General features: G+C 41.5%; 10 protein-coding genes across 30 annotated transcripts in view; 3 read left to right on the forward strand and 7 right to left on the reverse strand.

Moving 5' to 3' along the window:
• rhbdf1a (rhomboid 5 homolog 1a (Drosophila)) overlaps positions 1-2,685 on the reverse strand; it is an 11,808-nt gene extending 9,123 nt beyond the window's left edge. The window contains exons 1-3 of the mRNA XM_078797014.1: positions 2,544-2,685; positions 1,261-1,400; positions 1-127 (exon numbers count right to left, since the gene is read on the reverse strand). The exon at positions 1-127 is cut by the window's left edge and continues 87 nt beyond it. Coding sequence (XP_078653140.1) covers positions 1-127; positions 1,261-1,400; positions 2,544-2,663 — 387 coding nt within the window. The 5' untranslated portion in view covers positions 2,664-2,685. The remainder of the gene's footprint in view (positions 128-1,260; positions 1,401-2,543) is intronic.
• Positions 2,686-24,843: 22,158 nt separating this feature from the next.
• mpg (N-methylpurine DNA glycosylase) lies at positions 24,844-26,885 on the forward strand. Its single transcript, XM_058049186.2, has 3 exons — positions 24,844-25,169; positions 25,430-25,634; positions 25,790-26,885. The coding sequence occupies exons 1-3, from the start codon at positions 24,945-24,947 to the stop codon at positions 26,179-26,181; spliced, it is 822 nt and encodes a 273-aa protein (XP_057905169.2). The 5' UTR covers positions 24,844-24,944; the 3' UTR covers positions 26,182-26,885.
• On the reverse strand, positions 26,054-35,489 carry nprl3 (NPR3-like, GATOR1 complex subunit). 4 transcript variants are annotated; one of them, XM_078797017.1, is made up of 15 exons: positions 35,091-35,336; positions 34,895-34,961; positions 34,319-34,357; positions 33,041-33,173; positions 32,536-32,610; positions 30,747-30,900; positions 30,582-30,663; positions 30,382-30,519; positions 29,973-30,129; positions 28,708-28,814; positions 28,493-28,622; positions 28,234-28,423; positions 27,970-28,168; positions 26,648-26,861; positions 26,054-26,160 (listed from the first exon to the last, which is right to left on the reverse strand). In XM_078797017.1, exons 1-14 carry the CDS (start codon positions 35,290-35,292, stop codon positions 26,696-26,698), a joined length of 1,839 nt encoding a protein of 612 aa, XP_078653143.1. In that variant the 5' UTR covers positions 35,293-35,336; the 3' UTR covers positions 26,054-26,160; positions 26,648-26,695. The 4 variants fall into 4 exon arrangements, with proteins under 4 accessions (XP_078653143.1, XP_078653142.1, XP_057905165.2 ...); XM_078797016.1 differs by lacking the exon at positions 26,054-26,160 and adding an exon at positions 26,352-26,475; XM_058049182.2 differs by lacking the exon at positions 26,054-26,160 and adding an exon at positions 35,397-35,489 and having other exon boundaries at positions 26,696-26,861; positions 35,091-35,297.
• A 110-nt stretch (positions 35,490-35,599) lies between these two features.
• On the reverse strand, positions 35,600-36,615 carry LOC131103043 (hemoglobin embryonic subunit alpha-like). The gene is made up of 3 exons (XM_058048898.2): positions 36,451-36,615; positions 36,162-36,369; positions 35,600-35,811 (listed from the first exon to the last, which is right to left on the reverse strand). Exons 1-3 carry the CDS (start codon positions 36,609-36,611, stop codon positions 35,683-35,685), a joined length of 498 nt encoding a protein of 165 aa, XP_057904881.2. The 5' UTR covers positions 36,612-36,615; the 3' UTR covers positions 35,600-35,682.
• Positions 36,616-37,093: 478 nt separating this feature from the next.
• Positions 37,094-40,005, reverse strand: LOC131103311 (uncharacterized). Its single transcript, XM_058049462.2, has 3 exons — positions 39,890-40,005; positions 38,271-38,761; positions 37,094-38,064 (listed from the first exon to the last, which is right to left on the reverse strand). The coding sequence occupies exons 2-3, from the start codon at positions 38,459-38,461 to the stop codon at positions 37,539-37,541; spliced, it is 717 nt and encodes a 238-aa protein (XP_057905445.2). The 5' UTR covers positions 38,462-38,761; positions 39,890-40,005; the 3' UTR covers positions 37,094-37,538.
• Positions 40,006-40,229: 224 nt separating this feature from the next.
• Positions 40,230-41,370, reverse strand: LOC131103151 (hemoglobin embryonic subunit alpha-like). Its single transcript, XM_058049169.2, has 3 exons — positions 41,204-41,370; positions 40,908-41,115; positions 40,230-40,438 (listed from the first exon to the last, which is right to left on the reverse strand). Exons 1-3 carry the CDS (start codon positions 41,299-41,301, stop codon positions 40,310-40,312), a joined length of 435 nt encoding a protein of 144 aa, XP_057905152.2. The 5' UTR covers positions 41,302-41,370; the 3' UTR covers positions 40,230-40,309.
• A 2,803-nt stretch (positions 41,371-44,173) lies between these two features.
• On the reverse strand, positions 44,174-69,646 carry kank2 (KN motif and ankyrin repeat domains 2). Its single transcript, XM_078797456.1, has 13 exons — positions 69,525-69,646; positions 57,040-57,094; positions 51,240-51,318; positions 49,671-51,020; positions 49,368-49,580; positions 49,189-49,297; positions 47,866-48,366; positions 47,706-47,793; positions 47,409-47,628; positions 46,314-46,456; positions 46,034-46,234; positions 45,382-45,480; positions 44,174-45,290 (listed from the first exon to the last, which is right to left on the reverse strand). The coding sequence occupies exons 3-13, from the start codon at positions 51,274-51,276 to the stop codon at positions 45,231-45,233; spliced, it is 3,021 nt and encodes a 1,006-aa protein (XP_078653582.1). The 5' UTR covers positions 51,277-51,318; positions 57,040-57,094; positions 69,525-69,646; the 3' UTR covers positions 44,174-45,230.
• Positions 69,647-70,810: 1,164 nt separating this feature from the next.
• On the reverse strand, positions 70,811-108,324 carry dock6 (dedicator of cytokinesis 6). 3 transcript variants are annotated; one of them, XM_078797454.1, is made up of 50 exons: positions 107,967-108,324; positions 105,203-105,287; positions 102,961-103,139; positions 102,707-102,775; positions 102,444-102,570; positions 100,125-100,337; positions 99,111-99,196; positions 98,959-99,025; positions 98,593-98,742; positions 98,369-98,449; positions 98,060-98,216; positions 97,831-97,961; positions 97,406-97,499; positions 97,139-97,301; positions 93,769-93,886; positions 91,855-91,925; positions 91,583-91,721; positions 90,307-90,408; positions 90,123-90,209; positions 88,034-88,265; positions 87,790-87,954; positions 87,499-87,671; positions 86,968-87,069; positions 86,377-86,463; positions 86,068-86,163; positions 85,842-85,982; positions 84,415-84,528; positions 84,162-84,332; positions 83,408-83,547; positions 83,121-83,290; positions 82,834-82,985; positions 82,547-82,729; positions 82,316-82,442; positions 82,143-82,227; positions 81,945-82,041; positions 81,729-81,863; positions 81,460-81,612; positions 80,436-80,594; positions 80,265-80,365; positions 79,430-79,622; positions 79,193-79,336; positions 78,930-79,061; positions 78,825-78,839; positions 77,450-77,575; positions 77,276-77,365; positions 75,388-75,624; positions 75,171-75,314; positions 73,802-73,908; positions 73,552-73,725; positions 70,811-71,943 (listed from the first exon to the last, which is right to left on the reverse strand). In XM_078797454.1, exons 1-50 carry the CDS (start codon positions 108,014-108,016, stop codon positions 71,901-71,903), a joined length of 6,357 nt encoding a protein of 2,118 aa, XP_078653580.1. In that variant the 5' UTR covers positions 108,017-108,324; the 3' UTR covers positions 70,811-71,900. The 3 variants fall into 3 exon arrangements, with proteins under 3 accessions (XP_078653580.1, XP_078653579.1, XP_078653581.1); XM_078797453.1 differs by having other exon boundaries at positions 87,499-87,674; XM_078797455.1 differs by lacking the exon at positions 86,377-86,463 and having other exon boundaries at positions 87,499-87,674.
• angptl8 (angiopoietin like 8) lies at positions 94,236-97,061 on the forward strand. Its single transcript, XM_058049138.2, has 4 exons — positions 94,236-94,616; positions 95,560-95,709; positions 95,781-95,891; positions 95,960-97,061. Exons 1-4 carry the CDS (start codon positions 94,332-94,334, stop codon positions 95,972-95,974), a joined length of 561 nt encoding a protein of 186 aa, XP_057905121.2. The 5' UTR covers positions 94,236-94,331; the 3' UTR covers positions 95,975-97,061.
• A 16,779-nt stretch (positions 108,325-125,103) lies between the features above and the next one.
• elavl3 (ELAV like neuron-specific RNA binding protein 3) lies at positions 125,104-141,725 on the forward strand. Of its 16 annotated transcripts, none has more exons than XM_058049118.2 (8): positions 125,104-125,820; positions 130,091-130,310; positions 130,378-130,481; positions 135,041-135,194; positions 135,322-135,550; positions 135,909-135,962; positions 138,497-138,535; positions 139,223-141,725. In XM_058049118.2, the coding sequence occupies exons 1-8, from the start codon at positions 125,812-125,814 to the stop codon at positions 139,569-139,571; spliced, it is 1,158 nt and encodes a 385-aa protein (XP_057905101.1). In that variant the 5' UTR covers positions 125,104-125,811; the 3' UTR covers positions 139,572-141,725. The 16 variants fall into 16 exon arrangements, with proteins under 16 accessions (XP_057905101.1, XP_078653585.1, XP_057905102.1 ...); XM_078797459.1 differs by having other exon boundaries at positions 139,244-141,725; XM_058049119.2 differs by having other exon boundaries at positions 135,325-135,550.
• The last annotated feature ends 1,294 nt before the right edge of the window (positions 141,726-143,019 follow it).

Below are 143,019 nucleotides of genomic sequence, written 5' to 3' on the forward strand. Positions count from 1 at the left end.
GTCCATCTCGCGGATCACCTGCGGCTTCAACTTGCCGTAGCGTAGGCTGCAGTGGCGGAGGCTCTTCCTCTGCCATTTTTGCGTGGCGTCGCCGTCCTTGCTGACCCCGAACCAGTCGGCGGTGCCCCTGAGCGATCACAGTTCACGTTTACTTATGAAAAACAGGAGCCTGATAAGAGGATACTTTGCCTGGATGCTATGAGGAGGGAGGGAACAAGTCTGGGCATGTTTGGGACTAGGATATGTGTATAGTGTGTGTGTGTGATTTCAGCATCGTTTTTATTACAGTATATCTTCTCAAGGGACAGTACAATAGATAGTTTGATGTCCTTTAGAGTAGTCACTGTACAGCTTGTATTGCGGTATAGATTTATTATTTATTATCCACTCAAAGCGCATCAACACATTATTGTCCCATTGTGAAAATACACACCAATATTAGCTGTAACGTAATGAGTGGACGCTACCCCCCCCCCCCCCCAAAAAAAGTTTGTTATATTTATCCACCTGCCGCAGCGGTGACGCAAAAGGATAACAACGACCAACACACGCAATCATATTGTTTGCACTCCCAGTCTCAGCAAACAACGCCCCGGGACAGGAAGTGGAAACATTCTTCACAAAGGAATGCTGAGTGAAGTGGGCTAATTAAAAGCCGCAGAGTAGCCCACGCAGCCACAATATTAGGTACACCAACGAAATGAGGCCATTATTTTTTTTCCCATATTTTTTCCAAATAAGCCTTATTCTTTATGTTTACTACTAACAGCCAAGTGTGTGAAACAATTGAATCGTAGTACGCATACAGTACAGTGTCGGTGTGTACTCTCGCAGTAACGCACAGGCCGGGTACTCCCTGCGTACCTGAGCAGGGTTCTGGAGAGCGAGTGGTGCTTCCTGGTGCTGCGCCGAGCAGCTCGCTGGCCCTTAATGGGCACCGTGTTAATCCGCTCAAAGTGAACCCTCCTGCTGCTGTCGCCGGGCGGGTCGGGCAGGTGAAGGAAGGAAGGTGCATAGGGAAGAAGAAGAAGAAGAAGAAGAAAAAGAAGAAGAAGAGAAAAGACAAGAACGGGCAGTGAAAAGGAAGCAATGGCGTCCTCATGCAAGGCGGAAAGTACTTGCTGATCACATGTTAGCATCACGCAAGGCGAGCAAGGTCAAGCTGTTAATCAGAAACAACCGTGCATCAAAGTAGGAAGCCCAAAAGGGAAAAGACTCCTTTTACACGCCAGGAGGTACAAGTGTGTAAATCAAACTCACCTTTTTATGGTTTGAGTGATGGACGACTGGCGCTGTAAGACAGGCCTCCGGGTGTCGAAGAAGTCGCGGGGCGGGGACTGGAGGTGAGAGGTCTCTACCGGCATGCTGATGCTGCGGAGGAAGCCCTGCCGCTTCATCGGCTATGGAGGGGGCATAACAGTTAAACCAAGCAGGTACAAGGAAGGTACTTTTACTATTTTAGCCCTTATTTTAATGATTGTATTTTTTATATTTTATTTTTTCTATTTAATTAATATATATTATATTATATAATATTATATATATTAATATATAATATATTTATATTTATTTTATTTTATATATAATAATATATATTTATTATTTTTATTTTATTTTAATAACACATATTCATAAGAGTCAAGTGGTAAAAGTCATCAAAAAAGTCATTAATATTAATTTAATAATGCAATGATTTAGTTTAATGTGTTTTAAAAGAGAAATTAAACAACATTGAGTTTGCAATTTGGATTAAATGTCTTATAATATACTACAGATTTAATAACCAGTCTCATAAATAAACAAAATTTATTTTGACCTGACACAAATAAACAGTTGTCAGTGTGAAAGGTCTCACTCGCTCACATTTTGTATTTGTAAACATTTGTGGGCAAGTTTAAGAGCTAATATGCTAACAATAAGACAAATAGTAATACAAAAATATGCTTGCTGATTGTATTGTTTATAATAATGGCCCATAGTTCTGAAATTGATATCGTGTGACATAACATTTGATGAATTATCGTTGTAGTTGCACATCCAGTCATTTACCATAGATAAAAACGTATTTATATCAGCGATTAATTATGAGTTAACTATAGACCAAATCACAATCCAATATTTTAATCGGTTGGCAGCCACATTCAAAATGTGAAACATGTCAGTAAAGTATGCACATTGTTATATATATATGTATATATATATATTTTTTTATATATATATAAAATATATAATACTGTATATATTTCACAGGGTAAGACCACAAACTTACTACCGATAATAGAATAAGTACAACATTTACAAGACAATTATAACAAATCATGACTGACTATAACTCTTTCATCATTATTTATTGTGGTTTTCATGTTCCTTTAAGTTAATTTTTTTAAATAAACTTACAAAAAGAGAAAAAATATCAGCAAGGTATGCCAATTTCTTGAATATTTTAATATGCTATTTCACAAGTTAACATACATATATTTATTTGTTTGCAACAAATATAAATATCACATTGTTTCATCAATATCTGTAAGTAGTTTGAGCACCTGAACAAAAGTGGGAGGCTCATCCAGAGACATCTGAGTGGCAGGAATGTCCAGTCGAAGCCAGGGGGGCTTCTTCCTCTGCAGGCTGCTGGTGCTCTCTCGCCGTGGTGGTTCTGCCATGTTGTGTGTCCCCACCCCACGCCTGCCAGCTGCAGAAAGAGATGAAAGTGTTGTTTATTTTCTTTGAATAATAACACCCAAAGCATCGAAACTGAATGCAATGCTGTTGTAGTTGCTTGTAGTACCGACTGACGCCACAGGAGTGTGCTAAAGGCTCTTATTTACATCCACTTGGTATACAGGACATTGACGGATGTCTTGTACTGTACACCTATATGTTGGGAAAATAAAACAACAAAATAGGCAGTTTTGCAGCTGAAGTAGCGTCCTTTTCTAAACTTAGATGAAGTAAACATTAAAGATGCTTTCCCACAAGCTGTCGACCTTTATGATAGGTTCCAGTTCCTGTGTTCATCATCAATCCCAACTGTTTTGTGGCGAACACAAAAGGTCACGTCCTCAATTTCCTCCTCGTTTAAAGACAAAAAAAAAAGTGACCTCATTTGGCTTCTGTTGCTATTCTAACTCACCACAAGCTTCTGATTTCAACCAGGGGAACGGCTGTGGGTGACAGGCAGCGGCGGAAGTGAAACAGACAGAAAAAGTCACCCCTAAAATGTGTCGTTATTCACTACGCTATCTCATACAATGGAGTCATCTTTGCGGGTTGATACAATACAGCTCCTAATCCGCCCGCTCTTACATTCTAGTTCATTGTCACGTCCAAAACAGCAGAAGTCACTGATTGCAGAGGAGGGCTTAAAGACAACACGCTGACATTTCCTCCTTTCAATGATAAACACGCTTGATTGCTCAAGATGTTTGGCTTTGCAAACCAGCAGCTTTCTTTGATTAGTCGTTGTGCACGCGTTACTCGACTATCTTTATGTGCACCTCATGCTGGCCCATAAAAACTAAAGCAACAACAAGAAGTCGTAACGTTGGCGTCTCCCTTGAGAAGCAGAGACGTCCTTGCTGTGGAGGAGAGCTGCAGATGAGATGTGCGCTTGGCTCCAGCTCAAGCTGGAGGATTAGCCTCTTTCATCATCTCCTCACGGCCACGTTCACCAGTGGAACTCCTTTAAAGCCGCATGCCGTTCAAACAACTGCCAGGGCCCCCTAATCTCACTTTCAAGGTGATGGCGTTCTATCGTCATATCGTTATAGTTTACCTTCCACGCTGCATGAAGGCTTGTTTGGACTTCCAGAAACCAGAGCAAACACGCAGGGCAGATGGGGATGGAACGCTTTGCTCACAAGACACGCCATTCCCGCCATCATCTGGTCCTCATGAGCCCTAAATAACAACTTCCTCCTCATCCATTAAGGCAGGAGACGGCGGACAAAACACAGAGTTGACATCCCTGCCAGGTGCACACACGTCCAGCCAGCCGAAATGACAAAGGCTGACGGGTGGAACAAATTTCCTTGAAGTGACCTATTGTATGAAGACAGTCCTTTTCACACAAACACTATTGTCTGCACAGAAAAACACAGACGGCCTCTTAAAAGTTCCATTTTATGCTATTTTGCCAATTTCAAATATGCTGGAATTTGTAATTTAATGCTGCAAACCTGCCATTTGACGCTTAGCTTTAATGCTAATCAGTTGTTTACAGTAATCCCTCATTTATCCTGCTTAATTGGTTCCAGACCTGACAACGATAGGTACATTTCCACTAAATAGGATTCCTTATTTATGAATCAAATACAGGTATTTTTGGAGCTAGAACATAAAAAACCTGTTTACATCCTCGCTAATATGTTTTCGTACATTATTAGAGCCCTCTAGACATGAAATAGCACCCCTATAGTCACTTTTACACTCGTATTATTCAATATAGTAGAAATAATGGGTGAAACCTACACCTAGGGTCGCAGGGTCATGCTGGAGCCTATCCCAGCTGACTACGGGCGAGAGGCGGGGTACACCCTGGACTGGTGGCCAGCCAATCACAGGGCACATATAGACAAACAACCATTCACACTCACATTCATACCTATGGACAATTTGGAGTCGCCAATTAACCTAACATGTTTTTGGAATGTGGGAGGAAACCGGAGAAAACCCATGCATGCACAGGGAGAACATGCAAACTTCGCACAGAGATGGCCGAGGGTGGAATTGAACTTGGGTCTCCTAGCTGTGAGGCCTGTGTGCTAACCACTCATGCAGCCCTATTTCCACTAAATAGGATAAATAGGATCAAATACAGGTATTTTTGGAGCTGGAACATAGAAAACCTGTTTACATTCTTGTTAATATGTTTTCTTACATTATTAGAGCCCTCTAGATATGAAATAGCACCCCTATAGTCACTTTTACACTCATATTATCCAATATAGTAGCAGTAATGGGTGAAAACAAGACATATTAGATGTAAATAAGACTCACATGTTAGCATTAGGCAAGTTCCTTGTTTTCCACACCAAGTGGTGTGTGTGTGTGTACACAAGGGGCGGGCTCATCAATATTTTCAACTCTCCAGCTCAATTTACATACAGAGCAGGTATGACAACTATCAGATTCTGCATACAAAACAGTGAAGTGGGAAATTTCTACACTTGGAAATGCGTCCACAAAATACTACAGTATAGTAATAAGTACATATTATGACAAATTATTGGAATGTCCTTTGAAAACCTCGTTCCAAATGACCATGATGCATGCCATAGCGACATTCCACAAGTTCTCTGGCTGAGACTACAAAGAGCTTTAAAAAACACACACACACATAGAAAATGGCCAAGCTTCACGGACAGTAGCTGCCTGGTTTCCGGGCAATGGGGTTTTTGCAGAGGTGGCGTTGTGTGGACTAGCAGGAAGTGTTGATGTGAAACCTCATTAATGTGGCGAGTGAGACGTCCGGGTAGCTGACCACTATTACTACTACGCTTCTTGGCTGTCACATCATGTGTAGCACTTTAGCTTATCATACTGTACTAGCATCATGGGTAAAAAAAAAAATAATACGTCTCGGACTGACCTTAAACAGGCCCTCAGAAAAAGGTCAGCGCTTTAAAAAGGTCGTCATTTACTGTAAACGGCTATGTGCAATTGTTATGTCTTGCTTCATGATGGAGTCAGGAACAATGCAAGGAAATGACACCAAGCCTCTGGTTTTTCCCTTCTGCTGAGGCAAAACCAAAACAAGTGTAAAGTATTTCACTGCAAGCCTCCAGTCCTGTAGGTGGCAGCATTGTGCATAGCAAAGCAACTACACACGGAGAAGAAGCCATTTTCCCATAACAATTACATAAAATCCTGCATCCAGCACATAGAACTTGAATAAAAAGAAACCATTTTGTCATAATCTTCATAAAAACACATCAAAAAAGGGAGATAAAAGTATCCATCAAAGAACAACCTAGCTAGCCTCCTGGCTAACTACTACTAACAACCACAAACAAGCTAATGAGTAATATTGATAGCCATTTCCTTAGTTTGTGTCTGTCCCACTTCCTGTTTCACTTCCTGCCATTCAAAGAGTTTAGTGGGTGGGCGGGACAACTTCTCATTGGCTTAATGTCCACTTATAATTGAGCCCCATGAATTCTACCTAGCAACAAGCTGCCAGGACAAGAACCCGTTCATATGTGACGATATATAGATATATAGCACGTTGATTGGTGAAGGTTTGATTTAAATTGTGGCATTTTTTGAATGATTTGTGTTGCCTGTGTGATTTATAAATATCTACTTTTCTGGAACTCTAAGATAAACTTTTACATTTTCTGGTGAGATATAGTAATAATCTAAAACCTTCTCAGCTATCTTCCAAGCTAACTACACATTAATAAGTTGCTAAATTGTTAGCTTTGGAGCTATCTAGCCTGATATGTACAGTTAGCTTAGCTAACTTCCTTGCTTCCTCACTGTGGCTAGCTATCTTGCAGAGTTAATTAGTATCTAGCTAAGACTTTATTTGTTTCTAGCTAAGTACAAACGGCAACCACTAATAACTTCTTAAATGGCTGGCTTCCTAGCTATCGTACGAGAAATAGATAGCTGGTTAACTTGCTGGATCGATAGTACACAACAAGATGGACGCTAAGAGGGTCATATTTGGGCACCTCGGGCCACAGGAAGCGAGTCCCAGTCGAGCGGCTGTCATCAGGTCGTACCGCGGCGATATGCGACAGGCTGTCATGGCGATCCAGCCTTTTACGACATTAAAACACACACGCAGCAGAAATATCCGTCGCAGCTGACCCTGAGATCAAGTGTCACGGCGCGCTGGAGGGGCAAAGCCCCGCGCCGAGACGTCTGCTAAAAAAAAAAAAAAAAAAAAAAAGTTTAATGTTTTTCCGTATATTAGCTGTCGTTACGCGGGTGCACTTTTAATGGTTATGTCTCTGAAGGGCTGCAGAATGGAGCTACACAATGGTTTTAAGGCCTCCTCCCAGACAGACGCTCATAACTGTGTTTACTAAATGACAGCATCCAGCGCCAGAGATATGAATAGCTCCTGAAAGTATAAATGGCATCCTCAAAGCGGGCCCTCGGCATGCCGTGTATTTATAGAAGTCAATTTCAAATGCGACGTAAAAAAAAAAGCTCGGAGAAAAGGCAGGAGAATTGCGCCTGATCGTATCAGAGCACGAACGACACAAGCTGGAATATCTGCTCTGCTGCTGGGCCTTGGTGAAACATTATTACATGCAAAGCTGACTCAACGCTTTGAATCATTTAAGTCTGCTCGAGTTAATTATTTACCATGCTCTCCCTCTCCCCCTTGCTGTTTCTGCCATTACACATACAGGTAGCACCCCCCCCACCATCAGCATTATAATCTCTATTGTTTTAAGTGCAGATATCGATATGACTGTGCTGAAGGCCAACACATAGCAGAGCTTTCTTGTTTTATTAACCTTCATCACAGTCAGATAGCAATGAAAATGACATTTTGCCAATTTTGTTTTAGTAAAAAAGCATGAATTTGTGGAACTGAATATGATTATGAAAATGGATCTTCAAAGTATGGCTGAATTTACATGTTTATTACACTGACTATAAATGCAATAAACAATACAAATACATATTTCAGGAAAAAGCTACAAATATATCAGGTCCAAAAAAATTCTGCAAGCAAGCAAGTAGTCATCCTTTCACATTTTTATTTTAATTTATTATTATTATTTTTAATTTAAATAAAATTAAAATGAAAAAATAACTAATTTAAATTTATTTTTACATTTTTAATTAAAAAAAATTAAATGCAAAAAATAATAAATTTAAATGTATTTAAAAATAAATTATTATAATACATTAAATTATCATATATTATAATTTTGAAAATAATAAATTTAAATGTATTATTTTTTACATTTTAATTTTAATTTTCTAAATTAAATTTAAAATGTAAAACAATTTAAATTTAAATTTAAACAAGTTGGACATTGGATATTGTGTTAGGTAAATTTACATTTAAATGTATTATTTTTTATATTTTAATTTTTTAAATGCATTATTTTAATCATTTTTTTAAATAATTTTAATTATACAGTATGCTTATTTAAAATTTTAAATTAAAATGTACAAAATAATAAAAATGGATATTGTGTTCGGTAATTGGTGGGAGCTTCCTTTCCAAATTTAATCTCTTTTTCTTTGAGAAATGACTAAACTGTATATTGTAGTAAATATGTCATTGCTTACAGAACAAATCTGGTAATGGAGGAAGAAATACACAACAGTGAATGTGTATCACGTCTGGTTTGCTTCAGTTATCTGAAGGATGCAGATGACTCGGTGGTTTGCTGGCTGTGACGCGGGCCTTTTTAGATGTGGGAACACCCTGCTAAATGAACCCACGCCATGATACCCGGCACTTTGTGAAGTCGAGCCGGCGATAAGCAGCTCATTTTACCTCACCTGAAAGCTCTTTGTTTGTGGTGAGGGTTTATCTTACAGCGCCTCTATCATCTCCACCTGCACTCACTGACTATTACTGTGTATGTTTGTGTGTGCACGCATGTGTGTGTGTGTGTGTGTGTGTGTGGGGCGAGGGTCAGGCGGAGTTTAGCACGACAAGCACACTTTGCAGAAAAGGCGAAAGCCCGCCGTGGGCTAACTGTTGAGGGCAGTTCATGAAATTCAACAAGACTGTGACACTCACCAAAAACTGACCTCAGGCTAGAGGCGAACAGACAACCACAGCGGAGTTCATCAGCAGTTCTACTGTATACAGTATATGCTTGTCTATCTTTCTTTTCCTGATGGTTATTTGTTTAATTGTGCCTGAAAACACCGTAAAAAAGTCACAAAAGTGCATCATATTCTGTATTCAGTGAAAGAAGGTGAACTAGTCACGACAATGCATGTTATGCTGCTCCATGCAAGGCTTTAGAAACTTGAAATTGCTCGCACTGATTGAAACACATGAAGTGTGAAAGCCAATGGCAAATGCAAGGTTAGTGGAAGATAAAAGGCCGTTTTTGGAATAGTAATGTACTAGAATCATTCCAACAGTGCATAAGTATGTTGATCGCTGATAGTTTGAACCCAACATGTGACAAAGACCATAGTTGGCAAAGTTTGGAAGAGGCGAGTATTACCGTATTTTCTGGACTATAAGTCGCTCCAGAGTATAAGTCGTACAAGGCCAAAAATGCATAATTAGGTAGAAAAAAAACATAAATAAGTCGCACAGGAGTATAAGTTGCATTTTTTGCAGGTAATTTATTTTCCAAACTACTTGACCAAAACAGACATTAGGTCCTCTTGGAAGGCAAGTTCTAACAGTAAAAAAATAGCAAACAGGCTGATTAGGTGTAAGATATGCTAACACAATGGTTATTCAGCTACACAAAAAATAAACAGAAACAGAAAAGGTGTCCATTGTTTATGTAACAAAAACAGGTTTTTTCCATTTATAAGTCGCAGGAACAGCCAACCTATGAAAAAAAGTGCGACTTATAGTCCAGAAAATACGGTAAATTACCTGCAAAAAATGCGACTTATACTCCAGTGCGACTTATGTATGTTTTTTTCTACCTGATGATGCATTTTTGGCCTTGTGCGACTTATATTCCGGAGCGACTTATAGTCCAAAAAATACAGTATTTCACAAACTACTTGACCTAACCTAGACATTAAGTCCTCTTGGAAGGCAATAAAAGAATAGAAAACAGGCTGAATAGGTGTAAGATGTGCTAACACAATTGTTATTATAATAAACATGAACAGAAAAGGTGTCCATTGTTTATGTAACATAAACAGGTACAATCTACAGGACAAAAAGGTGGAAATATACTATGCTCAAGTAAGACGAGAAAAGCGGACAAAGATAAAAGGCCTCCGGATGGGACGGTCATGACAGTGCATGGAATTGCACTGCGTGGAATTACAAAATAAGGCAGGGTTACAAAAAATGTGCGGGTCAGGGGGCCAATCATTATTGGCACAATGTAAAGAAAAACCCATTGTAAAAAAAAAAATAATGGAAGCCCCCCCCCCCGCCCCACCTTTTTTTTTTCTGCATGCCGCCCACCCACACCCCTGGTGTACATACAGTATTATAGTGCCCTACTTTACATACACTTAGTTATCGCATGACTTAACTTTCCAACCGACTCTTAGCTAAAGAATCAAAGATGATTGGCACAACAAGCACTGAAAGGTCAACATCTCCCTTAAAAGCAATGTAAAAGAAAATAGTATTGTCCTAAAATAGAAAATATCAATGCTACACAAGCCCAAAAAACAATGACTAAACCTCCTTGGCGTAGAAAAGACAGGAGGCGTCCTGTATGCAGCTCCCACAACAGCGTTAAATTGCCCCAAAACAGGATCTTTATTGTACACGAGAGGTTTGACATTCTCTTGTTATGAGAGTAAGAGGAGAATGTTAGAAACAACATGTGATAGCCATCTAAATAGTTTCCAGCGTGATATCAGCCTCCATCAAGGCCGTACAAAAGACTGCTTTGTGCCGCCTGACGTTGAACAACGTTCATTGTGCAGCGTGATCGGAATACGAGAGCTGAACATTTCATTACTCCAATTAATGGAAGTGGCGCTTCCAGCAAATTCCCACTGGAGGTAATTGCTCATTACCAGTTTAGCATCAGTGTGGGGAAAAAAAAAACACACAAAAGCATCATCATTCCCAGCTTCTTTGTGTTCAAATCACTCAGCAGGCGTTAGCTATGTCATCCCACTTCCTGCCTGGGAGACCACCAGCAAAAAGAGGTCATGTTACTGGGAGTACTGGCGAGGGAAGGAAGTGAAGGAATAAACCAGCGCAGGAAACGCAAGCAGAGCACATGCAGAGCGCGATGGAGTCAACGCGTCCGGCCCACACGGCCACGGAAGTGTGACATCCCAAGTGACACGTTCATTGTGGACAGTAGATGAAGTGTGGCTGCTCTCGTAAAAGGGAATTAGCCCCGCAATCAGGACTAGCACGTTTCTAGGAGAGTTTGAGTCCTGATTCCTGACACTGAGCAGCATGTCATGCACAGTCATGCAGTAATTACCAGCAGCATACCATGCACTATCTTGATGCCAGCATAGTACTTCCATTTACAGTTTGGCACATTTTTGGTTTGAATTCCTAGTAGCAAGCAGCATACCATGCACTCTCGTTAGAGTCCTAGCATACTAATACGACAAAATGCTTTGAACATGTGCCACAAGCTTAGCACCACTATTTGGCCTGAGATTTTTCCAATGTATGTCTTAATGCATAGCAGCTATGCTAATTAACACTAATGCTATAGCAGCATATCATGCACTGTCATGATGATACAAGCGCATCCCGCACCACCTCCTTCCACACTTTGAACATTTGACGCTAGCATACATGTAACTTTTGTTCTTAGACTTAGCAACATTTTGTGTCCTAATACCCAGCAGTGAGCGAGCAGCATGTCATGCACTATCATGATGATATTAGCGCATCCCGCACCACCTCCTTCCACGCTTTGAACATATGATGCCAGCATACATGTAACTTTTGTTCTTAGACTTAGCAACATTTTGTGTCCTAATACCCAGCAGCGAGCGAGCAGCATATCATGCACTATCATGATGATATTAGAGAACTATTTCAAAAAAGTGATCATCTTCTTTAACTTTTCTAGTCTTTGTTGCCGCCTTCCACACTTTGAGCATGTCTCTACAGATTTCAGCACATTTTGTGTCCTAATACCCAGCAGCGAGCGAGCAGCATGTCATGCACTATCATGACGATTAATGTAATACTGCAAAAAAGCTATCATTTTCTTTCAATTTTCTCGTCTTTGTTGCCGCCTTCCGCACTTTGAGCAGGTTGCTCCAGATTTTGGCACATTTTGTATCCTAATACCCAGCAGCGAGCGAGCAGCATGTCATGCACTATCATGACGATTAGTGTAATACTGCAAAAAAGCTATCATCTTCTTTCACTTTTCTCATCTTTGTTGCCGCCTTCCGCACTTTGAGCATGTCTCTACAGATTTTGGCACATTTTGTGTCCTAATACCCAGCAGCGAGCGAGCAGCATGTCATGCACTATCATGACGATTAGTGTAATACTGTGTCTATAGATTTTGGCACATTTTGTGTACGAATTCCTAGCACCAAGCAGCTGATCATGCACCATCTGAACAAATCCAGCATAGAGTCAAATTGCAAACGGCCTTTCATCATATTACACTGAACATATGATGCTAGCATAGCACCACTATTCGCCCTTACATTTTGGGTCTTAATTCTGAGTAGCAAGCTGCATATCATGCACAGTCAATTCCATCATAACACTACACAAGGCTGTGTAGCCTCGCTTCTATGCTATGAGCATGTGATTTTAAAATAGCACCATGTTTAGTCCTTATACTTTGACACATTCTGGGGAGCAGCATATCATGCATTGCTGTGACAATTGCAACAACAAAAGTTCTAAAAGCAGGTGTACCTAATGAAGTGTCGTGAGCATATTTCCGACAAAGAGTGGATGTCCCTGACGTAGTTTGGTGTCACTCGGGGTCCTTAAGATGAAATCCAGGGAGAGGAAAGAGGAAGGATGAGGGGGGAGAAAGGGGGGTTGAAAGCACACAGCTGGACTGAGCGATAGACTGTGGAAAACTCCAGAAGGAGGCACAGGAAAACTGGGAAGACCAGAGCAGGTCCTCTGGGACTGCGACAGGCCTTAATATGAGAAGATGGAGGAGGAGGGCGACGTAAATTGTCCTGCCAAGCAATGATTGTCATCCAAGGCTGTCAGGAAAGGTGACGTCAGCAAGGAGACAGACTGTCTAATTCAAAGCAGGAAAACAAAAAGCCTTTTCTACTCCCTCAAAGTGGGAGGACAACTCCTGACAAGGCTCCAGGGCGAAAAAGAAAAAAAATCTAATTCATATTGTAACTTTTGTTTATTTTCACGCTGTATGTGTCGCCACGTATTCAGAGTGGCGCCGTGGCGAAGAAGGGCGTGCCAGAAAGAGGGCATCGTAATAAAACCAAAAGACTTGACATCATTTTCCATCGGTGCTGTCAGCGTGCGAAGAGGAGTGGAAGAAGAAAGAATAAAAAATAAAAAAAACTGGCACCGGGATTAGGAGAAAGAGAAAGTTGGATTCCGGGCTCAGGTACTTGTTAAAATACGCCGCTAGCGTCTGGCCGGAAGCCACCGCACCGCCCTCTTGTTTGACTGACAAACATTCATCACACTCCAATGGCTTCAAAGCATAATATTAAAAAGGTTGGATTTTTAAGAAAAAAAAAAACACACAGATGAGTCCAAAACACACCCTGCTTTCTGGGAAAGCCGCTGGAGTGAGTTGGGTGCATGGTATGCGATGCCGGTGGGGCTGAAGCTGTCCAGATAGAACACACATGGACGTTATTACCAGGAGACACCAGTAGCTTCCCATGCATTGTCATGATGATACTATGCTTTGAACCTTTGCTGAAAAACACACAGATTCATTGGTGTGCCCGACATGTTATGAACTCTAAAGATCAACAGAAGAAGATGCAGGCCTCGAACCATGTGACAACTCCTAAGGCACTACATTATTTTCCTCACCCCACAAGACCCACGTCATTAGAGATTATATCAATAAACGAGTTTATTGATGCCATGGTCAGGGGGGGGACCTATTATGCTTTTTATAACTCCCAAAAAATATTTTCATCTCTCAATGGCATTTCACACTATATTAGAAAGTGGGGTTCGTTCCGAGTAAAGGAGCACTTTGGGCGTGTGGAATTAATTAACACAAATCCATGGAAATATAGCTGGAATAGGTGCAGATTCTGAAAGATCTAGAACGGTTATTGTGTGGAGCTGCTCTAGAGGAGCCCACAACTCAATATAAAAGGGTCGGAAAATCAGCATAATTGGTTCCTTTCATTCATTTTCTACCTCTTATCCTCACAAGGGTCGCAAGGGGTGCTGGAGCCTATCCCAGCTGTCTTCAGGCGAGAGGGCGGGGTACACCCTGGACTGGTTGCCAGCCAATCACAGGGCACATATAGACAAACAACCATTCACACTCACATTCATACCTATGGACAATTTACATGTACCAGATAACCTCCATCCATCCATCCACTTTCTATGCTGCTTATCCTCACTAGGGTCGTGGGGGTGCTGGAGCCTATCCCAGCTGTCTTCAGGCGAGAGGGCGGGGTACACCCTGGACTGGTTGCCAGCCAATCACAGAGCACATATAGACACATTCATACCTATGGACAATTTGGAGTCGCCAATTAGCAACTAGCATGTTTTTGAAATGTGTGAGGAAACCGGAGTACCCGGAAAAAACCCATGCAATAGGTTCTCTTTAATAAAATTCCAAAATTCAAGGTAAAATTTTGAAAATATGGAATGAAAATAAATTTCCCAACTGTTCCCAGTTTTGTGAATGACTTTGTAGTTTTGTAAATTTGCAATTTTGAATAAAAAGTTCACATTTTGTTTGTATTTTTTTGTAATTTTCTATAGCCTTCATGGTCATGTTATCGTTTTATAGTATTATTTTTGACCGGATTGAAGAATGTCTGAATGTTCTGATCTCCTATTTCCATGCCACGTTCAAATTGGGAACAATCAGGAGTTCTACATTTTGTGTTTTCAGCTTAAGTTGATCAGTCAAATGCACATCCCAAATAGAGCAACGTTTATGTATTTTTTGTTTAATAAGTCAATTTCCCCACCGCTGGTTTAGCTAAAGGGCACACGGTAGCTTTCAGGAAAGTGGTAACCAAATAGTAAAGCGTCTTCACCACATTGATACTGTATGTCCCTGATTTGTTTACAAGCGACGCCGGTGTAACGGAAGCCTGTGTGAACCTCGTAACGCGATCCTCCATCAAGGGATTTCACCTACGTACGGCATGCGTGATTGCGAAGTGGCCTACATGTTTATTTCTGTCCCAAGGTGTCAGGTAAAGATATTTATTGGCTAATCTCCAGACGACACGCCCCTTAAAAGCGCCGCTCGCTCTGGGAGTCAAAGTTCAAGGAGCCGTTACAGATTCTGGGAAAAAACACAAAGCGTTCCCACAACCTCCGAATCTTTGCCCCGAGGTTAACCGGCTCCAGACGCCATTGCCCGAAACACACCGCCGCCACCGCCACCAACCCTAATGAGATGTTTGCTTCCCTGCGTTGTCTTAAGCCAACGGACTATATTTCCTATTCTTTTTCAGCTAATAAGGCTTGCTAGGAATTCCCTGCTTGTGTGACAGTGGAGGCGCTGAGCGACCGGAGGTGGTCGGGAGGCTCAGCTCGGAGGTGAGAGGCCTGAAAATAACCACGCTGCCACATTACATCACAAGCCGGGCCGACTGTCATGGCCGCCTGTGAGTCACCCAGCTAGGGAGGGACAGGAGAGCATTTCCAGAAAGCCGTAGAATGCGTACTGGCTTCAAAACTGAAAATAAAACAACTCACTTCCTGTATAATTAAAACTAAAAGCATCTGTTTACATTCCTTTTGGAACAGCGCGCACACACACACACACACACACACACACACACACACACACAGAAGTCAGATGCCATTGTTGTCTTTCTGCTAAAAATAAGCCATTATTTCACAAATAAAAGCGGCGCTACAACTTTTGCCACACTAAGCGAGGAGGGGTGGGGGAGCATTACGAGATTGAGTCAAATCAGACACCACGTGGGAACCGTTGCAACCGGGAGAGTATTGTTTCCCAGGCGGCAGAACAAGTCGGACCTCTCCACAAACCTGCCCCACATTTCCAAATCGGGCCGAGTGACATTTCACACAGGACAGCTCCAATAATGATGCATTTTTTTTTTCGATCGTTGTCTGTATTTTACAATAAGACACAACCATGACTGTTCATTAAAGCATCTATAAGTAACAGTGTGATGATGAAATCTGACTACATATAGTGGACCAGCCTTGACACTTCAACATTACTCACTAAAATGAATCTGACTTGTCATTTTAATTCCACACATGCCTCCAGGGGGAGCCGTGGAGCTCCTTACTACTTACGACTACTACTACTACTTTACAGCGGATTTGCTAAGGATTAATAAATGTCAGTTTAGGAGTGGGGGGGGGCAGGTTATTTTAAGGAGCATGTGTAGCACACATGGGATATGGGTTATGTCCAGCCTGAACTCTGGAAGACTTAAAAAGCTCCTTCTTGGAAGTCTGTGTCGTATCATAACGAAACTCCCCAAAGACGGACTATTCCTGTCATCTTGAAGCTATTAGCCACACCCCCACCCCCCCAAAAAAAACAAAACACCATGGCGGTTATCACACTGCATTGAGGTGGATGGAGTACAATCAAATCACTACCAAATGTGCTCAAGCCATGTTTCCACTGAGCGGTACAGTTCAAGTCAACTTGCATCGGTACCTAGCAAGTGAATTGCCTGTGTTTGACTAACAGTAAGGCTTCGCTACACATTGTAAAATAAAGCCAGTTATCCATCAGTTAGCTGTATGTTTGATTGTTTTGTTTGTTAGCGACTAGGCTAAGCTAGTGTTGCTGTTAAAATGGGTATTTGACTCCGTAATGATACAGTACGGAGTAGCGTATGCAACATGTGGTATTTGTTACATTGTATATGTAAAAAGTGGCTAAAGTACACAAAACCGAGACAAATACGGTTTATTAGCAAACATATAAGACTACAGATTGAGTACTTTAGGTACCAAAATATAAGTACGGTACCTTTCATTATCGTATGTACTGTACACACTCGGTGTAAACAAGTCTTGGTTGAACTTGGCCAGACAGCCGGGCAGACAGACTGACAGCATGCCACGCAGGCATGGCTGCAGGGCAGACCCTCCACAAAAAGACCACCCCCCCTCCCACATACCAGCCAGTCAACAGTGGGCGCTCAAACATGCCCGATCGGAGCTACTCACTACACCGATCCAACTCGGTATCACCCCCCGCCTTACTCGCTGTAGCCCAAACTGCCAGGACTTTATTGGTGGCGTTACATCACCCACCGCTATGCCCCCCCCTCCCATGCCGCCCTCCCCCTCCTTCCATGTGATAATGTTTCAGCAGCACCGCGGCCATGTGCTCCTGTGTCATGTCTGCCAATGAACTTGTGGAAGTTTCAAGACAGTTTCAAAACCCCCTTCCCGGGATCACGGGAAGGAAAGTTTTCAAGTTCCAAACATTATTTTTTTTAAAGAAAAGGACGTGACGCCCGGCCTGGTGGTTTTACTTCCTTAAGCGGCGTCACCGTCTTAAAGGATGATGAAGATGATGAGGGAGGAGGTGATGGAGTGGGAGGGGGGATGGCGTGACTTCACCCGTGTGATGATTATTCAGCTTTACGCAACATTCCACCACTCAATACATTGGCTTTTTGCTCTTTTTTTTTTAAAGAGAAGACTGTCACATATTCTCCCTTTAAAATAATAATAATAGTATAGTCCACACACACACGACCATCAAGCTTCATAATTAATAAATAAATGATCACAAGACTAGAAACATGCAAATATTCTATTTTTCTAGACATTTTGGATAATTTTCTGTACAGCCACCAACTAAAGCACTATTCAGTAACAGTATGACATTGAAAGGACAGCTTCAAAATCACAAACCCTACACTATTTCCACATAGGGACGTTGTATTTAATGTTGCTGTGCCTTCTTCAATGTTTTACTATATTGGCGGACCAGCCAGGGCCAGCTAGTTTTGCTCTAATGCTAATGATGGCGCGACTACACCCCTTGTGATGATTATTCAGCTTTTGACAACACTAAATACTTTGGCTTTTTTCAGATTTAAAGTAATTTTTGATAAGATAAAGCAAATCAATAGAGGACCGAGTGTCACATATTGTTGCTTTAAAATATGAATAGCTTTAAAAGTCCACACACACACACACTAGTAGTAGTAGTAGTAGTAGTTGTGCTCACTGCAATCTAGCTTCATAAAGAATAAATAAATGATCACAAGACTAGAAACATGCAAATATTCTATTTTTTAGACATTTTGGATAATTTTCTGTACAGCCACCAACTAAAGCACTATTCAGTAACAGTATGACATTGAAAGGACAGCTTCAAAATCACAAACCCTACACTATTTCCAAATAGGGACGATGTATTTAATGTTGCTGTGCCTTCTTCAATGTTTTACTATATTGGCGGACCAGCCAGGGCCAGCTAGTTTTGCTCTAATGCTAATGATGGCGCGACTACACCCCTTGTGATGATTATTCAGCTTTTGACAACACTAAATACTTTGGCTTTTTTCAGATTTAAAGTAATTTTTGATAAGATAAAGCAAATCAATAGAGGACCGAGTGTCACATATTGTTGCTTTAAAATATGAATAGCTTTAAAAGTCCACACACACACACACTAGTAGTAGTAGTAGTTGTGCTCACTGCAATCTAGCTTCATAATGAATAAATAAATGATCACAAGACTGGAAACATGCAAATATTCTATTTTTTAGACATTTTGGATAATTATCTGTACAGCCACCAACTAAAGCACTATTCAGTAACAGTATGACATTGAAAGGACAGCTTCAAAATCACAAACCCTACACTCTTTCCAAATAGGGACGATGTATTTAATGTTGCTGTGCCTTCTTCAATGTTTTACTATATTGGCGGACCAGCCAGGGCCAGCTAGTTTTGCTCTAATGCTAATGATGGCGCGACTACACCCCTTGTGATGATTATTCAGCTTTTGACAACACTAAATACTTTGGCTTTTTTCAGATTTAAAGTCATTTTTGATAAGATAAAGCAAATCAATAGAGGACCGAGTGTCACATATTGTTGCTTTAAAATATGAATAGCTTTAAAAGTACACACACACACACACTAGTAGTAGTAGTAGTAGTTGTGCTCACTGCAATCTAGCTTCATAAAGAATAAATAAATGATCACAAGACTAGAAACATGCAAATATTCTATTTTTTAGACATTTTAGATAATTTTCTGTACAGCCACCAACTAAAGCACTATTCAGTAACAGTATGACATTGAAAGGACAGCTTCAAAATCACAAACCCTACACTATTTCCAAATAGGGACGATGTATTTAATGTTGCTGTGCCTTCTTCAATGTTCTACTATATTGGTGGACCAGCCAGGGCCAGCTAGTTTTGCTCTAATGCTAATGATGGCGTGACTACACCCCTGGTGATGATTATTCAGCTTTAGACAACACTAAATACTTTGGCTTTTTTCAGATTTAAAGTCATTTTTGATAAGATAAAGCAAATCAATAGAGGACCGAGTGTCACATATTGTTTCTTTAAATATGAATAGCTTTAAAAGTACACACACACACACACTAGTAGTAGTAGTAGTAGTAGTAGTAGTTGTACTCACTGCAATCTAGCTTTATAATGAATAAATAAATGATCATAAGCCTGCAAGAAGGCGGCTGGGTTCTCTTCCTCAACCACGACCTTCCACCACCAGTACCATCCCCGCAACTCACCCTTCAAAGCCGGCGGCTCAGATGATCTCCAGCGGTGGGTAAATAATAAATCCGATTTCCGCCTTCTCCCTCCCGGGTGGTCACATCATCCTGGCAAACACACGCAGGAACGAACGCTTCTTCTCGGTTGTGTTTCCTCCTCCCTCGCCGCAAATCTTCCCAGCCGGTGCCGCCGCGCTCAAACCCGGCCACACTACTCAGCCACACCGGCGGCCCTGGAGGATGGATGGTGCCGATCCCAGCCCAGCCCAACCCAGCCCGGCGAGCTGTCCGCGTCTGTGCTTGCTTCCAGCCGACGGACACAGTGTTCCCACACTGCTCCATGCATCGACCCGCCGGCCCAAGTTTTCTTGCGCCGGGGTTGAGCGTGAGCCCCGCCCTGGGCTCCGAGACAGTCTGTGGGAAGGAGGCGAGCCCGTCAGGGGGCACCAGCCAATCGGCGTGTGAGCGGGGAGGCGCTCCCTCTTAGCACCGGTGACTAAGCGGTGTTCTCATCCGGAGTGGACCGGTACCGGAAGTGTGGGTTCAGTCCCACACCGACATGTGACTGTGGAAGGTTGCGGCTCACTGCATGCTCTTGGTGTCGGGCGTCAATTATGGTTATTGTGTGGCTGAACAACATTGTAAAAGTATAATAATACACTTTTACTAACAATAAAACTTGAAATATTCATGTAAACAGCAGAAGCATGTATGCCAATTATAACAACATCAAGCAATGTACGCCATTCATTGACCATTATGATAAATAAGTTATTCAATAAAGTACAATGGTAATGAAAGTGCAATATAATATCTGTATAATTATTGATCTATGTCGTGTCCCACGGCACATTCAAAAAATATAATTTTACAAGAAAACTAAAAAAAAACAGCTTCAAAATTTAAAAAAAGCCAAAATATTCAGAGAAAAAAGTTGTAATTTTTCAAGAAAGTGAGAATATTATGAGAATAATATTGTAATAAGGAAAAATAATGTCATATTATAAAAGTCTAATATTAAGAGAAACAAACAAATACAGTTGTAATTGATGTTCCATGTTATTTTTGTTAGAGGTTAAAGTAATTTTTTTTATTTTTATTTGTATTATTTATTTTAATAATAAATCATAATTACACTAATATAATACATAACTGAAAATATTAAGAAAAAAGTCATTTTAACAAAATAATTCACAATTTTATAACAAAAAATGTGTAATATTATGAAGAAATATAATGTGCTGTTATCATGAAGTTGAAATATTGCGGGGTAAAATCTGTTTGGAGAATTTGTTTGGGAAAAGTTACAATATTATGAGGATATAGTCATAATATGAAAGGAAAATCATGTATTTAAAAATTTTTATGTTTATATAAATTATAAAATATTTAACAAACATTATTTATTGAAAAAGTTGAAATATTTAGAAAAAGAAATAAATCTAACAATCTGGCCTGTGTCTGTTCTGCAGGGTCACGAGTACGCGGATGCTGCAACATGGCGGTAAAATGTAATGTATGAAATATAAATCATAAGCAGTGATAAAGAGACAGTGCGGACAGATGGAGGGGGATGAAGATAACTACAGATATAGCTGACAGACAGGAGGAGAAGGGACACACACACACACACACACGTCAAAATGAGGATCCCATGTGCGGCCGGATATTATTTTCCACATTATAACGGCTCATACTTCCATCCATATGTCAAATTTCTTTGGAGATACACCCTAATTCACCCTTTGCAGTCACAATTATGATCTGTGAGTCTTAAAGGTCCCATATTAGATTCCTTTTCAACTGTCTCCGGGGTCGTACAACAGTGTTTTGGCCTTGATGCTGACATTCTGACAGGAAACACTCTGTAGCTTTTATGCTAATGATCTTTTTTTACATATACACTGTATTTGCTGAGGAAAAAATTACCCTAATATACATGGGTGGGATCATCTAAGTGACAAATATGACAAGTATGAACTTAAACCTACAACATCTATTTAGCATAATAAGACCGCTATTGCTCAATTCAACCGACTTAATGAGAAGACCATTCCATCATGCTTTGAGTGATGGCTCGCTCGCCTCCGACCTGGGAATATTCCCAAGGAGGGAGAGAGATGGATGTTGGGAAGCGGAGGGATTCTGACGTGCTGACAAGAGGAAGCGAGGCAGCAATCCTCTGCTGACTTGAGGGTTTCAGTGCATAGAAAAAAGGATGCACCGCTTCATGGAAATGTCTGCTTATCGACAGAACGTCTCCATTAAGACGGGGGTGATCATAGCCGTGATGAAATAATGTATAGACTCGCATGGTGGGAGTTTATATCAGGGCTGTGTCTCCTCTAGTATTCCCATGCAGTCTTCCTGCCTGTTAAGACTACGCACTCCAAACCAGCAGGGGGCAGCATACTGAGACACATTTTGGACATCCACTGCTTTCAGAGGGAATAAATACAGAAAATGCTGTGTTAGCAGACATTGTTCTGCAAGCTGATTAATTATGTGAAGTCAGAATAATACAAGGTGTGGGCAAAAGTATTGGGACACCTGCAGGTCTCGAGTTCATGTTGTAAAAGTGTGTTTTTGTCAAAGTTTTTTTTCCCGTTCCACATTTATTCTTGGAAATACTTCATTTTGACTACAAATATGTTAAATATGCATTAGTCTGTAGTTAATAAAAAACTGCATGATTGATTACTGAATATATGGGCTGGGTGCTTCCGGCACTGGGGAGTTGCGGTTCAATGAATGGAAATATGAATGTGACATTCTGAAGCCATGCCTTCGTCACATGACATGGCACTGCAGTAAAGTATGATACTCTAAGTGCATACATCGGGAACACAATTACTGGACTTGGTCGGACAATTCACTTGAAGGAAGTAAAACCTGCACTTTACTGGCTTGCTGGGAGTCCCTGATTGATAAACCATGAAGTCGCGGTAATTAATGGCCACATTTCCTCCTGGGACGCATGAGGGGTTGAAACCAGGGTAAAAGCTGCAATTAGGAAGCGGCACGGGACCTTTAGTAGCACTCAAGGACCCCTGAAGACCCATCAGTCAGACGCAGATAAAAGGGTTGAGCAAGAAGGTCATGTTTAACTAAAAGAATTAGGAGATGTTTCCTCTTTCTTTTAACCCGAGTGGAGTAAAAAGTCATGTCTGGACCGCAGAGAGGTTGCCTTTTTTTCTAAATGCTTTACTGATGGCACAACCAGAGCTGGAAGTCTTTAAAAAAAAATAAAAAAAAAAAAACATGTTTTTTTTCTTAGTCGTGGGGAGACCCGCTGTGCCGCAGCAGTAGTAGAAGACTCTTAAAAAGAAATGAAAGAGGGTACAAAACTGCTTGTGCTCACGTGACGAGCAGACCCTCTCACTTTTTATGGGCAGACTGCAAACATTTGAAAGCTTTATGACAAAGTAAAACAAGAAGGGTCCAAAGGAGCACTCGCACAAACAGCAGGAAGGCTTCATTTTGAATTATTTTATCATCTAACAGACATTTTATTCAGCCATCCATTTTTCTATGTCCTCATTAGGGTGTCAGGTGAGCTGGAGCCTATCCCAGCTGTCTCTTGGCAAGAGGCAGGGTACAACCTGGTCTGGTCGCCAGCCAATCACAGGCCACATATGAACTATATCAATCACACGCATCCTACAGTTTTTTGTGTATTCCGAGAGGTAATAACCATGCAGTCTACAGTTTTTGTGTATTCCTAAAAGTAATAACCATGCATCCTACAGTTTTTGTGTATTCCTAAAGGTAATAACTATGTATCCTACAGTTATGTGTATTCCTAGAAGTAATAACCATGCATCCTACATTTTTTGTGTATTCATAGAGTAATATCCATGCATCCTGCAGTTTTTTGTGTATTCCTAAAGGTAATAACGATGTATCCTACAGTTTTTAGTGTATTTCTAGAGGTAATAACCATGCATCCTACAGTTTTTGTGTATTCCTAGAGGTAATAACCATCCATCCTACAGTTATGTGTATTTCTAGAGGTAATAACCATTCATCCTACAGTTTTTCGTGTATTCCTAGAGGTAGTATCCATGCATCCTACAGTTTTTCGTGTATGTATTCCTAAAAGGTAATAACAATGCATCCTACAGTTTTTTGTGTATTCCTAAAGGTAATAACTATGCATCCTGCAGTTATGTGTATTTCTAGAGGTAATAACCATGCATCCTGCAGTTTTTTTGTGTATTCCTAGAGGTAATAACTATGCATCCTACAGTTTTTGTGTATTTCTAGAGGTAATAACCATGCATCCTACAGTTTTTTGTGTATTCCTAAAAGGTAATAACTATGCATTCTACAGTTATGTGTATATCTAGAGGTAATAACCATGCATCCTACAGTTTTTTGTGTAGTCCTAAAGGTAATAACCATGTATTCTACAGTTTCTTGTTGTGTATTTTTAAACGTAATAAACCCAGTTTTTAGTGCATTCCCTAGCGTTCCTCTAGTGCGCAAACCATCCACACCCACGACCCCCCACCACCTGTGCATCACATGCCACACCTTGACAGCCAAGCAAAAGAACTGCATCATTCATTAATCACCATCCATGAATCATTAAAGGCACCAAACAATGAGAATGCAGATGTCTTCCCACTTGTGAATGAATGTGAGAAGATGAAACCCTCATTAGCTCTCAGTGTGACACTTCAAGTACACACACACACACACACACACACTCACAATAATAAACATATTACATGAATACTTGAGTGCCTTGGTACATTATATGATCATAATGGGCCAGCTGGCCCAGCCCAGACTTCAGTATGACTGATAGACTGCAGAGACGCTCAAAGCAAACAACAGTGCTTCAACAGACATGAGAAGGACAAAGTCAACAATCCATGCAGTCAGTCGAATTCCATCTGGCTCTAAACCATCATGACACATTTCTTGTCATCTATACTGACTACAAGAATTTCTGGTTAATCAGTGTACAGATCATGCTAAAAAAAGTGTATCCTGAGCCAAATTGGCATCATCCGCATCCTAGACAGGGACACAAGTATGCTCTTGAGAGAAGGCTTTTTAAATGATGGTAGGAAAAGACAAGACTGATGCACAACACACATATTAATAAGGTTGGCTATATGGCTAAAAATGGGAAATGTGCGATTATTTAGCTGAACACGTTTTCTGGCAAAGAAAATGCCAATATTTTTTTTTGTATTTATTTTTAAATACATTTTTCCGGTTCTCAGGATATTTTCTGTTCATACTGTACGGGAAATGACGCCACGACAGCGTCAGCATAAATAGTGCGCGGTCACTTTAAGAGCAACGCCATTGATGTTGTTTCATTTCCTGGTTCGCTTACATGGCTTTAATCACGAGCTCCACGACCAGGAAACACAACATTCTGCTTTCGTTATCCAAAACAACGCTAATGTTTGTCCCCTGGCACATACACTAATGGCAGAGCGCAAGAGAAAGCATCCGTCACACAATGGCGACCATAATACAAAAAACAAACGCGGAAGTGAGAGCGAATTAGACGAGAAAACCAAACAACACGTGATTAATGTGACGGAAGACAGTCGTTATTTTAAAGGGACTCAAACTAACCTGCATCGTCGACTTGGAGAGGATTTCTTCAGGCAGCCTTGCATCAGTTTGGCTAAAGCTTTGCTCGGCAAGGTATCTGCAATTAATGTCACCTGTTGGTTGCAACCATGGAGATAGCAGCAAAGTTACCTCAAAATGTATTACCATCAGCTGTTTTTAATTAGAATGTAATTAATTAATTAATCCTACACATTTTGTCTTGATGCACCCCACAGAAGGCACTATAACAAGATCTAAAAAAAAAAAAAAAGGCATGGTCACAGATGTCAACAATGTATTCCACCAGGCATTTTTTTCTCCATTACACTTACTTGTATTATGTGTCTGTGGAGGTGCTGGTCCGCAGATGTGAGGATGGCACGGAGCTGAGAGGCCGAGTGGTGGAGACGGAGGCATACCTGGGAGGCGAGGACAAAGCGTCACACTCTGCAGGGGGCAAACGCACAGAGAGAAACACAGCCATGTTTATGAAGCCCGGTACCATCTATGTGTATTCCATTTATGGCGTCTACCTCTGTATGAACATCTCGAGCGAAGGTGAGCGTAGATTCCTCTTGGAGGTCCTGCAGACATTGACGTATTAAGCCATTTTACACAGAATAACAACACAACAGCTTTAAAAAGCCAGTATTTTTGGGAGTAGTAGTCAGGTAGTAAAAAGTAACCCTAAAAGATACTGTTGCGTTCCGCAGGTGATGGTGCTGCAGTGCTGCTACGCTCCCTGGAGCCACTGCAGGGCCACGCCGTCATGAGGCAACTTCGGGCATCCAAACGGAAAAACGAAGCCCGGCCGCTCAAGGACAAAGAGCTGTGCAACGGTCCCTCGAAACTATGCCAGGCTCTCGATGTCCAACGCCGCTTTGACCGTCAGGACTTGGCATCCGACTCGGAAGTATGGCTGGAAGACACACATTCCACCGCTACAGAAGATCACAATATCGTGTCGGCCCCGCGCATTGGCATCGAGTCACACGGGGAGTGGGCCAAGAAACCGCTGAGGTTTTATCTCCGTGGAAACGCTTGTGTTAGCGTTGTGAATAAAGAGGCGGAAAGACTTGGAGACCTGAAGGAGACAATGCAGTAAATTCTGAGTGATGACCGTACATATGACAACACTACAAACACACAATATTATACTCAAACTCCTACAATTAATGTCATAACAAGATAAACTGGACAGTGGAAAAAAACAAAACAATTACGCACACATGACTGTTAAGCTGAGGCCTTCTCTTTTTTTTTTTTAATAAACACTCGGGAGGCTTCGGGCTTCATTGATTCCACAGATGTTTGAACCTCTCTCTCCTCCCTTCAAAGCAAAAACAGCCTGTCTGATGTCCAAGTCCTCTCCCACCTCCGGGAGTCAGGAGGTGGAGGTCTGGAATGAGCATTAAGTCAGCGGCGTGTGCACCTCCGCAGTCCAAAACACATGATCAAACACATGTCATTTCTCTTATCTTAACTATTATGTACAAAATAATTTACTATGCTAACAATTGCCACATGGAGGGTAAAAAAAAAACAAAACACGTCATGTATATCCTGGCTACCTCCCAGCGAGGCCAGATGGTTTGACGGCGCCGTCCCTCTGGCTGACGCTACTCCGTCGGCGACTGAAAAATGGAAATAATAGGATCTTCGTGATTGGTCACCACTAGGACGCTGCGAAATTTGTCCAAGAGCGTCTTGAGCTGCGAGCGGCGCATATTCTCATTGTACATGATCTCTTCCAGGTGGTGGTGGCCCCGGAAATAGTGCAGCAGCCTGGGGGAGGAAGAAGAAGGGGGGTGGGGCACAACTAACATTTACTACCGCTGTGAAAACTAACACATGGAGTGGTTATTTATTCAACTGCAGAGAGTGCCAGGCCTCCAGTAAGGGGTAAGGCATTTCTAAAGAAGGTGAAAGCAATATTTTTGACACACGCAATGATATTTATAGTTATTACTATATATTATGAGGCTGCACGGCGGTCGAGTGGTTAGCACGCAGACCTCACAGCTAGGAGACCAGGGTTCAAGTCCACCCTCGGCCATCTCTGTGTGGAGTTTGCATGTTTGCCCCGTGCATGCGTGGGTTTTTCTCGGGGTACTCCGGTTTCCTCCCACATTCCAAAAACATGCTAGGTTAATTAGCGACTCCAAATTGTCCATAGGTATGAATGTGAGTGTGAATGGTTGTTTGTCTATATGTGCCCTGTGATTGGCTGGCCACCAGTCCAGGGTGTACACCGCCTCTCGCCCGAAGACAGCTGAGATAGGCTCCAGCACCCCCGCGACCCTCGTGAGGATAAAGCAGTAGAAAATGAATGAATGAATGAACTATATATTATGTACTACAATATAATGAATATTATTAAAATAATATATATAAATATAAAACAGCATTATTAATTAACAATTATGTTCTTGTAAACTCCCACTGTGAATTTCAGCTTTACAGATGCCATATATGTTGTGGTAGTGACAATTACTGTGTAATTTGTCATCATAAAGGTAATTACTGCCCCCTAGTGGCATCACCTATAATTATTTGTCCTGATGGAGAAATAAAGAAGCATCTACTAGGGGTTTGGTGTGTATTTCTTAAAGGGGACAACACAGTATCTATTAGACCTGAGACCACTATTTGAGGAAATGTAACCATATAAGAGCAGCCTTTTTTTTTAAAATACTTAAAAATACTTAAAAATAAACCTCTACTTTATGGCTAAACGGCTCCTTTTAATGACTATAGTTTCGTTTTTTAACTGTGTAAAAAGAGTGGATCCTGCCCAATAACTTTCCCATCCATCTATGCCCACTCACCGAGTGAATGACACTCAAGTGGGACCACCAGCCCCTCCCACTTGATCCCCTTCAGCTCCTCTTACCTGGTAAACATCCTGAGATCCTCTTGATTCTGAGCGGCCGGGATGTTAAGAATGAACTGCCTCTCGTAGTCCGACAGGCTAGCTAAAAGGGTCTCGGTTAACAGGATCCTCTTGTTGAGAGGAGAGTCTCCGCCGGGCGCCAACTCAGCGCTGGAGTTGTCCATGCTGGGGCTGGTCAGGGTCATGTCGTCACTGCTGGCTGCACACATTGAATACACACAGTAAGTTGTTAGACAAACACACACACATGCAATAAGAACATACTCGGTGAGCCGAAACTCAGAGCGGTCGGGGTGCTCAGACTGCGACCCCCAACTCTGGACGCCAACAGGAGGTCGTCATCCCTGAACGCCGGCTCGTCCTCGACGGGCGGCACCATCAGGCAGACGTAGGTGTGCAGCTGGATGAGAAGGCGGCGCTGCAGCATCCACACCACCATCTGGATCAGCTGGGCCTGGAAAAGGACGAGGTGGAGAAACATCAAATCATATTACTTTGTTTACATGCTGAAGTTATTCAGTACCTCCTGTGCTGGAGCTTCCAACGGGTTCCGGAATTCAGCCAGCGAGACAGGCAGCGAGAACTTGGCCAACATGGAAGGAAGATCATGACCGGGGAACTTCTGTGCAAACTGTTCAGCCTGAGGGGAGTATCTGTCCAATGTGGAGAGAAATAAAGAGCGGTGACATTATTGGACACGCAATGATACATCAGCACATTTTCACCATGGCGACTCACAGGTAGATGTTGGCGTGCGGAGACAGCATGTAGACGTTGTTCTCACACAGAGGGTAGATGATGATGGCCTTGCCCCAGTAAACCAGGTGGGCAGCAATCTGAAAGATCTGAGAAAAACATAAAAGATAAGGAAAGACAAGAGTAGTGGAACAGTACATATATAATTCACTAGATGGCAGCAAATAAATATAGTCATTATGACATATGCACAGTGTGTAAAAAAATATAAAAAATATATATAAAATAATATAATATATATATAATAAATATATTTTTATATCATATAAAAAAGATATAAAGAATATATAATATATATATATAGAACAAATGTATTTTTAATATACAATATATATAAATAATATATATATATATGTATTATATAAAAATATATTTTTTAATCCATTTTTTAATCTTTCAAGTGATTTCATATAAAAAATAATTTTTAAAATAAATGTGACTAACATGCTGTTTATTCACTGATTTTTATCAAATATTAATACAAATATATAATATGAATATCATACTAAAATATTCTAAATATATAAGAAAATTGTAATATACATATAATACAGTATAATAATAATAATAATAATTCACTCATTCATTCATTTTCTACTGCGGGTAATTAATATTATCCTCACGAGGGTAATAATAATAAATATTATAATACTAATTACTCAAACCGTTTAAAAAACATATCAATAATATAATATATATATGATATAATATTATACTAAAATATTCTAAATTTATAAAAAAATTCTAATATACATATAATAACAATAAATGTTATAATACTAATTATTCAAACCGTTTAAAAATACATTTATAAAAAAATATATCAATAATATAAAACGTATTGTAATGATTATGACTGAATAAAAAAACAATTCCAACAAAGTTGTATAAATCCAGTATAATATTTTCCAAAGGTGCTCTGTCTCACATTGTGTGTGTTCACGTCAAACTTCAAGCTTCATCTGGATCAGATCAGGACTGTGCATCTGACAGCAATTTAAATTTAATACGGAAAATCCCATCCCGACCCATCCCATTGTTTTTTAAAGCTTGGCCTTACAGGGAGTGCTCCTTTCCATATTTTGTCAAAGTTTAAGATCAAATCAAGATCAAGGGGAATTGGATTTCATGTTTCACATGCATTGCTTGTTTATATTTGATGATATATACATTATTTTATTGTCATTAGTGGTTAATATTTACATGTCAAGCACTGTACGGATGTGTTGGGAGTGTTGGGATCGAACCTGAAGCAAGGCCAGATCAGTATCCTGGGCCAGCTGCTGAAGGTTCTTCACCGCCGAGCACGTCTTGATGAGGCGCATCATGGCGGGAGAGCAGTCGACGGGAAGTTGGCTCAGGAGCGCCTTCTCGCTTTCCAGCAGCAGCAACGCGTGATAGGGCCTGAATGCAACACAGACCCTTAATAATGAATTATTCCTACCATGATTGGTGGTCCAAATTACGGGATGGGGTGAAGCAAGTTTCTTGCCAGAGGTAGTAACGTTAAACTAACAACAGATGGCAGTATAACCCAGTCATTACGTGATGTATAAGCAAAACTAATAATGTAAATATAGATGTTTTATGATTGTGGTTGGAGTGTGCAGTGGTGTAGAACCGCATTGTGTCACACAGTACATCATGCAGGGTCACCTGATGGCCTTCAGGCTGCGTTCTAACGCCTCAGGGGGGATGTAGTTGCCTCCGATGCGGTGGATCTTGTGTGGTAAGCAGAAGCTCACCTCCAGCCAGTTGTTGATGTGTAGTCTCACCACGCCGGTGGTGCACAGGCTGACAAACCGTCAATATTATGAGTAACTGAAGCAATAATAAATAATATTTGACCTTCTCACCTGTCGTACGCCTCCTTCAGGTCTTTGGCCAGCTTGCATTTGGGTAGAATTTGCCTAAACGGCGACTGTGGACTTGCATCAGCTGATAAGACAAAAAAGAAGAAAAAAAACAGTAGTGAGGTTTTTGTTTTTTTTTTACACGCAATTCGAAGGTTTGGCTCTCACTTTCGGTAACAGTGGTGATCTCGTCCTGCACGGCCAGCATGAGTTTGGCTTCTCTGGTCAGGTACTGGCAGCGGCGCTCCTCGTGCTGCAATGCGATGGCGATGCGGCGTGACAAGTTGTGCATGCAGTTGATGACCGAGGGGTCGGCGTTGGCCTGGAAACAACGCCACACATACCTTACGTACATACCTTAAAGTTGAGTAACAGTTCATCATATACAGCATCTCATTAATATTTATTTTATTTTTAAAATACACTGAAAGTCAATCAAAAATGAGCGGCGGGCATAAAATGGCCCCCGGGACGCACTTTGGACATGTCTGCTGTATATAATACTATAGTACTGCAATAATGGTCGTCAAAGATCCTCTGTGACGGTTGTTTTGAAGCACATATGACACAAACACGGTTCAAAGATCCTCTATAAATGAGAGCACACACTTTTAAGGATCAATTCAATGAAATGTCAAAAAAAAAATCTCATAATTGATTCATTTCACTTCATCTAAATCAGGGGTGTCAAACACGCAGCCCGCGGGCCAAATGTGGCCCGCAGGACGCTAGTTTGAGGCCCCCGCCTTGATATGAAAGTTTAATGTTAGTGCGGCCCGCGCAAGTTTGATATGGATGCTGTATGGTATCATGTACACAGAAAAAAATATTACGTTTGATTAATGTTCATGTTAAAGGTTAAATAACTGTTAATAGTTATCCTCCCTATCCGTGTGGAAGTGGTAAGTTTTTGGCGATTTAAGTTTAAAGGAAATAACTTGAAGGCTACCGTTTAGGTCGCTAGCTCTCTAGTTTGCGAGTTAGCATGTGTCTCAAGACCCTGCAGTTGCGCAATATGTTGTAAATAAAAAATAGTATAAATGTGACTATAGTCGTGTTTTGTCATGTCTACAGGGCTCTAATAATGCTTTGTTCATTTTAATCTGAAAAAAATAATTTGTCTACCCACCAACTATATGTGGTTTCTTAAGTTTTTATTATTGGCCGTTTTATTGTTATTATTATATTTATTTATTTATTACTGATTGATTGATTTCTTTATTCTTGATTTGTTTATTTATTTTTCATCTTATTTTGTGTAGAAAAATAAAAATTAACATATTTGAGAACAGTGGAATGTTTTATCAGAGCTTTTATTGTAGAAAATCGAAACCAAAGCAAAGTTTATTCATTTTTCTGTTTTTAATAAATGCGTTGTTTTTTTTTTGGAAAACCTGATGCGGCCCAGTCTCACCCAGACCCTAGCTCCAGTGGCCCCCAAGTAAATTGAGTTTGAGACCCCTGATCTAAATAAAAAAAAATATATATATATTAATAATCCTGTTATTGTACAACTATCCCGGTTGCCGTGCGGAATTTACCAACCAAAACATGACTCAGCCCTTTCAGGGCCCCCCTCCTACCAAGACGCTCAGCTGAGAGGCCACTAACAGTGACTCAGCAAGGGCAGGAACGGGCGATGCCACGATGATTAAACGAATTACATTTACATTGACCTCCCACCTCTACCCTCTGCCCTCACAGATAAGAGGAAACAGGAAGATTATCACTCAGAAACATATTACACGCACACAAGCGCACCCTTTAATGAGACCCCCACCCTCATGCAGTATTAGAAAATAAACTAACAGTCATTCCTAATACTTTTAGCAACATTGTAGGGTCAGAATTAACCCTAACCCTTATTATATTTGATGCAAAACACTTTTATTACTATTATAAACATTTTTTACATGAGATTACGTCTGTGTGTGTTAACAAATAAACTTATTCTTACCCTTAATGCAAAGACAACATTAAACAGGATCATGGTGGGCATCTCACGCTTGGGCGAAGGATCTGTTTTGGACACCTGAAATGTAAAAATACTTATAAAAAAATAGAAAAAATACACAAATATGTACTAATAATTCATAAATTCATTACTGATGGGTTGTTATACAGAAATGGAACATAGAATGATGCAAAAACCAAACAATCAATGTATATAATTACATGGGTAATGTATAAGACAGTCCGATAACATTATGGCATTAAAATTATTTTTTTAATAATAATGATAATAATGATAATGATTAAATAATGATTAAAAATATTTTAAAAAATACACTTATAATAAATAATATGGGAAAAAAATAATTTCTTACCTACTGTATAGTCATTCTCAGCTGTTGTATACATTATTCCATTTTTTTGTGCGTGTAAGGGACTATGGGGCTTTTCACAGAAGAAACTACATAAATATATAAGAATATTTTTGATGTAATCATTCCTTCCCTGACCTGAATGACGTGAGGATGCTGTAGCAAAGTCGGGTGACCCACAAATCGAACATTGTCAATCTTCAGCTCAAATTTCTTGCCGCACATGTCCGATTTGGTGGCCAGAATGGTGGCCAGGATGCTGTCGGAGAACCTGAAATACGTATAAAAAAAAAATATATATTTTTTTCAATAAAATCGGTGCCAAAAAGAACCACCTGAAGGGAGATTTAAAAGCAGAAAAAAAGGACAAGGATGGAGTAGTTTAGATTGGCTGTGATTACAACATTCACGTTTGATGCAGCGCCCTGTGATGTTTTAATTAATCTTTGTGTGTCTACTTGGAGAGCAGGAAACAGGAAGAAGTCTCCCTGCAGGGGGATAAAAAAAAATGCAGAAGATTCATGCTGTAGGGAATTCATGCTGCAATGAAAGAATGATCTGGATTAAATTGCAATCAAGTCCACGACAAACTTACCCCTCTCGTCTATTGGGAATAAGGTGTTAAATTATTGAAATGTAATGAAACATATCTCCATCATGCAGATTGAACTTCAATCACAGCTTATAAGTCATTTTAATGAACACATTGTTTCTGCTACGATAATAATTCACAATTACTGGTTGAAGACATAGAAGCAGGAGGTTCAAACCAAATCAATAAATACTAGGGGTGTAACGGTACTTTTTGCTAGCAATTTGTAGTTGTTTATTCGACAAATCCTTCACATTATTTATGCAAAACTGTATATAATGTATATAATAACTGTATATAATGTATAAATACAAAGTCTCCAACAGGACTACAATCTATTTGTGGCAATAAGTTGCAAAAGTGAACGAGGGGCAAGATAACATCACTGTGTCATTTGCATAAAAAGCAATGACGCATGTGCATGTCACTTATGTGGATGTGTTAGTTGCATTTTTTGGGTGGGGGGGTGGGGGTTCGGTCACAAGCAGGATGGCATCATCCATACATGCGTTCATGTTCGAATCCTCCATACATAAATATAGCAACAACATGGCTAAGTTGGCCACACTGATCTCTCCTACTACATATTCTTATTCTGTGGCAGACCAAGTGCTATAATGTGTCTATTTGTGGTACAAATTTATTAACGTTAGCCTTTTTTTTCACTTTCTGTGCTAAAAAAAATGAACGTGACCTTAACACCCGAGGTATTCGACAATGGTGTACCATTACACCCCTATAAATAATACTTATAATAAATAAATAAATCAATGAAAGACAGGGGTGATGTCAGCAAAGGAAAGGCGCTTCGGAGTGCTTCTTACCCTGCTACCAACTGTTCATCAGTTAGTGAAGATGGTTCTCTGAAATGGGAATCGGGCGATAAAAAAAAGAAGAAACAAGCAAACGAAAAACAGGAAAATGCATACACACATACGTGACTCACAAAACGTTAACGGATATTCGACATAAGGTAGCTTTGATGTTTGGGACTTGTACCACTTGCACCATTTGAAGCTTGTGAAACATGATATGAAAAAAATAATAAAAACAGCAAGGCAAAAATGGAAGAAATACAGCAAATGTCACAATGTAAAATGAAACCTTGACTAATAAAGTTTTGTCTTGAAAAAAAAAATATAGAATGTAAAATGTACAATAACATGAACAGTTGCAGCCCTTGATATAAGGTTTTGATACTACTGAGCTCGGAGGCCATGTTGGCATGCATCTGGGGATTGCTATGTTATGTTGTGATGTGCTTCAGTTTCAGTTCAGTTTCACCAATACACCTTGAGTGATGGGATTGTAATTTCTGGCTTCTTAAACAGTTCCTTGAATGTGTTTATTCATTAGGGGGGTGAAAATAACATAAGACACTGTTAATAATAAGAAAATACCTTGAATCGCCATCTTGGTCTTCAACTTCCCCTGTTGTAATAACTGCATATCGGTTCCGCTCTTTTCCTTTGTTGGGAGAACGTAAAGTTTACATATAATAATATAAATAAATACTTCAAACACTTTATTCTGTGTTTTGTTTTGGGTTTTTTTGCTGCTGCTAGCTAGCATGATGCTAACACATGCCGCACCTACCTGTATGTGATTCCCCGCAGTCGGCGACCTTCTGGAAGGGATACCGAAATAGCAGCTTGTTCCCTCGGCTTCCAGAGCTAACCAGTATGACACTGATTGGGTTGGTTTTGTGTCCGCTCCTGGGGCCTTTGTACACGGCGATTCTTCGCTGGACAACCGCCGATTTGGGGTCATCAGCGGAACCGCCAGATGCGTTGAGCATGCTAGCTAAATGAGTTACACCGGAAACTGCCAAATGTTGACACATACAAAGGCTATTTTTTCATGTTTTTTCCTATAAATATTTCTATAGTGTCACTATTTTGCCTATTTCACACCCCGTTGGCAAGTTCCTGCAGCTTCTCGAACTATAGTTTGTTTTGTGTCACCTCGAAAAACGTCCGACTGAAACAAGCAACTGAAAACACTGCGGTTGCGTACAAGATTGCACCGGACACGGAGTGATAAAAATGATGCACAACTGCTAAATTTGATTAAAAAAACGTATTCCACATAAAAACACAACCATGTTTATTGTTTTTAATCATTTATTGCAATTTATCCCAATAAAGAGAGTGAGATAATTTGACATGTTGATGGCTGTTGGTGATGTTTATCTGTACTTGTCAGACAGAGCCAGAGCCAGGCCAGCCAAAAACTTGTCCAGGGAAACATGGACCTCTGGGGTGAAGTCAGCGGGGAACATAATGGCCAGAACCACAAGCATGTTGTGGGCAAGAATCTGTGGAAAACAAACAAAAAAATTACATTTAGTAATTTAAAACTTTCCATTGTGTAGAGGCTGTTAAGCTTGTGTTGTTTTTAAGTGGGACTCGATATTTATAGATTGAAAATGACGCTCAATCAATAAAGCTGTCCAAATTTTTTCCACCAATGGTCACATTTATGAAAAATTATGGACGCAAGGCCCACTATGTACTTTTAAAATGCTCCAGTGTAGGTCAAAAAACACTAAGCTAGCTTTGTATTATGGGTAGGAATGCATCCATCCTGCTTATGCTCATTAGGATCATGCTGGAGCCTATGCAAACACAATATATGATATTTCCTATGTGAGTTCAAATGTTTGACCTTGAAGTTGGCAGGGTCCACTCTCAGTTTGAAGGCGTGCAGCTCACTGAGATCGAGCAGGCCGCCGACCAAATTGTCGATGTTTTTCACACCCAGAGCGACACCGCCCATTATGGTCTTCCCATGCTTCTTCACGGGAGCAGAGCCGGGGCTCAAGTCCTTCCAGTGGGCGAAGTAGGTCTTGGTCTGGGGGTACACGACCAGCATCCTGAACGGGAAGAAAAAAAACATGCTGTCAAGTCAATGAAACAGTAGTATGGTCTCATCACTTTGATGTGATGATGTTTACCTGGACAGAGCGAAGTTGCCGATGTCATCCGCCTTCGAGGACATGAGAGACCAGAAGGTCTTGACTGTGTCCTTGTCCTTAGGAGTGAGACTCATCTTGGTGCTTTGGGTTGGAAATTTAATGCCTCTATGCGGGTACAATTGAGCATATTTATATGGCATGGGGGGCATGGGCACACCCGATGCACTTGGGAGATAGCATGTGTGCCATTTGGATGCCTTCCAAATGGTGCAGCCTGCAGGAGATACTTACTGTACACGGGCCAAAAAAAGTCGAAAAAGTTAGAGGGCAGTATTAAATTGCAACATGTGCATTAAAACTGAATTAATGTGACTTTAATACACATTATGCTGATTATAAACAACTTTACATTGATACTGAATGATAAATCATATATGTTTTGAAGTGTTTTTTTCAAAATTTGCCTATAAAGTACATATTTGAGCCACCGCCAAAGACATTATTAAAATACATGCATGGTATAATGCAAAGGGTCAGTATTATATTAAATGGGTGAATGGGGATTGTTATCTACTCAAAACAAACTTGTATGATTTGAAAGGTTTGACTTAAAATTACTTTATAGCCAACTTAATGTGGTATAAATTGTATTTTACATGTAATACATTTGGTTTGGTAAACAAATCCATTGAATTAAATACAAAGCAAGCAGAAATATTAATATTACTGTGTGGAAATTTGATTTATTTTACATTATTTGTGTTAAGGTAATAAAGTGTATTAACATGATGTATTTGAGAATTAAAACACTAATGCAGACAGCTGGGATAGGCTCCCCTGACCATCGTGAGGATAAGCGGTAGAAAATTAATGAATGAGTGCAGGGGCGCCCTCTAGTGGACATATTTATAAACGCAGCCTACATGCTGTTAACATTAGCTGTGTTTCATGACAAACGTTTCCCCGTCCAAAGTCACAACTTGTGTCCTAATTCACTTTAAAGAAGGGATGCTCACACATTATTGGTTTAAAATTCATATTTTAAAATTTTTAACTGTACAAATATAATCCACTTATTACAGTACAATCATTTACAAATGAGAAAACGGTGTGTTTTTTTGTGTGCACTAGTCAGTGTTCTCCTTAGTGATGGGGAATTCCAAGGAAGTCGTGAATCGAGGAGGTTCCTCTTCCTGTTCCAGCGGCATTCTCTGTTCCTCCTGTAGTGGCTCTTTGTGTTCCTCCTGCAGAGGTTCTCTACATTCCTCTGTGATTGGCTGCTTGGCTACAGGGGCGTGAATCCGCAGCTGTCCGTCATCCATAAGCGAGCAAGACAGCCCAGCCAAATCTAAATGAGGCGAGAGCTCAATTTTCTGTTTGAATCCCACGGAGGCCGAAGATGAGCAAGCGAAGGAGGCGCGGGATGAAGAGGATGCGCAGGAGTGGGCCTCCTGCGCCCCTGCCTGCTTGGTGGCCGCTACCAACAGGCTCCGGCCTTCTAATTTGACAGTGATGTCGCCGGGGGCATATCCGCGAGCGTCAAGGGTCACCAGGAGGTCATCGTGTGTAGCGGGCGCTTGCTGGGCTTGACTGGGTCTCTCGGAGACGGCCGTCTGTCTTGACTCGTCTTCAGCCTTGTCTTCGCTGCTTCGCCTAAGGGCGGACATATTGAACGGACATTTTAGTGCGTGTTCTTATTTTATTTCATTCATTAGGAACGACATGCAGAAAAATTATTGGTTGTTGTTCAGTATAAAAAACAAAATGTCCTCAAATGGGGGACACAGTGCGCTCAATACAACACTGCATAGAAGCAGGAGTTCAGAACATTAATGTGTATATCCATATAATAACATTACCTGTTGAAAGCGGACGCCATGAGAGGTAAATTCACAAGCGAAGGCCCATCCTTAAAGAAGAAATCATCTGCCAGATGGACTTTGCGCCCCAGGAGGTCTTGACCCAAAGAGGAGAAGGGCCACAATAGCGTTCCCTGGCTGAAGAAAGGGTCGTCGCCAAAAAGGCTGCTTAAAGCCGCGTGCCGCGCCATGGAGATCACGTCGAATGGATTCTCTGAAGCTTCTTCTGAGTTGTGTCCCGTCTTCTCGTCCTAATATACCTCCACTCTGACCCCCCCCTCTCTTCTACATGTATGTTATTTTTAGTAGATGACCTCAGGGCTGTTCCTATGTGTCACCGAGCGAAGAAGGGATACCCTGGAAGTCGTCAGCTCATGGTGACATCTTGTTTTCTTTCAAATGAGTCACGACTAAACACACCTGTTCTTCTCCACCATACAAGTCCACCTTTAAGACATGAGCTCATACGCCCATAAGTGTGTTTTTCCTCACTAAAGAAAAAAACATCCACATGTGAAAAATCGGGCACGCAACAGCTGGGCGGCCATTTAGAAACACATTTAGCGCAAACTAATTTAGGCCCTGGTGAGCAGAGGCTAAGTAAATTTAGATTACAAGGTCCCATCACCGCCTTCTCCGAGGAGGCGTGATGTCAACGTGTTGGTATTCGCCATGCTAACATTACAAGGAACATGTGTCGTTGGGAGTATTCATGGTACCCTTGGCTAACATGGCTTTGTTACTTCATGGCCTATTTTCTTGTTATTATAGCATTTGTTTTCCAAGTTTAGAATATTGTACTTTTTGCATCTCAAACCAAAAAAACGCAATGTTTGAGTGAGCAGTTTAAAAAAAATAACCACAGCTGTCTGGAAGTATGTTTACTTAAAACTATTGTCACTTTAAACGAAGCAGAACGTTTGAAGTAGTGATGTGCGGATTGATACTGAAATATTGAAACCAGATTTTCATGCTCTAAAATCGATTCTTAAGTCATTTGGGGTAATGTAATGTACATCATTAACGAGAACACAGTGATAAGTAACTAAATCATTGATTTTTTTGTCGAAATAATAGAATGTTGGTGGGAACTAGCTTTTCTTCCGCCTGAGTAATGCAGAGGCACACTGTAGTCAGTCTGTTCAAACGAAGGCCGATCGTAAACCAAGCCATGTGTGAATTGTTAATCAAGTTTTCATTCTTATTGTAGTTCTTAATAATTTATAATGGTTTTATTAAACACTATGTGCGCATTAAATGTCTAAACAGTCTTACATTTATGTGATTTCTAATCTCACTTAAATGTTGAAGAAAGTTGTACTTCCGCCCGAAGAGTTACGTGATACACCTGAACACACCATCGACATATCCCCACAACAGAACAAGTAAAAAAAATTGCTTCGTCACTTATTGCTAACACAAAGCTGGGGTATAGTATTTGTCTTTGATGCAGTAATTTGGTCGTATGTCTTCATTTTTAATATCTATTTTATGCCATGCTCTGTTGTGGGTATGACCCAGGAATAACTTGAGTCTTAAATTGGGTTTACATTTAAACAACATGTCAACAAACACAAAATAAGTGATGAGTACTAAATAAGGCTAACATATACACTCACCATTGTAGGAAACGTCAAAATGCGATGTAGCCGAATGCATCGACACACAGTTAGCAAAAGGTAAACTAAGGAACCGGTGGCTACCGCTTCCGTATTTCATTAAAGCGCCACAAATTAATGTTTACAAGCACGTGCGCGGCGTCAAACAACGGAAGTAGAAAATGAGGAAAATAAAATAAAAGCACAACACAGGAAGTAGTAGTAAAGTATGGTACAACAGTATAGTCGCTATAAGTTCACCTCCACCATGGTAAATTGTGCATCTAAACTAACCATTCAGCATTTTTGCCACTTTGTAATAGATATTAGGTATATAATACAAAAAAACCCAGTCAAAGAGTACTTGCACCCATGCTTTTATTGATGACATGCATACAGTAAAAGACATGCTGCTTGTCTGCGGTCATGCTCTCTGGATGTTTATCTGTATTTCTCGGCCAGGGCCAGAGACAACGCGGCCAAGAACTTGTCCATGGCCACGTGCACCTCTGGGGTGAAATCGACGGGGAACATGATGGCCATAACCACAAGGATGCAGTGGGTGAAGATCTGTGAAGGAGAGGATAATGCCATAAATCAAAACAGCCGCACTAAACGCCTAAAAGTGTTTGTTATTTTAAATATCATATGGACAGGAAGCTTAAAAGCGATGAAAAGCGGCGGTTTTTAGGAGAGTTTGCCTACTTTGAAACACTAGAGAGCAGCAGAGGCCTTTGACTGGAAATAAATCTCTTTCTAGCGGTGCATTCAAATTGTGGCTTTTTGTTGGATTATGAACTGCAATACATGAATTGACTTGATATGCATTGGCATATAAGAGTGCTGTATTATTTGAATTTATACTGTTTCTTCTGTGCATTTATTTCTGCATATACATTTCTATATTGATCATATTGATACATTTACTGTTTATTATTGTAGTTTACAGTGGTGTCAGTGCTGAGTACTGATCCTATTCTACAAAATAACAGCATCCAATACTATTATTTTGTTACTTATAGGGGTCAAAAACACTTACCTTGAAGTTGGCAGGGTCCACTCTCAGGGTGAAAGCGTGCAACTCGCTGAGAGAGAGAATACCTCCCTTCAGGTCATCCATTTTGCCCACAGAATCACCCACGGCGCTCATGATGGTGATTCCATGCTTCTTCACGGGGGCAGAGCCAGGGCTCAAGTCCTTCCAGTGGGCGAAGTAGGTCTTGGTCTGGGGGTACACAATCAACAACCTGCGGAAGAAGAAGAAGAAGAAGAGCGTCAATAACGATGGATGTCCAAGTAAGGACTTGGTGATGATGATGATGGGATCATACATACCTGGACAGAGCATCCATGCCGATGTCCTGGCATTTTCCGGAAACTTTGTTCCAGAAGACCCTGACTGTGTCTTTGTCCTTGGCGGTGAGAGAGGTCATCTTTGCGACTGTTGAGTGCTGTGATGCTACCAGACACTGAAGCGGTGTTTTTATAGAAGAAAAAGCCAGGGTGGTCACTCCCTGGCCCGCCTCCTTCGAAAAGATAGCCTTCCGCACGCCTCCACAGAGATAAAGCAACATCTGCTCATTGTGCCGCACGGTTACACGCCCGCTGTGACATCATGATACTTTTCAATGCCATCCACAATGAACTACTTTTAAACAAGTGCTTGAAAGCACTAATTACTGTTAGAGAGGCTGATCAATTATAATGAATCTCATCATCAATGCTATATTAGTTATGATAAGGTACCTACATTTCATAATTTCAGACATTTTTCAGTAAATAGATGCATCTTTAGTCATTGTGAAGGCAGACCTATTACACTGTTCTACAAGGAAAATGGTTATGGAAAAAAAGTAGTGGCATTTTTTTTGGTTCAGGTCACCAATTCCAAGCTACAGTATTAGGTCAAACTAGGAAATACTGTATTTTCTGTACTATAAATCGCTCTGGAGTATAAGTCGCACAAGGCCAAAAATGCATAATTAGGTAGAAAAAAACATTTTTTTTGCAGGTAATTTATTTTACAAACTACATTACGTCCTCTTGGAAGGCAAGTTCTACCAATAAAAGAATAGAGAACAGGCTGAATAAGTGTAAGATATGCTAACACAATGGTTATTCAGTTACACAAAAAATAAACATGAACAGAAAAGGTGTCCAGTGTTAATGTAACATAAACAGTTTTTTCATTTATAAGTCGCAGGAACAGCCAACCTATGAAAAAAAAGTGCGACTTAAAGTCTGGAAAATACGGTATATGCAAAATAAGCCAAAAACAGGGGTTTGCAAGCAACCAGTTCTATCTGAAAGCCTGTCTGCACATTCCAATACATTTGAATATGCCTAGAGTTTTGACATAAAATATTTTCAGAAGTAGTCAAAATGCATGCATGGAGAGAAATTTCAATCAGAAATTGACTGTAGCATCAGAGTTTCTTGGATACTACACGGCAGATAATTATAAGCAGCTGGTGGCAAACCAGCAATATGGCAATATTGGCAATATGTCACTGAAGATACACAAAAAGTGAATCTTCCCATGTAGATTTCTTTCCATTGAACTGTGAAGAAGTAAGTACAATTCCACTAAGACATTGCAGCTATGGAGAAAAGACATGAGGGAAAGTGGAATCCATCTATGCTTGCTGACTACTGTTACAGTTATGAATGTTTGACCTCCAACAGATTGTTTTGCTTGTAAAGACACAGGACCATCCTGTTAATGGTGCCGAGTGCAGTCTCCGTGGTATCTGTGAGAGAAGGGTTCTAAGAAGAAAAGGCCTCGTCTCTTTCAATGCCACATAATTGCCTGTTTGGAATTTGCAAGAGAGCACCAAACCAAACCAAAGGGACATTAAAAGGTAGAATAACATGCCTCTCGCTCAAGACAGCTGGGATAGGCTCCAGCATACCCACGATACTAGTGGGGATGGATGGTTTCCAACATTACTGGCATGACAAGGAGATCCCACCTGAGATGTTTTCCACTTGGTGCCATTGTGATCTGGGCCACTTTTTCCTTTTCAATGGAACAATAGAGATTCAGGTTGTGCAGGGGCGTCAAACGGTAACTGGTTATGTGGTAATATTGCAGGGGGGTATCCCTCATGATCAAAGCCCCTCTCTTCTGTGTGGTAATGACGGGCTTTTTAAACAGGATAACGCAGCAGTTCACAATAGGCAAAGGACTTAAACTCGCTCTTTTGGAACATCCTGTGTGTTCCCCTGATTTTATTCCAAGTAAGAACATTTGGGGATGGATGGCAAGGGAAGTTTACAAAAATGGACATCAGTTCCAGACAGTAGAAGTCATCTACAAGCAGTTTGAGAAGATATACAGTAAAAATATTCATTTTACTGTCAACACTTGAGTCTCAGCTTCATATTGAGCACCAGATTTTCAATCCAGGCTCTAAAGTCGCATAATGTCAGTGTGTTTTGTTTTTTTTTATCAATCCCAATGAAAAGACTTACTTCATGTATTTTTTTGTTTTTTTTGTGCCCAAAGAGAACATGTTATCTGTCTTATCCGTGCTGCAGCTGACAGGGTGGACACACCCTGAAGTGGGGAGGATGCCGATAATTCCACAGTATTTTATAGCTGATGTACCACTGTTTTCTTATTTTCATATCGCTTCATAAGCAGCCTTTATTTCAGCACTGAAATATAATTAATTAGAAATATTTCTGCGTGTTAAATGCATTGCCTTGTCAACCTTTCCACAAGAAGGATAGAACATAAAAGGTAGATTATCATTTTTTTGGGTGCTTGCTAATGTGACACAGCACAAAATAGCTCGTTATCTCAATGACGCCTCCCCATGACAAGCCGATTTATGAGATAACGTCTCTTTATAAGTGCAAAGAAAAGCCACATATGATGATTAGAGTTAATAAATGTTGACTTTTGGACAAGTGAGTCCCAATAGTAAATAGATTCCACTAGACTTATTCGAAAATGCCATACTTTTGAAGATATTAGGATACATACGGGTGACTGTACTGAAAAACGTTGTGGCGCAATGCATTGTGGGATAGCTAGCAAACCAAATTGTTTTAGTAACATTTTTAATCCACAAAACCGACTTAAAACACGACTCCCTTTCGTTACCCTTATTTTATGAAACATACAACATTTTTAACAGCTCTTAAACTGAGAATATTAATATAATTAATATATAAAAGTTTATTCGTTTGACGAATAGAGACGAAAACAGCAATTACCTTCTTAGGTGTCCAAAGCGCTGCCTGACGTTTAGTAAAACTTAAAATGTAAAAAAAAAAAGCAAAGTAATAATACAGAAAATATATTTTCGTTATAATATGGAAAAAGAACAATAATAATTTATTAAATTTTTGCACAAACTTAAACAGTACAGGGTGCCCTCTAAAGGACTGCCAGAATGGAATAATAATGAACAACAGTAACAGTGTGGTCCGTATTTATTATTATTAATTCTTCCAAAAAAATGCACACATAATAGAAGAAACACAGTCTAAAAAATTGTACATAACCCTTCATATAACACATGAGCTTAATTAAGATCTGCGCAGGTTACATAAAGTAGGTGTGAGCTTAAAAACCCTACATGTATAAAAAAGATAGATGCTTAAATTAAGAACACGTTTATAAAAGATTTGAGTTGCTCAAAAAGTGAATATGAAATCTGCCGGGTTAGAAAGTGTTAGAAAGGTCGACATCAACAGCCTCGAGTGTTTCGATTTTTACTGTTGTATTAGCTACCAGTTGACATATATATAATTCAGATATCATACACAACTTCACAGACCCTCATCTGTCACTTCCTGCTCCCGCTGCTCTGTTCCTTCATACACGACCGCAGCAATTACAAACTCTTTCCTTACTGCCAAGCTTCACGAATGGCAACGCGGAATACTCTTGCCTTTTTCGGGAATGTTTACTGCACCCCACACATAAAATCATGACTTTGCTGGTTCAAATAAAAATAGTAATCCACTGAAGTCCTGAGGAAAAACTATCAAAAATAGAGTGCATAAAGTTTGATATATTGTATAAATACGGATAAAACAGTCACGGCAGTGCAGAATCTTGTAGCACCGCAGACCGTGTGGAGGCAACTGATCAAGGACACTTATATTATATTATAAATGTGAATATGCGGCAATGAAAACATAATCTTCATGTTATTAGTGACCAAATGTGAGCTGGAGTTTAGCCGACACCCCTCTCTCTCCTGACAGAAAACACAGCTGTAAAGGCTGATAACAACGGTGGAGGTGTGACCATCTGCAAATGATAATGTGCTTAAATGAACGGGGGGTGTAAAACACACAAAAGTGTTGTTGTCCTGTCAGGTGCAGAACCACAGAACCAGTGGACTTATTTTGTTTCACCAGCAGGAGGAGGAGAGGAACCCAGAAGAGGGGACTTTGGTGAAACCTAAAAGATGGAGGAGAAAGGTTATCTTACGGTTATCTTACTAGTAGTAAATAAGCCAGGACTACTCAGAGATATGTCTTAGCATACTCACAGGGGAAGGGGGCTTTGCAAAGTTGAGGTGAGCGTAAAGAAGCACAGCGATGTCATTCTGGCTGGCCTCCAGAGCGATGGAGAGCGCCGTGCTGCCATCCTGAAACAATGAAAAGACACTTGTAACGTGAGGTGTTTGGAGAGAAGGGATGATATTTATTCATTTATTTTCTACCGCTTATCCTCACAAGGGTAGCGGGGGTGCTGGAGCCTATCCCATCTGTCTTTGGGCAAGAAGCGGGGTACACCCTGGACTGGTGGCCAGTCAATCACAGGGCACAAACAACCATTCACACTCACATTCATACCTATGGACAATTTACACGTACCAGATAACCTCCATCCATCCATTTTCTATGCCGCTTATCCTCACTAGCCAATCACAAGGCACATATAGACAAACAACCATTCACACTCACATTCATACCTATGGACAATTTGGAGTGGCCAATTAACCTAGCATGTTTTTGGAATGTGGGAGGAAACTGGAGTACCCGGAGAAAACCCACGCATGCACGGGGAGAACATGCAAACTCCACACAAAGATGGCTGAGGTTGGAATTGAACTATGGTCTCCTAACTGTGAGGTCTGCGCACTAACCACACGACCGCCGTGCAGCGGGATGATATTCATAAAAAAAAAAAATGCTCACGTTGTCAGTGAGAGTGGCATCACAGCCCGGCACAGACAGTAGCTGACGCACAATGTCCACGTGACCGTGTTCGCAGGCGCACATGAGCGCCGTGGAGCCGTCGTCATCGCGGATGTTGACCTGCGCCCCGCAGGACAGGAGGGCCCGCACCATGTCCCCCCGGCCGTGGCTGACCGCCAGCATCAGTGCCGTCTGACCGGCCTGGAAGACACATATTAAAACATATGGTGGTTGTTGTCTGTGTGGTGTAGTACCGGCGAGAAGGCAACAGAGGGCGCACCTGGCTAGCTTTGGCGTTGACGTCGCCGGTGCGTAGCAGCTGCAGGACAGTTTGAAGGTCGCTGTCAGAATGGAAGGCGGCGAGAGCGGTGAGCATGATGGCGGTGTAGCCCGCTTTGTTCTGCTTGTCAGCGTTGCACAAGCCTGTTATACAAACATAAATACAAGACACTTATGTAATAAAACAGTACACACTGACAACACACAAAAAAACATAAAAAATATTATTCAAGACAGATATGAACCCTCATCCATACCAAAAGAAAACATTGATGCTTGTCCTGTTTAAGTCAGTATAAATATACCAGAGATTGAGTAAAAAAATTATAGCGTGATTAATTAATCATGATCTGTGATTAATTAATTGATCTCTTTTTAATATCACATTTTAATCCATTACATTATTGTGGCAGAGCAACATACCATAAGAAAACATTGATGCTTGTCCTGTTTAAGTCAGTATAAATATACCAGAGGTTGAGTAAAAAAATGATAGTGTGATTAATTAATCATAATCTGTGATTAATTAATTGATCTCTTTTTTAATATCACATTTTAATCCATTACATTATTGTGGCAGAGCAACATACCATAAGAAAACATTGATGCTTGTCCTGTTTAAGTCAGTATAAATATACCAGAGATTGAGTAAAAAAATTATAGCATGATTAATTAATCATGATCTGTGATTAATTAATTGATCTCTTTTTTAATATCACATTTTAATCCATTACATTATTGTGGCAGAACAAAAAAAATGGCTTAATAAAGTAATTTATTGCTTTTGAACAGATGCATGACATGATAAAATTATAATTTCTTTAATATTGGAATATAATATTTTGTCACTGTCCAATAAAAAAGTATACATGTAGTATATTCTGCAAGTACAGTGTTTTTTTTCCTTTTTTTATCTTTATCCACGATATCAAAACATTACATTTTTGTTGTATAGAATCCATATGAACATTAGAATCCATATTAAATTGGACAGCAATGGTGTTTGTACAGCCTTGTTGCTAGGTAGAATTTGTGCTGCCCCATACAACAGAGAAAGGACAGAGTCATCTGGCATAATGCATAATTAGATACTTACCGGTGTCAAGCAACAGTTTGACCACAGGGAAGTTGGAATGCGAGACTGTGTAGTGCAGCGCCGTGTTCCCGTTTCCGTCCGCCATGTTGATGATAAACTCCAGCAGCTGAGGGGAGACCGCGGCGAAGGCGTCCGTGTAGGCCTCGACTGCCGCCACGTCCGCTGCTTTGTGGCAGGACACGCGCAGCCACTCCTGCAGCACGTTGGTGTACGCCGCCCTCTGAGTGGAGACACAAGGTATGACGCTTAGGACAAGCGCACTAATGTCCGAAGGATGATAATGATGTTTAGACGTACGGCGCTTTGTTCGCTGAAGGCGTTAGGCTCTCCGAGGGCTTTCTGAAGGTCATGAAGAGCCGACATCAAGCTATCGCTGAGTTCCAGCCTGGAATGACGACAAAATAAGATGAATTGTTTTCATTGTCCATTGTTTGTAAACGATCATGTGTGGGCTCACCTGACTTGTTTAGTGGGATTGCTCTCAGGAGGCGGCGTGGGTTGGTCGGAGGGGGCAGTAGTGTCCGCCGCCAGCTGCCGAGCAACGTCTGGACTTTGAGCGACGCACTGAGCTGCTGAGGAGGTAACATGCGAGTTGGATTCAGTGCTGGTGGTTGACGGCAGGCTGACACTCTCCTGGCAGGCAGACCCCTTGGCGGGACATGGAGGTGCAAGGTTAGCGCCGGGCGCCGACGTCTGGGAATCACATTCTGGCGTTCCAGACTCGTTCGCTGGAGATAGCGCCGTTTGGTCCTTTGTTGCAGGCTGAGAGGAGGAATCCTCGGGCGCTGTTTTGTTAGCCGGATGCTGAGGTACGCCATTGCCCTCTATAAGCTGGGGGGTTGGCTGGTGTTTGGTCGCGGACTCTGGTAGTTTTTCCCGGGCTTCGTGATACTCGCTGGAGTCGCTCCCTTCGTCCGAGCTGTCGCTGCTGCTCTCGTCTGACGATGTTGACTCGTACCTGTGACAGAACATGCACACATTCGTCAATTCTGCACGGTGGTGGAGTGATTAGCGCGCAGACCTCACAGCTAGGAGACCCGAGTTCAATCCCACCCTCGGCCATCTCTGTGTGGAGTTTGCATGTTCTCCCCGTGCATTTGTGGGTTTTCTCCGGGTATTCCGGTTTCCTCCCACATTCCAAAAACATGCTAGGCTAATTAGTGACTCCAAATTGTCCATAGGTATGAATGTGAGTGTGAATGGTTGTTTGTCTATATGTGCCCTGTGATTGGCTGGCCGCTAGTCCAGGGTGTACCCCACCTCTCACCCAAAGACAGCTGGGATAGGCTCCAGCACCCCCGTGATAAGCGGTAGAAAATTAATGAATGAAATAATACAAAAAAATCTTGTCTTTTAGTCAGGCCCAGTCGGCAATGAAGTATTGGCAACTGCTAAGAGCGGTCTGGACTCCAGGGGGCGCCAAAAATCGGGCAAAAAATTCACCTTTAATATTATAATAATAATAAAACTTGTTATTACTATAAAGTATAACATAGAAATGCTCATATTGATTCAAATGTAAAGCAATGCCCAATTATTATTATTATCAGTACAAATTATATTTCTGTATGAAGTTTTAGTAGTATTTTACAGTGCTATTGTATTTAGTTATTTATACAGGGAGGGGTGCCATATAAAAGGTTAAAAGACACCCAGTTAATAGTAGAACAGTGTCTGGGCTGTGTGTGAAAGACCTGGAAATTTATTTTAATGTCCTGTGATCTCAACATATCGGCTGGTGTACCTAATGTTATGTCCAGTGAGTTTAAAAGACTCTTACCCTCCATTAACACCGATGAACTGTAGGTTTTTCTTTGTAGATGGCGAGCCCGGTTCCCCCTCTGCTTTCCGTTTCATGATGGATCTCAGATACGATAGCGGAGACGAGGCTGGAAAGAAAAGAAGGTTCCATAAATGGAGGAATGGAGATTGAGAGGAGCGTCTTAACAATAAGATTACCTGTCGTGTGGCCATCTTGTGACTGAAAAGTCTCCGTGCTACCGTCAAGGCGTGTCTCCTCCTCTTTGAAATACATGACAGCGGCCATCTGATTGTCGGCGGTGCCTACAGTCATGGCGGAGTTGGATACGGGTACTGAAGTGGACAGCTCGCTCTTGAGAACGTCACGGACCTGCTTGGAACTGACTGCGACCGGCACACCTACTGGAGCTTCTGGGGAAGGAAATACAAGTCCTATTGTACTTTTAAAAATACCTGCACAGTTTAAATACAATTTTAGTGGTAGTAGTTTTGCAATAGTACCTGTTGAACCTTCAGTTGGTCCTCTATGGTGGTCCTCAATGTCCGCAGAAGGTGGGCTGCAGCTCACCGCTCGCAGCAGAGAGCCCACTTCCACCACAGTAGGCTGCTCCAGAGTGTACACCTGGATCCCGACAGTCCTCTGTTCCCTGTGCGGGGACTGCCGCGTGAAGGTGACAAGAGTCTGCAGGTTGCTGTCCTGTAGCTCCTGCCATCCCAGGCTGGTGGCCATCACTGGGTGCTCCGCCCGAGGACCAGTGTCCTTCCGGGCAGAAGTAGCCTGCAGCTCCTCCATCATTCTTTTCAGCTGACCTTCCAGGTGAACCACTTGATTCTTTAAAGCTTCGGCCTCGGGTAGTAGCCCCAGATCGACCTCCCGAACTCCGACCCCAACCTGCCGGATGCTCTTCTCTCCCTCTGGTCCGACTCCAATAGTGCGCACCTCTCGCTTGGCATCCGGTCTGGCTCCGGCGACGATAACTGTGTCCTCAATCTCACATCCTGAGTCTTGTTTGGAGCCCTCGGGTGTGGTGGGAGATAGCGGCTCTGATGTTTTGCCGTTGTCCTTCGCTCCGGAGCTCACATCTTCTTCTGGGATATCGATGTACAGCTCGCCTCTGCTCCGACCTCGATTAAAACTCATTGTGTGGCCCAGAAACTTCTGACTCTTCAGTTGGACACTGAGCTGCCGCTTCTCTTCTTGCAGCACAGAGATCTTCACCTGTAGAACAGGGATGGTCTTAACTTGCTCCTCAAGGTCTCGGATCTTCCTAAGGGCGGCTGCCATCTGCTCCCTGACGTGCTGCAGGTGAGCCGGGGTGGGTGTCACCGGAGTGGAGAGCCCGGAGCTCACGGGAGTGAAGGTTCCTCCCCCACCCTGGGCTCGGTTGAAGCTGTGCGCGCTGCTGATGGAGGTGTTGGAGCCCGCCACGCTGCTGTGCATGCTGCCCAGGTTACAGAATCTCCGTCCTTCTTTCTCTTCCTCCAGCTTCCTGCGCGCATCCAGTAAGGTCTTCTCCACACGAGCGGTGCTGAAGCTGGGCCTCTGTGTGGTGTGGTAGCCCGGAGCGCAGTAGGAATACGAGGAGTGTCGACTGTCCATGCTGGCATTGGAGCACAGAGACTCGGTGGAGGTCCACCAGGAGCCTGTGTAGCCATAGCTGCCGCGGGGCAGCGAGCCATAGCGCGGACGGCGTTGAATCGGCACCTTCTTGATGGTGTTTCCCTTCTCTATGTCGTTGACATACTTGAGGAAGTCTAGGTCCAGACGGTAGCCGTAGGGGGTCTCCACTGAGTAGGGCGCCTCCTGTTCCTTGCCGTGTAAGGACGGGGGAGCTGGCGAGCTGAGTTTCCCTGCAGGGGAAGGAAATCAACTTTAAACAAACGGAAATCTGTGTCTAATCTTGGGCTCAGACCTCAGAAAATGGGATCAACTTTGGGGCCATTGTTATTTGTGTATGCTGGCTAGATAATGCAGCCGAGTGCCATTTAACCTTAAAGCCTTGACATCACTCGAGTGAAACGACATCACAAAGGCAACTCTTAGCATTTTAAACATTATTCTAAGTGTACCTGGGAAGCCAGCGTCCATATGCAGCACTTGGGCCATTTTAAGGCTGGATGCTGCTGTCAGTCACCCGCTAACGATCACCTAAAGCAGGGAAACACAAACAATTACATTAACTATCAATACATTTGCTTTCAACAGTTGCTGCTCAGACTGAAGTAATTGTTGCCATGGTGACCCTGGATCTACTTTGGTAACTCGTGTAGTATTATCTTAGGCAACAGCGCTAAACATACTAAAGCAGGGGCCTATTGGCCCTCGGCATCGTCTAAAAACATGATTTAACATAAAAAAAAACATACAAATAAACAACAAAGAAAAAGTATGCAGTAATTTTACAAAAATAAAGTCAAAATATTAAGAACAAATGTTGTAAATTAAATAAATAATAATAATAATGTCAGTTTAGTAGCATACAGTTGAAATATCACAGATAAAAACTGTTATTTATATAGTCAAAATATTTGGAGAAACAAACAAAATATATAGATTTTTTCAGTTGTAACTTTAAGAAGTCAAAATAATATGTGTATAAATTCCCAATATTATGATGAAAATTGAAATAGTTGGAAAATCAAAAATGAAAGAACCGTGGAAGTGGGGAAAAAAAACAGGTGTACTTATACAAGATTTAAATCAAAATATTAAGAGAAAAAATATTACGAGGAAAAATAATGTCATTTTAGTAGCATCAAGTTGAAATATCACAGATAAAAGCTGCTATTTATATAGTCAAAATATTTGGAAAAACAAACAAAATATATATTTTTTAAATTGTAAATCTTAAAAAATTAAAAATGAAGTGGAAGTGGAAAAAAACAGGTGTACTTATACAAGATTTAAGTCAAAATATTAAGAGAAAAAAGGAGCAATTTTACAAAATTAATGCTATAACATGATGAGGAAAAAAGTAATATTATATAATTTATATTTAATTAATTAATTTATAATTTAATATAATAATATATAATTTGTAATATTATGAGAAACAAAAAGTGTGAATAAAAAATAATTATTATGGGAATAAAGTCATAATATTACAAGACAAAAATATACAGAAAAAACACTACCAAAATGAAAAAAAAGAAAAGAAAAAAAGACCAAAGTTCATACTAATAATTAGTTTTTTTAACCTATATCACAAAGCTGAGATGCACATTTTTCTTGAAAAATACATAACTTCTTATGATATGAAAAACTATGTAAAATAATGTGTTTTTGACAGTGATAGATGTTTATTGACGATTTCCTGCTGCCAATGTATTTTTATTACAGCTGGTGTACAATTCAATTCCACTTTACAGCCCTAGGGGGAGCCTTGGAGCAATAAAATGCTTTAATATGATGAGGCTATATAAATGAAATAGTTCATATTAATACGCCTATTGGGAGTTGTGTAGCTGTGCACGTACACACAAGCCCACATTGTAACTTTCTCTTTCTTAGCACATCATTGTGTTTGTGCGTCTTACAGTCTGCCCCCGCCCGCCTTCCCAAATCTAATTTTATCCGTCCATTTTTCTGAGCGCGGCGGGCGGGTCACAGTCGCCTGTGCGTGTTTGTTTCTCTTCTTAGCCTGCGTAGAAGAGGAGTTACGGGGGGAAAAGTTTCCTGGCAGCCAATTCCAGGACAGAGGTTTGAGACTGCAGCCTTATTAGGAATCATCTGCACCAGCTACCTTTGCTCTCTCTGTGGAATCAGGGCTTGCTCACACACATGCACTTTATAGTTTCTTCTATGCTTTTTCAACATTTATTGCCGAATGTCAGCTGATGATCAGGAGTTCTGAGTTGGTCTCGCCGCTAATTGCGGAGCACTGTGATACATTTGATTCATTGGGAACACATGATCTGTTTGTTCCTCGACTTCAACAGCAGCGACAGCATCCCAGTTGGTCTTGTTGGAAAACATTAACATGCGAGGTCATCAGCTTGTGGGAAATGTAATATTTAACCCATCTTTTGGCAGTTCACTACTTAAACACATGAAATTTGGTAAGAATGTCTCAAGAACGAACAGTTTTTGTGTCATTTTTGCCCATTTCGAGGGGTCCTACAAATGCAAACTCGTCCTAATGCTTTGTACAACTCAGAATTTGAACCATATACCCCCATATAACCATCGACCCACCTCTGATGAGTAGCATTGCTTATTTATAAATAGAATATTTCTGGAGTTAGAGCATGAAAAAGTCTGTTTATGACCTTCTAACTGCAGTTTTTAACATTATTAAAGCGCTCTAGATATGACATAACATGTCGAAAGCCATCTGTACATTCGTATTGTCCATTATAGGCATCTGCAAGTTTATATATTACATGCGGAGTACCCCATGGGTCAATACCAGGACCAAAATTGTTCAACTTGTACATCAATGACATTTTCCAAAGTCACAAAAGACTTAAAGCTGGTTTTATTTGCGGAGTATACCACTGCTTTTTGTTCTTGAGGGAGCACAGAAAAAATAATTAGAAAGGTCAGAGAAGAAATATTATATATTAAAAAGATGGTTTGATAACATGTCATTATATGTTATGTCATTATGTCATGATATGGTCATATCACCTCGTACTTCGGTATGTGCTTTGAACAATTTGAAACAGTGAAACCTAGGTTAGAGTCAATTAGTTTCAGGAGGTCCATTTTTCTAACTTAATAATGATTTGGAGTGCATGAGAAAGTGGAAGGACTCAACAGAACCAATGTTGTAATAACCGTAAATAGGAAACTATTAATAGCACTGATAAATGACAAATGTAACGCATGAATCTCACACCAATAGCTCAGGAGGAAACTGCCCTATATGAGGAGGTTGCCTACAGCCACAGTTGTCCTGTTTTATGACCCGGCGCTAACAGATAGCACTTTCATTCATTCATTCATTCATTTTCTACCGCTTTTCCTCACAAGGGTCGCGGGGGGTGCTGGAGCCTATCCCAGGCGGGGTACACCCTGGACTGGTGGCCAGCCAATCACAGGGCACATATAGACAAACAACCATTCACACTCACATTCATACCTATGGACAATTTGGAATGTGGGAGGAAACCGGAGAAAACTCGGGGAGAACATGCAAACTCCACACAGAGATGGCCGAGGGTGGAATTGAACCCTGGTTTCCTAGCTGTGAGGTCTGCGTGCTAACCACTCGACCACCGTGCCGCTATCCTCACTTTATATAACCATTTAAAGGCCACTTTTTCCAGGTAGCGTCCCTTCACTTTCTCTGGCTCTTATCTTATGACGGTGCACTCAGCATTCACTCGCTTGTGAAAAGTAGGACGCTCTCAAAAGCGCTGACTAAATGGACTTGGTATGTTTGAAGTCGTGGAGTCGGTTTAATGTCTCGCTGCCTCTGAGCTTATCTGTGCCCTTCATCACCCGCTTAAACCAGCACTCACACACACACACACACATAGTATACACGCGATATACACACAGACACACGCTCACAAGGCCATTATGACATTGACGTAACTTAACGCTTGCCACATTTGGAGCTGTGAAATGTTTCTATTTAACTCGATAGGTTTGATAAGTTAGCCAACTATATTGGAGCGTACTTTCGGGGCGGGAATTTGTCATCCCAGATGTGATTTGGATACATTACAAAGAGGATTTATGGAGTAAAAAAAAATAAAAAGACAAGTCCTGGGAAATACATGAAGAGTTCACTGATGTGGAATAATCACAATCAAGAATGAAAGCGGCGAGGTTTTTGGCTACATCCAGCTACTGACAGTGTTTATCTCCAGTGTGAAATTAAAGTGTCATGTTGATGTTTCAGTGGGACAGTATGTGTGTGTGTGTGTGTGTGTGTGTGTGTGTGTGTGTGTGCCAAGGGAGGGGCGGAGCTGACAGGGGACAGTTGATGAGATATAATTAGTCTGCAGCTACGCAACCAAACATCCCAAACTCGACCGACTGGTGGCCGAGCCTGCATTCAAACTTAACTTTAAATACTTTTTCATTTTTTTCCCACATCAGCGCCTGCCTGAAAAAAAAAAAAAAAAAAAAGAGAGAGAGAAAAAAAACCCCCACGGCTACAAGCCCCCCCTCTGCATCTGTCTTGCTGGCGGTAACACACTCCCCCGTGTGCACTGAGAGTTCCATTGAGATGACATGTTCACTGACACGGCGTGTTCTTGCTGAATTTAGTACGCTTTTATGATAAAAATTGGCTAAATAAAACTATGTCAAATGCACTCATCCTTTATGACTGCTCTTTCAATGACTCAAGCAGGACAGCGGCGTTGCCTCCCTTTTTACTCTCCCTCCATGATCCCTTCCAGTACATCTACGTGCCATCTTAATGGAGCTTAACTCCTCCACTGCCTGACTTCTTTAAGATTAAAAGCCTCCAGAGGGGAAAGATGCAGGTCAGCGTGCGCTAAATTCCCATCTGGGGAATGCACTGCAAGATCTCACGAGAATAACAGCATTATTTGGGACGTGGGGGTCTTTTTTTTGAACTTGCCATGGCATCTTCTGCACGGTCATATGTACAGTTTCCTGCAAAACGATGGGGGACCACCCTGAAGAGCAATGCCATGTGGACTTCTTCAAGTGTATCACACTCTTCCACTCGCACTGAGTCACTGTTGTTGCCATTACAAAGGATTACATCTTTCGGGTATTGCTAAGTCAGAAATACCACCCTCCCCACCTTCCATTAGGGGTTTTTCCACTCAGTCTCCCAACTTCAATCTTGGGAATGGTTTGTGAATTAAGAAGAGTTTATTTTCCTTTTCCAAACGTTTTCCAGTCAGGGCCACGTACAGAAAAACTGAAGGATGCGGGGCCTGTCTTGATACATTTTTAAATACAGTAATTGTTTGTTTATTGCGGTTAATTGCTTCCAGACCCACCTCTGATGAGTGAATTTCCGCCAAGTAGGATTGCTTATTTATAAATGGAATATTTCTGGAGTTAGAGCATGAAAAAGCTTGTTTATGACCTTCTAACTGCAGTTTTAAACATTATTAAAGCGCTCTAGATATGACATACCATGTCTATAGCCATCTGTACATTCGTGTTGTCCATTATAGGCATCTGCAAGTTTATATATTACATGCGGAGTACCCCAGGGGTCAATACTGGGACCAAAATTGTTCAACTTGTTCAACATTTTCCAAAGGGAGTACAGAAAAAATAATTAGAAAGGTCAGAGAAGAAATGGTCATATTAAAAAGATGGTCATAATAAGTTATGTCATTATGTCATTATATGGTCATATCACCTCGTACTTCGGTATGTGACAAAAATAAAATAAAAAAAAACTTAAAACTATATTAGGAAAGCAAGAAGTGAACAAATGTAACAGTTACAGATTGTAAAAGTGCCAGATGGAGGGGTAGGATTTAATAAGCTTTGCTTCTTCCTACTCCTTTTTGGACATGTGGAACTGTGAACTGATTATGTGAGGCATTCAATTGTAATCTGATGCATGTTCAAAAGAAATAAAACCATTACCATTACCATAGTAGACATAATAGAAAAAAAAATAATTTCAGACATAAATAAGACTCATATGTGTGATTATTCAAGTCTGCAAAAAAAATATAAAAATCTGTTGTTCCGACGATCACTGGTCTGGTGCTTGTGTGTCTCACTGAACTGAGATGTTGAATGCACATCAGTATATAAACTAAGCTATCTGAACAAAATATCAACATCTTGTCTTAGAGGTGACAAAGCAAATCAGAGTAATATCTAATATTATACAATATGTCGATAATAATGAATTTATTTTTTAGAATATGTTGAGGGCCAGTAAAATTTGAGCGGCACGGCTGCGTTACATACCATACAGCTTCGACGGCAACTCCCTTCCTTTCTCTGACGCTTTTGAGGTCGGCACCTGTGAGAAACGAGAAGTGGTCAACGCTGGCGGAGAAACCATCAAAAGTAAAGAGTAAAAAAAAAAAAAAAAAAAAAAAAAAAAGCAAATCTCAGGAAGGGGAGATAAGTGGGATTGTGGCAAGTGGTCATCAGAGGAAGGGCCATTTAAAGTTGTTGACTCAGAGATAAAAACAGACTTATGTCGAGGGTGCTCTAAACACAGGTTGCAAAGCCAGGAAAAACATTCCAGTCTTTCAGAAAGACAGTGCGGATTGTGAATAATAAAGCCCCCCCGTTAGATGCCTGATCACAGTCGTGGTGCGGCCAGGAGGTCCAAGTAGGCCGAGGCGCTCCTTCCCCTACTGTTTGATTGGGAAATGTTTTCTTTTAACTGATGCACCTTGGGCCTTAAATCACGTCTCCAGCGAGCTATACAGCTGTTAGCCACCGTGCAGTGCGGTTCACAGCCATGAACCCTCATCTGGCTTGCGTTTCCACCATCGCCGTGATGGCGGATAGCTGCGTCAGCAATGTAAATAACGTGACATCACAGCAACTCGCCACGATTTAACCCTATCTATTTCTATCTGACCGAACCAAAACGCACAGCTTGGTGTATATCAGGGGTCTCAAACTCAGGGTCTGGGCTAAGGTGGGTTGCATCAGGTTTTCAAAAAAAAAAAAACGCATTTATTAAAAACAGAAAAATATACAAACTTTTTCAGTGCTTTGGTTTCGATTTTCTACAATAAAAGCTCTGATAAAACCTGTTCTCAAATATCTTAATTTTTATTTTTCTACACAAAATAAGATGAAAAATAAATAAACAAATCAAGAATAAAGAAAATCAATCACTCAGTAATAAATAAATAGAATAATAATAATAAACCGGCAAATAATAAAAACTTAAGAAACCACATATAGTTGGTGGGTAGACAAATTATTTTTTTCAGATTAAAATGAACAAAGCATTATTAGAGCCCTGTAGACATGACAAAACACGACTATAGTCACATTTATACTCTTTTTTTATTTACGCAACTGCAGGGTCTTGAGACACATGCTAACTCGCAAACTAGAGAGCTAGCGACCTAAACGGTAGCCTTCAAGTTATTTCCTTTAAACTTAAATAGCCAAAAACTTACCACTTCCACACAGATAGGGAGGATATAACTATTAACAGTTATTTAACCTTTAACATGAACATGAATCAAACGTAATAATTTTTTTCTGGGTACATGATACCATACAGCATCCATATCAAACATTAAACTTTCATATCAAGGCGGGGGCCTCAAACTAGTGTCCGCGTGTTTGAGACCCCTGGTGTATATATTACACGCTAACGATGGATCTGCGTGATCGATCCATAGCGCTGCGCCTGAGATGGTTCCATCGTTAGCGCACAAATCGATCGATTTCTGCGCTTACGATGGATATAACTGCCTTGCGCTGGAGACCGATGCTTTGACACCGTGCGGACGATATAATGACAATCGTTGATCTGCTAATTGCATACAATGACAGGGTTAGGGTTAGGGTTAGCGTTAGGGGTTAGGGTTCACACTCCCCCCGCCGAGAACGGTAACAAAGTGAACTGCTTGACAATTAATCAAAGATTTGAAATTTGCATGCATCGACTTCCTGTTGATTATTGTAAGTAACAACGCTCAGCGCTGCCACCTGTTGGCATCCAAACAAACTACACACATCCATCCCAGGCGCAGTAATATACCATCGATCGTGAGCGCAGAAATCGATCGATTTGTACGCTAACCATCTCGGGACCATCGATCGATCGCACAGATCCACTGTTAGCGTTAGCATATACATTCCTTTGCTGAGTAGGGAGTGCATACATGTTCCAGATTGAATGTCTGCTGATCTTCACATTTCCACTGAGATCTCCTTTCTACTGTGTTTCCAGGAATTGACATTATTCCCTCATTTTTTTGTCACTTTTGAGTGACCTTTAATCATAATAACAAGGCTGGTAGTTGTTGTTGTTGTTGTTGTATCATCACAGGGCACGTCAGAGGGCGGAGTAGCCGCCGAAGAAAGAAGACCTTTCGGTGCCGCACGTCACAAAGAGCCATTCATTCATGCAGCCCCCCCCCCCGCTTCCACAGCTGGTTCTAATATAAAAAGAGGAGGGGCATCTCTATGAAAGCCAGACAGACAGCGAGCGCACACGAGTATTTGGCATGAAAGTTCACCTCAAAACAAACAAATAGTTGCTGAAGTGTTGTTCGGGACCCGCAAAGCTGAGTGATGCTGTAGTGGTTACGATGTCTTATTTCCAGGAAACACATGTTAAGAGTTACTAGTTGGGATCTAGAAATTTGTCAAATACTTTAGAAGGCGCCAATATTCAAACGTCATATCCTGCCTTTTCCTGCTTTGAAGAGGCTTGCAGACTCGATCGCCGCAACAACAGGTTTTTCACAACAGGCATAATAATTCCCAACACAAGCTACTGCTGCAGCCGTAAACCCCAACAAGCTAAAACCGGAACACATTTACAGCAACACTCATAAGCACACATGTTATTTATGTCTTTTCTATTATAATGTCTACTGTAATGGGTAATAAAAGTGTCAAGTTAACTATAGGGGTGTTATTTCATGTGTAGAGGGCTCTAATAATGTTAAAAATTGTATTTTGATGGATGGATGGATGATAGATGGATAGATAGATAGATAGATAGACTTTCTTTATTGTCATTGCACAATAACACAGCAGTGAAATTGCCTGGCTTCTGTATAATAATAAATAATAATGTGGAGAATAAATATATATGTAGATTACATCAAATAAGAACAATGTACAGCATAAACAGTAATTTGTACAAATAATTTAAATAATTCAGAATAAATAATAATAATAATTTAAGGACGTAAAAAGGTTTTCTATGCTCTAAGAATAAAAATATTTAATTTATAAATGAGGAATCCTACTTGGTGGAAATTCACTCATCACGATCGGGTCTGGAACCAATTAACTGCGATTAATTTTTAATTGCCAGTTGCTTATCTGAGACTACTTTTGTGTATGTGCATGTGATACGGATTAGTAAGCCATCGACGGCAGTTATTTCATTCTGGAACAAAAATGGAACAAAATTTCTCTGCAGTTTCATTGATAATTGTAAAAAGTATAGACTTTTTTTTGTATGAATGTTCTTTTAAACCACTGTTGGAGCAAGTTGCACACATACGACACAGACGGCGAATACTCCCACATAAGGTTCAGATAAAAACTCCCAGATCCCGAGACACGCCGACACCGGCCAAAGCCTCTTCAGCTCCCACAGATTCACAAACACAGCTGCAGCTTTTAAGCTCAAATACTCTGATAAATACTCTGTGATTTCATTCAAATTTGTCTGGAACAACATTTGTTATGACATTTGCCAGCTAATTAGCGTTAATACGTGGAGGTCAGATGGAAGTCCAGTGTTTACAGGAAAGGGAACTCCATCTTTGGATTCCCTAAGGACCCGGTAATAACCCAGTCACTTCCTCCCAGCCCAGGAAAGGAGCGCGTAAACGAGACATCACAGCAGTGAGACATAATTTAACCCTTCAATGGCCTGGATGAGGAAAAAACATTATCAGCTGTTTATCCAATTCCCTGTTGACACATCAGCCGACTGTCGTCTAGCTCCACCCTTTAGGGACCCACTCATGTCGACAGACATGTCTGTGGACCAACTCATCCATTCGTCATTGTCCACTGGGATTTTCATGTTACAGTAATCCCTTGTTTATCAGTGAATTTCCACAAAGCAGCATCCTTATTTATTATTATTAGAGCCCTCTAAACATGAAATAACAACCCTATAGTCATCTTTACACTCGTATAATCAGAGTAAATAAGCCAACAGTAGCCCATGTTTTCGGTATTAGGGATTTTAATTAGGGATGACTTCAAACCTGCAATAAAAGCCTGTTGTTCCAACGATCAAGTGTGTCTCATCAAACATTACCGTAACATTACTGACACCTACTGACCAGTGTAGAATACTACATATGATCTTTGAATGAGTCATCTGAATGCATTATGTTTTTATTTAAGTTTATATTGATTTGGTCCGTACTGTGGCCAAACCGCGGACTCGATTAATTTAAACAATAAGCTTTAGTTTAATCGACTAAGAAAATAATCGTTAGTGGCAGCCCGATAATAATTGTGTGAAACTGACAATGGAAACATTGTATCTAAAAGTCAAAATGGAGTGATGCTAATTGGCGCTAATACAGCAAGGTCCGGAGGCTGTACAGCGGTCAAGTGGTTAGACCTCACAGCTAGGAGACCAGGGTTCAATTCCACCCTCGGCCATCTCTGTGTGGATGTGGTACTCCGGTTTCCTCCCACATTCCAAAAATATGCTAGGTTGATAAAACGGCTGCACGGTGAAAGAGTGGTTAGCACGCAGGCCTCACACCTAGGAGACCAGGGTTCAATTCCCCGGCCATCTCTATGTGGAGTTTGCATGTTCTCCCCGGGTTTTCTCAGCGTACTCCGGTTTCCTCCCACATTCCAAAAACATGCTAGGTTAATTGGCGACTCCAAATTGTCCATAGGTATGAATGTGAGTGTGAATGGTTGTTTGTCTATATGTGCCCTGTGATTGCCTGGCCACCAGTCCAGGGTGTACCCCGCCCTCTCGCCTGAAGACAGCTGTGATAGGCTCCAGCACCACCCGTGACCCGAGTGAGGATAAGCGGCATAGAAAATGAATGAATGAATGAAAATGAATGAATATTTAAGCATTATTAGAGCTCTCTAGACATGAAATAACACCCCTATATTGACTTTTTGACAAATTTGTAAATGAAAACCTTTTAGGGGCTGCACGGTGTCCGAGTGGTTAACACACAGGTTTCACAAATAATAGACCCGAGTTCAATCCCACCCTCGGCCATCTCTGTGTGGAGTTTGCATGTTTTCTCCGGGTACTCCGGTTTCCTCCCACATTCCAAAAACATGCTAGGTTAATTGGCGACCCCCAAATTGTCCATCCAGGTCCGATCAAAGGAAGCGTTTACCGGAAAGGAAGCTCCAAAAGGAAACCGAGAGCAACTTTTAAGAAACTTTTTCAATGAAAACATCAACATTTGCAAAACCCCAGGATGTAGTCGCCTCCCACGAGGGATGCAAACACGAGGAAGATCACATAAGAGATCACAAGAACAAACAGGAAGAAGTCAATATGTAATTTAAAATCTCTTTGCCTTCAGCGTGACCATCGTTTGTGCATTCCCGTGTCTAAAAATATACGGACAAAAGCGCTCGCTGATGAGAAGCAGCTACTTTGCCTTCCGAAGGAAAGCTCATTTATGGTCAAGACGACTTCTCCTCAGGGCCACGAAAGATCTTAAAAGGAGTTATACAACAGGAGGGATGTGTCTATTCGCTGAGACGTCTTTGTCTGCCTCCTCCATGTGCGGCACAGATGGCTTCATTCAGTCCTCGACGTCGCCATGAAGAATTACGTCAGCAAAATGTACAACAACTGGCCCCTCAGAGCGGCTTGAAAATGAGGAGACAAAAGCAGGCGTTTGTGTAGTGAATTCTGATGATCTCGTGATCCACATGGCAACGCAGCCGGCTCGAACTGAGGGACACGGGAGCCAATGGGACGTCGCCACCGGGACTCGGCCCTTTTGGAAAAACTCCTGCTCCTTGCATTAAAAAGTGTGGCGGTACGGGGGAGTGGACGCTGATGTGATGAGCCTGAGTCTGGTCCATGCCAAAATGGAGGACAGGGTCTAGTACAGGGGTGGGCAAACTTTTTGACTCGCGGGCCGCATTGATATGACAAAATTTGGGGGGGCAGACTATATATTTTACACGTAACAGTCCACCTGGTATTATTGTATCTGTAAAATTGTCATAAAATATGCTATTATTATTTTATATTTATATTTAAATATTTTAAAAATAATAAAATATTATAATAATTACAATAAAATTAAAATAATAATTATTATATTATTATTATGTAAAATATGCAAATATAACAATAATATTAGATATAATTAATATAATAATTAGCATTAATATAATAGTTATAATAATTATAACAATCTAATAATCTAATAATAATAATTATTATTATTATGTGCTTGTGTCCCTTTTTTCAGGAACACTTTGTAAACAACAGACCATGTCAAAAAACGAAATTGATAAAACCATCAAAAGGTTGGCTCAGGCCATGATGCCAGGTTGTATGTTGAGTTTAAATGAAATACTTTGGAAAGATTGGGCGGGCCGTATTCAAACTCTTGGCGGGCCGGATGTGGCCCCCGGGCCGTAGTTTGCCCACCCCTGGTCTAGTAGATTCTGCAGAGTAAACGCTTGGAAAGCCCGCTTTTGGGTCATCCTGCTGGCCTAAGACAGGAAACGGAACAAGGGTGGGGCCTGAGATATTTGGTAAAAAATGCCTTCTTAATGGAGGTCGGGGATTAAGAATGATGGCAAGCTCCGGGGGCCGACTGGGGGGGTCAACGGAGGAAGACGAAGACCAGACTGAAAGAAGATGCTGGTTCAAAGCTTCACGGGGCTTAAAAGCTCGGGATTGGATGCCGCAGCACAGGAAGTCACCTTGGTCCAGTATTATGTTGGATCCTTCCCATTTTAATTCACAAGCCCCTTTTACACATCGTTGTTTGCTATTGGTGTTGCATAAAGGTCACTTACACAGAATGGGGGGCACCAAAAAGATGCCCGTAAAAGCCATCTTTTTCTGTGTCACTGTTTTGTATAAAAGGCCCAAAATGGGGGTAGAGCATGTCACCTCGCCGATATTTCACTAAGGAAGTAACAAATCTGTATCAGAAACAGGACAATAGCCTGTAAAAGCTGTCAAAGTCAGTCTGGCAATTTTCTGCCTTTAGTGGCAGAATCAAAGCAGTAACAGAGCCAGGATGAAGCCTGCAAAAGCCGGCTTTTTTACTGCCTGTCTTTTTGTTCTGTGTAAACATCATCAAAATAGATAGGGGGAGGGATCATTTACCCTGCCAATATTCCATTCTGAGACAGTATCAAAGCTGATTCCAGCCGCCCCTTTTACAATGCCAGTAAAAGCTGGCCATTTTTTCCAGTGTCACTCTTTTGTATAAAAGGCACAGATAACTCAAAAAAGTCCAAAAAATGTCTGTATTTGGAGGTAATATCAGTGGTGACAAGTCCTGTGTATTGGCAGCTGGCATTGTTCCAGTCTGTATAAATATCACAGACACAAAAGTCAACCAAAATGAGGGGACAAAGTCGACCTGGCAATTTTCCACCCTTGGAAGTCGTATGAAAGCTATAAAAGTGCTGTGATGCCCCTTTTAGACTACCATCAAACTACTATCAGACTTATGTTGAGGCTTACATAAGACTACTTTTCTGCCTTTGCAAGCTGAGCCATAACAAAGGTGGGATGCCACCTGTGTGAAAGGGAAATCCACTATTGCGGGACAGGGGTGTTAATATAAACACGTCAGACTCACTTCTCCCATCCTGTTGTGTTGACAGTGATGTCATTGTGGACATATGTCACACAAAGTGTCGCTGTTTGCGTCACATGACCTGTAATTCTCTGATTACTGCAGAAATATCACACTTCAATATGAAAGGCACATGTAGCTTTTGAGGGATATCTGTGTAAAAGGAGCTAATGTTAAATGAACAACTCTGGCATGTAGATTATTCTGTTAAGAGGGTTGAGGTGGGATTATTGGGATTTCCTCTTAGTCCAGATTAGACCATATGTGCACATGTTAAACATGATTTACTGGAAGGAGTGTAAACTCTTCAGTATGTGTATACAGTATCTGACTACATGTTTTGCTTTGCGGCAGTATATTTGTTTAAACTCTCTCCAGAAGTACTTCTTATGCGCACCTCAACAGGACAGTGGGGTTGGGAACAGTTCCCAAATGAGAACGGGCCAAAACCAGCGAGGCGAGGCGAATGCCTGAGCATCGTCTCTAATATAGAAGCAGTGTTTTGTTACTAACACATCAGCCTGGGAATGGCTCTTGGAAAGCATCAAGATGGTGTCATCTGGATGTTCTTACTGGGAGCCAAGTCGAAACCTTCAAGGGTGTGTTCACACTTGTCCTGTTTGCTCGGTTAAAAGGAACTCTGGTGCATTTGCTGTGGTACGGTCCGGTCTGCTTGCAAGTCAAGTCTAGCGTGATTCAGTTCATTCATTCATTCATTTTCTACCGCTTATCCTAACAAGGGTCACGGAGGGGTGCTGGAGCCTATCCCAGCTGTCTTCGGATGAGAGGCGGGGTACACCCTGGACTGGTGGCCAGCCAATCACAGGGCACATATAGACAAACAACCATTCACACTCACATTCATACCTATGGACAATTTGGAGTAGCTAATTAACCTACCGGAGTACCCGGATATAAACCCATGCATGCACAGGGAGAACATGCAAACTCCACACAGAGATGGCCGAGAGTGGAATTGAACCCTGGTCTCCTGGCTGTGATGTCTGCGCGATAACCACTCGACTGCCGTGTAGCCCAGTGTTAAAATTAATTCATTACTTCATTCATTTTCTACCGCTTATCCTCACGAGGGTCACAGGGCACATATAGACAAACAACCATTCACACTCACATTCATACCTATTGACAATTTGGAGTCGCTAATTAACCTAGCATGTTTTTGGAATGTGGGAGGAAACCGGAGTACCCGGAAAAAAACCCACGCATGCACGGGAGAACATCCAAACTCCACACAACGATGGCCGAGGATGGGATTGAACTCGGGTCTCCTAGCTGTGAGGCCTGCGTGCTAACCACTCGCTATGGACAATTTGGAATCGCTAAATAACCTAGCATGTTTTTGGAATGTGGAAGGAAACCGGAGTACCCCCCAAAAAACCCCCATGCATGCACGGGGAGAACATGCAAACTCCACACAGAGATGGCCGAGGGTGGGATTGAACTCGGGTCTAGCTGTGAGGTCTGCACGATAACCACTCGACCACTGTGCAGCCCAGTGTTAAAATTACAGGCAAAAAAAACCACGCAGAAATGGTTTTTGTATGATTCCGTTTTTGCCAAAAAAAAGCCCAGTTTTTGGACAGTCTTGTTTATTTTTTTTTGTATTGGTGGTTTGGGTGTAATCACTCCCATTCCACTCACTCCACTGTATCATAACGACTGTCGTTTTGCACCACAAATAAGTAAAACTTGATTGGGTCATACCTCAACCTCAGAGAATAAATGCTGTTCAGATGACAGCTGTCCTATATAGTCATCAAGAATTAACTGATGAAGTCTTCTTGGATGGGAAGCAAACTTCCATCTCAGACAACCGGAACAGTCCGGTACATTCCAGGCAAAGCTGTGGCCATAGAAGGGCAACCGTTATTGCGATGTTGCCCACGGTATCAACACTGATATCAACAATGGAGGTTTGACTCCATGCAAGACAGTCTCTGCTCCTCTCTCTCCCCGTGTGTGTGTTCATAGGTGTGTTAGCTCATCAAAGAACTCACTCCATACACTTTGATTGGATGGCAACCACAAACTTTACAGTGTTTTTTTTTTTTTTTTTTTACGAGAACAGATGCTTCATTATCCAGGCGTGTCTTTAACAGCTAATCCGTAGACACTGGACAGCGTCATGCAGGTCTGGGGTGTAATTTCATTAGTCTTGCCGGCGTGTGGCCGAGTGTGCAAATGGCGTTTATAACCCCGCATTCCATCGCAGCCCCCAGCGGGTCCAAATGCCGTAACGAGACGCATCGCATTCCAGCTCTGCAAGAGAACTCCACATCGGGATTTGTTGTTAATTGTTGATGTAATGTAACACAACACAGGTAGTTAGGCTCAATCTGTGTTTAGAACATTTTTTTTGAAGTTTCACTGAGTGCGACTGTGAGGTCACGAATGACAGCATGGAGACCATCCGTGGGTCGCACAGCTGCTACGAGGTGGAGATGACCGCTGGTAGCTCATTGCGCACAGCCAGTGTCCTGTTACACAACAGCACACACCAACAGTGCGGCATTGTATGATGAGTGGACTACACCCCCGCGTCGGGGTCCACAAATCGCTTATCAAAACAACTTGTGACATGTTGGATGAAGACACCGGACATAATAATGTATTTTATCTACATTAATAATCATCTGAATTAAGGATATGTCCAAACAAATAGAACAAAACGGCTTTACTAGGAAGCATGTCATAAAAACATCTTTAGCATCAGTCTACGTTGTACATACAATAATACTTCATATGTAGCACTTGATACCTACAAGATGTTTTCATTCCTCTCAGCATATAACACTAAAGTGAAACAAAGGCAATGTTATTAAAGCCTTGCATTGAGATTTTACATTAAAATCTAAATTATTGAAATGCTAAAATGCTAATGGGGAACTTATCCACGAGATTTGAACCCTTTGCTGATGGAGACGTGGCCTAAAACTGACACAGTCATTTTTCGCAAAAAAAACTAAACTAAAATAAGTGATCGCTGTTTCGACTTTGCCGTATTATTAGTAAAAAAAAATATTGAAATACAACATATGGCCACTAGATGTCAGTAATGTTTTATTATTGAACCATGACATTAATTACAGTCACACGGCATGTCCGATATGAGAGTGAAAAGACTTTCTCCTCTCACTCAGTGTGGAAGTGGTAGATTTTTGGCTTCTTTGTCCTTCTTCCTATTCTGTTTTAAACCCTGTCCTAAGTTTAATAATAATAATAATAATAATAATAATACATTTTATTTGTATAGCGCTTTTCAGAGTACTCAAAGACGCTTTACAGTAGAGAAAAATAAATAAAAATGGAGTTGAGTAAAAAAAAGAGTATAAGATGCATGAAAATACAATATCCAAACAAAGTGGGGCGGGGCGCAGCACTCAGGTATAAAGAGTTAAACATTAAAAAACGGATTTAAACAGGTGGGTTTTGAGTTGTTTTTTTGAATGGGGCAAAGAGTTCCAGAGGGTGGGGGCAGCAATGGAAAAGGCTCTGTCTCCCAGGTTTAGAATACAGCAAATAAATTGGAGGCTAACTATTTAGCGCGCTCGCTAATGTTTAAAACCATGGCAGTCTCTTGCGTCACTCCAGTGATCCCATAGCCTGCGTGTTACAGTTGAGCAATGTGATGTAAACAAAGACTAAAAGGAGTGTAAAGTTGACTATAGGGGTGCTATATCATGCCTACGGGGCTCTAATAATGGTAAAAATTTGTTTAGAAAGTTATAAACAGGTTTTCTATACTCTAGCTATGAAAACATTACATTGCTTTCAATTCACGGGTTGGGTCTGGAACCAATTAACCACAATAAACCAGGGACTGTACTTGTTTGAAGACCAGGTCCGGTGGCCAATGGAAATACTGGTCTTGAGCTCGGAGAACCGAAGAATCTGAAGTTAAAAAAGTCGAAATTTGCCTCAAGTGGTTTTACACCCACACCAGTTTGGGAATGCATGCCCAACACTACACACCACCACTAAGGGGCTGTTTTGCCTAGTATCTGGAGATTGCTATGATATGCTGTGATGTATCATTTCCTTCTGTTACAAAATCACACCCGATTTGAAAGGAAATTGGGTCAAAAGGAGCACAGATGTGAGTTTCAAGCCGTCATCCATCTTCCGAGGCACCGACCGGACAGCGCAAGCCCAGCAAATTTCAGGGCAAGAGGCGGGGAGCAAAAATCCGACCAACATCTGGAAGTAATGAGGAGAAGCGGAAAGCGCGGACCCACCCTCTCCCTTGAGCAGCTGCATGGATATTTCCACTTATTTTATTTTATAGTATAGTTATGACGCTGTGAAAATATGATTGGACTGATGCAACATGCTTGGGGGGTTGGGTGGTTGGGGGGGTGGGGGACCCACCAAATCCACATGTGTGTCTGGTGGACATAAATGACTTAATTGTGTTATGGTGACACAAAAAAAGTTGCAACATACACACAGTCACATTAACAGTAGCCATTTAGAACAATACAGAATATGATTGATGTACTAGAACGTAACACACCGCTTTTATATACATGATTATAAGCAAAATTAAACAGTAATAAAGATATTTAATACTAAAATGTGACTACTTTGACTGTGATTATTTCAATTTTACACATTTATTCTAAGCCTCATTCCAGCTAGCTTGAAGCACGAGACTCATCACATGGCACGCAAACGGAAACGCAGTATAACACAACATTTATAGTCACATAACTATATAGTCATATGAAATATGGTGAAGTGATTTAGTAGACTTAGAGATTAATTACTTTTTAGGAAAAAAAAATAAAAGAAAGGAGACAAAAGAAGTCTAAGTAAGCTAGCACCTCACGCGAGATGCAGTGCCCCTCAAAATTATTAAAATGAATGTTCTTTGTATTAAATATTTGTCTCTATTATAACGATATTGAATTAGAACTCATGACTTCTTACCTGCCTCCCCCCTTTTTTGGAAATCCTTTCAGCCGTCTCGGCCCCGGGAGCGCTCACTGACAGACAAAAACACCGCAGCCAGGATGCTCAGTGTGGCTCAGCCTCCTCCTCTTAAAGGGCCAGTAGCACTGATTCAAAGGCGCTCACATCCGACAGTACACACCTCGGCCAGCAGGGAGCGCTCCTCCACTCACACCGTAGTGGACCTCTCGGGGAGTCTCCATCTGTTACACATTGGGCCTGTAAGAAGCAATTCAAGATTTTAATTCATTTAATAGTTTAAACAAAAAAAAAAAAACCAATGCATATTAAGCAATTCAGGCACAAGGGAATGAGATGGGAATCTCTTAAAGATGATCTTCCTGGATTCCTTGGTCAAAAGGTGCTTCAGTGACATTTGGAATTGCATTTTCTTCCCCCAAGTAACATTTAGGTTACCAATTATACCCAAGATTTAATCATTTTAATTCAAAAAGTGCTATCTAAAGTCAGTAATCTTGTTGAAAACACACCAAGATTATGCTGTATCTGAAACAACATATGCACATAAGACATTTGGTTCAATTACCTTGGACTGATCTCCCATTACCTAAAAAAAAAAATAAAAATAAATAACAAAAATAATCTTACAAGATGAAGCAGCAGAATCCATGTAAAAACATAACTGGTTAGTGTAGTTCTTTACCTAAAAATATGATAATGAAGACACACCATGATGTTCGATATCAGACTGCAAACACCAATGTTGCTGAAGATTATAGTGCATTTGAAACCTCATAAAAACATGACAATTGGATCAATTAAGTCTTTGATTGATCGATTACCTTTTAAAAAAGGTAAAAATACCTTTAAAAAGGGATCAATTAAGTCTTTGATTGATCGATTACTTTTTAAAAAAGATAAAAATACCTCTAAAAAAACACTATTTTGTTCTATATTTGACTCCAGACACGGATCGTGCAAAGAGAATGCTCCATCTGAACCCACATCACAACAAGCCAATTGGATCAATTACTCCAAGAACAAAAGACACACTGTGTTGTTCTATAATTCACTGCAGACACTAATCCTGCAAGATCATGTTGCAGCTGAATCAACATAAAAATAAGACAATTGGATCAATTCGGCATTTGAGTGATCCCATTAACTAATAAAACTTTATCCCAGAAAACACACCATGTTGGTTGCAGATACAAATCCTGCAAGATCATACTGAACGTGAACCTACAGTTCGGTCTATGTCCGATCCGCTATTACAAACCGCAAAATTCAAGTAAATACAGAAATAAAAGTTGTCAGAAAAATGAATTTAATAGTAGGCAGTAAAAAAAAAAAAGAGGATGTAAATAAATAAAAACCTTGATCTAACAGGTACAAAAAAATAGCAGGAAGCACTGATATTTTGGACGTGTTAATGTGCTGTCGCTTTACAAATAGTGCAATACAGTTGGTACAGTAGTAAGAATAACAGTCATTCTTTTAGGGGCTCACATTGTAGATCATTGCAGTCAAGAGGCCTTGACACTAAATGTAACGTCACAGTAAATACAGGCAGACGGTCACAGTTTGGATATATTTTGGTGTGGATGTCACCGTTGTCCATCATGCGTTCTCCATCGTTAATCCCGAACTGAGACTCACCTTCCAGTCGACATATGAAATTCATATAACAGGGCGAGGAAGAAGGAATGTCAGTTATTTGGTCTATCGATAACAAAAACAATAAAAAAAATCTTTTTCATAAGATGGCCACCAGCGGCGCTTTGCAACAGCGTTTCTAAGTCAACACGGCTGCGAATCAAAGCAAATAACTTTTGTGGGATTTTTTTTTTTTTTGCAATAAGCTAATAAAATGGAAAATGGAACTTGATGCTTTGGAGTCCAAACACTTGTTGCGATTCAAAGTTAAAACCAGTTCAGTGTCCTTCGCTGATGCACTGGGATGATAGTGACAGTACACTATACAGTGTACTTACTGTATGTGCATACTGTGCACTGTACTGTGTCCTGCTGTGGATGTCTTTTTGTCCCTGTGGAGTGTATGCAGAGTGGCGTGAGAACAGACAGTCAGGGCCTCTCTAAAAAATGATGTTTGCGGCTCAGATAACCTTCCAGTATAAACAGCTGAGGTGTCAGATTGGAGGTGAGAGAGGGGGTGGGGCCAGGAGTGACATGTGTTTGCGTGTGTGTGTGTGTGTGTGTGTGTGGTAGTGGTGATGATGGGGGGGGGGGGTGTGAATGATTATGGCATGACGTATTTGTCTATGTGTTTATGTGGTAAAATATCAAGCCAGACACAAGTGGAGGACAGTGTGATATCTAGTGGCATTCAAAGGGGCCGGACAAGGGGCGGAGTCTCTTGCTGTCAGGTTGGGTTCAACACTCGACTTTGCGAAGGCTGGAGCGACTGAAGGAGTTCCTGTGTGAGAGAGTGAGACCAGGAAGGATGAGTGGTTGCTTGCATAGTAATACCCACCAATACATTCATTTTCTACTGCTTATCCTCTTATCAGGCGTGCTGGAGCCTATCCCAGCTGTCTTCAGGTGAGAGGCGGGGTACACCCTGGACTGGTGGCCAGCCAATCACAGGGCACATGTAGACAAACAACCATTCACACTCACATTCATACCTATGGACAATTTGGAGTTACCAATTAACCTAGCATGTTTTTGGAATGTGGGAGGAAACCGGAATACCAGGAGAAACATGCAAATTCAGAGAATCGAACCCAGGTCTGTGTGGCCAACATGCTAACCACTCACCATCATGCGTCTATACCACAACATGAACATTCATGCATTCATTAATTTTCTACCGCTTATCCTCACGACGGACTGGTGGCCAGCCAATCACAGGGCACATATAGACAAACAACCATTCACACTCACATTCATACCTATGGACAATTTGGAGTCGCCAATTAACCTAGCATGTTTTTGGAATTTGGAATGAGGGTGGGACTGAACTCGGGTCTCCTAGCTGTGAGGCCTGCACGCTAACCACTCGAGCACCGTGCAGCCACCACCAGTACAAATTATTAATAATAACACATAAATAAATAACACATAAATAAGGGCTAGTGGTTAGCACGCAGACCTCGCAGCTAGGAGACCAGGGTTCAATTCCACCCTCGGCCATCTCTGTGTGGAGTTTGCATGTTCTCCCCGTGCATGCGTGGGTTTTCTCCGGTTTCCTCCCACATTCCAAAAACATGCTAGGTTAATTGGCGACTCCAAATTGTCCATAGGTATGAATGTGAGTGTGAATGGTTGTTTGTCTATATGTGCCCTGTGATTGGCTGGCCACCAGTCCAGGGTGTATCCCGCCTCTCGCCCGAAGACAGCTGGGATAGGCTCCAGCACCCCCGCGACCCTCGTGAGGAAAAGCGGTAGAAAATGAATGAATGAACACATAAATAAATACAACTATTCCAAAATTGTATTGTTTCAGCTGCTTGTATATACAATATAAGCATTTTTGAGACCAAAAAACAGCCATCAAAATGGAGGTTAACGTGATCATTTTATGCACGTCAGGCCAATTTACAGACAAAATGAAATGAAACACCAGTTGAAGAAGATGGATGTAAAAGACACAAACGACTGGTGCTGTAAGAAAAAAAAAAACTTGACTCGGAGGTGCCGAGAATGATAATTTTGTGGTTAGGCGCTGAAAAAAAAAAAAAGCTATCAACTTTCAAAGGGTGATGAGGATAAGCTGCCACATCACGTCATTAGCCAAGAGTCATGACTATTAGGAACATTTTGTCCTGCTGTACAGTGATAAAGTTTTATCTTAGGTTTAGCCAAAAAGAACACAGATGATTCTAGAAGCTGATAATAAAAAAAAACAAACACATATGCTGGTTAAGTCAAATAAAAGCTGTTGCAAATGATTCTTTTTTGACTTTTTGTTATATTGGTGCGTCACCTCATTTCCTGGAGTGTGACACATTCAGGCTCTTCTTAAGTGTGAAGGGGGTGGAAAAGCTGTGTGTGTGTGTGTGTGTTTAATGTCTCAAGTTACCGCTGTGTTTGTGTAGCTGGAGTCGGCAGGGTTCTGTAGAGCTGTGGGATCTTGCGGTTGAGTAGAGGACCCAGAGCTTCTTTTAGTTTATTGTAGTTCCTCTCCAGCTCTCTGTGGTACTCCTTCTGGTCGGGCCCGATCAGGGATTTGTTCTTCCTCAGGGCATCCTCACACCTGCATATAAACAAAAAAAAAAGGTGTGTGTGTTTTTACAAGGCACATAACACAAGAAGAAGAAGAGTGTCATCACCTCTTAGCGAAGTCTTTAAAGCACAGACGCAATTTGTTGTGATGGCGGAACAGCTTGGGGTCATTGGGAATGTCGGTGAGAAAGACCTGCGCCACCTCCAGGGGGCCCTGTGAGGGTGGGAAGGGAGGGGGAGGTTGGTGGTTACATACGTGCTAAGGAATGTAAAACTTAAAGCCACGACTTTAAGCCCCACATGGTGAGGGGATTTACATTCCGGGGTGATGCAGGATTTTTGACACAATGGATCCCCCGCCACATTAGTTTGATACGAGAGATCATCAGGTGTGCAGCGGAAAATTATCTAATTGAATTTAATTGGTCTGGAAGAAGAATACATAATCACACCTTCCCCCCGTCATGTGACGTCATTCATTCATTCATTTTCTACCGCTTTTTCCTCACAAGGGTCGCAGGGGGTGCTGGAGCCTATCCCAGCTGTCTTTGGGCTAGAGGCGGGGTACACCCTGGTGTACTGGTGGCCAGCCAATCACAGGGCACATATAGACAAACAACCATTCACACTCACATTCATACCTATGGACAATTTGGAGTCGCCAATTAACCTAGCATGTTTTTGGAATGTAGGAGGAAACCGGAGAACCCGGAGAAAAAGGGGAGAACATGCAAACTCCACACAGAGATGCCCGAAGGTGGAATCGAACTCGGGTTTCCTACCTGTGTAGCCTGCGCGCTAACCACTAAATGCACACAGGCACAGAATAAACCATGAGAGAAAACAGCCTGAAAGGACAAGGTGACGACGAGCAGCACTAGCATAGCTTTGTTAGCTACAGTGCTAATATTACACTCACATTTGAACAGCAGCATCATGCTAGGTAGGTTAGCTTCTTTGCAACTCCCACATCCGGATGTATAGTTGACAGGCTTTCTTTTAAAATGTGTAGCGAAGCCTTGTTCATTCATTCATTCATTTTCTACCGCTTATCCTCACTGGAGCCTATCCCAGCTGTCTTCGGGGCGAGAGGCGGGGTACACCCTGGTGTACTGGTGGCCAGCCAATCACAGGGCACATATAGACAAACAACCATTCACACTCACATTCATACCTATGGACAATTTGGAGTGGCCAATTAACCTAGCATGTTTTTGGAATGTGGGAGGAAAACGGAATACCCGGAGAAAACCCACGCATGCACGGGGAGAACATGCAAACGCCACACAGAGATGGCCGAGGGTGGAATTGAACCCTGGTCTCCTAGCTGTAAGGTCTGCGAGCTAACCACTCGACCCTTCACACTTCATGTGAAGTATAAAGTGGTCCAAGTTGCAAAACAACCATCAAGGACAACAATGGTGTCTGTGAACACGTGAAAGGAAATGGACATAGATAACTAAGCGTTATTGGAACCTGGTTGACTGTGGTGCCCACGCAGCCCTGCAGCACCATCTGCAGCATCTTGGAGTCAGCCGGGTCCTGATTTGTAGCGAAGGCGAGCTCTTGCGTTTTCTTCTGCATGTCCTCGATGGCTACCTCGATGGGCACGAGAATTATCTTAAAAAAAAACAAACAAAAAAAACAAGCAATGAAGGTCTGCTATGTTCATCACTCCCGAGATGGCTGCTACCTCCTCCTTGTGAATGACGTTGATGCGTGTCTTGATGTACGGAAAGGCGTGGGACGCCGTGAGGATGGTTTTGCGCTTGTACTGCTCGTGTAGGTCCCCGTGGGCGCGGCCGTCCAGCGTGAATGGAGTGCAGTACATGAAGGTGCGCAGGTTGTAGTTCTTGTCAAAGTAGGTGATCCTTTCTTTGAACTCGTAGGAGTCAAAGAAAGGCTCCACGTAGGTGATCTGGAGGTAGGCCTGAACAAATAATGATAATACAAAATAAAATATTAACTAAAAATAAAAAAGAGCAATATGATAGAAAATATTCCCTAATACATGCTGTTTGTCCACCATACAGGTTTTAATGGACCATTAGAAACCAACAGCTATGGAAAAATAGGACATTCTACTACGGAAGCTCGTTTCCGCCACTGAAAGAAAGAAAAATCTCACTGGCAAATCATATTTATAAGCTAAAAAGTCAAAATTATGAGATAAGTCAGTCTTATGAGATAGGAAAGTCATAATTATGAGATGAAAAGTCCAAATTAAGTGATACATGTGCCGCCTTTGTCACGTGGCACTCGGCACATGTAGTTTGTATCACATCATTTTCATTTATTTAGAATTTTGACTCTCTCATAATTATGACTTTTTAGCTAAAAAAAGCAAAATTAGATAGTCAAAGATTAGAAGTCATAATTATGAGCTAAAAAGTCACAATTATGACTTCTAATCTATGACTGATGAGAGAAAAAAATCAAAATTAGATAGTCAAAGATTAGAAGTCATAATTATGAGCTAAAAAGTCACAATTATGACTTCTAATCTATGACTGATGAGAGAAAAAAATCAAAATTAGATAGTCAAAGATTAGAAGTCATAATTATGAGCTAAAAAGTCACAATTATGACTTCTAATCTATGACTGATGAGGGGAAAAAAATCAAAATTAGATAGTCAAAGATTAGAAGTCATAATTATGAGCTAAAATGTCATAATTATGACTTCTAATCTATGACTAAAATTGTGATTATGAGATGAAGTCAGAATTGTGAGGAAAAAAATCAAAATTAGATAGTCAAAGATTAGAAGTCATAATTATGAGCTAAAAAGTCATAATTATGACTTCTAATCTATGACTAAAATTGTGATTATGAGATGAAGTCAAAATTGTGAGGAAAAAAAATCTAAATTAGATAGTCAAAGATTAGAAGTCATAATTATGAGCTAAAACGTCATAATTATAATTATAAATCATAATTATAAATCAATTATTAATTAAATAAAATTATTAATTAAAAATCTAAATTAGATAGTCATAGATTAGATGTCATAATTATTACTTTTTAGCTCATAGTTATGACGTTTTAGCTCATAATTATGACTTCTAATCTTTGACTATCTAATTTTGATTTTTTTCCTCACAATTTTTACTCTCATAATCACATTTTTTTATCTCATAATTTAGATGTTTTTTTATGTCATAATTCTGACTTGATCGCATACTTTTGACTTTACCTCATGATTGTGATTTTCTTAGCCATAATTATGATTTTCTTACCTGATTATGACTTGAGTTTTTAATCCCATAATTTTGACTTTTATCTCAAAAATAATTACCTTTTATATCATAATTTCACATTTTAATATCATAATTATGACCTTTTATCTCATAATTTCAACATTTTATCTCATAATTTCAACTTCCAATTGGGTAATTTTTTTCTTTCAGAGGTGGAAACGGGCTTCCATGTCCTCCTTCCTGTGTCACGTATGCTATTATTTTTCCGATACACATGGTGGTGCTGTTGTTAAACGCCAAACCCGCCATATTTTTATATTGTATGACATTAACATTAATGTGCTTGTCAACCACCCATGATGCCACCATTATTAGCAGTTACCTTGTTGGCATCCAGTTTGGTTTTATCCACCGGGTTGGAGTCCTTGATTATTTCAACCACCTCATCACCAAACCTCTCAGAGTAGAACTCCTGTGGACCACAGAGATTTATGCTTTAGAAAAAAAATGCTGCTCAATAAGTCAACCTTAGTGGATTTATTAAGGGTGAACGTGCCTCAAGTCTGTGGGAGATCTCGGCCAACTTGGTGATTGACGGCTCCTTGTAGACGAATTCCTGCTCGTCCAGGTCTCCAAAGCGAGAGCCGTAGAAACCCACTCGGAAGTAAGTTCCAAACATTCTCTGAACACTGGGAGGTGTGGAAGAGGGAAACAGGGCAGATTTGAGTGGAACAGACACTTTCAGTGTAGTAGTTGTTCACACAGTGTATATCCACTGTGTATATGTGTGTGTCTTAATAATTATATTCATAAACTGCATATTAACAATTGCACATTTCAAATCCTGCACATCAACATTTATGCTATGATTGCACAAAATTGATACATAAATGATTGATAATACAGGTAAATCGGGTAACCCCAAAATCTACTTTGTTTATTGATATTAAAGGGAACTTATCATGCTCATTTTCGTCCCTTTGTACCGAGTTGTGGACTCCTATAGAGCAGCTACACATGATACACCGCAAAGAAAGCTTTCTAGATCTTCCAGAATCTGCACCTATTCCAGCTGTATTTCCTTGGATTTTCAAAAATGGTCTATATATTCTAACAATATTTAAAGCTCAGAAAAGTGGAAAAAAGCATAATAGGTCCCCTTTAATGTAAAAGCAACCTATTACTCATCTGTTATTGATTTCTTGTATTATTAAACAACGGTAAATAAATAAACTGGTACATATTGAAGACAGGAATTGAACTAATTTTTAACAATTGTTCTGACCGGGGGCTGCACGGTGAACGAGTGATTAGCGCACAGGCCTCACAGCTAGGAGACCCGAGTTCAATGCCACCCTCAGGCATCTCTGTGTGGAGTTTGCCATGAATGAATGTTTATGTTGTGGTATCGATGCATGATGGTGAGTGGTTAGCATGTTGGCCACACAGACCTGGGTTCGATTCTCTGAATTTGCATGTTCTCCCCGTGCATGCGTGGGTTTTCTCCGGGTACTCCGGTTTCCTCCCACAATCCAAAAACATGCTAGGTTAATTAGCAAGTCCAAATTGTCCATAGGTATGAATGTGAGTGTGAATGGTTGTTTGTCTATATGTGCCCTGTGATTGGCTGGCTGGCGACCAGTCCAGGGTGTACCCCGCCTGTCGCCCGAAGACACCCCCATGACCCTCATAAGCGGTAGAAAATGAATGAATGCATGCTCTGACGGGGGTGGGGGTAGGTTCTGCTTCTTCCTACTATTTTTCAGACACATTGAATTGTGCAACGTAACCAAAAATGTAAATTAACAGTGAAAGTCACTCACCCGTCAACCACATGATAGGCGGGACAAGACCATGCAATGGGGAAGAGAGAGAATATTGTAAACAAATAGCCAAATAGCAATATCCTGCATATGATAACACATTTTTACCTCCCATCCTGAGCTCTGTAAAAGAAACAAAACACAGAATGAGAACACACAAGTAGAAATCAGAAGAATTTTATTCCCCCCCTCGAGATGGATGCTGCCGCTTACTTGGTTGTAGACTTTGATGAAGGCGTCCTGCAGCTTTCCGTGGAGGCTCGCCAGCTTTTTGAAGTCTCTGTTGGCTTCATGAATGGGCAGAAGAATCTTGTACACTTCGTTTATAGCCTCGTACATGGCAGCCTGAGTTTTTAAAAAAAGCATAGCTAACATTAACAGTTGCGCACATGCCTCGCTGTGTTAATGCTGCAGCACTGTGTCGTGCCAAAACACGCGACCGGCGCAGCATGTGCTAGGGAGAATGCAAGTCGCACCATGTTGAAAGAGGCAGCTGCTTGCTCCAGGAGGCCCACCAGGCCGGACTCACTGAAGTACTTTGCGGCACAAATACCTTCCTCCTCAGGAGAAAGGACGTCATCTGATACGGCTGACTCCTCCAGCACATTGGAGGAAATATTCTGCAGAAGAAAAGAGCGTGAATCAGTGCTTTGTAAATGGTATTGAATATCATTTATGGAATTTGCTTCAGGGGATTTTTTCAAAGCATTTACCTGAAAGGTGACACAGCCGATTGGCAGGTAGCGACAATCCTCCAGCATGTTGAGGTACTCCGCCACCAGAGCGGCACTATGGACTAAACAGTGGGCGGCCTCAGCATGGTTCCCTCTCTCCGAGTGCTTCCCTGCCATGTTCTGGAGCCACGTGAGGCGCAGGTCTGGGGAGTTCTGGTAGCCCTTTGCAATTCTGATGACAAATATCAGGAAGATTGCTTTGTTTTTGTTTGTTTTTAGCTGTTATGTACATTAAACCAAAACCCAGAACAAAAACCCACAGTGAGGCAGCATTTAGCCACTATGGCCCCCACCTGTGGAACAGCCACACCTTTTTAATCAGGCTTTTAACTAATATTTTTAACTTTAAAAAAAAAAAATCTTTTTAGTCCTATTTTATGCTTTTAGTCTTTAGCTTTTAACTCCAGTGTTTCCTCAGAGGGGGTCCTCCACACTAGGGGCTGTGTCGGGTCTGCTGAGGGGGTGCTGTCCTTGGGTCCCTTCGACCCGGCCGGCTGGGGGTTCCTCCCTTTGATGTGGGGGTCCGCCCGTCTGTCGGAGTCAGGGGGACTGGGGGCTGGTCCCAGTGTGGACGGCCCCAAAGGTGGCGTTTCCTTGATCCTTAGTGCCATTCCATGTCTCCCGATTGTGTGTGATTGTGTGTGGATGTGTGTGTGTGTGTGTCTAGTATGGAGGGTGGAAGGGGGGGGGGTTCTTTGTAATTGTTTTTCTTTTTAATTGTGGTAATTGTTTTTTTAATTCTGTGAAGCACTTTGTGTTGCATGTCCTTGCAGGAAAAGTGCTCTACAAATAAAGTTGATTTGATTGAAAGTACCTGTACATAAGGTCAATTAGCATCTCAGGATCCTGCTGATGCTCTTTCATCTTCACAGTGTCTGTAAGAATCATGTGCAGGTTGAACACTAGATCCTGGACCTGCAAAAGCATAACATGGAAAATTATTCTTTTTCCATTAAGTTTGCTACCTCAGGTGATGCAAGCTTGCCTGCTCTGGGAAGGGGGTGTCCCGAAGCTCCACGTCATCCTCGGCGTAAGTCAGAATCGTCTTGAGAGACCGACGGAGATGCTCCTCGTTGAAGTTTTGTGAGGTTCCCACCAGCGAGGATAGCGACATTGTGACTTGCATCTTCACTCGAGCAAAATTCTGATCCAAACACAGACATTATGAAAAATAATCTTTCATTCATTCATTTTCTACCGCTTATCCTCACGAGGGTCGCGGGGGGTGCTGGAGCCTATCCCAGCTGTCTTCGTACACCCTGGACTGGTGGCCAGCCAATCACAGGGCACATATAGACAAACAACCATTCACACTCACATTCATACCTATGGACAATTGACCTATGGTCGCTAATTAACCTAGCATGTTTTTGGAATGTGGGAGGAAACCGGAGTACCCGGAGAAAACCCACGCATGCACGGGGAGAACATGCAAACTCCACACAAAGATGGCCGAGGGTGGAATTGAACCCTGGTCTCCTAGCTGTGAGGTCTGCGCGCTAACCACTCGACACCGTGCAGCCCCTAAAAGGTTTTATTTTCTTTTATTTACAAATTTGGGTAATACGAGTTTAAAATATAGGGGTGTTATTTCATGTCTAGAGGGCTCTAATAATACTTAAACATTCATTCATTTTCTACCGCTTATCCTCACGAGGGTCGCGGGGGTGCTGGAGCCTATCCCAGCTGTCTTCGGGCGAGTGCCGGGCTACACCCTGGACTGGTCGCCAGCCAATCACAGGGCACATATAGACAAACAACCATTCACACTCACATTCATACCTATGGACAATTTGGAGTCGCCAATTAACCTAGCATGTTTTTGGAATGTGGGAGGAAACCGGAGTACCCGGAGAAAACCCACGCATACACGGGGGGAGAACATGCAAACTCCACACAGAGATGGCCGAGGGTGGAATTGAACCCTGGTCTCCTAGCTGTGAGGTCTGCGCGCTAACCACTCGACCGCCGTATTTGCTACCAAGCAAAAAGAAAGCATCCACACTTACATTTCCGATCTCAAAGTTTTGCCTCATGAGCAAGTAAAGGGAGGCGGAGGCCTGACTTCTGACGGAGGCGATGCTGCTGCTGCAGTGGCGCAGCAGACGCAGGCACAAGTCTGCACAAAGCTCTGTGTCCTCCTCAAACAGCATCTCTGGAAACTTTAGGCACAAAAAATTTGGCTGAGATGTATTTCCTGTTGTCTGTTCCTGTTATTTTTTTGCACAGAAAATGTTGTAATGTAATGTAATGTTGTAATAGACTTGTGCAAATATACCTTGAAGACAAGAGCTCTCTGTGTAGTGAAGCAGTGCTGCAGGAAGAGGGCGCTCTGGTTGCCTGCCATGCTGTGCAAAAGAACCCTCAGCACCCCACCGAGCACACTTTCCTTCAGCTCTAATGCCACCACAGTCTAAAGAAAGGGAAATAAATAACATTAATACAATAATTAACGTAATGTTGAAGGAACTCAAAGGTAGTTAGCTCCATGTACCTTGACTATGATCTCCAGTGTGTCCAATACTACCAGGGATGCCTCTGTAGATAGGTTTCCATCCACTACTGTCTCCTGCTCCACTTCAGCCTTAGTCCTAGTTAGAGGTTGTTTTAACAGATCAGTCAATACTAGTAATTACATGAAAATATGTTTATTGTTGTTTTAAATAAGTCGTTAATGTCTACAAACACATACTTGTCGACCCTGTCTGTGTTTTGTCTCCAGTGAGTGACATTCTTTCTCCACCTGACGTTCTCCTGGCTGCCGTAGGGACTCCTTTCTGCAAAGCGTAAACATGTCACTTCCATTGGAACGTGTCTGAAACAAACGCATGCTTTACTGTACTGGCAGATGTTAGCAAGCTTTACCTCGGCAACGCCGCACCATCTCCTGACGGGCGCCGATGGTACCGAGAATGGCCTCCTCCAGACGGGCTTTCATGTCCTGCGACTTCTTAAACGTCAAGCTGTTGATCCTTTCCAGAGCTTTCTTCCCCTGCAACAGAAACATGCAGTCAAGGCACAAGAAGCATCTGGACATCGCTCATTAGGAGTGAGGGGGGGTATAGGTGGGGGCACGCTTCCTCTGCTTAGTGTTACCTTGTACTCAAAGCAGGAGATGCAGAGATGCAGTAGCTCCAGGAGACGGTTGATTTGTTGCACCGACAGATCAGACACCCAGCGCTCAAGCAGAGCGGCGTCGGAATTCTTCAGCACCCACAGGAAACACACCAACAGAGTCCGACTGCACTCGGCGGACAGAGAGCTGCTCTGGCGCCCGGCCTGGCAAGGAAACACACACAAAATAGTAACTCAGAGCACACCCTTGAGTGGAATGGAATGAATAATACAATTATGGATGGGGAGAGAGGGGGTCAGCTGCTCACCACTGTGGGAAGTGCAAACGGGTTGGCCTTGGTGTGATGCAAAGGGGAGCCGGCAATTGCCATGGCAACAGACTGACTGATGGTATTGCTACCGTCTGGGTCGGCATCATCAGTGTGGGCTGGGGCATGGCGCACTCGAGACAGAGTGGAGTCTGCAAAGAAGTAAGAAAAGAAAATAAACTCTCTGAGGAGCAATACTATCGACGGTAGATCTTGTGGAGGTGGAGAGCTTTTGACAGGTCTGGGAAAAAAAAGAAAAAAAAAAAAAGAAAAAAGCAGGTGCTGACCTGAAAAGTCGTGGAGCTGCTGCAGGGTTTCCATGACGATGGGGATAAGAGGCAGGTACAGCTGAGCGATGTGGGCTCTGACCTGAGGGTCGCTGTAGCGTGGGTCTGAATCATGGCTGCACAGCAGGGAGTGAACGGCACTAATGGCTTTTTTATGAAGGAAAAAAATCCTGTGGGCAAAAACAAACACATTATACGTCTTTCTTACACAGCACAAAGGAATGCTAATGTAGCAATCAATAAAACAAAAGTAGCAGTTTTTGTTTACACAGCAAATAACGGCCTACCCGTCTCCGTCTGGATCAAGTATGAGAGAGAGCTCAGTGAGGAGGAGGCCAGACAGGAAGTGCTGCTGCCGAAACGGGACGGAGAGCTCAAACATGGTCGCCACACCCTGGTCTTGCACCATACTGGAAAATGCTGAACTCTACTCCCACAACAAGAAAATAATGAAATTAAATAACATATTTAGTATAGTGGGTGTAGTTTGTACCTTGCATCATAGTGAGAGATACGTATACCACGAAATACTACAATTATTATAAGCATTCACTCAAAACAATACAAGCAGTTGATGTTTGCTAAATACAAGGATGAAGAGTCTTGAACCAGTCATGATGTGCTATACATATCACTATATTGACACTTACTATGTCATTGTATAGTCATATCACCTATATCATACTTTGGTACGTGACAAAAAATAAAAAAGGAAAAATAAAGATAAAAGTAAAAATAAGCATAAAAGTAAAAATAAAAATGTAAAAATAAAAGAAAAGTAAAAATAAAAGAAAAGTAAAATAAAAGTAAAGTAAAGTAAAGTAAAAATAAAAAAGGAAAGCAGGAAGTGAACAAATGTAACAGTTAATTTAATGAGCTTTGCTTCTTCCTACTCCTTTTGGACATGTGGAACTGTGAACTGATTATGTGATGCATTCAATTGTAATCTGATGCATGTTCAAATGCAATAAAACCATCACCATTACCAAACTGAGTCTTTGTCATGGCACATATTTCTTCTCATAGTCTTGCTCCAGTTACCTGTGAGGTGGTGGAGGATGTGGAGGGGGACGGTGAAGCCGGGGGGCTGAGGGTCGAACACGGCAGGTTGAGGACAACGTAGTGCTCGTGGCTGCAGACGATTCGTATGAAGTCCATCCGCAGAGCATTCAGAGAGGTGGGGTTGGGCGTCATGTGAAACTTGCTGCCGATCTGCGGCGTGAGAGACATGACTAAAGACTAAAAGTTGCAACTGTGATGAAACGAAACAAAGACACAAGGAGCAGCAGCGTACCTGTTTGTAGTAGGAGCGGATGAGGTTGAACACAAAGCCTCGGTCCATGAGAGAGAGCAGATCATTGAGGAAGAAGGCCAGACTGTTATTTAATCTCTCCACAAGCTCCACATCCTGGTAGCAACAAGAGGAAAGGTGGATGATAAACAGAATTAGTTCCTATCTTCGAATTTTACCCCGGTAATTGTAGTCTAAAAATAAAAAAAAAGATGCTTGGGTGTTCACTTGTGTGTGGTTATGTTCGCGTTGTATTTTTGTAAGCGGACAAATGGGAGCCAAACGACTGCAATTGGTGAAATTCAACACCAAAGCGTAGCGACAAGCGGCTGCAAATTACAAGTCTCCCATGGTTTTGATTGTCTGGCAGATGTAGAGGGAATTTGGGGGTATCAAAGTAGCACAAAGGAGGGAAAAGCGAATAGTGTTTGCTCACATTTATCCCTCTGTTGGACAGGCTCCATAGTAAATGAATGGACTGGACATGCTTCCTGAGTGTGATGTCAATTACCAATCACACCAGCAGCAAAATGACTAGAATTCTTTTTAATATAAAATAATTCACAAATACTAAAATCACAAGTACTTAAACTTGCTGATATAGTTCATCTTAATGCATAAGGCGAAAAATAACCAATTACCTAAAAATGTCATCCAATACTTTTCTACAAGAGAGGAGAAATATGATTTCAGGGAAGAATAACATTTGAAACAGGACTACGTTAAAAAGCCATAGCATTTCAGTATGTGGAATCAAACTATGGAATGGATTGAGTAAGACCCTCAAACAATGCACAACGATGAGCCAATTCAAGAAACAATACAAGCAGTTGATGTTTGCTAAATACAAGGATGAAGAGTCTTGAACCAGTCATGATGTGCTATACATATCACTATATTGACACTTACTATGGTACCCATTATGTCATTGGATGGTCATATCACCTTGTACTTTGGTACGTGACAAAAAAAAATAATAATAATTTTTTTTTTTAAATAAAAAAAAAATCTTAAATTATATTAGAAAGGCAGGAAGTGAACCCACATTATTCAACATTATTCACTACCCATTATGTTAGTGTATGGTCATATCACCTCGTACTCCGGTATGTGACAAAAAATTTACAAAAATAAAAAAAAAATAAAAAATATAAATAAAATGAAATTAAAAAAACTATTAGGAAAGCAGGAAGTGAACAAATGTAACAGTTACTGATTGTAAAAGTACCAGATGGAGGGGTAGGATTTAATAAGCTTTGCTTCTTCCTACTCCTTTTGGACATGTGGAACTGTGAACTGATTATGTGATGCATTCAATTGTAATCTGATGCATGTTCAAATGAAATAAAACCATTACCATTACCATAATTGAACCAACTGTCAAGTGTGAAAGCACCCTTATGGAGTAACATTGTGCATTCTTTCTTTACCTTGTGGTACCGGCTGGCAATGTCGGCACTGATGGCACAAACGAGAGCGGCGATGTCATCCACAAAGCGATCCGGGAAGCGCTGACGCCGGGGAAGGTCCAGTTTTGAGGTAAGGAATAAATGATGCGCCATGCTTTTTGTCTTGGGAGGAGAGAGCACACAAATAAGAAAATCTTTGTTGAGAATATCCTGCTTGAAAGACACAATCCCAAACGTATTTGCAGACCATGAGCTGGAAGAAGAACCAGGCCTGCTGCAGCGCCGCTTCTCTCACATTGCTGGTGCTCACGACCCATTGCAGAGCCAGCTCTTCATGGAGCAGCTACATGTGGGCCAACACAGAACATAAGGAGACAATCAGAAACCTGAGAAGCCAAATATTCATCAGAACCAAAGTGAATGTTTATTCATAAACGGATGAATAAATGAAGCAAGTCTTTGCACTACCTTACACACAACTGCAGATTTGTAATGACTGATGATGGTTAATAACACAAACATCTGATGATGTTAGTTGTGTCGATGCATGTTTTACCTTCTTGGTAATCTGCCTTGAGGGAACTGAATAAGAGGCCACGCTGTCCAGAAAGGCAGACATGCGATTGTTGCTGCGGTCGATTGCCTAAGTCGGCGTGATGGTGAGGCGAACACACACACACACACACACACACAAACAAACAAACGTACAGATGAGGACAAAATGGGTGTGAAAAATGGACAAATGGGACTACCCGGGTGGCGTGCAAACCCCCAAACATGACATATATGGTGTGTTATGTGATGACAATGCAGGCAGGATGAAGCATGCAGACAAAAACGCAGACAGATGGACCCTTTCAGAAAAACAGAGGTAGGAAACAACTGCTGAGAATAAATTCACCCGATTAAGAGCTGCATGATAAATCAAAATAAGATCACAATCTTGTATTTTGTCTCGTTTGTTTTGGCATGTTCCAATTCAGACAAACAGAAAAAAACTAAATCCTCTCTCAAATCCTCTCCTTTAACAACACCTTGTTGTACATGAACTGTGGCGCTACGGAGGTAAAAAAAAATCGTGATCTTAAATCTCAAAAGTGATGCAGCTCTAAACCGGGAGGGGGAAGGTCGGGAGGGCTTTCTGCACCTGCTTGAGCTCGCAGCTGGAGTTTGGGTTCCGGCGAAGCACAGATCTGGAGCCCCCGGGGGCGTAAGCAGAGTTTACCCAGGAGTGGGAGCGATCAATGCCCTGCCACAAGCCACGCAGAAACACACACACACACACACACACAAACACACACAGTGTGGCAAGAGGCAGAGGCACAGTAAATAATTGCCATAAGAGTGAAAACTGGGAGAAATACATCAGCATGGAAGGAGGAAAGAATAACTGGAGGCACAAAAGGGATAGAAGCACAAAGTGGAATTGACATTTAACAACTTGATTCAACATAATTGCTCGCTGAATCTGATGGAAAAGAATTGAGACAAAACAGCACAGTAATTACAGCCGAATAAAAGGATAATCCCCCATAACAGACATGGAAAATATGACACAAACATAATTTTATCCTCATGTTCTGCCACCACTTTAAAAACATTAGTCGTAAATCGATAAAGGATGGAAAATAAATCAGTTTGAATGTCGGCAGTAAATTCTACAGCATTGATTTTGTACCTTGCTGCCAATGATTCTTTGCACTTCTTCATCAGGGGAAAGTGGTGTACTGGCCAAGTCGGGGTCAGAGTTGCTGATACTCTTCGAGTGAGCCAGATTAAGGCTGCTTGGCCGCCCTGTGGCTCTGGAGAAGGTGGCGTACTGCAGCGGCATCTCATAGGACTGAGCGCCAGCTGCTGGTAGGGAAAAAAGACGCATCACTCGGGGCGCCGATGTCCGCTGACATGACTCTATTTGTCCTCCCCCACCCCGACTTGGATGCAAGCTGTGTTTTGATGCTGCTAAGCTTACTTGGCGGCGGAATCGCTGGCTCAGCGGTTGGCAGGCGGAAGCAGTAATGGATGAAGGATGCCAGCAGGTTGTTGCGCCCGTGCTGGTCCTGGTTGCCTTCCAGATTCTTGTGGATCTGGTTGACCAGCAGGGCCATGGCTTCGAAGGCAGCGCGGCCGAGGTTTACTGCGGAAAAAAGGAATTACTGTGAAGAGGATGTTAAATTGCGACAATGAGTCACAGGGAAAATCAAACAAACAATCACCGATTTGGCCTGCGATGACCGGAGGGTACACGATGAGCTGAATCAGTTTGTTGAGCAGCTGGTGGAGAAATCGGACACAGGTGTCCAGCAGGGCACCCCTCAACGCGGTCATGCTGGCCTTCAGCTCGGCCTCCATGTTGGCCTCGGTGATGATGACGTCTTTGAGGCGGAAGGGGAAGGAGTACTCCTCTAGCACGTACACTAAAGTGAAGAACTTGTCCAAGTGGGGGTCCTATATTGAAAAGAAAAGATCATAACATTAATATTTGACTTTAATTTTGAGCCACGCGCTCAGCTGTGATAGGCTCCAACTCAACTATGACACTATTGATGACAAGCGGTATAAAAAATAGATGACTATTCACAGTACTTCATCAATTTTGACACATTTGTTTGTCCAATAGTTCAGTGATTTTCAACCACTGTGCCTTGAGAAACCGTCACGTGTGCTGTGAGGAATTATCCAATATCACTTTTTATAATTAACATTTATTAATCATCATTTAAGATATGCCTTTAGGATTAAGATATGCCTTTATTCGTCCCTCAGTGGGGAAATTTGTATATATTTGCAATATTTGTATTTGCAAATATTATATCAATAGCTGTAGGAGCCATGAATGAATTTGGATAGTTTAAATTTGAATAGTGGTGTTTGTTATTGTTTATGATATTATTTAGATTCATTGTGATCACGTGGACACGTGAAGTAGGTCAAATGGTTATGGGCGGTGACGTTTTCGTTAATATAGGCACCTGTTCACCTGTGTGGCCAGAGAGAGACAAAGAGAGAGGGTGAGCAGGGTTGCCGTATTTTTTGTTGACCGCTAATTCCTTTAATCTCTATGATTACTTTGATTATGAGTTTGTGCACGGTATCATAAGTTGATCATTAATTTTCTTTAATAAAAGGTTGAACTCATTTTTTGTATCTCAGAGATTTTTTATGTGCGGCGCATCAGACAAAGTAAAATCCCGGCTTCAGCCTCTCAGCGACTCTTTTGTATGAAGTCGCTATAATAGCCATTATGTCAATAGTATACATGGACCCAAATATTCCAATTGCTTTTGGTTTATTTGCTCAAACGGAAAGAATTGAACAGGGATGGAATATTCCTTTAACTAATCCGATTGAGGGATCTTGTGCCCGCTCAAACGGAAAGTGAAAGAAAAACTTGGGGAAGCCGGTATCACATGATGTTGATTTTACTGCGCATGCTCCATTGACTATTTTGTTTGATTTTCACGGTGCATGTAGACAATAGATTGGAATATTCCTTTCCATGAATACCATTATTTCCCAAAAGGTCATTCGGAAAGAGAAAAACTGGTCATGTAAAAATGTGACTACTGTGGAGTGTCTGTGGTGTAAAGACTGGCAGAGCAATGTAATATTGGTCCGTGTGGCAACACCTACCATGTTCCTCCGATAGACTTATTGATGCACGTGTGAGGGCGTGGTGACATTTTGTAACATTTTTGGTTCGATTTTTCCAATGTAAAAAACGTGCCGTGGCTCAAAAAAGGTTAAAAATCACTGCAATAGTTGACGCAAAGGACATATAGCAGGTTCACCACTAGGTGGAGGAAATACACTCTTCGAATACTCTAAAGTATTAAGGGCAATACTTGATCTTGTGCAAGTGTAAACATGTACTTTAACACTTTTATGAAGCATACATAAAATACATTCAACTTTTAACCCTGATAAAAAAACACACAGCAGAGATCTGTGGGTAGATTAATTTCAGCTCGGCTAGATTTACTCAAATATTTTATGTAGGAGGTGGAAGGAGGAAAGGAACAAAACACTGCCAGGATTTAAGATTGTGAGAGCAAATGTTCATTTTGATCCAATTTCAATAAACAAATCTAAATAGGGACACCCACGCTCATTTTGCTGGCAATGAGCAGCCATCATAACATGTCAGCTCAGCTTTCAAAGAAGAGTCTCCCACTAAGTTCTGCTGACAACTTCCTGCTTAAGTGCTGACGAGAAACTCCATGCATGTTTCATGCTAATGGGCTAAGTAGAAACAGTAACAGGGTGGTAAGAAGATATAGGATGGAAGCGTCGATGTTTGTGTACCTGTGTGTGCACCGAGGACGTTGCCGTCACCTCCACGTTGAAGACGCCTTTGTGATTATCCACCCACTTCATGCCTGGGAGCTGAACCTGCCGGAGTGACACGCGACCCATTTAACTCACTCAACCCGCATATTTGGGAATGGCGCTGATATTCGTATTCATTCATTGATATTCATTGACTCACGTCGGGGGTTAGTACGGAGTAGCTGGGCGGGGGCCTTTCCACGGAGACGGGCAAGTTGAAGGAGCCTGTGCGCAGTCGGCCGTGCTGCATCAGAGGGATCCACTGCAATCAAGGAGAGAAGACGCAGTGTTTTACTGAAGACTGTGGCGACAGAGGGAGCGAAACTGAAACTGTTTATGTAGAAGACCCTTGGAGGTTGTCGACAGAACCAAAACAGAAACTAGTCATTGCTTGCACATTTACTTGTGACTTTGGCTATCGTCATCAGGACAATAATACATTATTTTTAAACTTACAAGTTTGTTAATATTGTAAAGGACTAAAAACGTGATCAGTAATACCTCATCACATCGCAGTTCGAACATCACGCCCTTACTCTGTCGCCGATTTACAAACATTAATTAATAAATGATCCCTGTTTCCTGGTTGACTATGGCCTATTATTAGTCAAAAAATATGCATATCAAGCAATGGTTATGTATTCTTGGCATGCATAAATAATAAAATAAAATAAAATAAAATAAAATAAAATAAAATAAAATAAAATAAAAAATAAAATAAAATAAAAAAAAAATAAAATAAAATAAAATAATCGGATTACTGGCAGCTCAACATTGTCTGCCCGAGGAGGAGCACTCATTGTCGCACACACTTTGTCGGAGGTACCGCTGGTGCCGCGGGGCTCAGAAGCCAGAGTTTACAAACTGCAGGCAATCTTGCCATAATATCAGTCGTGCAAATGTGGTCATTACGCTTTTTTTAACGGGGCTACCGTGTCCGACATGAATGCACCTTTACCGACAAGAGCCCGCCACTTCTGGCTCCAGCAACAGTTTGGCAGATATTGTGTGAAATGCCTTTAACAGATTATTTTTTTTATTTTTTACTCCAATAACTTCTGCTCAACAGCCATGCCCATAAGGAGGCCAGCTTCTCTGTGACATCACAAAGGAACAGTTTTGCCACGCCCTCTGAAACCGAGCGTTTTGAGCCATCCCAAACTTCTTTCAGGGCTCACTTCCAAATGCGCAAACCTCATTATCTGAAACTTTGGCATGGTTTAACATGAGAATACAACATTCTAACTACATTCATCGGTCATAAAAGTGGAAAAAGCATAAAAGCTGATTCGTGTTAATGATGATGTAATCCCGTCGGGCCCGTTTCACTAATAAGGAAATACACAATTGACTTGATAAATTGGGGTCGCCGACATAAACGGGCCGTTTTAAGAGAGTAGCACTATATCAAACAGTGTGGGTTTGAGGTTTCTCACAGTGTAGCCCACAGGAGTCTCCAGAGGGATGTTCTGTTTGGTTTGGCAGCTGATGTGGTAAAAAGTAAAGAGAAGATGGTGGTTGTCTGTGAGGTTGGCAGGAATTTTCAGCTTCATCTCCTCGTAGAACTCAGGAGACCTGAGGGAAAGGGGGGCGGGCGAAGAGTTAAACACTCAGATCAAGCGAAAGGAACTCAGAAGGGAATTAAGCCTGGAGGGGGGCGGCGAGGAGCTTAAAAAAACAGGAAGGAAGGGAACTGCAGCGATCTTACTTGTTGTGGTAGATGATGGGAGTGAATGCCTCCTTGGTGAACTCGGCACAACTGGATTTCCCAAAGATGACCTGGTCAAACAAAGCAAAACATTCAATACTAGGAATGCTCCGATCAATTGCATGTTTGCTGTGTCAAGTAGTGATTGACCCGGCGAGGGACACACTTGGTCCCGTACTGCCATGAGAATCAGCACTAGTCTGTAAAACCTCACAGGTTTAGTTTGACAGCTTGACACGGGCTATGCCAATCGATGCCGGTGTTTGATCACTCCCTTGTCAAACCTGTTCGACGTTTCTTGCATCGTTTTTTACACGCTTTGCTTAACCGTCTCTGGTGACAGCTACAGAATTATCTACCTGGTTTCTCATCTTTGGACTCCAAATATGATGTTTTACCAAAGTGACATTTTGTTTTTAAAACAAACAAGCAACGTGGTTAGTACAGAGCTTGTTTTTGTCCCAAAGGGAAGTGGATATCACGTTCATGAGGTGCGTAGTCACTTTTTCAAGAGTCACTAAACAATTTTACTCTCTTGTTGTCATTCTTGTCCTCAAAACATTTGCTTCAACTCTTAGTACTTTTTTTTTATACGTAACTGTTGAATTCAGACTTCATTGTATGAGCGTGCCTTGTGTTCTGCCTCTTTGTGGTGTATTGCAGCTAGTATCTATTAGTGCCATGTTATATGTGTTACTGTACTTTTTTATTATACGTAACTGTTGAATTCAGACTTCATCGTATGAGCTTGCCTTGTGTTCTGCCTCCTTGTGGTGTATTACAATTATCTATTAGTGCCCTGTTATATGTGTTAATGTACTTTTTTATTATACGTAACTGTTGAATTCAAACTTCATCGTATGAGCGTGCCTTGTGTTCTGCCTCCTTGTGGTGTATTACAGCTGTCTATTAGTGCCCAGTTATGTGTTACTATACTTTTTTATTTTACGTAACTGTTGAATTCATGTTATATGTGTTACTGTACTTTTTTATTATATGTAACTGTTGAATTCAGACTTCATCGTATGAGCGTGCCTTGTGTTCTGCCTCCTTGTGGTGTATTGCAGTTGTCTATTAGTGCCCTGTTGTATGTGTTGCTGTATTTACTACTGCTACCTGCAGCGAGTGAATACTCAGCAGCTCCATCTCCTCTCAGTGTGTTTCTCATACGCCTGTATGAGCATATTAGGAACCCACAGTAGACAATAGCTGGCTAAATATAGAGCCATAACAGTCCATAACTGCGTGAGCTGCTTGCTAATCACCAATAAACAATAGAAGAAGAAGCAGCAGCAGTTAATGAGCTAAATGAATCTTCGGTTCAAGGAGTAGGACGAGGCACAGCAGAGGAGTGAATACCAAATGAAGTTGGCTGCTAGGCTGTCACTAAATAAACAAGGACAATTAAAACGAGGAAATTTAAAAATGTACAGTTAATCCATAATATGGTATCCAAATCGTTATTGGCCGAACTAACTCGATTCATAATCGGTACCGGAATCGGAGCATCCCGAGTCAGTACACTCGCCAACCACAACATTAAGCACATTTGCACTCTGAAGAGAACGTTCAACTTGAATTGACCCATGAACTTATAAAGGCTTCGTTAGTGTGAGTGCTGTTTGGAATGTTTTCTATGGAGCAGAAGTAAAAAGTCAAAGGGGCATACGTCCCCTTATATAACGTAAACCATGCAAATAGTGTAGCGAACATGTGAAACCAAACCAGCCTCACAGAACTCACTAAATGTCACTAAACTTGCTTTCATCCTACCCCCTTGCTCCGCTTTGAAGATCTTCCACAGAGACATAAGTATATAATATTTCACCGCCTTCGGCTGTTCTTAGCTACAGGAATTACTTTCTCCCAAGAGCGATGCTGTCACTGAGAAAAAAAAAAAACACAGTGACTCACCGGCAAAGCTTGGCTGGGGTCCTCTCCTGCCATGAACTGAACTTTCACGGCGATGTTCCTCACCGAGCCCTGACGGCTGCCGAAGTTCAGGCTTTGAGGATAAACGTAGAGCAGGTTCCTGGCAGGTGAAAGACAAAAAAGGAAAAAATTATTTCATCAAAGTGCAATAAATATTCAGTGGCGGATTAATAGTAAAAATGACCTCGAAAGTGGCTGCATGGTGAAAGTGACCCTGACCCCTAAGCCACGACAAACAGTTGTCGAGGTAATTCCAGTTCGTATTTTGAAACAGCTGATATTTATCCACTATTAAGAGGCTTTGTGACCTAGATGCCAACTATTGTATGCGCAGCCTTACATTTTAGAGGTCATCAAGACGAAGGCCAACCCCTGGGATCGAACCACAGTTGAGCTAATGTTTGACCACGTTTTTTTTTGTTTTTTTTTGTACACAAATATAAGGCTCACGTTTCCTTTGAGTGAGACACATCTAGAAGCACATTGCCCGTCACTGCCTTTTGATCAACAGAGCAAAACAGGAGATAAAACTGCAATCAGTCAGGATGATCTGGGGCCTGTGCTTGCTTTGTGTAGCAGTGGGTTTCGGACCCGTCCACGCAGCCGCCATCAAGAGGCCGGGAAGAACAGAAGACGTTAATGTTCTCATGTACGGCGTGATTCAGTTTGGCGAGTCCTTGAACTACGTGTTGGAAACCACCGAGGCCAAGATGGCTGAGATCGGGCGGACTCTGAGGGGCCACGAGGGTGCTCTGAGGCGGCTGGGGGAGCAGACGAGGCAGGCGGCTGAGGTGAAGGAACAGATCAAGGGAGTGATAGAGCTGTTGCTGGTAAGGGAAACGAGAAGGTATGCAAACATGGGATTGTTACGATCTGACTGCAGCATGCCACCAAAGATGTTAGATAATGGGGATGAATATCTGACAGCTGGGCAGACATTACAGAGCAGCATTTGTGCCTTTTTTTGGGGGGGGGGGTGCGTTTCTGGGGTCATATTCGTGCTTCCTCTTTTTTATATGTACTGTATGCAATAAGCTCCACAGACACTTTATTAGGTACCCATCCGCGATCCAACATCATCAATCATCAATACATGAACTGCCTTACATTGGGTGTCCAACACAGGGGTGTACAAAGTGCAGCGTGGGGGCCATTTGAGGCTTGATTTTTATTTTACTTGTTTTTTTTATGGGCCTGCACCATGGATGTTAAGTACTAATAATAAAAAGCATTGTCTTTAAATAAATGTATACAACTTTTATTTGTGGGGGTATGCTGGAGCCTATCACAGCTGACTTGGGGCGAGAGGCGGGGTGAACCCTGGACTGGTCGCTAGCCAATCGCAGGGCACATATAGACAAACAATCATTCACGGTCACATTCATCCTTTGGACAATTTGGAGTCACCAATTAACCTAACATGTTTTTTTTTAGCCTTTTTAAAAAGCACTAGTGACTATAAGCATAAATTATACCAAATATTAAGCAATATATTGAATTCATCAATCATTGCCAATATGTTATTTCTTAATATGTATGCAGAAATATTTAAAAAGTGCGTGTTTCCGTTCACTTCAGTATTTATGTATCTTCTGGCTTTCATGACAGAGGGAATGGGATCCATTCCCAGCAAAGGGAACGTAATCATTCAGGCAATTGACTATAAAGTCTCTGTTCTTTTCTGTTCCATTCTAAAATGCTGACATTTAAAAACAGGAAGTGAACAAACTTTAAATGACATCCATTAAATACATTCAAATTCTCTTCTGATAGGACCAGATGTCCGAGCAACAAGCTCATACCAAGATAACAGAAGGTCAGCTGGCCCGGATGGAGCAGGAAGAGGCGGCGCTTGGGACCAAAGTAAAAAGCCTGGAGTCATATCTTAACAACATGTTCCCCACCAGCATCAAAGATCTGCAGGTAAGCTGCAAGGATTTGTTGGAAAAGGGGTGGGTCTCACTCTGAGGTTTCATCTCTATTTGTGGCTTTAGGAGAGAGCCGCCTTGAACGGCAACATCTTGAAAGGTCTTCAACATTTGACGCAGTTTCAAAAAGAGAAAATTGAGAGCCAAAACGAGCAGATCTCGACGTTGCAGAGGATGGTGAGTGGTATATGTGCACTGGTAGTCTTCATTGAGGGGGGGTTATTTATGCATTTCTTGTCTTCCAGAGTGAAGCTTTGTGAAGAAAAGCAACAAAACAAGTTTGCCAGGACTATCAACATTGTCAGCACTGGACCCTCACAGCACTCCCTTTCACCTGTGCAATGCTTTACAATGCACACTAGAATGTTTTGTTTTTTGCTGCAACTTACATCTGTTTCTCATGCAACACTGCAGTATGTACAGTATGTTATTTGCACTGAGCCTTAGAAGCATTGATTTTTTATTAGAATTATTAACATGTAGGGCTGCACAGCAGTCGAGTGGTTAGCGCACAGACCTCACAGCTAGGAGATCCGTGCTCAATCCCACCCTCTGCTATCTCTGTGTGGAGTTTGCATGTTCTCCCCGTGCATGTGTGGGTTTTCTCCGGGTACTCCGGTTTCCTCCCACATTCCAAAAACATGCTAGGTTAATTGGCGACTCCAAATTGTCCATAGGAATGAATGTGAGTGTGAATGGTTGTTTGTACTATATATGTGCCCTGTGATTGGTTGGCAACCAGTCCAGGGTGTATACTGCCTCTCGTCCGAAGACAGCTGGGATAGGCTCCAGCACCACCGCGACCCTCATGGGGATAAGCGGTAGAAAATGAATGAATGAATGAACATGTGGGGCTGCACAGCGGGCGAGTGGTTAGCGCGCAGACCTCATAGCTAGGAGACCGGAGTTCAATCCCACCCTCGGCTATCTCTGTGTGGCGTTTGCATGTTCTCCCCGTGCATGCGTGGGTTTTCTCTGGGTACTCCGGTTTCCTCCCACATCCAAATTGTCCATAAGTATGAATGTGAGTGTGAATGGTTGTTTTTCTTTATGTGCCCTGTGATTGGCTGGCCACCAGTCCAGGGTGTACCCCGCCTCTTTGCCCGAAGACAGGTGGGATAGGCTCCAGCACCCCCCACGACCAATGTGAGGATAAGCGGTAGAAAATGAGTAAATATTAACATGTAATTATAAACTATTTTATTATAGTATCTTGTCATTTAGGTATTTTTTGGTATGTGCAGTACACATTGTAATGCACGGTGTGTCTATTTGAAATTAATAATACAGTGTGGTCTTTCTTTCTCACACTAAGACAAGTGAATAAATAAATAAATAAATTATTAAATGGACGCCTGTAATGCTGTTCTGTATATACACACACAAGCTACAAATATTGTTGTGTTTGTGTGAAAGAGGCTCACCTGTAAGTGGTATGCGGCGTGTACACGTAACGAGCGGGGAACTCCAACACCTCTTTGGTGGGGCGGACTCGCAGGTCTGGATAGGGCTTGACGTGTAGCAGCTCGGGCGAGAGGCAATAATGAGGCGAGTCCGGCGCTGGGGAGATGTCGATCTTCAACTGGGCTGGAAAACGAGATGCGCACACGGGTGGAAAAATGTCTAGAAATGAATTCAACCCAAATGTATAATACAATAAAAGCTTGATGGGCGGCTTCTTATGAGGTCACCTGTGACGGGCCTGAGTCGTCGCAGGACGGAGGACGGTCTGCGCATGTCTGCCAGGAACTTGTAGAGATCTTCATCACTCAGCCTGTCACCCTCCTTTATAAAATATCAATATCATTATTGTGTAGTGTTTGGTAGATATGACGACAATACACAAAGATACAGTTCTTGTGTTGGAACCCATCAATCATATTAAACTGTGTACTGACAGTATTATTGTCTACTGGATGGGAGAGAGAGCATAATGCCTTTCAAAATGAAACATGCTTTAATATTAATAATAGACTGAGCCCGGGTTGAGTCATATGCCAACCAATTTTTTGCCTTTAAAGTGACAACACTCAGAAATTGCGAGTGTGTGACACATCATATCATGGCGTCAAACTGTAATCCAACTTGTCAGCATCACCACTGGGCTGCGTCTGACCTGCTTGAAGAAGTTGGTGACGGTCAGTGTTGCCGGGCGGAAAGTGGCAAAGTTACACACGTCATCGCCGATGCTCATTCGCTCGAATCCCTTCCTCTTTTTCTCATTCCACGTTCCGTGGCCTTTACGCTCTGCGGGCCAAAAAAAAAAAAAAAAAAAGGAAGCAAAGCTCATGTAACAAAGTGCATGTGTGATAGTCAAGTTCAATCATGTGTTTTTGGGACAGTACCAGACTCTGAGTCTGCGTCCAAGCGGTCCAGACCCCCCACGCTGCTGACGATGTTGAGAAGGTGAATAGCCGTCCAGGCAAAAGGCATGCGGAAGCAGCCAAGACGACTACAAGACTGCTCTGCCTGCAGACGCAGTTTCTCCAACTTCTCCTTGTGCTGCAAGTCGTTGTATAATCACCAAGTGGAAAAAAGGCATCACATAAAAGGTCAGTCACTGGGTAAACATTGCACCTAGCCAGACTGCATTGAGCAACCAGACCAGAAAAAGCGTGCATGCTGTCTGCAGGTCATGATCACTGTGATCATACCTTAGAAGAGTCTGATTCCTTCATGACCATGTAGGGTTCACAGCACTCTCCAATGTCTCCTTGCTGAAGAACTTTCTCCAGCTGCAAGAGAAGCACTCAGGATGAGTTATCATGCACAATGCTGCTTCAGAGAGGCACTTGAACTTCATTAAAAAAAGCAGACGAGATTATTGATGAGCACAATAAGAGAACAGTCAGCATTACGATGAAGGCTCCTCCAATACCTTAATGACCAAAAAGATATCGGCGGAGGGGTACGTGATGGAGAAAATGGCAGAGCGTGCCAGCGTGGAGATGGCCATGTGAGGCGTGTGCGGCTTAAGCAGGCCTTTCATCTGATCAGAGTTCAGGTCGAAGTAGAAATTCTCGGAAATCTGTCATGGGAGAGAGGTCCAGATAAGCGGGAAGGGTTGGAGGCAGGAAACGGGAAGATGCACGTCAAGGCAAAGTAATTGAATTTCGCCTTCGAGATGTGAACCACAAGTTCACTTAGGCTGTTTTAAGGCAGGGGGGGGAATTCAATAAGGCAAGCATGAGATCACTGTTTTACTGGATTAATACAATTTTACTGCAAAAAAATGTGATTAGACCTTTTTCTTTTCCTTGACATCATAAAGGGCCAGCGATCCAAATATGGGTTCGATTTCTATCTCAAACCTGAAAACATAAAATGTGCTTGTTAGGCTCCTTTTTTTTTTTTAAATGATGATAGCGAAGCTGCTGACTTGGAAACATCACTCACTTGAGAGAAAGACACTTGACCATGATCCTCTGGCCACAGTGTTCTTTGGGCACTTCGGGGGCAGTGCATCGCTCCACGGCTTCATCCTGCCACACACACACACAGTCATCATGGCAACATGTCATGGCAACAGACGTGTACATAGACATTAAAAAAAAGAGGGGCTGGAATGAGACAGCAAAGCAAACAGTATCCAGGGGTGAGGACAGTAAAACAGCAAGTGGTAGAGCAGCGTTCCAAGCAGCATAAATCATTTAAAAGCAATCGGATGCTTGCTTAGGGCTGCACAGGGTCGAGTGGTTAGCATGCATGCCACACAGCTAGGAGACCAAAGCTCAATTCCACCCTCGGCCATCTCTGTGTGGAGTTTGCATGTTCTCCCCGTGCATGCGTGGGTTTTCTCCAGGTACTCCGGTTTTCCTCCCACATTCCAAAAACATGCTAGGTTAATTGGCGACTCTAAATTGTTCCTCTCTGCCTAAAACAGTTGGGATAGGCTCCAGCACCCTCTGCGACCCTCGTGAGGATTCATTCATTCAGTCATTTTCTACCACTTTTTCCTCACGAGGGTCGTGGGGGGTGCTGGAGCCTATCCCAGCTGTCTTCGGGCGAGAGGCGGGGTATTGGTCGCCAGCCAATCACAGGGCACATATAGACAAACAACCATTCACACTCACATTCATACCTATGGACAATTTGGAGTCGCCAATTAACCTAGCATGTTTTTGGAATGTGGGAGGAAACCGAAGTACCCGGAAGGTGGAATTGAACCCTGGTCTCCTTGCTGTGAGTTCTGCGCACTAACCACTCGCCCACCGTGTAGCCACCTTCATGAGGATAAGCGGAAGACGAACATATAGACAAACAACCATTCACACTCACATTCATTTGTTGATCTTATTTTACTTTATTTTATTTTAAGTGCATTTGCCTTTAGTGTTGCCTTAAGTGTCATTGCTTTAGTGTTGCCCCATAAAATGACATCCTGTAATATATCATTACACCGACACAAACCTCATCGGGGGGAGGGTAGAGTCCCAGCAGGTCGCCGTGGCGGCCCTGCGAGCGTGCCTCTGTGTTGCGGGAGTCCATGTCCTCTGGCCCCGTACGCTCCAGCACGGATGGGAAGAGCACATCCGGGGAGGAGTTCTTCAGGTCAAAGATACTGGAAGCCCAGCTGCCCCGTGGCGTCTCATCGATGGAGGCCGACCGCCGCTTTGCATCATCCTGAACAAGTAATGTTGAGATCATGTGTTGTTATTTCTGGCTCGGGAAGACGTCACCCTCAAGGGTTCGCTGCAGATGTTGTTGAAAGATCAAGAGAGGAATGTGCACGGGATCCGGTTTCCTTTCATCCATCCGCACTCATGTAATGGTAGCACAGCGTTAGGTACACCTGCACAGTCTGACGCACGCACAAATAGAAAAAGCATACTCGTAGATGAGCATCCTCCTACTTTTCATATCTACCAAGTGCACAATTTAACTCGGCCACTGTTGAATCACGTTAAGTGACCGTGATGTCACTCGCCACGTTTACATGAGGAGAATTTCCTCTTTCCGAATGACGTACCAGAAAACAGTGTATACATGGAAATGAATATCCTGTCTACATGCACCGCTATAATCAAACTGAATAGTCAATGGGGCATGCGCAGTAAAACGTAAACAACATCACGTGATTCATCAAAGATGGCGGAGTGTGATTACCACGGTTGTTGGGACAGTTGCTATGCTTTTTTTAAAGCAGCAACTTGAAACCCATGCAATCTTGTGGAAAATGACAGCGAAGAAGAACCGTAGAGGGGATAGGAATTCATTTTTAATAATAATACATTAAATAATATCCATTAATTCATTCATTTTCTACCGCTTTTCCTCACGAGGGTCGCGGTGGGTGTGCTGGAGCCTATCCCAGCTGTCTTCGGGCGAGAGGCGGGGTACACCCTGGACTGGTGGCCAGCCAATCACAGGGCACATATAGACAAACAACCATTCACACTCACATTCATACCTATGGACAATTTGGAGTCGCCAATTAACCATTTTCAAGCATAAAAAATGGCTACATTCACTTAAATACGACTAAAATATTCAGAAGAGCATTGAAAGACACGTTGTGCTATGTAGTATTCCACACAGGGCACTAGGGTTCAGTAGGTGTCCATTAAGTTACATTGCAAGGTGTAAAGGTGACTATAGGGGTGTTATTTCATGTCTAGAGGGCTCTAGTAATATTCTTTCATTCATTCATTTTCTACCGCTTATGCTCACGAGAGTTGCAGGGGAATGCTGGAGCCTATCCCAGCTGTCTTCGGGCGAGAGGCGGGGTACACGCTGGACTAGTGGCCAGCCAATCACAGGGCAAACAACCATTCACACTCACATGGACAATTTGGAGTCGCCAATTAACCTAGCAAGTTTTTGGAATGTGAGAGGAAACCGGAGTACCCGGAGAAAACCCACGCATGCACGGGGAGAACATGCAAACTCCACACAGAGATGGCCGAGGGTGGAATTGAACCCTGGTCTTCTAGCTGTGAGGTCTGCGCACTAACCACTCGATCGCCGTGCAGCCTGATTTTTAATAATAATAAATTAAATAATAAAAAATTCATTCATTCATTTTCTACCGCTTTTTCCTCACGAGGGTCGCAGGGGGTGCTGGAGCCTATCTCAGCTGTCTTCGGGCGAGAGTCGGGGTACACCCTGGACTGGTGGCCAGCCAATCACAGGGCACATATAGACAAACAACCATTCACACTCACATTCATACCTATGGACAATTTGTCGCTAATTATCCTAGCATGTTTTTGGAATGCGGGAGGAAACCGGGGAAAACCCACGCATGCATGGGGAGAACATGCCAACTCCACACAGAGATGGCCGAGGGTGGAATTGAACCCTGGTCTCCTAGTTGTGAGGTCTGCGCACTAACTAATAATAAATTAATAATAATAAATAGTTTTTCGGACGTCCAGTCTTGCAATTATGTTCAGTTCTTATAAAGTTTGTATCAAAAACGAACTTTCCGCTGTAGTCCAGTGATGACTGCTCGCCGCCATTTTCAAAACCTGTGTGTTACGTCACAGCTGAGAATGCGCTGAAAGAACGCAGTCTGACAACTTTCCGATTTAGCGGGTACAAGATAGCTCAATCGGATCGGGGAAAGGAATATTCCGTCCCTGTGAATCCGATTATATATTCATTCGGATTGGCACTTTTCTTTCGGAATGAGGTGTATACAAAGGTTACATTCTTTCTGTTTGAGCAAATAACCCGAACAGAATTGGAATATTTGGGTCCATGTAAACGAGGCTAATGTGAAGCTACCTGCTCGTCTTGGCGCTCGGCGGCAGCAGCCTCATCCAGTTCAAAGGTCTGTTTGAGCAGGCCTCGCTGCCTCTCCCGCTGTCGCTCGGAGCTGTGCGGGCTGTGCGTGGTGCTGTAGTGCTGGTATCTTACAAGGGAGTAGAACAGATTGCTTTGCTAATATCACAACTGTCAATCACGTGGGAAGTGAAATGGGGGGGGGGGGGAAAGCACCGCACGTTATTAAAAGGAACTGAACTGGTTCCAGTGCGTCTACCACTTACTTTCTTTGAATGACAAGCCAGTCATCTGTGTAGACTGCCAAGGCGTCCCTCACTCGGGGATCCAGTGCACTAACGTAAGAAAAACACATAAATAAGTAAGCAGCCTTTAATATTCATGTTCCTTCAGTGTCACACAAAGAAATGCTTTGTTGTGATATCTGCCACACATTTGTCCTACACTACAATTCTATTAATCCTCCAAAGTGGGACATTTTCACGTAAGAATGTGTTGGTCATTGGAAGCATTTTCTTACTCTTCCTCCTCAGGCAGCGGCGGCTCCAGTGTAATGCATTCTTTGTCCATATGGTGGAGCACTAAGTCGTCTTGGGGGAACTCCATGAGCTGCCTGAGGGGGCCCAGCTCCACCCCGGGAGCATGACTGCTCACATACTCCTCAAAATCCACCGGCTCCACGACCTCAGTCAGGGGTAACTGTCAAGTAATATCAGACTGTTAGGCGGACATTAAAATAACACATCAGCGAGAGTTAGGCTGCGCAAGGGAAGGGTGGACGAGAGGTAAGTCAGGACGATGCGTACAGTATCATATGATCACAATCAGTGGCGTCATTAGGCCTATTTTTAAATTTTCTAAAATGTTCTTAAGCCCCCTAAGTAACGTTATTTTATTTCTTAAGCCCCCTAAGTAACGTTATTTTATTCTTATTTTAAAATGTTCTAAAATGTTCTTAAGCCCCCTAAATAATGTTATTATATTCTTATTTTAAAATGATCTAAAATGTTCTTAAGCCCCCTAAATAATGTTATTTTATTCCTATCTTAAAATGTTCTAAAATGTTCTTAAGCCCCCTAAATAATGTTATTTTATTCATATCTTAAAATGTTCTAAAATGTTCTTAAGCCCCCTAAATAATGTTATTTTATTCATATTTTAAATTGTTCTAAAATGTTATTAAGCCCCTTAAATAATGCTATTTTATTCCTATTTTAAAATGTTCTAAAATATTCTTAAGCCCCCTAAATAATGTTATTTTATTCCTATTTTAAAATGATCTAAAATGTTCTTAATCCTATTTTAAAATGATCTAAAATGTTCTTAAGCTCCCTAAATAATGTTATTTTATTCCTATTTTAAATTGTTCTAAAATGTTCTTAAGCCCCTTAAATAATGTTATTTTATTCCTATTTTAAAATGTTCTAAAATATTCTTAAGGCCCCTAAATAATTTTATTCTTATTTTAAAATGTTCTAAAATGTTCTTAAGCCCCTTAAATATGTGATTTTATTCCTATTTTAAAATGTTCTAAAATGTTCTTAAGCCGCCTAAATAATGTTATTTTACTCCTATTTTAAAATGTTTTAAAATGTTCTTAAGCCCCCTAAATAATGTTATTTTATTCCTATTTTAAAATGTTCTTAAGCCCCCTAAATAATGTTATTTTATTCCTATTTTAAAATGTTCTTAAGCCCCCTCAATAATGTTATTTTATTCCTATTTTAAAATGTTCCAAAATGTTCTTAAGCTCCCAAAATAATGTTATTTTATTCCCATTTTAAAAATGTTCTAAAATGTTCCTAAGCCTCCTAAATAATTATTTTTTAATAATTAATAATAATCAATATTATTTTTTGCCTTTTTTTTTAAAAAAAAAAATCTGACGAATTTTATATAATAGGGCAAAAGCAGGCTAATAAGCAAGCCAATAAGCAGGCTAATACTAGCCTACTACTAGTAGTAGTAGTAATAATCAGAAGAAGAATAATGATGATAGTAATAATAATAGGCTAATTAATAATATTCATTCATTCATTTTCTACCGCTTTTTCCTCACGAGGGTCGCGGGGGGTGCTGGAGCCTATCCCAGCTGTCTTCGGGCGAGAGGCGGGGTACACCCTGGACTGGTGGCCAGCCAATATAATAATGATTATTATATAATTGATCACTGTCCACTGGACAGAATGCTTGCAGAGCTTGAGCAGTGTAGATTGTGTGTACTTGTGTAAATTTAATTGAGTATCTTGACTAAATCTGTCCAAAAGTGGGAAAGTTATATCCCGGTTCTTGTTTGTTATTTGTTTTAATGTCTACTACATTCATTCATATCCTGTGCATCTCCAGGGGGCTAAGCCCCCCCCCGTCTTCAGAACGTAGTGACGCCACTGATCACAATTAATGTCTTCAATTGCTTTGGATGATCTCGTTTCCACTTGACCGTGATGACTACACCATCTATGTCCTGCTTGTTCATCCATGAAGGATCCAAGTTCATTTACCAAATGTGTCACCCCCACATCAGGGCATTTTGGACGATATTCTCCCAAACACGACATCTTACATAAGTACCCTCATTCGGGTTTTGTCTGTGCATGGGTTCCAATTGCAGAAATCCTGTCGTCTTATGAAAACAAAGAGAAAAAAGAGCGCCGGCGTATGTCAGGTCTCGAAAACAACCAACGTTTACATGTTGTCAACTTGGCTCATTGTAGCTTTGATGCTGGAAGGCAAACGCAGGTAAATTAAAAAGGGTGACTCACAGGATTGTGCAGTCCTCGCTTTTTAGACAGTAGCGGGGAGCCATACTCTCTGGACACTTGTTTCCGAACCTCTGAAGCCACGGTCCTGAGAAAGAAGACATAAGGAATAAATAAATAAATATTTTTTTCAACATGTGCACTTACTGTACAACAACACCGGTGTGTGATAATAAAAGTAAATGTAAAAAATCTACTCCTTTCATTCATTTGAGGAAATACTACATTTTACAGTAACTCCCATATATGCAAGAATAAACCACCAGATAAATAATGTTATTTTATTCCTATTCTAAAATGTTCTTAAGCCCCCGAAATAATGTTATTTTATTCCTATTTTAAAATGTTCTAAAATGTTCTTAAGCCGCCTAAATAATGTTATTTTATTCCTATTTTAAAATGTTCTAAAATATTCTTAAGCCCCCTAAATAATGTTATTTTATTCCTATTTTTAAATGTTCTTAAGCCCCCTAAATAATGTTATTTTATTCCTATTTTAAAATGTTCTAAAATGTTCTTAAGCCGCCTAAATAGTGTTATTTTATTCCTATTTAAAAATGTCCTTAAGCCCCCTAAATAATGTTATTTTATTCCTATTTTAAAATGTTCTTAAGCCCCCTAAATAATGTTATTTTATTCCTATTTTAAATTGTTCTAAAATGTTCTTAAGCCCCTTAAATAATGTTATTTTATTCCTATTTTAAAATGTTCTAAAATATTCTTAAGCCCCCTAAATAATTTTATTCCTATTTTAAAATGATCTAAAATGTTCTTCATCCTATTTTAAAATGATCTAAAATGTTCTTAAGCTCCCTAAATAATGTTATTTTATTCCTATTTTAAATTGTTCTAAAATGTTCTTAAGCCCCTTAAATAATGTTATTTTATTCCTATTTTAAAATGTTCTAAAATATTCTTAAGCCCCCTAAATAATTTTATTCCTATTTTAAAATGTTCTAAAATGTTCTTAAGCCCCCTGAATAATGTTATTTTATTCCTATTTTAAAATGTTCTTAAGCCCCCTAAATAATGTTATTTTATTCCTATTTTAAAATGTTCTTAAGCCCCCAAAATAATGTTATTTTATTCCCATTTTAAAAATGTTCTAAAATGTTCCTAAGCCTCCTAAATAATTTTTTTTTTACAAAAAAATTTGACAAATTTTATATAATAGGGCAAAAGCAGGCTAATAAGCAAGCCAATAAGCAGGCTAATACTAGCCTACTACTAGTACTACTAGTAGTAGTAATAATAATCAGAAGAAGAATAATGATGATAGTAATAATAATGCAAGAATAAACCACCAGAGACCCTTAAAGTTGGACCAGTCTAAAGTCCAACATACAACATCCGCAGTCCCCTTCTGTTGTCAAGTTCCCAAGTCAGCGATGCTCACACAACAGCTGTTCTGAATGGAGATGCAGGAAGATCTCACAAAAAGCCGCGATGGCTGGCGAGGAAGCTAAACAGGCACACAGCCAAAGCTCTCATTTCTGCTCTTGATGGAGTAACAGCAAATGAGAGGCTTAAAAAGGGAGTGACAAAGCGAGGGAGCAAATTAAAAAAAAAACTCCCGACAACCTCGCAATCCAATCTCAGTGAGACAGCAGACAGCTGCTACTTGAAAGTCAGCAAATGTCTTGTTTCTCTCGTGCAGACAGCTGCAAAGCAGCAGGCCCTGCTGATGACAAACTGTGGATATGTTTTATACTTAAATGCAACTAACACATCTCCTCCCACGTTGCTCTTTAGTTAAGGAGCCAACCATAACCATAAGAAGCAGTTTCTGCGCTTCTTTCTGTGCACCTCCATTTATAACAGGAAATAGGAAAGCGATCAACCGCAAAGGGCAACAGCCAGAACACAAATTCCCACCCTTTCCTGCATCCGGCACAACACAATACATCCCACTGAAGGAGAGGAGGATATTTGGGGAATGCTGTGAAAAAAGAATACAGTACTATTGAGCTTGTACAACAAAATGACACACAACAGGTCATGTGATGGAGCCAATAATAATAAAAAAAATTATATTCTTACAGCCGGTTTTGTTCTCACCATCCTGTGAAGAAGCTTTAAAAAGATCTACAACGTTAATTAAGACTGACTAGAAGGTGATAAGCTCTAAAGCTGGCCCTGGAATAACATCAGATCCGAACAAGAGCTTAGTAAGTTCCAAACTGTGGGGCCACTAACATTTTTGTACATACATTTTTGTGTATAGAGCATCTTTGGCCAAGATATTGCTTGTATTATAATTTCTGACAATATCATCTCGTTGGTAAAGTAAATATATGAAAGCATAGCAGAGCCTGGTATTGATATTATACACTAAATAAATATAATAGTGAAACTTTAGGTATGGTTTCAGAAAATATGGTTGAATATTTCTGCATTAAATCAAAAGATTGTGAAACGGGAAGTACACACACATTACAGTAAGTCAGCGTAGTAGACGAGTGTTTACTTTGCTGGACTTCAAAGTAAAAATGAAACTCATGTAGTAATATTGTCATAATCATTAAATGAGCAACAATAAAGTCCTTCCAAGTCAGGCACTAGTTAATGACGTCACACCTAGCTTCGTTGTAGTGTGATGACACTCTTAAGGAGACACTACGTAAAAACACTAAAATAAACGAATTTAAACAATGTAGTCCTCTATTCCATTCTGATACAACTTATTTTACTTAACTTTTGTATTATTATTAGGTTAGGTTACACAAAGTAGGCTCGCTATCAACAAGCAAACAATACAACTTCTCACCGGTTGATTTTGTGAGCAAACGCCCGCCGTTCGCTGGCTGTAGACGTCATGGCGTGTCCCCCATGTAAACTCCTCCAAGAAGAGCAGGGAGTCGTACTTTCGCTGCGTCCCGTCTGTCGCTTGTGTGTTTTTTTACGGCGTGGAGAGGACAGGAGAGAAGAGAAGACCGCTTCCACGCTGGGGGACCTGGCCGGGATCCCTTGTTCCTCCTAGCGGCTGGGAGGCGAGCCAGTGTCAAGCCGAGCGTGATAAATAACCTCACTTCCGGCGTAGCTTCAAATTAAAACACACTATATGCTTATTCGTCTTATTTTTTTACTTTAACGTAGACGTGAAGGCGCATTGGTTTTAAAAACTACATACCCGTCATGTTTCAAACAATATGTACATCTAATGGCTGTATGGGCGCTTATCGTCATGCAAGCTTTGACGTCATTTTATTATATTTCCGGTCTGCCTTTGTGTTCCGTGTAGCTTGCGCAAGGTGTACCTGAATGCACCATCTGTTCATGCAGACATCTCACCTGACCGGTTTTCAAGCGATGTGGGAATGCCTGCTCGTTTCTCTAAAAATATAACACACAGGAAATCATGAGAATAACTTTAAAGAGCATAATGTCAAATTTCAGATATTAAAGCACAATAAAGCAAACTACTTTAAAGACAAAATCAGCATAACAATAAACAGTACAGTATTATTTCTTTGTTGTCATGTCATGTTATTGATGCACAATGGCGACACCTATCGATGATGCCATAGTAGGGTGTTATAGCAAGCCAGTACCAGCAGGGGGTACTGTTGACCACCTGTACAAATGAAATAATGTCATATTTGACCTCTGCAGGGGCTGTGTGGTGCATATTTGATCAAAACACAGCTATAGTCAGATCCATACATGTATTTTCCATAACTCTGTAGTTGAGTTGGAGCCTATTTGAGTGGACTTTGTGGGAGGGGGGTGGGGGTACACTCTGGACTAACTGACTCCAAATTATGTTTAAATGTTAAGTGTATGATTTTTATATCTTAAATTGTCATCAGATTGTAATGAAAAGTCCACATCATTTTACATGCCCCCCCTCCACCCATGAAGGCTTAATATATATAAGTATATAGAGTAACATTGCAATGCTGCAGCCCTCCCTCATTGTGCCCCCATATTGTCTTATTCAGCACCCTGGAGAGCGGCTGCAGGTACCCTAGTTGAAAGCAATGGGCCCTTGAAAGGCATGAAAACAAAAGGAAATCCTTATGTTAAGATGTAGGGAGCATTAGATGATTTTCCATTAGCAACCCCTAATTTCTTTAATATGCAAGCCTAATATTTAATAATATCCCTTGTTTTGTGTGACATTGCAGCATCCTCGCCTCCTAAGAACACACCCCGCTTTCCTCCTTCCGTGCACACACCTTCCCTGCCTGCGTCCTCGCTCTGCCGTCTTTCAATTCCTCGATGGCCACCATTGTTGTTGGAGTGCCCAGCCCCCCACCGCCAGCCCCTTCCTCCTCCTTCCACCAGAGCCTCCACTGCTGTGCAAGAGCCAAGGACAAAAGAGAGAGTGTCAGACACCACCCACTAGATCTCTTTCACACTAAAGCCCCCACACCCCACTTCCAGATGGGGTTGGTTTCTCGCAAAATGGACCCCCACTCTTCCCAGCCCCCCCCAACCCCTGCTGCCCGCAAGAGCCCACTACTCAGCTGCCCGTCATCCACCTGCTCTGCCGCCACGTGCCTGTGTTAGGGGAATGGCCCCTTGGCCCTTCAACTCTCCATCCCTTCTCCACTAGAGAGTCCTATTAAAATCATTAACCACTTTTTTTTGTAGTGGACGACAGCTTTTCAGGCTTTTAGCAGCCAAAAGTATTTGGACAGTGACAGCCTTAAATGTCACCAATCACCAAATAGTAGTCACCTTAAAATAGAAGCCCTGTGTAAACACTCATCAAAGATGAAAGACAGAAGAACTCTCCTTTGTTTAAAAGATGTACTGTAAAAACACTGGTCAAAGATCTTGACAGGAGCACTCTGCTGTGTTAAGGTACCGGTAGGCAAGTCAAAGATCCTCTATTAGACAGTCAAAGTTCTTCTATATGACAGGAGCGTTCTGCTGTTTTTATGTCCTGAGTGACAAAACAGTTGTATTATATTAATATTTATGACAGAAGCACTTTGCTGTTTTAAGCTACTTATTGGCAAAACACCAGTCAAAGATCATCTATACGACAGGAGAGCTTTGCTGTTTGTTGACCACTGTGTCTCAAACTGTTGTACACCACATATATTTTGAGAAAATACAATTATAATGTAAGAAATTGAATTCAAATACAATTTTCCTTTGCAGTTTTTAACATTAGAGCTCTCATGGCACAAAATAACACCCCTATAGTCACTTTTACATTTGTATTAACTAATAAATACAATTATATTAGAATTATAATGAAAGAAATTGAATTCAAGTACAATTTTCCTTTGCAGTTTTTAACATTAGAGCCCTCATGACACAAAATAACACCCCTATAGTCACTTTTGCATTTGTATTAACCAATATAGTTGATATAATCTTGAAAAATAAGACATATTAGACATAATTGAGATAACAGACTCACATGTTAGCAGTTCCTAGTTGTTTTTTTCCTGAACAGCATACTTCCTGTGGTGGGTATTGTCTTATCAATGTTTTATGATAGCGGCTTTAACTAGGTTTACATTCTTTTTAGCCAATATAGTAGACTTAAATGAAAGTCTTGCTCATGTGTAACTGTTTCCCTAGCATCACATCCAGTCCTTGAACACCTCGTGGCCTAGTACTAGTACTACAGTCATAATTAGAATGCTTATTCTACCTTGTATTTGTATTTTAGTTCATTTAATTTTATGCTTACAAATGTTTACAATTATAAATGTATAATTTGTTTATATATGAATATTTTTATGTCAAAATTAGTTGTGTTTTTTGGGGAGGGAGGAAGGGGGTCAATATGAAATTGAATTTTAAAAGAGCACATAAGTCACTTTTCATCGTGTTCCTGAAAAGAAGGGGAGGAAATGCAGCGGAATGATTCATATAATCAATAATGCTAATTCTAAATCTGCCTTCCCTTGATGCTGGTGTCCTTTGCAAGAGGAGGGGGGACGGGGGACAGGGACAGGCAGATGCTCATTTGTTGGCTGACCCCCTCAAAAAGCCTCAGCATCTTCAGGAGACGCTCTGCGTCAACCTCCAACCCCGTCTCGACCCCTGAACCCCCACCACCCCCGCCTCCGGGACGGAGACGGAGGAGGTTAGGCGGTGAGAGAATACATCTGCTGGGAGACAGCTGTTAGGTCTCCTAATGTTTGTCCTGCAGTGGTGGTGGGGTGCTTGGGTTAAGGGTAATCATTGCTCCATCAGTCAAAAAGCCACACAGTGACTTCAGAACAGGGGTGTACAAAGTGCGGCTTGGGGGCCATTTTCAGCCTTTAATTCTAAAATTCATTCTAAGAGCAATTCTTTTCAGGAATTCTTTTCAACTCATTGGGGCCAGTTTACCTTCCCTTGCATTATCATGCCAAATGTAAGCATGCTAACATTAGCATTGCTACAATGTAACCACGAGCATAATTCTTTTCAGCCATTTTCATAGGTACACACATCTATTACCACTTAACACTATCATATTAGGTTTTAGCATGCTAACATTAGCATTGCTACCATGTTACCATTAACATCATTTTTTTGCCATTTTCATAGGTACTCACAAATATAAACGCTTGCAACTACCATGCTACGTGTTGGCACCTTAGCATAGCTAGCATGCTAACATTAGCATAGAAGCATTTCTAGTCATTTTCATAGCTAGACACATAAACACTTTGCACTATCATGCTCGGTGTTAGCATGGTCATGTTAACATGTTGGCATTTCTAGCATGTTGACATTAGCATTGTAGCATTTTTATAGTAAGGCACTTATATAGACACCACTGTTATGCTAGGTGTTACATACTAATGTTATCACACCACAATCGTACTACGTTTTTAGCATGCCAACATTAGCATTGCTACCATGTTACTATTAGCATCATTTTTTCACCATTTTCATAGGTACACACAAATATAAACGCTTGCAACTACCATGCTACGCGTTAGCACCTTAATATAGGTAGCATGCTAACCTTAGCATCGAAGCATTTCTTGGCATTTTCATAGCTAGACGCATATATAAACACTTTGCACTATCATGCTAAGCGTTAGCATGGTCATGTTAGCATTTTTAGCATGCTAACATTAGCATTGCTACCATGTTACCATTAACATAATATTTTTTGCCATTTTCATAGGTACACACAAATATAAACGCTTGCAACTTCCATGCTACGTGTTGGCACCTTAGCATAGCTAGCATGCTAACATTAGCATAGAAGCATTTCTAGTCATTTTCATAGCTAGACACATAAACACTTTGCACTATCATGCTCGGTGTTAGCATGGTCATGTTAACATGTTAGCATTTTTAACATGTTGACATTAGCATTGTAGCATTTTTAGCCATTTTCATAGTGAGGCACTTATATAAACACCACTGTTATGCTTGGTGTTAGCATACTGTTAGCATACTGTTATCTTGTTATTCTAAATATGTAGAAAAATAAATGTAGGCGGAAGGTAGGCAAAATTTATGGTGGAAGGTCTGCGCTTTTCTAGTTAGATATATTATGAGATAGTACTCATGTCAGTGTTTTTTCTGATAGCTTAGCATTTTTTTCCACAGCCGCTTGTGGAAAAACAGTGAAAAATCAATAGGATTCATGAGAAGGCCCATCACGATGCTAGCTAACGTGAGCAGCCACACTTTCTCCTCCGCTTACATTACATGCATGAATGCATGCCAGGCTGTCACTCACTAAATAAGATTTATGGAAATGTTCCAGCCCCCACCATCCACTCCACACACACACACACACACAGCTCCACTCCACTGCATTTCTATTAGGCTTATTTTATGTTTAAATATATGCACGTATGCATTTAATGTGTTTACCACTGCTTTACAGTGGATATTTTGCAGGTTCTTGGACACAGGAAATGACTGACCGAACCCCCTCCCAATTCCCTCAATCACTTTCCTCCCCCCGCCCCAACTCAGCACCACCACCATCTCCTGGTCCCTAAGGGCGCAAAGCACCCAAATCAATTGAAAGAAAGAAGAGTGCACCATGGTCCTCCCCCTACATCTGTCAGGGAGGGGACGCACTAGTGGGCCGTACAGAAAGGCGAGGGGGGGGGGGCAATATGACTCCATCTGTCACGAACTGTTTCATCTGGGATAGGATGAAATATAGCCGGCAAATACATCTAGCTCTATATCATCAGAGCGTATTGGCTTACTGCATGCTGCCAACCCCCACAAGCATAGACTGTATAGCAAGTGGCTTTTTGGATCATATTACCTTCCTTCCAACTTGCAAATCACACTTCCAGGAAGAGTAAACCACACCATTGTGCATCATACCAAGTACTGGAGACACATTACATGAAAATGTTATGAGAATAATGTAAAAAAATAAGTTATGTCTATTTGGAGAATAAAGTTCAACAACATTAAAACATTGACAATATTTCTTGTTTATGGAAAAGCTGCAGAAGCCAATCAGATCTGTAGTATGGCTGCTGTGAATCATATCAATTCACTGCTTTATGCACACTATAAACCTTGCAATCCATAATCACAAGCGTCACTCGCTTTTTGTCGTTGGGGTTCAAAAACATACATGCATTGTTTTGCGACTTATTTGTCCAGTCTTACATTTAGTCACTGTAGTTTTTATTATTGTTAAAATATCGTCTGGTCGCCCAATAACCCAATAATTATGTATCGTGTGGTCTTGCGGGCTGAGTGTATCATGTAAGAATATTATGCTGAATAATTGTAACATTAGCGGATTCAAGTGACGATATTATGAGGAAAAAGTTGTAAAATTATGAGTAAAGTCATAATATTGAGGGGAAAAAAGTCGCAAGAAATTATATTCCGAGGAACAACTTGGTTATTAGGAGAAAAAAAAATAAAAAATGTGTAACGTGGGGTGAATAGAGTTGAAAAATGACAACAAAAAAAGTCATAATATTATAAAAAAAAGAGTGATAATATGACAAGAAAATGTGAATAAATTCTGGGGAAGACGTTTTTTCAAGTCGCAAAATTACAACAAAAAAGTTACATTATACGAAGAGTATTTTTAAGAATATTAATATTCCAAGATTAATTGGCGACTCCAAATTGTCCATAGGTATGAATGTGAGTGTGAATGGTTGTTTGTCTATATGTGCCCTGTGATTGGCTGGCGACCAGTCCAGGGTGTACCCCGCCTCTTGCCGGAAGACAGCTTGGATAGGCTCCAGCACCCACTGCGTGAAAAATATTGATTGTTCATGTTGAAGGTTAAATAACTGTTAATAGTTATCCTCCCTATCCATGTGGAAGTGGTAAGTTTTTGGCTATTTAAGTTTAAAAGAAATAACTTTAAGGCTACCGTTTAGGTCGCTAGCTCTCTAGTTTGCGAGTTAGCATGTGTCTCAAGACCCTGCAGTTGCGCAATATGTTGTAAATAAAAAAAGTATAAATGTGACTATAGTCGTGTTTTGTCATGTGTACAGGGCTCTAATAATGCTTTGTTCATTTTAATCTGAAAAAAAAATTGTCTACCCACCAACTATATGTGGTTTCTTAAGTTTTTATTATTTGCCGTTTTATTATTATTATTATATTTATTTATTACTGATTGATTGATTTTCTTTATTCTTGATTTTTCATCTTATTTTGTGTAGAAAAATAAAAATTAATATATTTGAGAACAGTGGAATGTTTTATTTGAGCTTTTCTTGTACAAAATCGGAAGTTTATTAATTTTTCTGTTTTTAATAAATGCGTTTTTTTGGGGTTTTTTTTGGAAAACCTGATGCGGCCCAGTCTCGCGCAGACCCTAGCTCCAGTGGCCCCCCAAGTAAATTGAGTTTGAGACCCCTGCTGTAAAGTGTTACCGACAAAACATGTCATACTACAAGAAAAGAAGATGCTAAACTCTTTACTGCAATAAAATGCTAATTTAATGTCACAACTCCCACACGTATACATAAACACATCAATCTGAGCCCCACACAAAGAGAGAACTTGTCACTGAAAATGGATGACCATCAAGTAATGACATTTGCATGTAAAAACGCGCGCTTAACCAAGTAGAAAGCTTCTATATTGCATTTGGAGGTAAAACACATAGGATGCACTCTGCTAATGACCGCTGAGGCTTTTTTTTTTTATAAAGTGCTGCTGCTGCTGCTGGGAGAGTATGGGCGCGGTCCGTCCATTCGGGCCCATCAAATCACACCACGGTGATTTACAAGAAGCTTTGCGACACTTTGAGCAAGTCATGCACGCTTTTATTTCATCACTGGACTACTGTAATGCACTTTATTCTGGAATTAGCCAAAAGTCTCTCTCCCGCTTACAGTTAGTCCAGAACTCCGCGTCACGGCTTTTAACAGGAACCAAAAAGACGGGAGCACATCACCCCAATTCTGGCCTCCCTGCATTGGTTGCCTGTTCGCTTTAGGATTGATTTTAAGATTTTATTGTTTGTTTTTAAGGCGTTGAATGGGCACGGCGGTCTAGTGGTTAGCACGCAGACCTCACAGCTAGGAGACCAGGGTTCAATTCCACCCTCGGCCATCTCTGTGTGGAGTTTGCATGTTCTCCCCGTGCATGTGTGGGTTTTCTCCGGGTACTCCGGTTTCCTCCCACATTCCAAAAACATGCTAGGTTAATTGGAGACTCCAAATTGTCCATAGGTATGAATGTGAGTGTGAATGGTTGTTTGTCTATATGTGCCCTGTGATTGGCTGGCCACCAGTCCAGGGTGTACCCCTGTGTCTTTTAGTTATTAGTTTTTATTGTAATTGGTTTTATTTTTTATACTTTTATTGCTTTGTTTCTTGTTTTTAATATTCATTCATTCATTTTCTACCGCTTTTTCCTCACTAGGGTCGCGGAGGTGCTGGAGCCTATCCCAGAGAGTCGCCAATTAACCTAGCATGTTTTTGGAATGTGGGAGGAAACCGGAGTCCCCGGAGAAAACCCACGCATGCACGGGGAGAACATGCAAACTCCACACAGAGATGCCCGAGGGTGGAATTGAACCCTGGTCTCCTAGCTGTGAGGTCTGCGCGCTAACCACTAAACCGCCCATGGTTATTATTATTATTAACATTGTTACACCAAAGAACTACTTTACTGGTATAGTGACACCTTGCCACACAACACCGGCTAGCTACGGGCTTCACCGCACACTCCCAGCATATTTTAGCTGTTTTGATATCTTTAACACCACATAAAAGATAAATGTCTTCATGTTATCAAAATAAAAAAGTGATATTTTTAATTTTTTTTCAATACTCATAATAAAATTGTTCTATTTCAAAGAAAATTAAACATTAAAATTACGAGTGAATTACATGTGAATTAAGTCATAATATTACCAGACAAATGCCATAATGTTATCAATACAGTTATAGTTTGACACTAATAAAATTGTACCATTTTGAAAAAAGGTGCTAAGATTTGTAATATGACAAAAAATAAATAAATAAATAAATAAAAATTTATTAAAAAGAATAATATTTTTTTTATTCTATATTCTATAAAACTCTATAAATATATATTTTTTTAATCTAAAAGAAAGGGGGAAAAATCTAATTTTCCAAGAACAACAAAGGTAAATTTATACGTAATTATTACTTTTCAATTTTACTAGTCTGTGCAGCACTTTGTAAACTCTGTTTTTATAAAATGTGCTATATAAATGGAATAAAAGTGGATTGGATCGGATCGGAAGCCCGGCAACACCAACAGCCATCCAGCAAAACAAAGCTAGCCGGTGTGACTCAACTGTACAAGCAACACCATAATGGCCTGTTTACTTGGGAGGAAGGGACAAGGATAAAGAAGAGAGAAAGCATCCAGCATCCCCCCCACCCCCCGGGGGGGCCATCATGCCTCTCTGCGAGCAGCAGGTAGAGCTGCAATCTCAGTCATTCATATTTAATTCCACAAGAGTTTCCGGGCCAGACTAATGCGCTATTGATTTCAATTCTCCTATTACTGCAACAAGAGGAAGGAGGGAGAAAAAGATGGAGAAAATAGAGTGCGATGACTAAAATGTGTATCGTGTTCCATTTGGACAAACGTGGTTCTGACAAGCTAACACAGAACTAAAATTGACAGTACGAGAGAATCTTCTTTTGCGACACTTAAACCGTTAAAACTGATGTGTGATGCTAAAAAAGGGCACCCATGCCAATGTTGTACTTGTTTTATGTCTGTCACTTAAAAATGAAGGGGGGGGGGGTGTTGTGTATTTAAGGTCTCTCCCCAGATACCCGGTCAGACAGGACTGGATGAAAGATTAATAACAGTAGCTTTATATTTAAAAAGGTTTCAAGTAAGAAAACATGGCCACTGTTATAAAAAAAAAAAATAAAAAAAAAAAAGAGGAGAGGGGGGGTCAATCCTAGTTCAGTGGAGCTCTAAGCCATTCACGAACACGCCATAACAGATCATTTTTACAATTACGTGCGTCAGCGGGACTTTCCTTTAATCTAATAAGAGTTTGATTAAAGCCGCCCATGGCCTGGATACATCCTGCTCTGCAGCAAAACGCACACAAACAATATGCTTTTTTAAAATTCTTATAATATCACAAAATGTGCTCATTTTAGTCATGATTATACACAATGTCGCATTCAAATTTTTCTGCATTAAAAATTTTACATTGATGGATTAAAGTTGTAACATTAAGGGAGAAAATGTCACAAAATTCTGAGATTAAATTCGTAATATTACAAGATGCTTATTATATAAGAAAAACATTGCTATAAATAGTGTCAGAACTATACTAAACTATACTATACTATACTATACTATACTATACTATACTATACTATACTTCTTGGCGAATAAAGATGAATTGCAAAAAAAATGGTCAACTAATGTAAAGATCCAACAAGCTACAGCGATATTATGATTATTATTCATTCATTATGCTGGAGCCTATCCCAGCTGTCTTCGGGCACATATAGACAAACAACCATTCACACTCACATTCATACCTATGGACAATTTGGAGTCGCTAATTAACCTAGCATGTTTTTGGAATGTGGGAGGAAACCGGAGTACCCGGAGAAAACCCACGCATGCACGGGGAGAACATGCAAACTCCACACAGAGATGGCCGAGGGTGGAATTGAACTCTGGTCTCCTATTTATGAAGCCTGTGTGCTAAACACTCATACACTGTGCAGCCCCTAAAAGGTTTTATTTCCTTTGGTTTACAAATTTGGGTAATAAGAGTTTAAAAGTCAATATAGGGGTGTTATTTCATGTCTAGAGGGCTCTAATAATGTTTAAATATTCATTCATTTTCTACCGCTTATCCACACGAGGGTCGCGGGGGGTGCTGGGGCCTATCCCAGCTGTCTTCGGGCGAGAGGCGGGGTACACCCTGGACTGGTGGCCAGCCAATCACAGGGCACATATAGACAAACAACCATTCACACTCACATTCATACCTATGGACAATTTGGAGTCACCAATTAACCTAGCATGTTTTTGGAATGTGGGAGGAAACCGGAGTACCCAGAGAAAACCCACAGAGATGGCCAAGGTTGGAATTGAACTTGGGTCTCCTAGCTGTGAGGCCTGCATGCTAACCACTTATTATTAACATTGTTACACCAAAGAACTACTTTACCGGTATAGTGACACCTTGCCACACAACACCGGCTGGCTATGGGCTTCATCGCACAATCCTAGCACATTTTAGCTGTTTTGATATCTTTAACACCACATAAAAGATAAATGTCTTCATGTTATCAATATAAAAAAGTGATATTTTTAATTTTTTTATTTAAACATTAAAATGTGAATTACATGTGAATTAAGTCATAATATTACCAGACAAATGCCATAATGTTATCAATACAGTTATAGTTTGACACTAATAAAATTGTACCATTTCGAAAAAAAAGGTGTTAAAATTTTAATACGACAAAAAATAAATTAATAAATAAAAAAAATTATTAAAAAAAATATATATTTTTTAAATTCTATATTCTATAAAATTCTATAAATCTATATATTTTTTTATCTAAAACAAAGGGGGGAAAAATCTAATTTTCCAAGAACAACAAAGGCAAAATATTACATAAGAAAAAAAAGTGTGCATTATTTATGCAATTAAAACCGATGCCTTCGTTTTGCGTCACATGGAACGAGGGGACACGCGTCGGGAGACGTAAAACAAAGGGAATGTCTGAAAGCTTTGTGTATTTAAAGTCTCTCCAGATACCCGCTCTGACTTTTAATCTAATACGAGTTTGATTAAAGCCCGCCACGGCCTGGCTACATCCTGCTCTGCAGCGTAAGCATCCAAATAAAATGCAAAGTGAAATAACGTTGAGAATTAAGGAGGCACGGGGAAAAAGCAGACCGTAATCCATAAATAAAAAGATGACAGGAGCGTCTACTTCAGAGACTTCCTCCCACCAGCCTGTCTACTCTAATAATAGCCCAGAGACAACACAGGCAGACACATCCAGCCCAGAGAGGAAGATTTGGAGGAGGAGATGGAAGGAAAGTGCAAGGTGAGCCCACCGGGGAGGCCATGCATAAGAACATTGCCAAATGATACATAAACGTTGCATTCATCAATAAAAAGTGTGTCATTTAAAAAAAAAACAAAAAATTCTTGGACCCTTTTCCTGAAACAACAATGGCCGCCTCACTGCTGGTGCTCTTAAAGCGCCAAGAGCCAAGCTTTGGTGAGCCAGAATCATCATGCCCTTCCCCCTTACATACTGAATCAGTGGCGGGCGGTCACAGAACAACATGGCCTTCTCTGCAGGCCTAAACACTACCAGAAGCGCCCAACTATATTTAGAATTTGAGGATTTATTCTGTGAAATTGTGTTAATTTATTCCCATGTCAATCTAATCTGCCCATGGCCTTCAAAATCAAGAGTGCTAGCCAGTGTCACTTAAACACTATTAGCAATGGGGTTGTCTTTAACCAATCAGATTTCAGCTTCACCTCAGTCCAACAATAACATCAGCATCCTTTGATAGGATTTCAAATCAGACGCAAAAATGTAATGAGGGGGAATGCTGGAGCCTATCCCAGCTGTCTTCAGGAGAGAGGCGGGTACACCCTGGACTGGTCACCAGCCAATCACAGGGCACATATAGACAAACAACCAACTCACATTCATACCTATGGACAATTTGGAGTCGCCAATTAATCATTTTCAAGCATAAAAAATGGCTACATTCACTTAAATACGACTAAAATACTCAGAAGAGCATTGAAAGACACATTGTGTAAGTAGGTGTCCATTAAGTTACATTGCAAGGTGTAAAGGTGACTATAGGGGTGTTATTTCTTGTCTAGAGGGCTCTAGTAATATTCATTCATTCATTTTCTACAAGGGTCGTGGGGGAATGCTGGAGCCTATCCCAGCTGTCTTCAGGCAAAAGGCGGGGTACACCCTGGACTGGTCGCCAGCCAATCACAGGGTACATATAGACAAACAACCATTCACACTCACATTCATACCTATGGACAATTTGGAATCGCTAATTAACCTAGCATGTTTTTGGAATGTGGGAGGAAACCGGAGTACCCGGAGAGAACATGCACAGGGAGAACATGCAAACTCCACACAGAGATGGCCGAGGGTGGGACTGAGCTGTGGCGCCTGCGCGCTAACCACTCAACCGCCGTGCAGCCACCACCAGTACAAATTATTACTAATAACAACACATAAATAAATAAATACTACTAAAATACAACTACAAATTGTATAGTTTCACTTGGGGGTGGGATTGAACTTTTGTCTCCTAGCTGTGAGGTCTGCGTGCTAACCACTTGATCACCGTGCAACGCAAAAACATTTCAATTGACTAAAATAATAATAATAATAATGTAAAAAAAAGTCAGGGTTTATGGTCTTGGCATTCCGTTCTCTTAATCACCCGAGGAGAGGGAGCCGTCCAACAATAAGACAATAAGAAGTGGAAAAGCAAACCCCCCCCAAAAAAAAGATACTGCTTGATACTGCGATTCAGGGGTGTACAATCGGTGCTTGAAATGCCCTCATGAAGGCTTCAGCTGTCGTTCTGCTAAGCGGTGCTCTAACGAGGGGGCCACAATTAGGCCCATTTATTAACATGGAGTGTGAACTGTAAGTGGGGCTGCAGTCAGTTGATGGACCGGGGCGCCTTTGTGTTACAAGGACCGCTTTTATCGTGACAACAAAGACGTCCAAAAAAAACACAAGCACCTAATGACAGAAGCTTGTCTTCTTTTTCCTCTGACACACAGCGCCGCAAAAAAAAAAAAAAAAAAAAAATACACGAGCACGCCGCCTCTGACAAAGTGACTCAAAAGGCTCCGACGCATCCCAGGCTTGAGTTGAGTCACTGCTTAGCAGGACTGTGGGGGCGGGGTTAAGACAGACTGACAGCGGGGCTCCATCTCCATCCTCTTATTAACGAGTGCTCTCCTCATGCAATATTCATCGGCGCTAATATCATCCAAGCTCAGAGCTGAGCTTGCTACTTATGTAAGGCAATTATGTAAACCACCAGGCCAGGCCCCGGGTTTGCAAGCAAAAGCTTCAGGACGGCGACAGCGACTGCAAGGTGGGATGTATAAACGACACAAGTGGGTGGAAAATGAGCGTCTCTTGCGTTTCCTACATGGACAAACACAGATCCATAGCAGGCACGCGGCCAGCTTCTTCCTTTTGCAGCATCATTCCTCACAGCCAGACATCCGAGGACTCCTCAAGGTCGCGTCGGGAGAGCGGGGCTTAGCGAGAAGGAGGCCTGGCATCACCCGTCAGCACACACACACACACACACACACGAGACACCAACACGACAACACAACACCAGCTGGAATGACACGCGAAAAGAGGCCTGAATAATCCTAATTTGGAGCGACACCACGTTGGAGTCTTTCATAAATACACACCTCCTACATTAGCCCCAATTTTATCACTAACATCCATGCATTATTTACTCGGAAAAAAAGGAAATCTATGGAAAAATTCTACCAAAATTTTTAATTTAACTACAAAGATTCATAATTATGGAATATATATATATTAAAAAAGTATCCAAGGCTGCACGGAGTTGGAGTGGTTAGCGCGAAGGCCTCACAGCTAGGAAACCCGAGTTCGATTCCACCCTCGCCCATCTGTGTGTGGAGTTTGCATGTTCTCCCTGTGTACTCCGTTTTCCTCCCACATTCCAAAAACATGCTAGGTTAATTTGCGACTCCAAATTGTCCATAGGTATGAATGTGAGTGTGAATGGTTGTTTGTCTATATGTGCCCTGTGATTGGCTGCATGGCGACCAGTCCAGGGTGTACCCCGCCTCTAAATAACCTTTAGAAATAAAGTCAATTGTAGAAGATCGACACATTTGATAGATAATTTGAGACTATTTGTCTGTATTCGCCTCAAAATTGAATTATTATTATTTGTTTCATGTACTTCAGTCCACAGAGGGTCATGATACTGTAGTTTTAGCTGATTTGTACTCAAAAAATGACTGCATAGCACAGATATCTGCCAAGGCCAAACAATCCTAATGTATATAGAAACACTCCTGCTGCATAAATATGGAAAAATATGTCATTAGGAGTCAAACAAAGTTATATGTTAGACTGCACCCTGCCATAATAAAACTGGATTCTGCACAAAAGTTGAACAGATTCTTCCTGGGTCTACGTCCTAGTCCATGCGTTCTCATTGAAAGCAATTTGGCACTATATACGTAAATAAAATTAAACAGAACTGAATAGAAATATTAAATTTGTCAAAACATGTATCCCTACTGCAATTATTTTTCTGACAAATACATGTCATGGTAGCACGGTTATTCAAACCTTGTAAACAACTCAACGCGTTCTACAAAAACACCCATTGTAGCTTTAGGTTGTTTTGCCTGATCACGAAATTTGGTGGTGAGTGGTTAGCGCGCAGGCCACACAGCTAGGAGACCCGAGTTTGATTCTACCCTCGGCCATCTCTGTGTGGAGTTTTCATGTTCTCGCCGTGAATGCGTGAGTTTTCTCTGGGGAGAAAATTGGCGACTAAAATTGTCCAGGTATGAATGTGAGTGTGAATGGTTGCTTGTCTATATGTGCCCTGTGATTGGCTGACGACCAGTACAGTGTGTACCCCGCTGGGATAGGCTCCAGCACCCCCGCAACACTCGTGAGAATAAGCGGTAGAAAATAAATGAAATTTGGTACACACTTTCAAGAGTTTGACAAGTGTGTAAAATATAAGTACAATTACTTGAAAAACATGGCCGCCATCAAACAAAAACAGGCTAACATTGCTAACTTTATCAACATCGCAAAGCAGCTTGAAACGACAATGACATAACTACATACTAATGACTTCCTGTTTAGTGCAAAATAGCTTCAAAATAAAATCACAAGAGCATTAAGCTGGATTCTGACATTTTTAGCTCCTGGAAGAAGGATTTTGCGCATGTACAAAACATGTATTAATATACGACATCGACATACATGGCTGACCGCTTATGTCGACATAAAATTAGCGACCCAAAGGGGTCATTTCTATGAAAAGCTAGCAGTTTATGTCGACATGAGTTTTAGTATTGTTAACTTCATCAACATCGCAAAGCAGCTTGAAACGACAGCGACATACATAACTACATACTAGTGACTTCCTGTTTAGTGCAAAATAGCTTCAAAATAAAATCACAGGAGTATTAAACTGGATTCTGACATTTTAGCTCCTGGAAGAAGGATTTTGCGCATGTACAAAACATGTCTTAATGTACATGTTCATGTATTAAATAATAATATGAAATAAATGTTCAAGCAGTTATGCTATAATTCATCAAGTCCACCGTGTTTAAGTTGATATCGACATACATGGCTGACCGCTTATGTCGACATAAAATTAGCGACCCAAAGGGGTCATTTCTATGAAAAGCTAGCAGTTTATGTCGACATGAGTTTTAGTATTGTTAACTTCATCAACATTGCAAAGCAGCTTGAAACGACAGCGACATAACTACATACTTGGAACTTCCTGTTTAGTGCAAAATAGCTTCAAAATAAAATCACAGGAGTATTAAGCTGGATTCTGACATTTTTAGCTCCTGGAAGAAAGATTTTGCGCATGTATTAATGTACATGTTCATGTATTAAATAATAATACGAAATAAATGTTCAATCAGTTATGCTAACAACCGCTTAAGTCGACACGAGCCAGCCAGTCCCCAAAACACTGCCATCGTCTTTTTCAAATGACCAACCCATGAAGCGGCGATAATAACACAACCTCCTTGGCGGAAGTTCAAAAACAACAACAACAAAACAAACAACCACTGATTTACGCACTCCTAAGCACCACTCCCCCCGGCCCCCCCGGGTCAGAGCCCTATGGGGGTCTGCCCAGAAATAGGTCATTTGTCACACATGATGTCTCGGGGCAGGGGGATGCATTATAGATGAGCCCAAACAGCATGTCTCACTGAGCACGCTTAGCCGGGGCCGCTCCGAGAGGTGGGCGGACCGCCACCAGAACTCGTCGGGAAGGCCATGCTGGGATGTCGTTAAGTAAACACACACACACACACACAAGAGTTCTCTCATGGATGATTTTTGAGGAGGGGTTTTCTAATTTGTTATTACTACGTCTGCACCTGACACCCCCCCGCTTCCCCCAAAAGGGGGCCATCTGCTTTGCACGTCACATCTCTTGCTAACATTTCCAGGCTTTTGATTTCGCTAGCATTCACACATGAACACTTTGTGTGCTCTTTAACAAAAATAGTATTTGCTTTAAATGGAAAATGCAGTAATGGAGAAAGTGGAGAGGGGTGGTGGTGGTGGTGGGGGGCGGGGGGGACAAGTGCTGCACCCATCTGTTCCGCTAGTGCAGGTGGAGTCCTATTCAGTGTGTGTGTGTGTGTGAATGTGTGAAGAGGTAGGGGGTTGCAGGGGGGGGGGGGCAGGAAGAAAGGAAGGGCATTGAGAAGCAGGGAGTGATGGAAGGGCAGGGTTGAGGAGGAGGAGGAGGAGGAGGAAGAGAAGGGGTGGGGTGCTGATCTCTCTCCTGAAGGGGATAATGGGCGAGGAGCGCATTGCAATGGCCGCCGTGTAGTACCCTCCCTGCACAATTAGCCAATCAGCATCCGCCAGGAACGCGCATAAAAGAAGAAGATTGCAGCAGAGGCGCAGAAGGAGACTTGAGCAGGGAATCGCATGCACGCTCGACACAACAAAAAAGGAGAAGAAAAAAAAAACAAAAAAAAAGCAAAGCAGCAGACCAACCAGAAGACCACCCCTCCTTCTTCTCCTCCTCCTCCTCCTCCACCACCTCCTCCCATCCTTGGACACACCCTGCTTGAGGATCACTGCTTCTCTCTCTACTATTTTTTTTCCCTCTCTCATTACCGCCCTCCGCCGTCGCCCACGCCGTTCGGACGGAGAGCTCTTCCTCCTCCATCGTCCTGCAGAAAGCCCCCTTCTCTTTCCTTCCTCATTTTCATCCTATAGAGGGACCCCTATACAACCTCCAGCAGGCTGAGACCCCGCTTAAAGGCCCCAGCTTGTTATTTTTTATCTTTTTTTTTTTCATTTTCATTTTGGAACTCCACAAAAAAAAAAAGGGGTGCGACGACAGCACCGAAGCTTGGTTGAAGCTATCAAGATCAACGCGCAGAAGAGGGACCTAGTTTTCCTTTCCAGTGTACGTCAAGAATGGTTACTGTACGTATGACCTCTCTTGTATTTCTCTATACGGTTTCTCTGGGGGTGCTGGGACTGCGTGTCGGGTCTCTCGGGCCCCATTGTGTCGCACGTGATGTGGCTATCTCGTAGCTTTTTAATGTAAACACAGCGATGTTGAAGAATGATCGAGATCGAGGTGCTGCGTTTTAAAAAAAAATAGTGTCATAGCGAGGGATGCTTCCATTTTAGATGTGTCGCATCCATCGATCTTTACTGGAATTCCGTGACGGGAATAGTGTTCATTTGTAAGACAAGGAAAGAAGGGAGGAAGGGAATAAGGAGGGGTTAGTTGTATTCGCCGCCTGCTTCATGCAACGCAAGGATGCTAGAGACAAAACACACGATGTCTCCCTCGGAGGATGCTCCATCCAACGAGAAGGAGAAAAAAAAAGGTCGAGTCACTCCATGTTGGGGGAGGAGAGACATTACGCATCTTTGCTTTTTTTTTTTTTTTTTTGCTTTAAAAATTAATTAAAATAACAACGCAAGCGCGACAGCATGCACATGCATCTCCATCTCCAACACGGGGCGGCCATGCTTGGTGATAAAATGGAGAGATGCAGGAGGAGGGTGGGGACGATAAATTGGCTCATGGCCGCCGCTTCTTTTGGGCGTGTCTCGGATGGACACCAGGGGCCTTTAAGCCCTGCACGGCCTGCCGACATGCTCCTCTTTACACCCCACTGGACAGGAGGGGGCCAGAATAGTATCAAATAATTAAAAAACAAACATTATTTTATTGTAAATAATAAAAGTATTGTGAATTATAGTGCTAATTATTAAAAAATAATAGTAAACGCTAATAATTAATCCTCCTTTTAACCATTTGCAGTGATTGTACCTGCAAACCTGGACAGACATTGTGTCCTATAGCCCCCCCCCTGCACTCCCCTGAACACACCCCTGTCCCCCCGCCTCCCCCCTCCCTGCTCTTTACACACGCATGGGCCGTAGCCCTCCTCCAACGCCGGTACCGCAGTGGCAGGCGAATAAAAAAAAAAAAAACGTTGAGTCAGACAACCTTCCCGAGGCTCTTACACAATTCCAAGGACAAGGACGAGCTGAGGCCACCGTGGCAGTAAACCAGCTTTTGCAGCCTTTAACCGACAAATACTAGAAAATGATTATTAAAATGATTCTTATTAAGACTACAATCAGGAAGTGCAATTATGTTATGTAAGCTTTGTCCAAACAGCTAAAAGTCTAAATTTGATTTGTTATTTTTTTTACTTGCATCCTTTTACTTGACTGTAAGAGTCATTGTCCCGGGCGCCGTGCACACGCACAAAGCGCCACTGTGCGCATTAATATTCATAGTGCTGCCATAGCCCCGTGCAAGAGGGAGAAGAGGAGGAACGGGTGGCTCTTTTGTTTGGGGCCTGTCAATACGTTTATTCAGCAAAAAGACACGCCACGCTCCGTGAATGCCTGCGGAGCTTAGAAGGAGGGGGGGCGGGGGGGTGTGAATGAGGAAGGAGGGGGTTAGATTGGTTAGATTTAAAGATTTTTTTTTAGTTCAATTTAATTACAATAAATACAGGAACAGTGTAAGAGAGAGGAGGTTGGGAAGTGGCCACTCCCTTTTTTTCAGCACGCTGGCCAGCGCCCCGGACATGTCTTCTTATTTTAGTGCTGCTTGATTTGTTATTTTGTTTTTTTAAAAATATGATCTGTGTGACTTCTGTTGCCATTTCTCCTTTATCTTTCTTTCTTTCATTTTTTTTTTTTTTTTAAATACAGCTGCCACCATAATCCCTTAAACTGCGGAGAGTGTGCCTAATGCCCTTTGTTTGGGATAATCCTGTAATCTGTGTTATTTAGATGGCTCATTTACACTCGACGGACTAGCAGGGCTTAAAAAAGCAAAGAGTGGAGGACAAGAAGCGAGTGTTTGATATAATAAGGTGGACATTGAGAGGAGAGCAGGTTGTGTTTCTATGAAGAGGAGAGGCTATTGCAGTGTCAAGGTCACATTCTTGCACTTTTATGAGCCAATTTGGAAGCAAAAAAAGTAAAATATATCTCTACATAGCCACAAATTATTATTATATTACATTAAAAGTGAAGGTATTAAACTAAAATTTTAATTTATCAAACACTTTTAAAAGAATTTCTCTAAAAGTTATTTGTTTTTTTGAAATAATTTCATGCTTAGAATCTAAACACAGAATCTAAAATGATGAATGATGTAATTTCAGATTTTTGTGAAGTGTCCCTTTTGATTTAGTCCTCTCACTTCCATGTAGTTCCACACAGCGCACATAACGTGCAATGACTTACAGTGAGTGTACATCACATAGCCTGCAGTGCTGCACTGCATTTGGAGCAGAAGTGAATTGGCAGGGCTGTTTACATGCACTCAAAAGGAAAAGCAAAGGAGAGCAAGAACAAGAACAACAACAACAAAAAAAAAGACAAGTCTGCATGTACATAGATAGCCAGGCAGTGCCTCTATCTTCTGGTTTTTTTTTATCAATTTTATTATTATAATAAACGAGTGTAGGACGCATGTGAGCTTGGCAACGATAGAGCGAGGCATGAGGGCTCTCGTTTGCGTGCGAGTCTGGCTTGCTGTGCTGGAGGAGAGGCTGGCCTCGTGTTTGCGTGCGAGTCTGGGCCCATGTGTAGGCGATGTAGCTGATGCGGTAGATTAAATATTAAGGGAGATCTCGCAGAACCCCAAAATAGAAGAAAAAAAAAAAGGCAGGCAAGCAGTGTGGGCCACATAGAATAACAAATTGAATTCATTAAGTATCTTAAAAGAGAGTTTATAAGTGATCATTTATTAGACAGCTAACAGGGGGAGGTGTCATGGAAGGATGCTAGGATATTTAGATTCTTATTTCTGGATTATTCATGCATTTTAAAGCACGTTGTTGGGATTTTTTGACACTTTACAGATGAAAATAATCCTCGACAAATGAACATTTGATGTGAATTATAGAATTTTACCACCAAATATGCCTCTCTTTCTTTGCTTAGAATGCTTTTGTCATATTTGGGACACACGCACTTGCTCATACTACTGTTAGTAGGCCGCGTCACATCACATAACGGCGCATAAGCGTGTCTTTTATAATTAACGGAAGCACCACGACGATGACGTTCGACGAGACAGATTGATTGAAGTATTTTATTTTTAGGACTGCCAAACTGTCGCCGCTCGTTTCTTTTATGCTTTGTATCGCAGCTACACCAACATGAAGTATACATAGCAAAAAAATGGTAATATTTGCTGTGATAAGAAGCTAGCAGGAGGCACACGGCGCAGCTTGAAAGAGTTAAGAGAAAAGAAAAAACAGAAAGAAAGCCATGCAGAGCCATTAGACACAATGCAGTCTTTGAGGAGCTGTTGCCCGGGCAACCTGAGGGGAGGTGAGGCTGGGAGGAAGACTGCAGGTTGCAGAGACGAGGGGAAAGAGGCAGGTTAGGCGTAGCTATTCATAGAAACTGGGGAAGAGGGAAGCGATGGCACAAAGATGTATGATCATGTGCAACGGAAAGGGAGCATATGTGATCATCATATGCGGATTTGTGCGGAATTATACCAAGATTTGATGCCTTTTTATGATAAGTGAGTTCATATTTAACTAAAATAATGCCCAATGTGAGGGACTTTTGCTTGTTGCTATAAAATATGATTAAATTTGATGGCATATTACCATTCCGGATTGCAAAGTTGCTTTCCTGCAGCCGGTGAAATAACACAAAGACAAGCCAGCGAAGGAAAAAGGGAAAAGAAGGTGAAAAAAAAAAGTGGAGTAGAGAAGTTTCTGACCACACAGCTGTTATTTGAGAATCCCCCGTGGAACAAATTAAGCAACACGGTGAGGCACAGTGGCGCATCGTGAACCCCTCATGCTGTTACACCACCTGCAAGGACAAAAATAATAATAATAAAAAAAATTAATATAGTTTATTTAGTCACATATTGCTGTAATATGGTGTGCAGTGATGTAATGGTCTTTGACCCTGCAAGACAAGAGGGGGATGGGATGAGAAAGGAAAAAGGGACTGTGACATCTGCAGGACCAGAGGCAGAGATCGAGATGGGGAGGGGGGGGGTGGAAGGAGGAGGGGGGGGGGATATTAAATCAGCTCAAGCATCCATCTCCATTTTAGCAATGCTGATTCCTGACCTTTCCACTGACAAGGACAAAGAGGGCAGGCCTGTCTTTTTTTTTTTTTTTTTTTTTTTTAAATCTCTCGACCGCCGCTCATGCCAACCTGACGCCGCCGTCTCCCTCAGCAGATAATCAGCACCATGGAAACCCAGGTGTCCAACGGTCCGAGCGGAACTAGCCTGCCCAACGGCCCCGTCATTAGCACCAACGGCGCCACGGACGACAGCAAAACCAACCTGATCGTCAATTACCTGCCTCAGAATATGACGCAGGAGGAGTTTAAGAGTCTGTTCGGCAGCATCGGGGAGATCGAGTCGTGCAAACTCGTCAGGGACAAGATCACGGGTAAGGGAATGCAAACACGGGGGAATGGGAACGGGAATCCCGTAACTAACTTTTGCCGCTTGTGCAGGTCAGAGTCTGGGCTACGGCTTTGTCAACTACGTGGATCCAAACGATGCGGACAAGGCCATCAACACACTCAATGGTCTCAAACTGCAGACTAAAACAATCAAGGTGAGAAGAACATGACATATTTTTGGGGTGGAAAAGAAAGGAAGTGGCCATTTTGTCAAGGGGAGGAAGGGGGTGGGCGACAGACACGGCAGAAGGGAAGGGGAGGAGAAGGCAGAAGGCAGCAGCGAGGAGAACAAAGAAAGCGGGAGAAAGGGGTGAAAAGCGGAGGTCAGAAAGCACGGAGGGGTTATTGTGATGGAAATGTAATTAGGGAAGCCTGGTTGTGGTACACCCAGGGTGGGGCGGGGTCAAGGCAGGTTACCCCCTACCCCCATCTGCCTCCAATCGGGGCTAATTAGGGCTCTTCTTTGTGCTGAAATCAGATGAGGGAAGGAAGGGGAATACAGAGGAGGACAGCACATCCTGTCTTATTCTCCGGCAAAGTAGATGATTGGAACAAAGTGCGGTGCCGCAAAGAAATCGAATCTCCTGCAGAGCAGACGACTGTCCGACAGCTGCCCACTGATGAGGCGTTAATTCTGACTTATGACTGCAGCTGAAAGCAACGAGAATGTAGATTTGGATGTGAGGGTGACCTTGACTACACTGAACCGCTGCACACAAAAAGGGTTAGCTTGTTAGCTCGGGTTGGCTTGAAATTTCTCACACATCTCGACAAAACTTTCAGATGTTTGTGCAGATAACAAATTTGGTATACACTTTTAGCGGACTGACAAGCAAAAAATATGAGCCAGAAAAAAATGGCTGCCACCAAGCAAAACGTCTTTGCAGTGGAAATATTTGTAAATATTTGTAATAATTGTATTAACACTTTGACAATACAGTCAAACCTAGCTTTTTGTACACCCCAATTTTCATACAATATTACACATAACAAACTAGTCCGATTGCCTTGTATTGTATTGTATTGTTCTGTGAAATTGCTTGCCCAAACTATGCTACAAACAATTGACAGTTACTATGGTACCCATTATGTTATTGTATGGTCATATCACCCAAAAAAATAAAATTAATAAAGTAAAGTTTAAAAAAAAAACTTAAATTATATTAAGAAAGCAGGAAGTGAACAAATGTAACAGTTACTGATTGTAAAAGTACCAGATGGAGGGGTAGGATTTAATAAGTTTTGCTTCTTCCTACTCCTTTTGGACATGTGGAACTGTGAACTGATTATGGGATGCATTCAATTGTAATCTGATGCATGTTCAAATGAAATAAAACCATTACCATTATCATGCTAATGGTATAATTTATTTCAAACATGCATGCAGTTTACACTGAAGTCTGAAAAAGAGTAGGAAGAAGCAGAGCTTATTTAATCCTACCCCCCCCTCTCACGCTATGCAATGCTGACTCAATGAGTGTGACTGCTACATAACTCACCATGGGGCCAAACAAAGTTGCGAGTGCCAGCAGTTTGATAAAGAATGTGAACGATATTGAATTCAATCTCTTGCCAGGATGCGTACGTCAAGTCCGCATCAGCAATAATCTCCATTCATTATCTCATTTATTATTATTTAGCATTATTTTCTACATGTAAAAATATCATTTTTTCTGTATAAAATGTAATTTTTGTTAATATTTTGGGGTTTTCTTCCAAACTTTTGGGAGGATAAGCGGTAGAAAATTCATGAATTAATGAATATATATAAACACTGAGGTACCACTGTATCCGTATTATATGTTTTGTAGCATAGCATTTTATGCATACCCCAAAAAGGGCGTCTGTAAAAATATCATTTTTTTCTGTATAAAATTAAATTTTTGTTAATATTTGGGGTTTTCTTCCAAACTTTTGAAACAAATATATATATATAAAAACCTGTTATTGACTGGCGACCAGTCCAGGGTGTACCCCGCCTCTCGCCCGAAGACAGCTGGGATAGGCTCCAGCACCCATGCAACCCCTGTGAGGATAAGCAGTAGAAAATAAATGAATGAATGAATATATATAAACACTGAGGTACCACTGTATCTGTATTATATGTTTTGTAGCATAGCATTTTAGGCACACCCCATAAAGGATGCCATAAAATGTGATAAGAAAAAGACATTCCACAGAAGATTAAGTCCATCAAAGAAAAATTAATACATAATGGGAATAATCTTGGCCCGTGTGCCGCAGTTTTAAACCCAATGGAACTACACAACACACATAGAACACTACTATTGCACTTCAGTACTTTAGATAATGCAACGCTTCTATTTCCTATAAGCGTGCTAGGACCGCAGTTTATTTGCTCTGATTCTGCAGCAGGCATGAATAGAGAAGAGAGGGGGGGGAAGGCTTTGGACTATGGGGGGCATCGGCAGCAGCAGTCGAGGGGTAAGGGGGTCGAGCTGACAGGATTAGAGGCCATATGGGCTTCAGGCACCATCTGTACTGTCGGAGAGGCAAGGAGAGGGTTAATTATAGGGCAGCCTTTGCTCCCCTAATGTAAAGAGTCCCTCCGCCTCCCCTTTTAAGAACGCCCTAATCACTGAGCAGCACAACCCTCCTGCACAATGAACACATGGCGCTTAGCGAACACCTGCATTGACGATATCAGACTTGAAAAACTAGTAAATGTTGACGTTTCAGCCGATCATATAGAGGAGTCTGAGCTGTGTGTTTAAAGGGTTGTCAAGGATGCTGCAGTCTTGTGATGTGATGAGTTACGCTGTTTGCCAGTAGTCACACCCCCCCCTCCGTCCCCCCCACTCCTACCCGGGAGGATTGAGACAAAGGAAAAGAGGCAGGGCCAGTGAAGGCAGCCTATCTCAGACAACACGCACTCTGTCTTCTCCATCATCACACACAAACACAACACTCGCCACCATCTCTGCTTCGTGCTCGCACACAACAACATATTGTTTCATGTTCCTCTGCTTATAATAGGAGACCAACAGAAGGGATAGAGACTGTTAGGGACAGAAGCACAGATGCAACCACAACTAATAGAGGAAGAAAACACAAACACTTAAGCTTTATTGTTGTGCGGTTGTGGACGAGTGGTACCCGACTGATTCAATTGGCGGCCATTGTCACAGCCTGTCTTAGAGAGGAAGCAGTGAACACGTTTTTTGATTTTTCTAAAAAAAAAAAAAAAAAAAAACACATATTGAGACTAAAGTCCTGAATTTACGAAAAATAATTTAGCAAATTTCCGAGAATCACGTCGTACTGTACATTTACGAGAAACTTGCAATATTACGAGAATCAAGTAAAAAAAAAAAAAATGTTGAATTACAAAAATAAAGTGACAAATTTACAAGAATCAGGTCGTACTTTACTCGTATGAGAAAAAACTTGTTATATTACAAAACTAAAGTCGTGAATTTACGACAATTGTCTTTGATTTACGAGAAAAAACACATTTTGAGACTACAGTCCTGAATTTACGAATAATAAACAAAACTAATTTCGCAAATTTCCGAGAATCACGTTGTACTGTACATTTAAGAGAAACTTGTAATATTACGGGAATCAAGTCGTACAAAAAAATTTTGAATTACAAAAATAAAGTGACAAATTTACGAGAATCAGGTCGTACTTTACTTGTATGAGAAAAAAAACTTGTGATATTACGAAACTTAAGTCGTGAATTTACGACAATGTGTTTTTAGCAAATTTCCGAGAATCACGTCGCACTGTACATTTACGAGAAACTTGTAATATTACGAGAATCAATATGTACAAAAAAAATTTTGAATTACAAAAATAAAGTGACAAATTTACGAGAATCAGTTCGTACTTTACTTGTATGAGAAAAAAACTTGTGATATTACGAAACTAAAGTCGTGAATTTACGACAATAGTCTTTGATTTACGAGAAAAAAAACACATTATGAGACTAAAGTCCTGAATTTACGAAAAATAAACAAAAATAATTTAGCAAATTTCTGAGAATCACGTCGTACCGTACATTTACGAGAAACTTGTAATATTATGAGAATCAAGTCGTACAAATAAAAAATTTAAATTACAAAAATAAAGTGACAAATTTACGAGAATCAGGTCGTACTTTACTTGTATGAGAAAAACAACTTGTGATATTACGAAACTAAAGTCGTGCATTTACGACAATAGTCTTTGATTTACGAGGAAAAAAACACATTATGAGACTACAGTCCTGAATTTATGAAAAATAAACAAAAATAATTTAGCAAATTTCAGAGAATCACTTCGTACCGTACATTTACGAGAAACTTGTAATATTACGAGAATCAAGCCGTACAAAAAAAATTTAATTATAAAAATAAAGTGACAAATTTACGAGAATCAGGTTGTACTTGTATGAGAAAAAAACTTGTGATATTACGAAACTAAAGTCGTGCATTTACGACAATAGCACAATAGCATTAACACATTATGACACTAAAGTCCTGAATTTATGAAAAATAAACAAAAATAATTTAGCAAATTTCTGACATTAAAAACTAATTTAATGTTTCAATAAGTGAAATTGTCAAATAGATACGTGAGCTACGGACTGGACTGTGCTGCATTTGTTTACACTTCCTGTTTCAAAGAACTACACATAAAGTTACATCCCTATTTGACTATGATGCCTTCACTAGTATAAAAATGATTGACCTTTTTTGGCGATTTCTAGGTATCATATGCCAGGCCGAGCTCGGCGTCTATTCGTGACGCAAACCTTTACGTCAGCGGACTCCCCAAGACCATGAGCCAGAAGGACATGGAGCAGCTTTTCTCCCAATACGGTCGCATCATCACATCCCGCATCCTCGTGGACCAAGTCACAGGTATAGCCTTATTGGCTTTTCCAAACATCTCAGCTCCCCCCGGATGAACCTCGTGTCAGACTGGTGGGCATCACCGGCAGCCCGAGATGCCAAGGTAGTAACATTGGCGTGTTATTCTTATTCGGAGCAGGCATATCACGGGGAGTGGGCTTCATCCGGTTTGACAAGCGAAACGAAGCGGAGGAGGCCATCAAGGGCCTGAACGGACAGAAGCCTCTGGGCGCCGCCGAGCCCATCACTGTCAAGTTCGCCAACAACCCCAGCCAGAAGACGGGCCAGGCTTTGCTGACTCAGCTGTATCAGACGGCCGCCCGCCGCTACACGGGGCCACTGCACCACCAGACGCAGCGATTCAGGTACTGACGCTTGGGGACGAACTTGGCCCCGCGGGGGACCCACCACTAACATCGACTGTCTGCTTAAAGGGGAACGTACCATTAATGAAAGGGTTATTCATGAATGAGTCTGACAATGCTAAATTGCTAGAGTACTCCCATTATTTGACAACAATGCTAGCTGTGTCAAAATGTCATGCTTTTACTATGAAAGGGAATATCATTAATGCCTCAACAGTCTCTTACCGACCCTCAACTACACTATTTCACTCATGAATCCTCTGGAAGTGGAAACAACCTAATCTGTCGACTAAAATTCTGCCGTGTGCATTTATCCTTAAAACAATATCTTTTTCTCTGACTTTCTTTTAAACTGCAGCGTGATCCCTTCTCTTGGAAAGGGACCAGATCCAAATAGCAGCTCAAAACCAATGTAAGAGACCAGATTTTTACCATAAAAACAACACTAAGTAGATATAAATCATTGCTGTACATGCAGGAACCTTGCTAACACTTCATTGGTATGTCCTGTAATGTTTTCACTCCAAAATAATATTCTGGGAAAAACCACACAGTTATTATAAGTAAAGGATAAGACGGTGTAGGGATTTTGTTCAGTTATTAGATTTAAAGTGAGCTAGCTAGTCGCTTAGGGCCGATAAAGGATAGTCAGTCAGTTAGGCTGCGTTCACACTTGTAGTTCGGTAGTCTTGATGAGGCACTTTGGTGCGGTTCGTTTAGCGTTCACACTGGTATTTTTATCATTGGACCAAAGTGGACCCCTCTGGATTGAATACGTACACTGTAAACCCGAATGTACTTAAAAGTACTTAAATAAATGAAGTTATGCATACTCAAAGTTCTTAAAAAAGTTCTAACAACTTAATTATGTCAAGTTCATTTAACATGTTGTTCCTTTTTGAGTACTTTTAACTAATATGTTTTGATTAAATTAAGTAAGATTAACTTAAAAACGGCGGCACAGTGGTTGAGTGGTTAGCTCGCAGACCTCACAGCTAAGAGACCAGGGTTCAATTCCACACTCGGCCATCTCTGTGTGGAGTTTGCATGTTCTCCCCGTGCATACATGGTTTTCTCCAGGTACGCCGGTTTCCTCCCACATTCCAAAAAAATGCTAGGTTAATTGGCGACTCCAAATTGTCCATAGGTATGAATGTGAGTGTGAATGGTTGTTTGTCTATATGTGCCCTGTGATTGGCTGGCCACCAGTCCAGGGTGTACCCCACCTCTCGCCCAAAGACAGCTGGGATAGGCTCCAGCACCCCCCGCGACCCTTGTGAGGAAAAGCGGTAGAAAATGAATGAATGGATAGTTTACATACAACTTAAGACACTGTAAATCGGAATGCTCAAAATAATTAATTGGTATAAGTATAGTTAGTAGCTTAAAATTTTCTTAAAAGTTCTACTTATAAATGTTGATGATCTGCCTTTTCAGTTTATTTATTTAACTTTTTGGGGGCTGCACGGCGGTCGTGTGGTTAGCGCGCAGACCTCACAGCTAGGAAACCCGGGTTCAGTTCCACCCTCGGCCATCTCTGTGTGGAGTTTGTGCGGGTTTTCTCCGGGTACTCCGGTTTCCTCCCACATTCCAAAAACATGCTAGGTTAATTAGCGACTCCAAATTGTCCATAGGTATGAATGTGAGTGTGAATGGTTGTTTGTATGTGCTCAAAGACAGCTGGGATAGGCTCCAGCACCCCACACGACCCTTGTGAGGATAAGCGGTAGAAAATGAATGAATGAATGAACTTTTTGCAGATTTGTGTAACCTACTTAAAATAATGAACTTGTAGTTAATTAAAAAGTAAAAAAGTATCTATTAAACATGAATAAATCAAACGAAGAATCATTCATTCATTCATTTTCTACCGCTTTTCCTCACGAGGGTCGCGAGGGGGGTGCTGGAGCCTATCCCAGTTGTCTTTAGGCGAGAGGCGGGGTACACCCTGGACTGGTCGCCAGCCAATCACAGGGCACATATAGACAAACAACCATTCACACTCACATTCATACCTATGGACAAATGAAACCTACACAACATTGACTTCCTGTTCAATGCAAAATAAGATTAAAAATAAAAGCATGGCAAATTAGCATAGCTAATGTCATTCATTCATTCATTTTCTACTGCTTATCCTCACAAGGATCGCGGGGATGCTGGAGCCTATCCCAGCTGTCTTCAGGCGAGAGGCGGGGTACACCCTGGACTGGACTAGCCAATCACAGGGCACATATAGACAAACAACCATTCACACTCACATTCATACCTATGGACAATTTGGAGTCGCTAATTAACCTAGCATGTTTTTGGAATGTGGGAGGAAACCGGAGTACCCGGAGAAAACCCACGCATGCACGGGGAGAACATGCAAACTCCACACAGAGATGGCCGAGGGTGGAATTGAACCCTAGTGTCCTAGCTGTGAGGTCTGCGCGCTAACCACTCGACCACCGTGCCGCCCTATTAATTAAATTATGAACTGATTGCCTTAGTTTTTTTAGTTCTGCTAACTTATTCGGGTTTACAGTGTAGGTTAATTTAATATTCTGGTTAGATTTCGTTTCATTGTCACACACATCGAGAAAGAGAGAGCACTTCTAATGCATTTCTGCATGTTTTTTGCTGTCATTTTAACACTGGTCCGTGTCTCAGTTCCATTTAACATTCACATCTGAACTCAAAGTGAACCGAACCGCACCAGAGTTCACTGGCTTGTTTGGTGATTGCGGTCCCGCCAAACAAACACACCAGAGTTCCCCTGTAAACCTAAGCAAACATGACAAGTGTGAACGCACCCTTAGCGCTTGGTTGGTGTGGAGCTGCCATGCAATGAAGGATGCCCCCCCCCCCTCAGCTACATGTCAAAAGTGAAAGGCCACCCCTTCCTTGTAGATCTCCTAACTAACTTCTCCATCCCCCTTCACTCTCCCTCTTGCATTGCAGACTCGACAATTTACTAAACGCCAGCTACGGAGTCAAGAGGTAAATGCCAAAAAAAAAAAAAAAGGTGTACTTTCAAAAGCATCCATGCCTAAAAATAAAACCTCAAACAAAGCGCCCGGAATACCATCTGCTGACTTTATGAAATCAGGCTGTTAAAACGGCAACATTGTAGCCTTCTCATCACAGCAGGGTATTCTGGCATGGCTTTGTTTAAACTTTTTTTTTTTTTTTTTAATTTCAACTGGATAGCAATAATTTACTTTCTGAACTAACATTGTCCGTTTAAGTTGCTTTAATGTCCCCTTTTTTTCCCTTTCCCCCCCCCCCACACCACCAGCATGGACATACCAGATTCCGTTTGCGTCTGTTTGCTCCAGTTTTTTTTTGTATGATTTGACTTTTAATTTGCTTTTCATCCCTCTCTAGGTTTCTGTGTTTCGTTCACTACTGTGCTTTCAGTTGAACATTGTGATTCATGTGTTGAATTCTTGCAGACGGCTTTGGTCAGCAGAGACAATAAGCAGACCGTGTGGGTTGTCTTATGTGTCTTCAGTGTCGTTTTGTATGGAAGCAGGTAGTTTGGAGCCACAAGTGTGCAGCAGGAGGAGACGTGGTCTCCAGACTGTGTTATGTAGCGTATTACTTCTCCCAGATGCACGCCCACCAACTAAAGCTAGCGTAGAGCACTGAATATTACGTGGAACTTCAGAATGACACCCATGGTAGCTCTCCCGCTCTCTTCCCCAGATTCTCACCCATCACCATTGACAGCATGACCAGCCTCGCCGGCGTCAACCTCACCGGTCCCACCGGAGCCGGGTGGTGCATCTTTGTGTATAATTTGTCACCCGAAGCGGATGAAAGCGTCCTGTGGCAGCTCTTCGGGCCTTTCGGTGCCGTCACCAACGTCAAGGTCATCCGTGACTTCACCACCAACAAATGTAAGGGCTTCGGTTTTGTCACCATGACCAACTACGACGAGGCCGCCATGGCAATCGCGAGCCTTAACGGCTACCGCTTGGGTGACCGCGTGCTGCAGGTTTCCTTCAAGACCAGCAAGCAACACAAGGCCTGAGAGAGGGAAGGGGGGGGCCTTGCTGGCGCCAGCACCTTTGACCTGCACGGGGAGGGGTGGGGGATTACCTGAGCTCCCTGTGCCATCACTCTATTTATGGGCCTGGACTGAGTCTCTCTCTCTGACGCTTTCTCACACAAATCCACACTATATAATCGCAAACACACACATATCGACAACACATGACCAAACCGATCCATAGGCAAGCATCCACAAGTCAGAGTTTCAAACAAAAACACTAGTGGAGTTTTTCCTGTTCTCTTTCCACGACATGCTAGTCCTTCCCTGTCTTTGCCTGGATTGAATTAGAAGGGTTGCGTAGCTGCTTTGTTGGGTAGGGGGGTTAAGAGCGATCTATTTAGGAGACAGTCTAACGAATGTGACAAAGAATGTGCTTTGATTGAATTCAGGCAAATGATGGCAACTGATGAACAAAACAGAAAAATAATAAGAATAGCGATCAAAAAAATTTTTTTTAAATCAACATGTGCAATTTACCCCAAAACTTTAACCCCTACATCACCTCCTGTTTTCTTGCTTGGAGAAGATGGAGTCACTTTTTTTTTTTTTTTTTTTAAACACTTGGGGCATTTTGAAAATCGGTGACTTTTTTTAAGATCAAAGAAAATGAAATGAAAAAACAGTGTTCTCTTATATACGTCTATCAAAATATAACTATATATTCAATATATAAGGTGGTAATAATAGCCGAATATGTAAGCATTTTCTAAAAAACCTTGACTACTGTTTCCTGACGTGCTTTATTGAGGTGGCAAAGGCAGTTTTTCTCTACCCCCCTGTGTGAGCTTCTAAAGCTCTGACCTAATGTGACAACACAGTAGGCGACTTCATTAATCCGGGAACCGCAACAAAAACTAGTCTGAATACCATAAGAATCTTCCCTCCACCACTCCGATATTCATAATAAAATATTACAGAAATAGAAGTCCACAAGAGCAAAAATGACTAATCTGTCCTCGGGTTGTATTAACAAGAAGCAAACTGTCTATGAACTCAGAAAAGGCGTACTTTAGGAACAATTTTAATGAACTGCTGGTTGTTGCTTGTTACTTGTCAGAGTTAAATTGGTATGAAAAACGTAGCTGTGATGGTTTTTGCTGGTCGGAATGTTGCCACACCCTTAAAAAGCCAATTGACGAATGACTTAACAGGTCTGCAGAGAGCCATCACATAAAAATATCAAAGAATGGCGCCGTTAGAAGTTGCAGAAACAACAACAAAAACAACCAACCAAACATCCAGCGCAAGTAAAGACACCAGACTATCCGACCGGCTAGATCTTTTGCTAGCATGCTTGGGTTTGAATGCTACCACACCCAAGAAAGCCCATGTGGTCAGATTGATAGCGGACAACAGGCAAAATAGACTGACCAATGACTGAGCAGATCTTCAGAGATACATTACATAACAACCTCAAAGAACGGCGATGTTTGAAGTTGCAGAAACAAAAAAAAATCAACCAAACATCCAGCGCGAGTAAAGACATCAGACTATCCGACCGGCTAGATCTTTTGCTAGCATGCTTGGGTTTGAATGCTACCACACCCAAGAAAGCCCATGTGGTCAGACTGATAGCGGACAACAGGTAAAAATAGACTGACCAATGACTGAGCAGGTCTTCAGAGATACATTACATAACAACCTCAAAGAACGGCGATGTTTGAAGTTGCAGAAACAAAAAAAAAATCAACCAAACATCCAGCGCGAGTAAAGACATCAGACTATCCGACCAGCTAGATCTTTTGCTAGCATGCTTGGGTTTGAATGCTACCACACCCAAGAAAGCCCATGTGGTCAGACTGATAGCGGACAACAGGTAAAAATAGACTGACCAATGACTGAGCAGGTCTTCAGAGATACATTACATAACAACCTCAAAGAACAGCGATGTTAGAAGTTGCAGTAACAACAAAAAAAACAACCAACCAAACATCCAGCGCGAGTAAAGACACCAGACTATCCCTTGAAGACAAAGACCGGCTAGATCTTTTGCTAGCTTGCTTGGGTTTGAACGCTACCACACCCAAGAAAGCCCATGTGGTCAGATTGATAGCGGACAACAGGCAAAATAGACTGACCAATGACTGAGCAGGTCTTCAGAGATACATTACATAACAACCTCAAAGAACGGCGCTATTATTCATCGTCAGTCGAATCCATGCGGATCAAAAAAAAAAAAGAACGACTGAACATCGACACCCGGCAATGTAAAAGATCCTTTCCAGGTTTTCTGACTTCTGGTTTTTGCTAGCATGCTTCGACTTGACCCAATAATGCGGTCAGAAAGATACAGGACGACTGACAAAACAGCATGTCTGCCAAGAGATATCGCCATAAAACCTCAAAGACGTGCTGCTATTATTTGTCAGTCTGGTCCCTCGATAAAACCTCCAAAAACCGAACATCATCCACAAGCAAAGACATCCAGCAATGAATAAAAACACTATCCCTTAAGGAGAAACACAACCAGTCCCTCCAGCTTTGCCCGATGCGTCTCACTTTTACCTCCTTTTCAAACAACTCCGAGAAGCATTGAACTCCCGCCCTGGTGACAAAAAAAAAAAAAATCCGAGTGCACTACATCAAGACGGTAAATAGGTGTCACATTTGTGCTTCCGTCGACAAACAAGAGAACGATATTTGGTTTATTTGTTTCCGCGCTTCTCAAAATATCTCCAACCCCGGCTGGGCTCCCTTATGGGAACATTAAGGCAAAGACCCGTCTTATCTGAAGTGTCTGTCACAGACCCGACGTGAGCTTTTACCGTGGGGAGGGGCTCACGTCTTTCACTATCAAGACATCTGCACATGATAATAGATTTAAATAGGGTCAACTATATTCAAGACATTTTTTTGTTGCTTTTCTAAATGACGCTGTGTTAGCCAAAGAGGACGATCTCTTTGAAAAGGATTACATTAGAGATAAATCTATTTTTATACATACAAAGGAACAAGACCTTGTGCTGAATTTTTACAGATTCTTAAGCTTGGGGAAAAAAAAAAAATTGGGACATCGCATGGCTTTACTTTAAACCCTCTGATGTTTGCAGCGCAAGGGGTGGTGGTGGTGGGGGGGGGAATCGAGCATGCGGTGTTCGGGTGGGGATCGAGGGAAAAAGAGGGGTGGGGGGCAGAGGAACACTATCGGAGAACAACTTAAACCGCTCGCCCGTGACGAACTTGACAGCGAAGACAAAAAAAGAAGTGAATCTGATGTAAACAAATAGGTCAAGCTCAACAGTTGGGGGGGGGGGTAGCAATGACTCATGCATCTACGCTTTTGACTGCATCTCTCGTCCTCAACTTGTACGCAGTGTTGCTGCGGTGAGACCATCTCATTGCCCACAAGCTGACAAACTGACGGGGAAACAGATTGAAAGCGACAATACGGCTTTTTGCTGAGCACGATCCTTTTAGATAGATTTGC

The sequence above is a fragment of the Doryrhamphus excisus genome, linkage group LG16, assembly GCF_037039965.1.
Source record: "Doryrhamphus excisus strain RoL-2023G ecotype Guam linkage group LG16, RoL_Dexc_Guam_v1.1, whole genome shotgun sequence".
In the NCBI taxonomy this organism is placed as follows: Eukaryota; Metazoa; Chordata; class Actinopteri; order Syngnathiformes; family Syngnathidae; genus Doryrhamphus; species Doryrhamphus excisus.

Coding starts and splice junctions, on each gene's coding strand:
- mpg (XM_058049186.2), top strand. CDS start 24,945: ATGGCAGAGCGCAAGAGAAAGCATCCGTCACACAATGGCGACCATAAT. Junction 25,170..25,429: donor CTAAAGCTTTGCTCGGCAAG/GTATCTGCAATT, acceptor GTGTCTGTGGAG/GTGCTGGTCCGCAGATGTGA. Junction 25,635..25,789: donor TATGAACATCTCGAGCGAAG/GTGAGCGTAGAT, acceptor TGCGTTCCGCAG/GTGATGGTGCTGCAGTGCTG.
- nprl3 (XM_078797017.1), bottom strand. CDS start 35,292: ATGCTCAACGCATCTGGCGGTTCCGCTGATGACCCCAAATCGGCGGTT. Junction 34,358..34,894: donor GACCAAGATGGCGATTCAAG/GTATTTTCTTAT, acceptor TTCCCATTTCAG/AGAACCATCTTCACTAACTG. Junction 30,520..30,581: donor CTGAAGGAGGCGTACGACAG/GTGAGAAGGTCA, acceptor ACGGTTTGTCAG/CCTGTGCACCACCGGCGTGG.
- LOC131103043 (XM_058048898.2), bottom strand. CDS start 36,611: ATGCCATATAAATATGCTCAATTGTACCCGCATAGAGGCATTAAATTT. Junction 36,370..36,450: donor GGCAACTTCGCTCTGTCCAG/GTAAACATCATC, acceptor CTTCCCGTTCAG/GATGCTGGTCGTGTACCCCC. Junction 35,812..36,161: donor TGGACCCTGCCAACTTCAAG/GTCAAACATTTG, acceptor TGTTTTCCACAG/ATTCTTGCCCACAACATGCT.
- LOC131103311 (XM_058049462.2), bottom strand. CDS start 38,461: ATGGCGCGGCACGCGGCTTTAAGCAGCCTTTTTGGCGACGACCCTTTC. Junction 38,065..38,270: donor ATGGCGTCCGCTTTCAACAG/GTAATGTTATTA, acceptor GTCCGCCCTTAG/GCGAAGCAGCGAAGACAAGG.
- LOC131103151 (XM_058049169.2), bottom strand. CDS start 41,301: ATGACCTCTCTCACCGCCAAGGACAAAGACACAGTCAGGGTCTTCTGG. Junction 41,116..41,203: donor GGCATGGATGCTCTGTCCAG/GTATGTATGATC, acceptor CTTCTTCCGCAG/GTTGTTGATTGTGTACCCCC. Junction 40,439..40,907: donor TGGACCCTGCCAACTTCAAG/GTAAGTGTTTTT, acceptor TCTCCTTCACAG/ATCTTCACCCACTGCATCCT.
- kank2 (XM_078797456.1), bottom strand. CDS start 51,276: ATGGCCCAAGTGCTGCATATGGACGCTGGCTTCCCAG. Junction 49,298..49,367: donor ACAAGATGGCCACACGACAG/GTAATCTTATTG, acceptor TTTTCTTTCCAG/CCTCGTCTCCGCTATCGTAT. Junction 48,367..49,188: donor TTCATCGGTGTTAATGGAGG/GTAAGAGTCTTT, acceptor GTTCTGTCACAG/GTACGAGTCAACATCGTCAG.
- angptl8 (XM_058049138.2), top strand. CDS start 94,332: ATGATCTGGGGCCTGTGCTTGCTTTGTGTAGCAGTGGGTTTCGGACCC. Junction 94,617..95,559: donor GAGTGATAGAGCTGTTGCTG/GTAAGGGAAACG, acceptor CTCTTCTGATAG/GACCAGATGTCCGAGCAACA. Junction 95,710..95,780: donor CCAGCATCAAAGATCTGCAG/GTAAGCTGCAAG, acceptor TTGTGGCTTTAG/GAGAGAGCCGCCTTGAACGG.
- dock6 (XM_078797453.1), bottom strand. CDS start 108,016: ATGACGTCTACAGCCAGCGAACGGCGGGCGTTTGCTCACAAAATCAAC. Junction 98,217..98,368: donor AGGAATCAGACTCTTCTAAG/GTATGATCACAG, acceptor AACGACTTGCAG/CACAAGGAGAAGTTGGAGAA. Junction 82,228..82,315: donor GATGGTGCGGCGTTGCCGAG/GTAAAGCTTGCT, acceptor TACGCTTTGCAG/AAAGGAGTCCCTACGGCAGC.
- elavl3 (XM_058049118.2), top strand. Junction 135,195..135,321: donor CCTCGTGGACCAAGTCACAG/GTATAGCCTTAT, acceptor TCTTATTCGGAG/CAGGCATATCACGGGGAGTG. Junction 135,963..138,496: donor AATAGCAGCTCAAAACCAAT/GTAAGAGACCAG, acceptor CTTGCATTGCAG/ACTCGACAATTTACTAAACG.